This window comes from Pelobates fuscus, chromosome 8 (genome assembly GCF_036172605.1).
Source record: "Pelobates fuscus isolate aPelFus1 chromosome 8, aPelFus1.pri, whole genome shotgun sequence".
Lineage (NCBI taxonomy): Eukaryota > Metazoa > Chordata > Amphibia > Anura > Pelobatidae > Pelobates > Pelobates fuscus.
Genome location: NC_086324.1, coordinates 42,770,068 through 42,901,621, shown reverse-complemented (window position 1 = coordinate 42,901,621; position 131,554 = coordinate 42,770,068). Strand labels below are relative to the sequence as shown.

Genomic DNA, 131,554 nt, shown 5'->3' with positions numbered 1-131,554 from the left:
TATGGGGTTATTATGGGGTACAGCATGATATTATATGGGGGTTATTATGGGGTACTGTATGATATTATATGGGGGTTATTATGGGGTACAGCATGATATTATATGGGGGTTATTATGGGGTACTGCATGATATTATATGGGGGTTATTATGGGATACTGTATGATATTATATGGGGGTTATTATGGGGTACAGCATGATATTATATGGGGGTTATTATGGGGTACTGTATGATATTATATGGGGGTTATTATGGGATACTGCATGATATTATATGGGGGTTATTATGGGGTACAGCATGATATTATATGGGGGTTATTATGGGGTACTGTATGATATTATATGGGGTTATTATGGGGTACTGTATGATATTATATGGGGTTATTATGGGGTACAGCATGATATTATATGGGGGTTATTATGGGGTACTGTATGATATTGTATGGGGGTTAATATATGGTGATAATGCAGGATATTATATGAGGATTATTATATTATATGAGGATTATTGTATTTATTTATTTTGTGCTCCCCCCTCCATTAGCTGCTATCACCCACTGAGTGACACTAAACCGAATTCCTTCCCCGGCTTCCCATTGGATGCCAACTCCAAAGCGTGTGCAGTTAGCCCCTCCCACTTCTCCTGGTCTTCGCCGTCACACGTGACTTCGCCGTGTTTTCCCATTGGCTGCACGGCTGAGCGCCCCGCAGACCCTCTACATTGGTTAACAGTTGCCCTTGTAGGCTCTGCATTCTGATTGGACGGCGGCCAAGTTACTGCGTCACCTCACTCTCCAGCTCTGAAGGGGGGTAGTGTTGTTATTATTCTCCGCTCCGAGCTGTCAATGGAGCACCCTGTCCGTCCGGGGCCACGCAGCTGCCATGGAGACCGGGAGCTGGCCGCCTCTGCCAGCTGAGCAGGTGAGAGAAGAACCTGGTCCGGTGTAAATGGGGTTCACGTGACCTTGCTGTCAGTGACGTCATGAGAGAGGGGCTGCTGGCTGTCCTTGGCAGGCTGAGGATCATGGGAGATGGAGTCCACAGCCGCTGGAGTGCACTGGGCATATAAAGTGCTGATTTGGCTAAAATCCTCTAACTCAGTCATAGTCACACAGGCAGGAAGGGTTATTTACTAAACTGCGAATTAAGGTGTGAATGGTAAAACTCGCTGCCCTGGGGGTTAGGCACAGCCTGGCCAGTTTATTCTCCATTTATTCTATTTGGATTTCAGTCTGCTACAATTTACTATTTTGGAGAATAACCCTAGCAATGATATTCACTAAACTGCACATGGTGACCATTTTTTTTTATCTCAGAATTGCAATATTAGGCAAAAATAATAATAATAATAATAATAATAATAATAATTGGCTAGTGACAACTTGGGTATGTGTGCCTAAATTTTACAATTCACATTCCAGCCCGTCCTAGGTAAGAGCTTAGCCAATATACCCGACTTTTTGTTTGTTTTTTAGCCAGTATATAGCAATTTTCATTTTACATTTATTTGCGGTTTAGTGAATTAACCCTATAGAATAATCAACGTTCTGCCTCAGATCACCGCACGTAACATACAAATTGCACTGAAAACCAACTTAATCACCTCTAATAAAGACCTATCAGGCAAATAATGTAAGGCAGAAAGGGAAAAAAAAACCTGAGGGTTATTCACCAAACAGTGAGTGTAAAGACAAATTGCAGTATGTGTGCAAACAAAAAATGCTGATTTGAAAATTTGCTTTAAATGTGCTGTAATCAGCTTGGCTGTGTTGACCTAACATTTTGCAGTTCACTAAAATTCACTGTTTAGTGAATGAACCCTAAAGTGTTTGAGGAAACTGGAAATAACTTGGTTTAGCGTACTCGTTTACTTTGAGTGGATCCAGCCTGTAGTTTGCAGACACTAACCACATGTATTGTTAATAAAATTAACCATTTTAATAGGAGAGTGGGTTGAAGAAAATAAACCCGGTATGTTTAGCAATACAGGATCAAATTTAATCTGCAAGAGATCTGCATATTGAATAGAGTTCAAATATGTAAATATATAGTGTGTGTGTGTGTGTATATATATATATATATATATATATATATATATATATATATATATATATATATATATATATATATATATATATATATAAACAAGTCCACTTGCCTCTGTTTTACAAGCTATACATTTCCAAGCTACTCACTAACTGATGGATAATGGTGGCAGAGGTAATATTCCTTGCAGCGTTTTGGATGTGTCTGACAACTAATTGTAGGGTACACATATAACCGGTATTGTCACTATACCTACAACTTACGCATTTGTTTTAAACAATTTCATCTGTAGATTGTGCTAGCAAATGTATAGATTGGGAGAAAACCTATTTAAAAATAGGTGTTTTTCAATTTAATTATTGGACACAAACGCAGAAGAATTGACTGACAGGTGGGAGACAGACCTATTTTGAAATTGCAGAGTAGAAGAGACCTCCCACGGGTGATCTTTCTGCCCAACACACATAGCAGCCACCGCACATGCGCTGTTGTTGATATAGTAGCATCCTAGACAATGCCACTTGCGCTTGCTAGGGAGTATTGGAACGGAGTGACTGTTAAGATATCCGTATGCTGGTAATTTAACCCCTTAAGGACCAAACTTATGGAATAAAAGGGAATCATGACATGTCACACATGTCATGTGTCCTTAAAGGACCACTCTAGGCACCCAGACCACTTCAGCTTAATGAAGTGGTCTGGGTGCCAGGTCCTTCTAGGGTTAACCCATTTTTTCATAAACATAGCAGTTTCAGAGAAACTGCTATGTTTATGAATGGGTTAAGCCTTCCCCCTATGTCCTCTAGTGGCTGTCTCATTGACAGCCGCTAGAGGCGCTTGCGTGCTTCTCACTGTGATTTTCACAGTGAGAGCACGCCAGCGTCCATAGGAAAGCATTATGAATGCTTTCCTATGTGACCGGCTGAATGCGCGCGCAGCTCTTGCCGCGCGTGCGCATTCAGCCGACGGGGAGGAGAAGAGGCGGATCGGAGGAGGAGAGCAGGAGGAGAGCTCTCCGCCCAGCGCTGGAAAAAGGTAAGATTTAACCCCTTTCCCCTTTCCAGAGCCGGGCGGGAGGGGGTCCCTGAGGGTGGGGGCACCCTCAGGGCACTCTAGTGCCAGGAAAACGAGTATGTTTTCCTGGCACTAGAGTGGTCCTTTAAGGGGTTAAAGGACCACTATAGGCACCCAGACCACTTCAGCTTAATGAAGTGGTCTGGGTGCCTGGTCCAGCTAGGGTTAACCCTTTTTTTTTTTTTTTAATAAACATAGCAGTTTCAGAGAGGGTTTACAATGAGGGTTAATCCAGCCTCTAGTGGCTGTCTCATTGACAGCCGCTAGAGGCGCTTGCGTGCTTCTCACTGTGAAAATCACAGTGAGAAGACGCCAGCGTCCATAGGAAAGCATTGTAAATGCTTTCCTAGGAGACTGGCTGAATGCGCGCGTGGCTCCTGACGCGCATGCGCATTCAGCCGATGACGTCGCTAGGAAGAAGGAGAGGAGGAGGAAGGTAAGATTTTAACCCCTTGCTCTCTCCAGAGCCTGGTGGGAGAGGGGCCCTGAGAGTGGGGGCACACTCAGGGCACTATAGTGCCAGGCAAACAAGTGTTTTCCTGGCACTATAGTGGTCCTTTAAGCCAGAGTGCCAATGTTACAGATGAGTTTTGCCCAGCCTGGAGATGCATTCCCAAGCACGGCAAATGAAAGAACATTGCGGGAGAGTTGAGTGGGAACAGAGGTTGGTGCTAATGAAGAGAAACAGGAAGCGGAGCAAATTGTGGCGCTGGATCGGAGGTAAGACTGAAAATCTCAATATTCTTCCAGTCCTGCAGGTTCACTTGAACAAGAATTTGAAATAACTCCAACCAATTAGACTCATTGCCAGCTGAACCATGTGTGATAGGAAAGAATATAGCAAGGTAGCCACCTAGTCGGGAGAGAATAGAAGCCTGAGAATGTAACATTACGTCAATGTGAGGGACCACCTGGCACCCCAACTGGGTGCCTCTGCCAATCGCTGCTTCCTAGCTGTCGCCAAGTACCATAAGCACCGTAGCCCCTGAGCCACCGCAGCTTGGCTAGGGTCTCGCCGTCCATTCTCACCCTGGACCAAACTCCTGGATCCAGCTCCCAGTGAGAAGACCTCTCCTCCAAGAGAGTATAGCTCTTACAAGAGCTAGTGATTATAGCAATCCAAAGAACAATCCCAGTAGCAGGGATTATAGCTTGGATAGCTGTTCCCTACAATCACGAGATGAGGCTCTGTGCTGAGGATCAAGATGAACTGTTTAATGGCAGCCACAACTGGCCTTATATGCAGTTCCCCATGCAAGGGGCACTCCCCCCTGGACCTCAGAGTAGACTACAGCAAAAACATACACACAATTACATTGGCTCTCAGGTCCAGGACACTCCCACATAAAACAAGATAATCCATCATCTGTGCCTGGGAGATAATTGAGTCAAGCACTGTATTAAACTCAATCATCTACAGGTACAGAAAACGTACATTTTTATAAAACCCCCAAAATACATTTAAACACACAGAACCCCACAAAAGCTACATCCCCTGATAGCCCCGATCTGGGTGACCAACATATCCAAAAATCACCCAGATCGGTTCAGGGTTTCAGGAATTTACTGGAAGTCATAATTTGACCGACCGTACGCATAGTCACATGCCCAAAACAGTTCCAGAGAATCAGGGCTTGCGGTCGGTCTAATTCGGTAGTTTAAAACCAAACACTTCCTGTAAGTGAGATCTATGTTTAAACTCCTGCTCTGTTAATAGCTTTAAAGACTTTGCAGGTGTGATTAAAGTTCAATTTACAGAGCATGAGATAAAAACGTCTAAAGCAAGTTAACATCTGATTTTAAAATTTACCTTTTTTTTTTAAATGCAGGCTTAGTGAGTCATGTTAATTCTACCTTTCATGCAACGCACATGATATGCAAAAATGTTTTTAAAAAAAACATAAATCCACTGTGCTTGACCTCATCCTTTCTTTCCATGCAGTCCTAGCCACAGATCTCCAGTGGATTTATGTTTTTTTTTTTTTTTTTTTCCATATCGTGTGCGTTGCATGAAAGGTAGAATTAGCATAAAATATAAGCATTAACATGAGTTACACAAAGCTTTAAACAACCCATTTTTAATCATTATTTATTTGAGATACCATCTCTCTGCTAAGCAAAAGTGAAGTAATCTGTGTCTGGGGAGTGCGAGTATGGGGCTTTAGGTGCCTAGATGCTTATCGTGGTGCAATTAGTCACGAGCATAGTAAAGCACGTAGGGGAATTTTAAAAAGCTGTGAAGCCTTCAGGAGCTTGGGGTTATATCGGTAGTATTCCAATGCCTAATCAGAAGGCTATGTCATGTGTCTAACGTGCAATTTGAAGCTTGCATGGAAAAACTGAAAATAACAATTGTGCATGTTCAAAAATAGGGGGAGTTGGAGAACTGAACAAGGGGATATATCATTGGCTTACGGAGCTTGGATACATGTTTTATCTTGGTTTTTCTTTCATGTACATTTTGCAGTAGAAATTGTCTAACAGTTTATTTCAGATTTCCTGCAATAAGCGTTCTCCAATACCACATATTTCTTTTGCATGGACATGGCCAAAGATAGGACATGTATTAACTAATGATATCACATGAGGTTAGGTGTTGCATCAGCTCCAATAATACTGCAGAGATTGTTGGTTAAACATGTTCGTGGTCACTTCCGTATGTTTGAAACATTGTGGTTTTTTGTGTTTCCTTCATTCTCAAGTTCTGTTATTTGCTTGTGTTTGAGACTTTGCCCTGATTTATTTTATTTTATTGAAAAGATGTAAGAATGTAATTATGCACTTGATTTTTAAAAAAATCACAAGAAAAGAAGACCGGTGAGTGCTCCCTTTTGTGAAGGAACTAGAGTTACCTTTAAAAAATATATGTATGTAACTCTCTCGTTAAGTAGTGCTGTTATGCCAGATTGTTAAATAATGCTAACTTTGTGTGGTTTTTTTTGGTGGGGGGAGAGGTGGTTGGTTTTGTTTTAGGAACTGGCTTGTCTGAAATTGCTTGCACAGTAACTTTTCAATTCTAGACATTCATTTTTACTGCTTTTGTAAGTGATTTTCTTTTTTCTTTTTTTACTTTTTGTGCATGACAACTGTTACCAAATCCATAAACTGAACGGATAACGTTTTTGTTTTTTCATTTCTGTCTTTGCTTCTAGAATAATGCTAGAGTCATAATGGACATTGCCAGATAAACCTTGCAGGATTGAGACTTGCCTGGGAATTTCGTGTCTGGTTGGCATTGCAAATTAATTTATTAAAACCCATCATAACATATCTTGCATTACAAAAATGTATTACGTTTCAGTACTGTGGCAGACCGCCTGGTACCCCGAACACACTTCCGAGCTATCACTGCGACACTATCCGCACTTCAGCCCCTAGCTGTTGCAGCTTGGCCAGGGTCTCGCTGTTGCTTCGCACCCTGGACCTGAGTCCAGCTTCCAGACATCATCCCCTCTTCCTATTCCGCTGCAAACCTTCTTCCAGGCAGGTATTGTCCCCTCTGCCTATTCCACTTTTAGCTCTGCTTACAGTGATTATAGTTATTGCCTTTACAAAGGCAACTGCAGCTCTTAGGCCTAGCTCCTTTGATTTATCCCAGGGCTAGAGGGATCCTGCAACCAGAAAACGGGTCCAAAGACACTGGTATCCCTACAAATCCACACAGGACACAAGTTCCGAAAGGCACTGACATACAAAACTTTACTTTTCTTGGGACTAAGTAATATTATTATTACATCAAGATTGCTGTGACAACTCAATAAAAATACAAACAGTCAAATCATAGCAGACAACATACAGGAACTTATAATAAAATAATGACATAGGGGTGGGAAATACAATAACATAAAACATCTCTCCTGTCGGCAGAAATAGCAATATGCAAATCTACCTAAATATGCAAATTAACCAGCCTTGCTATTCAGGGAGTGCATATTGCTTTTGCTGCCAACAGAGGGCACTACACAGGCTCCATAGCCAAATCCACCTAGTTGGTAGCAATCCTCAGCAATACACGAGAGCAGGCAAAACATTTAACAGTATACACACACACACATTATAAACAATTTACATTACACATACCCTGCACCTATAATGAGTACAAGGTGACTTAAACATAAGAAAAGTCCAACAACCTACGTAAATAGTCTATCTGAAGGTCCTGGTGATGGTGACTACCGTCACAAGTACGATGCCGATTTTTTACAAACTTTGAGATATAAGAAAAAGGGCAAGATAAAGAAATGATTTGGTTGGAATTGATAAGACTGTTACTAGTAGGTTTCTTAAGGGGAAGGTATTGTGTTGGAATTTTAAGTTTTCTATTCACAACTGCAAACCATGAAGATTTTTTTTTTTTTTTTTTTTTTTTTTGCGACTCAATATGATTTTGCCATGCTCATTGTGCAAACTCTGCAATCACGCCAGGTGAAAACATACATGCGTAAACCCTGACGTACAAAACATAAATGCACTAAGGTTTATTCACTAAATAGGGACAAATCAGAGAATTACAGAACTTAGTCTAAATAGCTGGTTTGGGGAACAAATCTCTTAATTCTGCTATAATCACAGTTTGGCAATCTTAGGCTGACTTTAGTAATTTGTTTTTCATTTCACACTACTTCAAGATTTATCGTAGCCATACAAAAGAGTTTACAGACTAATTAGTGAATAAACAGTATAAACCACGTGTTGGAAAAATGTACAATATTGTTTCTTCCAATAGAGAACATGAAGAGCCACGTTGTGGGCACTAAACAGGAACTCAGGCTAAATAATAGAGCACGTATTGTGAGTGGGGAGAAATATTACTATGCAAATATAAAAAATTGATTGTGCACCAGCACATATTTCATATAATATTACCGGGGCCTGATTAAGAGTCCAGTGGGCCGGGTGCTGACCATTATGAGGGGCATAAGTACAGAATCTTACCGACCATAAACACTAAACCAGTCATACCTCTCAACTGTTATGTATCTGGTGGAGATGTTGCCGGAGGGAGAATCATAGGATGCAGCTATAAGAAAACTCAGATTCTCTAATTCATGCTTTCATCTTTCAAGTAAATCCATACTCCCTAACAGCAGTGTCTAGTGTAGCAGGAAGTCAATGGCCGGTGTAAAAGGGTGGGCCACTGATGCGGATCATGTAACCAGAACTTTAGAAAGGGACCAACATGCCCAAAAAGGAGGCATGTCTGGCCAAAGAATTGGAAGGCTAGCCTGGCATGAATGCATGTCAGGCTGCCTGCCAATCATGCATTCTGGCCAACAGCATCCGGAGCTTGGCATAAATGCGTCTAAAGATGCGCTTTCTAAAGACGGTCCCCTAGCACATGTCCACTTGCCTCCTTACCTTCTTACTAGCAGGCAGAAGCTCCTGGTATACAGTCTGAGACAGAGGAAAGGTGGATGTAGTGAGTGTAGAAGAAAGGGAACATGCCACAGTGTTCGTTAAGGTAATGCTGACTTTGGTCTCTCTAATTTCATTTCAGCTAGTCCACACAAGTTTTGTTTCCATATATCCCTCTTAATTTTTCCCTTGGGGACATTGTATCCCTTAGTGTCTGTGTCCCTGTGTCTCAGCGTCCCGAGAGATCTGTGCCCCCATGTCTCACAGTGTCCCCTAGTGTCTCAATGTCCCCATGTCTCCCTGCAGCCTTTACCCCATCCCTCACTTCCCTGAGCTGTAGTCTGTCTCTGCAGGCTGGGAGCTGCCGTCTGGACTCTCTGTGCTGTGTAGCTGCTCTCCCGCGGATCAGTGAGTAGAGAGATGCAGGTATATGCTGTAACTTTTTATCCTTGCCTCTCTCCACACCCCTACTGGCCGGTGCTGGTATTACAGTGTAATCTCTGTTTATACTGAGAAAAATACCAGCATTTGTACAAATTACAGTAATAGTGCAATATCAGCACCGGCCAGGGGGCAACCCTAAGAGTAGTGTGTTAAAAAAATAAATAAATAAAATTTCAATGGGCCTGCAGCTGCAGCTCCATCAGCCCTTATTTTAATCCGGACCAGAATATTACTCATTTGCGTACGTTTATATCGAGTTCCTTCCTTATAGTGTTGTGACAAATTCTAAATCGCTGTTACAACAAAACAACCATAAACAATCTTTAAGTGGAGTGCTTATATAGATATAGTGCATGTGTGAATCACACTGACAACGTGTGTGTGTGTATATGTATGTGTATATGTTTACAAATACATCATAGTGTAGTATGTACTATATACAGGTGTAAATAGAGCCACTCACATTAAGTAGAGCTAATAAGCTAATTCTAACAGCAGCAGCCTTTGGTCCATGTTCTGTGGCCACACCCCTCAATATGAGATGTTATATCCAAGAATGTTCTTCAATATGCAGAATATCTAACCAAATAAAAGAAAATATTCTCAGTGTTATACTGTAAATCAATAAACCATATGAGGTAACTGTATCCACTCACATGATTCAGAGCCTATTGTGAATTGCTGATTTTGCTTGCAGTGTGTGGGTAATTCCACACTGACTATAGCAGCATTTAGATTACCAATTGTCGATGGAGCTCCTTCTTTCGAACACCTGTGTACCGAACTTCGCTTACCTGATCCTGACTATGCTGACTTCTACACTCCCAGACTCAGAACAGACTTGACTACGAATTCCTCTAATCCTCAGTATAGTGTAAGTGATCCTCATTAACATACTGGAAAGGACTTCCATTCTCATCATCCACAGGTATAAAGCGAAGTTCTTCAGTTAATAGGATTAATAACCTTAAGACTATTTTGGAAGGAAAAGGGGATACTAATGTCTGCCCTCAGGGATTCAATTACTTTTTGTTTGCACTATTGAAACTTCATTACAGCTGATTGCTCTTTCCTAATTTGTTTAATTTATAATAAAATCCAAATCAGGATCTACAGTATATATTTTCAACATTTACTGTTGCAACTTAAAGGACTGTGTTACATTCCTGAAACAGGAATTTTAACAGTAGTAAAGGGTCAGGGCTGATAGAATAAACTGGGAAAAGGGAAATTAAAGGCAGCTTTCCTCCAAAATGAAGGGAATCCCTCTATTTCTATAGTAGTGAGGCAAATCAAAATAGAATAGCTGTTTTTTTTTTTAATATTTATTTGTATTTAAGGTCTCTTATTCTATCCTATTTTTTTTTTTTAAAGTGTCTTTCAATTGTAGACCTATTTAAGGCATCTTATGTTGGTTATAATATTCTCACCAGTGTCTTTAGAGTGGGGCTAATCCTCTACACTTTATTATATTTTGTACTGAAACAGGAATTACCTGTTCCTCCTATTCTCGATTTGAAGTCTAATGGACTGTATTATTTATTCCTAATCAAGGAGTTACCTTATTTCATTTATTGCTATTGAATACAATTTTTCGGTGAAGCAATTCTAAGCAAGATTACCATTGCTAAATGGGATATTCTTTTCAATTTATATTGCTGCAGAAGATTGTTAAAGCAAATATAACTTTCAATAAATCAAACTTTGTTAAAGTGACAAATTCATATGACAGTATCAATTTTTTTTTTTTTTTTTTACCTGCGGTTAAGTTCCAAATGAAGTTTTTCTAAAAGTATTACAATCGCACAGATTTGTTTCACCCAGCGAACCAGGTTCCTACAGTCTGCCATAAAAATAAAAAATATCCTCGAGTTCTGAACCGATCTTATTTGCATTTTAAATGCTCTGTTCCTACGTTCAATCTTCAGTATCACGTGAGCAAATACCGTCCATGTCAAAGTGGTCGCATCAGCAGACATTGCGACTAATCCTCTGGAGAACATGTGTGAGAGTAGAACACTGGGTCTATGGAGAATACTGTAAGAGTCTCCATAGAGATTATCAAGCAATCAGCGAGTCAATGCTTTATTCCCGAAACAGTCTATAGTGACAAAACTTGACAGCGGTAGCACCGCCTTTTGTAAAGTATCAGGTAGTCTCTCTATTTTGTCTTCTCTTTTGAATGCATTGGACTTTCAATATCATTCCAATGCAGTCTTTATAAGCATTTCGTAAACATTATGTCTTTATGGAATGCTCAAATATATTTTTGTGGGTAACAGCCGCTTTAAGTACTTGTACCCTTTAACATAACAATTTTATAAAAAGGAACACTATAGGGTCATGAACACAAACATGTATTCCTGACCCTATAGTGCTAAACCCACCATTTAGATGGCTTGCCTCCCACGAAGCCCCCTTAAAAGCAATTAAAACTCACCTTTTTTCCAGCGCCGCGCGGGTCTGCCAGCACTGTCCCCGCCCCCCTTGGTGACATCATCAGAATTGCAGATTTTTTTGCCAATCCAATGCTTTCCCATGGGAAATCGTTTTGGCCAATCAGCACCTCCTCATAGAGATGCAATGAATAAAAGCATCTCTATGAGAAAAATTCAGCGTCTCCATGCAGTGCGTGGAGATGTTGAACGGCAGCGCTGCCTACAGTGCAGCACTGCTCCAGGAAGCACCTCCAGTGGCCATCTGAAGAGTGGCCACTTGGAGGTATCCCTAGGGCCAATGTAAACACTGCCTTTTCTCTGAAAAGTTAGTGTTTGCATTAAAATGCCTGAAGGCGGGGGGTGTGGCTGACATAGCACCGCACCAGACGTGCTTTTGAGAAGCTCCATTCAGGCCCAGAGACTTAATCCATAAAAGGGGCGAGACAAAGACAGGGGAAAAAAGGCTGCAAATCACTGAAACCAATATGACAGAGCTTGCACAGCAGGTCCAGAGGCTAAACCGAACAGTGACATTATTGGAGTCCCGACACAGGCACCGTAACATACACCTGCTAGGCATACCTGAGGAGATACAGAGAAACTCGCTCCTACCCTATACTCCACAGCTAATCACAACCATCGGCCTGAAGGGGGGAGTGGACCCTGGGGTGATCCTTTCCGAGTTAGAAAGGCGAGCACAGCCCCATCATCACAAGAGACATAGCCGCAAGATCAGCCATCATACTGTGACAGTAGTACAGGCCCAGTCCCTGGGGCACCACAGCCCTCTGGACCACTAACCCAAGCCGCCACTCTAGACACTACACCCACACCTCTGACCATTACGCTTACCCACAACCATACACAGAGAGGGTAGCACCCCCTTAACCATAGTTGAGGAGACACACAAACCAGACATACGCTGACTACAGACTCCCCCACAGATGTGACAATGTACACAGTCATTCCCCACAGATGGCAATGTGATGTTATATTTTCTGTTTTACCTTTTTCTTTTTTCAATTTGACAATTTTTATTTTCAGTAAGTATTTGAGGGGGGTACAGAAAGGAAGAAGGGTGGGGGAAGCGAAATCAGTTTTTGTTTTATTCCATTACAATTTCCAAGTAAGTCTTCCATATATTACACTTTTTATAGACCTTAATTGCGGCACAGGTTTTGGGGTTGGAAGGTAGGCTCGTTCTTTGAGTTGTTAAATTGGGTGGCTCTTATGTCTGGGGTTGTGTGAGCTTACCCTCCTTCGTGGTCTGTTAGTGTGTTTCCTTAGTCTGCTTGGGGTAACTTGCTTAATTTCTGTTACTAGATGTTTGTTTCTGCTTGAGTATGCGACTTTTAGTGCCGCTCATTTTACTCCTGCCTTGCATGTTATTGGTGTGCTCTTACTTTCTTGTCTCTCGTGTCTGATGTTCCCTTAGCCTCTGTGTGGTTGTGAGTGTAGTTGTTCTGTATGGTGTCTGTTTGACGAATGTATAATTGATTTTACTGTTTCCTATTCTGTGTCTGTGGTGTGGTGGTGATTGTAATTGTTGGTTTGGGGTGTTAATTGATTCAGTATTTTACTTTGATTTGGTCTTCTGTACTTTGGTCCAGTATTCCTTCCACATCAGGTTTGCTTTGGTGATGAATTTCCTTTCTCCGTATTGGTTCATGTACATAGTTTCGTATTGCCAGTTGGTGTTAATTTGGCTCATGAGGCTATTGACTTGTGGTTGGGTTGTCGTCTTCCAGAGCCTAGCTATCACCATTGCTGCTGATATGAGTATGTGGTATGTATTTGCCCATTGTACTTTATTCATGTGTTCCGGAGGTATGAACAGTATGCACATGTCCATGTTGAGCTTTGTTTCAGTTCTTAAAACTTGTTCTATGATGTCCTGGACTTTCCTCCAGATGGGCTGTAAGATGGGACATGTCCACCAGGTGTGAAGCATTGTTCCCACCTGTTTATTGCATCTCCAACATGTGTTTGTGGAGGTGTTTGCCCATATTCGGTGTATTTTGTCTGGTGTTTTACCTTTTTCAATTACCATACTCTGACATGAATGTATGCTTTTAGGCATGAAATTCAATAAAATACAAATTTAAAAAAAAATGCCTGAAGGCGATGATTATACTCACCAGAACAACTACATAAAGCTATAGCGGTTCTGGTGACTATAGTGTCTCTTTAACACTTTTTTGAACTGGTGTCACATCAATCCTGATCCAGACTGCTACAAACAGAGAATCTTCGTAGTTATAACTCTAATTCTTCTGTCCAATATGTAATGTTAAATGAGGCGTCCACTTCTCCATGTCCCATTTTAATTATTGTAAATTGTGTGTGTAAATATTTATAATTTTTTTTTCAGGTGGTAAAGTTGTTTCTTGGATTAAACTAGACGTGAACTGACGTCAATACAAGCAAGAACATGAGTGCCATCTCAGGGGTAGTGTTGAAGAACCTCTCTTCTGCTGTGAACATGAGTCTTACTGTAGCAAGTCAGACTAACACTACGACTGGTTTACCGTCAATGTCTATAAACAGACTATTTCCCGCTCTCCTGGAGTGCTTTGGGATCATATTGTGTGGCTACATTGCAGGGAGAGCCAATGTTATCACTCCAATTCAAGCAAAAGGCCTGGGCAACTATGTGTCCCGATTTGCACTTCCAGCTCTACTCTTCAAAAATATGGTGGTCTTGAATTTTTCCAATGTCAACTGGTCTTTTCTTTATGGTATAATGATTGCCAAAGCTACAGTATTTTTTCTTGTCTGTGTGTTAACATTATTAGTCGCAAGTCCACAAAGTCGATTCAGCAAAGCAGGTCTCTTTCCCATATTTGCAACACAAAGCAACGATTTTGCACTTGGATATCCCATAGGTAAGATCTAGTAGGTATCTTTTCATTGTTCAAAGGTAGAAAGTAAACGTTCTCTAGTTAATCTGTAAGCTGTATTTTGAGGTGTGACCGCTTATTGTGTGTGCAATGCATTTTTTGCGATAGCTGTCATAGGTGAGAGTAAGTGAAAACTAGGAGTATGCTATTCTACTAGGAGTAGGCTATTTTCCATCCTTGTATTGAAAACACATTTGCTAGATTGTGTTCATATTTTCAAATCCCTTTTAGAACTAAAACTTACTTGTTCCTGCAGAACTCTTTCTACTACATGATCTCTGGGAGGGCAGAGTAGCCGCATGCAGAATGTGCCTCCTGTCACGCAATTTCTGATTTAAAAGTGTTACTCCAACCCATATAAATTTATATTTCTTTATTTTTAAATTAGTCATTCCCTATGGGCATTATACTTTAGGTTCCCCTCCCTCCCATCAGCGGAGCTCCTGCACCCTCCGGATGTCATGGCAGCCGATGCGCTCCAATCAAAGGCTTCTCATAGAGGTTCTTTTGATTGGACCATTTAGCAGGCTCAGAGCACACATGCACTCTGTGAACCAGGAAGACAAGAGGGAGTTGGAGGGAGTTTAAAATAACGGAACAGATAGGATCGGAAGGCGAGAGGGCTGCAGGGAGGGAAGAGACACAAAAGACCCCTTTTGCAAGCTCTGCCTGCAAGGGGAGAATCAGAATATGTCTGTCACCAGCGTGCAGTGCACACGGACGACAGACTTTGGAGTAACCCTTTAATTATTGTCAAGATCGAGGACCCCAATACATTATAAACTTAACTAGCATGTCCATCCATATGCTTCCTATAGGGAAGCATTGAATCCAATGCTACACTATGAGCTGCATTTGATGAATTTCAGTATTTTCACAGATAAGTCAAACTTGGTCATTGAAGAGTAAGGGTATTCATATCCATTTAAATACTTCCACATAGTGCTTATTAGTAGATGTGAAGATGATGCAGTGGCTGTTCTTCTTCTTTTTTTTTTTTTTTTTTTTTTTTTTATTAAACCGCAAATTCAAATAAAATGAAAGTTAAAAAACAGATTGCAACATGTAGGCAGAACTAGCTAGTCTGTGACTAAAGCCGAGTTGGAGACTATATTTCCAGTTGAACTAAGTTTACCTAAATTTTGCAGTTTGGATTTTAGTTCACTGCAGATTGATGTTGAGTAAGTAAACACAATAATCTGTTGGATCTCCTCATAATAAGAGGCAAGTTAGAGTGGCTGGCCCTTCAGGTGAAGAGTGAATGAGTGGGTCCCTCCAGAGATTGATTTTAGTAATTTTATTATAAGGGTTTCGAATAATCACAATCTGTTGGAAAAACTTTTCAAATGATTTAGCTACAAAAATTCCATGGATATGAATGGTAACTTCTGTTTTAATAAATAGTTTGAAAAGTTTATCTAAAAATATTAAAATGAGGCTGTAGTGTGTTGGGAGAGGGGTGATTTTTGTTTATAGTAATGGCTATGGTGCTACCATCCCCAGAACTTTGAACTTTATGCAGCTTTTTTTGCTTTTGAAGTAAAAGCACATATTTACTGTATTTTTTTTTTTTAAAGTGGGACAATAACTTCCCAGGATTTGTAATGTTATGTTCTCTTGCTCTATATTTAAACTAATATGTATTTGTGAAGTGTGAAAAATAAAATGTAAATGTATATATTACACATCTTTTTATCTTGCAAATAGACTCCTTCAACTTAGCTCTCTTTTGGTAATTGTTAAGCTCTACGGTTTAGACCTGGCACTCCTCATAAAGAAAGCATACAAAGAAGACAAGAAATTAAACACTATGTCAATTTTCCTCTTTATTAGCAATGTTCTCCTTACTTTGCCTTTTTAAACTGGATATTGATGTAATTTGCTTAATCTTTAATATAGATCTAAAAGAAAAGCGCACACCTTGCTAAAACAAGTTACATGTGTTTTTTTCCAAGGCTACTCTCTTTAAAGGGACTCTATAATCACCCAAATAAGTTTAGTTTAAAGGGACACTATAGTCATCTGAACAACTTTAGCTTAATGAAGCAGTTTTGGTGTATAGAACATGCCCCTGCAGCCTCACTGCTCAATCCTCTGCCATTTAGGAGTTAAATCCCTTTGTTTATGAACCCTAGTCACACCTCCCTGCATGTGACTTGCACAGCCTTCCATAAACACTTCCTGTAAAGAGAGCCCTATTTAGGCTTTCTTTATTGCAAGTTTTGTTTAATTAAGATTTTCTTATCCCCTGCTATGTTAATAGCTTGCTAGACCCTGCAAGAGCCTCCTGTATGTGATTAAAGTTCAATTTAGAGATTGAGGTACAATTATTTAAGGTAAATTACATCTGTTTGAAAGTGAAACCAGTTTTGTGGTTTTTTTTTTTTTTCATGCAGGCTCTGTCAATCATAGCCAGGGGAGGTGTGGCTAGGGCTGCATAAACAAAAACTAAAGTGTTTTAACGCCTAAATGTCAGAGAATTAAGCAGGGAAACTTCAGAGGCATGAGCTATACACCAAAACCACTTCATTAAGCTAAAGTTGTTTTGGTGACTATAGTGTCTCTTTAAAGCTGAACTGTTACAGTTTTTGTTGTGGTTTACAGTGCTTGAAAACTATCATTCTAATTTCATATTTATTTTTTATTTAGTGGATGCCTTGTACCAAACCACATATCCTGAATATCTTCAGTACATCTACTTGGCAGCCCCAGTTTCTCTCATGATGCTGAATCCCCTGGGATTTGTTCTTTGTGAGATACAAAGATGGAGGGATAATCCAACTACTAACCAAAGCAAAATCAAGATTTTAGGACTGGCTTTCCTTCGCGCCTTCCAGAACCCCATTGTTTTTATGGTATTTATAGGCATTGCCTTCAATTTTGCACTTGGCCAGAAGATTCCCATCTTTATGGAGAACTTCTTGGATGGCCTGGCCAGCTCTTTCTCTGGCTCAGCTCTGTTTTATCTTGGTCTCTCTATGGTTGGCCAGACCAGTAAACTTAAAAAATCTTCTTTTGTTGCATTGCTGCTACTTATTACTGCAAAGCTGTAAGTATAAAGACATTTAAAACATTGTTTGATGAGCATGATATGTTTTATGTTTTCTCTTTGTATACAGCTTCCCAACTACTGCATACACTGCACTTTCCTTTTAGAAAACACACAAAAGGACATTTAGAGCAACTATACAACCACTTTATTTAGTTGTACTGGCATCTAGAGCATGTCCCTGCAGACATTTTAATGCAGACACTGCCTTGTTAGGATAACCTCCAATTGCAGTCACTCAGACTGCCATTAGAGGTGCTTCTTGGGTCAGTGCTGCACAACATTTTCCCCATAGAGATGCATCTGATTTGCCAGGGCTGCATTTGGCTCTGCCGCTGCCCCGCCTTCTTGACTGAGATCATCAGAATTGACAATCTCAGCCAATCCAATGATTTCCTATAGGAAAGCATTGGATTGTCTGAGACCATCAATTCTGATGATCTCTGCCAAGGGGGTGGGGACATTGCTGGTGGTGTGTTTTTACTATATTTAAAGGAGGCAGGGAGTCCAGGGGGCTAAATAGTGTTAACACAATAGGTTTAGGAATAGACGTCTTTTTATCTCTGACTCTCTAATAGGGATCGACCGATTATCGGTCTGGCTGATATTTGGTATTTTCGGCAATATCGGTATTGGCAAATTACACATTTTATACAAATTACATACCTGCACACACACACACACACACTCTGCATTATATAAACACTACACAAACACATACACACACTCTGCATTATATAAACACTACACAAACACACACACACACACTCTGCATTATATAAACACTACACAAACACACACACACTCTGCATTCATTATATATACATTGCATTCACTATACACACACTACACAGACACACTGCATTCACTATACACACACTACACCGACACACTGCATTCACTATACACACACTACACCGACACACTGCATTCACTATACACACACTACACAGACACACTGCATTCACTATACACACACTACACACTCACACTGCATTCACTATACACACACTACACACTCACACTGCATTCACTATACACACACTACACACTCACTCTGCATTCACTATACACACACTACACACTCACTCTGCATTCACTATACACACACTACACACACACTCTGCATTCACTATACACACACTCCACACACACTCTGCATTCACTATACACACACTCTACACAAACACTCACTGCTTTCACTATACACACTTCACAAATACACACTGCATCCACTACACAGCTCCCCTGTCTAAACACACTGCATCCACTACATGTGGCATGTAAATTTTGTGCATTTACCTTTAGAAATGGTTTAATTTTTTCAAAATGGTAAATGTACAGAATATCGGTAAGTTATAGGCTATTGGGCTGAAAATTCACAGATTATCGGTATCTGCTCTAAAAAAATCACTATCGGTCGATCCCTACTCTCTAATGTTCCTTTAAAGAATTATATACTATGTATTCATATCTGAAGGTGGCAAACATTAAAATGAAACGGTCATGCAAATAGGAGTGATGACTAACTTTGGCACTGTAGTTGTTTTTTTGCAGACCATGTTTATCAGATTGTATGAGCATCACTAAAATGTAGTCCACGGGCCTGTGCAGTTTGTAAAATGAAGGGATATTATTATATTATAATATCCTCATATTGTTATAAGGGCCTGGAGATCCCCCCAACACTTTTAAGGTTGTTTTTTTGCAGTAGGAAAGATGCTAGCAGTAAATTACCAAGTGGGTTCTTTATCATTACTTAGTGAGGTGATGAAAGCTGCTAATAGTGTACACTTTTTATGCTAAAATTGCTGTGACATGTCGGGAGTAAAACTGTTTTATTTTATGGACAGTTTTTAAGAAAAGCCCGTTCATATAATGTAACGTAAATGAATCCTTTTTTTTTTTTTAATTTATTTTTTTCGGATAACAACTATAGGGCCTATCTATATTTCAACATTGTGAGTTTTATTTGGAACTAGACCCAGTCTCTGTTGTTGTGTTTTGCTTTTGTTTCTTTCTTTTCGTTCTGTCTCACACCATGTCCTGTTTTTTTTTTGTTTTTTTTGTTTGTTTTTCTTCTTATTTTGTAATTTTTTCTTTTTATTCCCCCCCCCAGGCTGGCAGTGCCGCTTATCTGCAGGGAAATGGTGGAGCTGTTGGACAAAAGCAACAGTCCAGTTAACCACACAAGCTTATCTAATTATGCATTTCTGTATGGAGTCTTTCCAGTGGCCCCTGGAGTCGCTATCTTTGCAAACCAGTTCAACATGGAAGTGGAGATTGTAGGTTCAATGTGCATACAGTTCCTTATATAATATAGTTATAACATTTTAAAGGGACCGGTATTTCCATTTTTTTTTAATATGCTTTGATTATAGTTGTTCAGTTATGGAATAGCATATCTTAATGTAGCTTGGGTGAACCTTGCCACTACTGAAACAGTCGGCAATAGTACTTACCTGCTATTCTTTTTGTTTTGGCTTGTGGTGACCATAACCAATTCTCTGTTCTGATTCAAATGATGAACCTGCTCTAGTAACAGAATTTTAAGCCTCCTCAATAAACGCTGTCATGCATAATGGGTTTGCTTAGCATACCTTTAGCCTGGTAATATTCTCAGGTGACAGTGCATGTAAATAGTGAATGTACAAAGCAGCACGCTTCATAGAACAACAGAATTTTGCTTCTATCAAAGACACAAAAATGAATAGTATTTTTCTAGTTACCGTATATACTCAAGTATAAGCCGACCCGAATATAAGCCGAGGCCCCTAATTTTACCCCAAAAAACTGGGAAAACTTATTGACTCGAGTATAAGACTAGGGTGGGTAATGCAGCAGCTACTGGTAAATTTCTAAATAAAATTAGCTCCTAAAAAATTCTATTAATTGAATTTTTATTTACAGTGTGTTTATATAATGAATGCAGTGTGTGTATATTAGTGCTGTGTGTGTGTGTGTGTGGGAAAAAGTGTGTTTTTTTTCGTCCCCCCTCCCTGCTTGATACATGGCAGGGAGGGGGGCTCTCACTCCCTGGTGGTCCAGTGGCATTGTCAGTTCAGTTGGGGGGAGGGGGGCTGTCAGAGAGCACTTACCTCTCCTGCAGCTCCTGTCAGCTCCCTTCTCCTCCGCGCCGGTCCGTGCAGCTCCTCTGTCAGCTCCCAGTGTAAATCTCGCGAGAGCTGCACTATGACCCCGCGGCTCTCGCGAGATTTACACTGGGACCTGACAGAGGTGCTGAACGGACCGGCGCGGAGGAGAAGGGAGCTGACAGGAGCTGCAGGAGAGGTAAGCGCTTGCTGCCAGCCCCCAGTCTGTAATATGGCAATGTAAATTGCCATAATACAGACATTGACTCAAGTATAAGCCGAGTTGGGGTTTTTCAGCACAGAAAATGGTCTGAAAAACTCGGCTTATACTCGAGTATATATACGGTACATTGTATTATGGGCTGAAAAGAGTCCAAGTGTATCTATATTTATAAAAAAAAAAAAAAAAAATCTAAAATAGTTTAAAATATACTGCCATGTAACATTTATAATTCACATATGTGAAAAATACTAATTAGCATAACATATCTTATATCTTATGAATATTTGCTGATTCTTGTTAACAGGTCACTTCTGGAATGGTGATAAGCACTTTTGTATCTGCACCAATCATGTATGTGTCAGCCTGGCTCCTGGCAATCCCCACAATGGATCCCAAGCCATTGATGTCTGCGCTGCAGAATGTGAGCTTTGATATCAGCATTGTAGGCTCATTGTCCCTGGTAAGTTAACTGGAGAATGTAACATGCAGAGTATAGATATGAGAAAGGGTGGCGCACTCCCTATGTGTCATCAGGTGTACATTTTGTTGGGATGCTGTCAAAATAACATTATACAAAATTCTCAAAAAAAAAAGCTATACAATCCCTGTGCTGTGTTGCTCCACCCGCAACTAAAAAACACACACACATTTGCCTCTACTGGTATACAAAGAAGGCTCTAAGAAGTATGTATGCGAGCGCTGTATTTAGGGATGGAGCTCTGATACCTGTGATATTCTTGCTCTGCTCCCTCGTGTGCCTTGTGGTTAAGCCGGGATATACATCACTCCAGTCCAGGTATCCCTAAACTGCGCACCAGGAGCAAAGCAAGAAGATCACAGCAACTTGGACCCCAGGGAAGAATGCATAGGTAGGGAGGCTGGAAATTTAAGGATTATAATTGTGTGTTTGTCTGTCAGTGAGTAGGTGTTTCAGTATCAGAGTGTGTGTGTAAGTATCAGTGAGGGCATGTGTCTGTCAGTCAAAGTGTTTGTTGATCCTCAACAGGGAGGGGTGGGGCAAATTTAGATTAGTCATGCCTAGGGCAGTACGGAACCAAAATAAACCACTGATGTATGATATGTAGTGAAATTAAAACAGAATTACAAAATTCAAGTTAAAATAGCCATGTGAGATGAGTTACAGAATGGCTGAGTGATCTTACCATTCCGTTTTCAATTTACTAAATTACAAGAGTCTCATTCCTGGTCTGTTAATGACCATGATGTCATATTCCGTCTCTTGGCATCATTAAACAGCGCAGGGGAGCAGAGAGGAGCCGCTATAAGATCACTGCTCGCTCACACGCTGCCCCGGGCGACTGGCTGGCTCCATTGTTTCTCCGTCCTGCCTTTAGCTAAAGGGCTTTAAAACCCAGTCGCAATTGCGACCTGGCGCCTGGGATTTGTCGAGCTCTGCTGTACAGACCCCAATTGTATCTGGGCGATTGCTGCAGAATCGCTCAGCTTGACTGAATTCTGACTACATTTGGGTTTAGTAAGCATGAGAATTCATATACGCTAATTGATTCATGTTCAGGAACATACTAGTAGGGATGAGATGTTGCTGTTGTCTAGCCTATTTAAGAGTAGTTTATTCCGACATAGAAAATTATATAATATGGATATCAAAAGAGCTGGAATCTAGGGATAATTGTGGGACAGAATATTTTATATTTTGTGAAAATTATAATAATAAAAAAATTGTATTAAAGGACCACTATAGTGTCAGGAAAACCAACTCGTTTTCCTGACACTATATATAATCCTTAGGTCCCCCCCACCCTCAGGGCCTGCCTCTCGATGGGCTGAAGGGGTTAAAACCCATTCAGCCACTTACCTTTATCCAGCGCCGGGCTCCCTCTGCGCTGGTGACCTCTCCTCCCCCTCCGACGTCTGCTTCCGAGGAGCCAAATGCGCATGCACGGCCAGAGCCACGTGCGCATTAAAATCGCCCATAGGAAAGCATTTCTCAATTGCATTGAGCGTCGCAGAAGTGCCTCTAGCGGCTGCCAGGAAGACAGCCACTAGAGGCTGGATTAACCTTGCAATGTAAACATAGCAGTTTCTCTAAAACTGCTTTGTTTACAGCTGCACGGTTAAAACCTGGGGGGCCTGGCACCCAGACCACTTCATTGAGCTGAAGTGATCTGGGTGACTATAGTGGTCCTTTAATAAGGTGATCTTGATTATAGAACCTCACAAGGTGATCTTGATTATAGAACCACACGAATCTTCTCTGAAACCTAACCTAATTTATAATTCAATTCAATATAACGTACAATAACTATATTACTTAAAAATTGAATTTATTGTGATAACAATCTATACAATAAAAACCTTATCAGTGATCATACAACATGTAACAAAGAAATATAATTTTCAGATTATATAATTAAATCAGGATAATAATATGTAGTTACTGGTTCAAAGAATTGACCACCAATGAATGCAATAACATAACCTATTGCATTAACATTTTATATTATTCACCCTAATATGACAAGTATTACATTACAATATCTCCTGCAATAAACAAGATTAAAACACATTTGCTGCTTCTACAAAGTTGCAATTACTTGTTTAGAAAATCTCTACTATCTTTATAAAACCTGTTAATGATTGGTTATATGTATTAAAAATTCAAGTTAATTCATCATCGTCTATGAAAATAGGTTATAGAAACTCTCTGGTTTTAAAAGTCCAATTTTTAAGTTAGGTGGTCTTTTTTTTTTTTTGCATAACCTGTTTAGTAGGGATGTGAACCAGTGTATGTTTGCTATTACAGCAGCACATCAATTAATGTGTTTGTTTTAGAGCAGAGGTGCCCACAAGGTAGATGCCCAAATGTTGTAGAGCTACAACTCCCATGATGCCTTGCGTGCCTTTAAAACGACAAAGCATCGTGATATGGAGATCTACCTTTTAGGCATCCCTGTTGTAGAGAATGCACATACATTTGTGTTTATTAAATGTATAATGTATATTATTCTTTTCAGGTTTGGTCTCTTGCTGTTTTACTTCTGAGTAAGAAATACAAGCTCCTCCCTCATTCACTCACTGGGAACCTACTACTTGCACAGGTCAGTAAAACTTTTTTCCCTTTCTTTTGTCATATATAAATTATTAAATGGAGAGATACTTAAAGTGCCTTGTGTTAAAGTTAGCCTGTCATGTGTGTGTGTTTATTTATTTTTTGAGTGTAAATGTATAGGAGTGTAAATATAAAGATTTTAATCTCATGGGGAACTTAAACATCCTCTGCCGTGAGCTCGTCTTAAAACATCTGATAAATTGCTAAAACTAATTAGATTTTTGACTGTTCTGTTTCTCACAGCTTATTGTCTGCATTGGGATGGTGTTGTGGAACTTCATTATACAAGAGAGAAATGTGGTTGGCCAGATTCTTGTGTATGTGATTCTCTATAGCGCTCTCTACAGCACTTACCTGTGGACAGGTAATTCCATATTTCTCTGATTTTACATGTGACTTTTCAATAATTTATAACAATATTAAACAAAGTTTGTAAAGTAGTTACAAACATTTCCTGTTCAGCAATGTTCTGAAATGGCTGAGACTCTCCAAGAAAACCTTATGTACAAAAGTAGTTTTAAAAAGCTTGCACAGCAAACATTTTGATGGAGCAATCAGTTTGTAAATGTGAAATTCTGTTTGATTTTGGAGGTGCTGTTCCTAAAATACCGTCTTATGTACATGGAAGAGCCACATCCTGTTTCAACAAGGTTCTGGGCACGCAATAATGGTGGTATCTCAAGTTACCTTGAAGTGAAGACTTGAGTTCCTTGACTACTTTAGATTTCAATACTTTAACCTGTTCTTGCATAAGAAAGCCATCTCATCGTTGGGATTCCTTTACACCAGTTTCTCCTCCGTTAGTGGAGCATTTCAAATCTCCTTTGCCTTATCTAACAATTTAGGTCAGTAGGGACTGTTGTAGATATGGCAAGATCTGTTCACTGTGTTCTTCATGAGAATCTGCCTCTTTGCAGACAATTGAAAGGGTGTGATGGTACACATTAGCTATAATCCCCAGGGATATTGCTCTTTCTCTATCTTAAAAGCAGCGTCACAGGTGTAAAGCTTAAATATTTTATCTAAAAGTCTGCCACTTTTATTACCTTGTTCATGGAGCATATGACCATTAAAATAAACTGATACCTTCATTAAGGACTTCTGCCAACTTGCTCCTTTGCTCAGCTAATGTCGGGTAAACATAGGGAACCTGTGATGCTTAGGGCTCCAGTGTCCTCACCACATCTCTTCTTTCTCTGGTAGCCTAGGGGAAATAAAATGGTCCATAGGCTCTTTTGTGCCTCCTAAAATTTTACTGCAGATACTTCTTCTTAACCATCTTCAGAAAAGTAAGAAAAAGAAGGACCATATGCCCACCTGAACTATGTTTTGATCACCAGGCCTGTGGGGCACAGAATAAATGTATATTGTAATCAGTCAGTAATATGAGCAGATCGTGGGTTTGAGACCAGCCCCCATGTTTGGGGATAAGAAATCAGCAAATGTGTAAATGGTCCCTCCAAAAGTGATTTTTGTGAACAAATATCTGCACACTAAATAGCAACTCCTTTTGACTTGGCTAGCAGGTTATGGCTGTAGAGACCCTGTAGGTAATGCCCACTCTTCAAAGTTAGTAGCAGAAAGTTTGGTACCAGTGAATTACTGTTGGCCTAGTCTCTGTATAACTATATAATCCTCCATCAGTTATGATCCAAGAGCCTTTTCATTCCCCAAACTGAACAATAATTTCACTAAATGCTTATGATTTGAAAATCTTTATTTTTTTCTTTTTCTTCATCATCTACCCTTTCAGGCCTTATTTCTCTCTCTCTATTTTTGCTGAAGAAAAGAGAAGTTGGAAATCTCCCAGTAGTTTTCATTGCCTTAGCTGGCTGGGGGTAAGTAATTTTCCTGCATGTTTATCGAATTGAAAACCTATTTAAAAAAAAAAAAAAAAAAACACACCACTTCCTTACCAATATAGTTTGTATTGCATGTACCATATTTACTCTGTACATAGTTTTAATTATATTTAAATTTTTTCTTCTGGTTGCGATATTAATTATGGAAATGCAACTTTTAGGCCTGGAGCTGGTGATCTTGCTGTCTCTTGTAATGAACACTACTACTACATCTTTGTGTTTGTGTTTTTTTTTTATTCTGTCTGCTCTCTGTGAAGAAAGAAGTTGCATAAAAAAAATTATCTTTTTTTTTTTTTTTCTTGCAATGGTTCTTGCTATCAGGAGAATGCATAATAATAAAAAAAAAATTACTTTTAACAACTTAAGACATCCAGGCACCATAACAGCTTAGGGATAGGTGGAGAGAAAGAAACTGACCTAATCGGGTGGAAAAAGTGGTAATACAGAATGGAGACTAAATGTTGGGGTGACTCCCCATTCAGTATGTTCAAAAGATAAAAAATAATAAATAGAACACCAAAATGGGAAAAGTGCAAATCCACAAAATCTCTCAACTGGTATAGTTAAGCTCCCATATTAGCTTTAAATGTTGTGACCGAAAGCAAGGAATTGTGCTGAAGGGAATCTATATACCTCCCCAGATTTTGCAAGTTTCCTACTTTGTGTAATTAGCCCCAGGGAAATGTTATTTTAAAATGAATATTGCTCTTTAAATATGTGTATATTTGGGCCCTGGGGTGGAGCACTTGGAGAGTAGGGTGGGCCAGTGCTCCACTCCACATTTTGGAAGTTTCTTGGAACCTACAGGTGAGAAGTCCAGTTCCACAGTTTCACTCCTAATTTACCTCACCTGAAAAGGATTGTTAATTACAGGTACTATTAAGTACTCCCCTGCCAAAGGAGGAGAGAGATTGCGTTTTGATTTCTGTGAGTGGAAATAGAGAGCTGAAAAACCCTAAAACAGTAAGGTTGATGTTTATGTTGGGAAATGGACAAGCCATCCAACCCATTTAGCTAATTATTTTGTTTAGTTAGTGCTCAGAAGAGCAAGTATTTTGTTTAATATATTTTGTTACAACCTTTTATACCTTACTGCGCATTTATTTTGGAACCACAATAAAAAGAGCAAGTCCTTTTACCTCATCCAGCGTGTGAAGTGTCTCTAAAGCCTGAATAGACTGTGTGTAACACCCCAATCCCAGGACAAGGTACCAAGGGAAAGGAGTACTTTTGTCACAATGTAAACAAGTGACAAGCAGAATTAAAAATTCTAAACGTACCTGAGATGGTTTATGAGAAATGCAGATAAATAGAGGATATTACCTGTACACTAAATACCAACTCCTTTTGCCTTGGCTAGCAGGTTATGGCTGTAGAGACCCTGTAGGTAATGCCCACTCTTCAAAGTTAGTTATTTAGTTTAGAAAAACTAGATATGATCACATTGTACAAATATATTCGGGGCCAATACAAACCATTGTGTGGAAATCTATTCACAAACCGGACTTTACATAGGACACAAGGCCATGCGTTTAGACTGGAAGAAAGAAGATTTTGTCTAAGGCAAAGGAAAGGTTTTTTTTACTGTAAGAACAATAAGGATGTGGAATTCTCTGCCCGAAGAAGTGGTTTTATCAGAGTCCACACAGATGTTCAAACAGCTACTAGATGCATACTTGCAAAAACAGAATATTCAAGGATATAATCTTCCAATGTAGGGTAATAACTGCTTGATTAAAGGATAAATCTGACTGCCATTCTGGGGTCAAGAAGGAATTTTTTCCGAGCTAGTTGCAAAATTGGAAGTGCTTCAAACTGAGTTTTTTTGCCTTCTTTTGGATCAACAGCAAAAAACAAATGTGAGAGAGGCTGAACTTGATGGACACAAGTCTCTTTTCAGCCTATGTAACTATGCAACTATATTGATTACTATATTGGATAGTACACAGAATATATCTTAAAGGGAGTAATAAGTCGTGAATAATAAGACTTATTACTCCCTTTTTCAGTGCCGATTAAGTTGTTATGATGCCCAAAGTGTTCCATAAAGTCCCAATTGTTGCACTTTAGTCATCCTAATCAGACTAATTTATACCAGCATAGGGTGATCTTTTTGGGCTTTGGAGTTCAACTGAGCCTTGCACTTCAGCAGCAGTCAGAGATGGAGTTGCACCATTTAAAAAAAAACAAAACAAAAAAACACAGAATCTCAATATCTGATACTTGCAAAGTTTCTAGCAAATATGCTACCTGCCCCCTCTGTCAGTTCCTACATTGGCTTCACGTACGATATAGGGCTCAATTGAAGATCCTTGTACTTGTTTACAAATCTCTAGAGAATGCTGCTCCAACCTACCTATCCTCACTAATACACAAATATGTATCAAGGCCCCTACGCTCAGCCGGAGACCTATGTCCAACCGCTGTTCGTACTCCTGCCTTAAAGACTTCTCTAGGGCTGCACTGTTCCTATGGAACGCCCATCCCACTCTCTGTTAGACTTTCGCCCAGTCTCCACTCCTTCAAAAAATCTTTGAAAACTTCTTCAGAATGCATATCATTTAAACTGTGAACAGCTTTCTCTCCCTGCACCCTGATTCCTCTCTTGCAACTGTCATCAAAACAAAACACCAAGTATATATACTATCCTAGCAATCTTCTTTTTCTACCCTACTCTTACCTTTTGTGTCACTCTACCCCACTTCCTCTAGCATGTAAGCTAATTGAACAGGAACCTCAATCCCTCTGTTCCTGTGTGTCCAACTTATCTGGTTCCTTGTTAGTCCACCCATTGTACAACCCTGCAGATTTGTTGACTCTTTATAAATAATAATAATAATAACAACAACAACATACCTGGTCTTTGTACCATATCGCTATAGCACTTAAAGATCTTTGTATTATAATATAGTGTTGAGGTGACAATTCTTCTTTAAAGTCATAGTACTGCAGGAAGTAGGAACACAAATCTTTAGTAAAATATATGTGTGCTAGCTGCAGCCAGTTTTGAAAGAGTTGTCAATGCAAACTATTGAAAAAGTAATTGACAGTTCAGAAGACCACAAGATAATCATTGTGATCCAATACTTCTAAAGTGGTCTAGCAACTTAAAGGAACACTATAGTCACCTAAATTACTTTAGCTAAATAAAGCAGTTTTAGTGTATAGATCATTCCCCTGCAATTTCACTGCTCAATTCACTGTCATTTAGGAGTTAAATCACTTTGTTTCTGTTTATGCAGCCCTAGCCACACCTCCCCTGGCTATGACTGACAGAGCCTGCATGAAAGAAAAACTGGTTTCACTTTCAAACAGATGTAATTTACCTTAAATAATTGTATCTCAATCTCTAAATTGAACTTTAATCACATACAGGAGGCTCTTGCAGGGTCCAGCAAGGTATTTACATAGCAGGGGATAAGAAAATCTTAATTAAACAGAACTTGCAATAAGGAAAGCCTAAATAGGGCTCTCTTTACAGGAAGTGTTTATGGAAGGCTGTGCAAGTCACATGCAGGGAGGTGTGACTAGGGTTCATAAACAAAGGGATTTAACTCCTAAATGGCAGAGGATTGAGCAGTGAGGCTGCAGGGGCATGTTCTATACACCAAAACTGCTTCATTAAGCTAAAGTTGTTCAGGTGACTATAGTGTCCCTTTAAAACAGTGGTTCAATGTAATCCCGTCCTATAAATCACCGTCATGGGACATTTTCACATTTACATTTGATATATATTTTTTTTTTATTTCAGCATTCCTGTCTTAATTGTTTGCATTATTGTAAGCGTTGGAGAACGAGATGTCGACTGCACTGACTCTGCTTTCTTTTATGGAAAGTTTCAGGTAAGTCTGCAAGACCCTGTGGAAGTAAGGGTGGGATTAATGACAAAATTCCACGCCACACTTACAAAATCTTGATTTATTTGCATGGCATTTTTTTTTTCAATATTTTTTTTTCAATATTTGATAATCTTAGTACTATTGTAGAGCCTTCTTTTTGGATAATCTGGACAAAAATAATGTCACAATAGATCAGTTGCATTTTCTACATAATGAAAAGTTGAAAAACTAATCATACTGGTGCTCTGCTAATTAATAAATAATAAATGAGCAGCCTTGTTTTTAGTGAATTGGTGCAGCTCTGGGGTAAAATTATTGCTTTATACTCATCAGTCACACTTTCCTGTAGGAAAAACAGCTGATTTTCATTTTCACAATTTTTAATTGTGGCTCCATTCTTATGTCCCATCATGTGATATCATGTGAAATGAACTCTATTTCTATTTATTTATTTTTTAATTAAATAATTTAATTTAAAAAAACATACTCCAATTATAAATGATTTTTGACCTTTATGGACCCATTATCATTGCAATGAACACTCCAGTCTTGGAGGTCTAAAGCAGCTGTACAATCAACAAATCAAGAATTGAGGGATGCCAGGTGTGTATTTAGGGAACAGGGTAGTGTCGTGCTCCCCACTTCAGGGTCATGTTTGTTTGTTTGTTTGTTTTCTTGCTGGAGGATAAGCGAGATATGTATAAATTAAAGCTATGTTCTAGCTGATTGTGAACTTGTCATTCTTGCTTTGTGGATGACTGGTAACAATTTAAGACACTGCATTTATATTGATGATATGTACGAAGCTGATGTGGACTCATCAGTGGTGGCCTTGCAGTCTTACTGAGAATAATAGTGCACAATGCCTGGAGGTGCCCTTTCTCTGTAGGGAGATATTGAAGTTCTCTGAACTGTATTATTTTGCCATACTTGTTCCTGGCACTGAACGGATATTGTTTTTTTTTTTTTCTTTGAATATACTGCAGTGTTTTTTTAAATTATCTAAACATGACCTATTAACTGTACTGCTCATGTTTAATGTAACCCAGGTGTTCTGACTCTATGGCCCCAAATGATCTTCTCTGTGTTGTTTCTATTGGTTCCTCATTGGCCTAAAAAATCTCAAATCTTACTCCTCAATCTCCTGGTAGCGTTTTGAAAATCCTTAACTGAGGAATAGTCACTCAGCCAATTTTATGATTGAATGTCTAACAAAGTAAATATTATATACATTGTTTATTTATTCAGTGATGCGTATAAACACATAGATATATTTTCTTTTGATCTTTCACTAGATTATCTGCACTGCGGTGGTCCTTTCCTGCAGTATACTACTATCTAGTATATCACTTCTGTTCATGAGTCGAATTGGGCAGGATAGCAATTACCAGGCACTTAACCAGTCATCTCAAAGCAGTATCAACCGGACTCCTGACACTAGTGAAATCAAGCCAGACAGTCCTGTGCTGGCAAGCACTCCCACAGTTTCTGCTGAAAGAGGTAATTGGTTTAACCGTGCACACAGACCTGATTATGAGAGATCCTGTATGCGAAGTCAGTCATTTAGCTCTATATTACAAATGTTCCTAAACACTGAGCAGTGGGCTAAGGTAGATACGATTTTGCAGAGGCAGCAGAACATTTTTTGCAGAGGCAGCTGACAGTGATCACATGTATTACTGTGTGCATGTGTACTTTGCATTGGTTGCCAAACTGTGTTCACAGAATTCCTGGAAAGAGCACTCAAAGAACAAAGATCACTACAGCTTACTGTAATAGTTACGGTGCTATGAAACTAGAGGTGCAAAAAAAATGTATCTGTTTTTGGGTGTGAAGAGAACCCTTATTCTAAGTGTCTGTTGTTTACATAGCTTCGGTTGAGTGGCCTAGCGCTATATCTGCATTTAATTTCTGCTAGAGAACATGCACAGCCTTCATACTCATGTCATGCAGTTAGGAGCTCCGAGAACTAGGGCGTAGGAGATTCTGACAATCAGAATGGCTGTAGGCACTTTTGGCTCACAAAATCGCCGCAGGCCCTTTCAGCAGTGCATACATACTAATTAATTTGGCAGCACTGCAAGAGATTTCTTCATTCTGTGTTGTTGAAAGTGTGTATGGCAAGTAAGAGCAGTTCTGTATCCCAGTTCACTAAATTTGTCATTACATTGCATGTGACTTAATTTATTTAATATTCTGGTTGACAAAGAAACTTTTTTAAAAATAAAAGGCTGAAACAAAATATCAGGAGAGGCAGATGTAATCGTTTTTGTGGCAATCTGAATAAAACTCAGTCCTCGGAAGGTTACTGAGTTTTCCTTTGTGCAGGAATCAGACAAATGACAATTTAAAACAAGCCTATTTCAAAGCTTTCTGTTATCTATTTATTTATTTATTTATTTTCCCCACCAAATAATTGTGTACTGCAGGTCTGTTGCCACATAGTCCAAAATAGCAGATTCTGAAAATAAAAAATGTCTGTGCCTGAAGTTTTCACCAGTATATTAAATTCCCCAGTTATGGGGAATGACCATCATGTTGGTGAATGTGTTGTAAAAATGCCCGAATACTCTCTGTATGCAGGATTCTGTGCATGTGGTCAGCAAAATGGAGATTTATGTCATCCCATGGAGACTGCAAATGTGCTGAATATCAATGAGCCTCCAAGCATTGAAGAAGGTATGCTTTGTTAAATGTCATGATGCATGTTGTGCAGATTGCCAGGTTTCTTTTTATTTCAATGAGAATAATTTTACTTATTAGTCTGTCCATTTGAATTCTAGTTATTTGTACTTTAGATCAGGAGAATATTCGCCACTAGTTTAATCACCATAAATTGGGGGAAGGGGGAAAACTGTTAATAAATAAAACAGTTTGCTTTAAAATGTGCAGCCTAATCTTTCCTTTATTAGTGGGATTCTCTACTTGCCTTTTGTTTGTTTTTTGTGTACACACATACAATTAAGCCTCCAAAATAATAATAATAATAATAATAATAATGCAGAGGAATGCTAAGGAGAACTAGAAAAGTTACATAATACATTTTAAGTTTCATTGTGCTACTGGAAAGGCCTAATTTCATTTTCCCATACCACTAGGTTAGAGGAATCTAGATTCTGTTTGCTCCATTGACCTGTTTTGCATCAAACAGTTGTTGGGTGTTTTTTTTTTTTGTTTGTTTGTTTTCTAAGCATATTTAATTTAACAGAAAATCAGGACTTGTGTACTTCATCTAACAACTCTTATTGAGTATTTTTAACTTCATATAATGATGCTGGTTTCCATCTAAATCTGGGTGCTCTCCACCGGCATTTGTTAAATACGTACTCTGGCACTGATTCAAAGCTGATTAGATAATAATTTACCTAACTTCGATGCGGAATACTACCCATAGAGAGGAGAGAGCTTCCTGCAGGTCAGAGCTTACCATTCACACAAGATGCTTATGTCCTCTTCATATCACATCATGAGAATATAGGGGAACTATTTAATAACGGCGTACCCAGATCATACCAGACACAAGCACAAAATACCATTACACCAATCTCCAAATCTTCATTAAACCGAAAAGCGCGTACAATCAGAATGCAGTCAGGTCAAATATGTTAATGTAAAACAGTTTGTCACATAGGTAATACTCTATATATGTGGTCCCACTTGTGGTATCATCTGACCACCTTTTAAAATGATGCTTCTGGCCTTCTCTACCCATGGATGTAATCTGTAATTCTTTAACTCCTCTCTCTGTCTTCCCTGTTATTTCTTCATGTGACTTCATCTGTTGTCCCATTTATCTTTCTTGGGTCTTTCCCCATTTTACCGTGATAGTCCCTGTTTACATTATCCTACTCGTCTCTCTTGTGACATGCTTGGTCCTCCTCTGGCCGCACCTGCCCCCATTAACAATAGACTTCAGGTGTCGCGAGCATACAGCGTTCAAACACAGTTTGAGCAATGTGCATACTTTAAATGTGGGATGTAAGAGCTGTAATAGCAGCAGGTGGGAAGCGAACAGAGCAAATAATTCATTTCCTTCATTTTACGTCTGGTATTTATTATCCATTTAAATTACTTTAGAATCAGAAAGCAATAATTTGTTTTCCTTTTTAGCTCATGAATGTCTAAGTCACTGCAATTCTCAGGGATGTATTCTATCCCAAGAAGAGCAGCAGTTGCACAGTGTGGATCCACAGACGAGCAGACATGTTTTGCTTTGCTTACTTCTTGTTGTGGGCCTATTTGCGGTAAATATATTCTGGAAATAATATATTCATTATTTGCATGTTGTTCTTGTTTTGTTCTTTTACCTAGCTATGCCATATTATAATTTTAGATTGTAAATATAAATGACTATTTATATATGTATTTCATAATTTCTGTTTTTAGAATGTGTCCAGCTGCTTCTGGTGGCTTTTTAACTTGGAACCAGGAAGACTGTATGTTGAACTTCAGTTCTTCTGTGCGGTGTTTAACTTTGGCCAGGTGAGTAGACGTTGCATTAAACATTGACCTGGTGATACAGTGTTCATCTCCTTTACTCACACTGAAGGAACTCTGCACTTTTAGAACAGCATAAATAAATAACATATCCAATATACTCACATAGACTCCAATCGACAGATTTTCTAGTAGTTGGTGGCTGATTTTGCATGCAGTACAGTCACAAATAGTATTTTATTTATTCCCGTACCTAAAATGCAGTTCGAGGTTGAACTGATGCTCCCGTCATATTTCTAATTTAAGTGCGTAGTAATCCAGAAATTGGATGGCGATTGTAAAACTCTTCCTGTTTTCTGTCATTCCTATCTACTCCTCTGTTACTAGTCTTGTGTAAGTCACATATAGGGAGGTGTGACTAGAGTACATAAAGTAATTTAACTCCCACATGGCAGTGAAATGAGCAGTGACACTGCAGGGGCATGATCTATACACTAAAACTGCTTCATTAAGCTAAAGTTGTTTTGATGAATATAGTGTCCCTTTAATAGTATTGAAAGGAAATAAAATAATGTGATCTAGAATTCACTAGCTCCACAACCGAATGCCAAGAAAAACACAACCTTAATTATGAAAATGAAAAGGGATTTGTCATGTCAACAATATTTGCAGTATATATGTAGACCATAGAAAACCATCTACATATTGTTCTACAATAAAATGTATACTTTAAGAAAACAAAAATGCTTAAAGGAACTGTATAGGTAAACAAATGCATATCCTCCGCATTCAGACACTAGAACTAACAAATATCTTTCTATCATGTATAATCTTTAAAATAATCTCTTCCCATTGTGTGCTTTTTCTATACAGGGTTTCCTTTCTTTTGCCATTTTTGGATTGGACAAACATTTGATTATTCTCCCATGCAAGAAGAGGTATTTGCATTGTTTTTATTTTATTGGTTTTAGTGGGTTAGCATGACATGGTCTGTAGAATTATTTAACATAAAGCATCATCACCCACCAACATAGAAACATAGTGTGACGGCAGATAAGAACCATTCAGCCCATCTAGTCTGACCAATTTTCTAAATACTTTTAATTAGTCCCTGGCCTTATCTTAAGTCTAGGATAGCCTTATGCCTATCCCACGCATGCTTAAACTCCCTCACTGTGTTAACCTCTACCACTTCAGCTGGAAGGCTATTCCATGCGTCCACTTCCTTCTCTGTAAAGTAGTACTTCCTGATATTATTTTTAAACCTTTGCTCTCGAATACTAATTAAATGCAGCTTGTTAGATTTTATTCGGCATTTCAGTATGCAGAGCTAGAAAATGTAATCTCTGTTTTAAATGAAGCCTTATGCATCATTACCTATGCAGTTTACATAAAATTGAGGTGTTTGAGGAGTTTGTTAGTCCTGGTCTCAGAATAGCTTATAAGGTCAATGATTTGCAAATATTGCAAATTGAAGACTGCCCTCTCTGACACGGATGGCAGAGAAGGAAGTTTTGTCCACCTTGTGAGTGCCACACAATTCCTACTTCTTCTCGGCTGCACTTGTATTCAGTAGGCTGCTTGAGAGACTCACAACTGTGAACAGGGCTAAGAATAGGCTGATGGCATTTACAGTATGCTGCTTTCAACTTATTGAGCAGTTCCATTTATCTGTTGCTGTGGTTCATGGATTATTTAATCTAAAGCATTTACATGCATTTTAATATTTACATAGTAAATACAGTTGGGAGTAAAAAGTTATACAATCATCACAATGAAATTTTATATGATGTTATGATTTTGTATTTATTTTACAGACCAGCCCAGACCAGCATCTTGCTACCTTTTCCCAAAAAATCATTAAACTAAACTAAGAATGCCAAGTTCAGACAGCCCTGCTATAGATTATTTTGCCCAAAGGGCAATGTACTTTATAACTTCTAGGTCCCAGTTTCTCAACCCATGGTAAGCGTACCCAAGGGGTTATGCGCACCAAACGTTGGGGATATGCCAGCTCTGCATGTAATTGTGTGAGCCAGTTTCCTCTGTTTAAGTGTGTGTGTCTGTTTTAATGTCCTCTTATTTTGTGACTTTTATACTTTAGAGTAATAGTTCTTGTACTCCTCCTTACATACACTATATTCACTTGATGTCATATTTATTTGAAACCTTTTCTTAACTACTTTTCAGCAGGTTTGTTCACCAGTATGGGATTAACTTTTAAGATACACTAGTCACCAAAACGATTTTAACATGATGAAGAAGTTTTGGTGTATAGAACATGCCACTGCAGTCTCACTGCTCAATTATCTGCCATTTAGGAGTTAAATTACTTTTGTCTATGCAGCTCTAGTCACACCTCCCTGCATGTGACTTACACAGCCTTCCTAAATACTTCCTGTAAGCGTTATGTAATGTTTAAACTTCCTTTTTAAAATTATTTTTAATTTAGAATTTATCTCTTCCTCTGTTAATAGTTTGTTAGACCTTGCAGGAGCCTCCTGTATGTAATCAAAGTATAATTTACAGAGCAGGGGGGGAATAAAAACTTTTAAAGTAACATCTGATAGAAAATAAAAAACGTTTTTTTCATGCAGGCTGTGTCAGTCACCACCAGGGGAGGTGTGGCTAGGGCTGAATAAGTAGAAGCAATAGTGATTTAACTCCTAAATGGAGCAATGCGTCTTCAGAGGCATGCTCTATACACAAAAAACGCTTCATGAAGCTAAAGTTGTTTTGGTGACTGCAGTGTTCCTTTAAATATCATCAGTGTCAATACTTTTAATTTGGAATTAAAATCAATCAAAATTACGTTCTTGACGCAGGGGTACTTTACCATAAAAGGTTGAGAAACCCTGTTCTAAGTAACTCTGGTTAAAAATGTTTCTTGGATTTTACATATTCCTTTTCTTGGTTCTCCTTTTTTTTTTTTTTTTACATTTTTTGTAGATTAGAGTTCCTGTGGAGTAGTCGGGAATCGAACGTGAATACTGTAGAAACCACTTTACCTGAAGAAATCCGTATGACGTGCCATCAGTTTGTACATTATCACAAAGATTTGTGTGTCAGGAACATTGTGAAAGAGAGAAGGTAATGTATACTGAAAGAAGCTAAGCTCCTATCCGGCTATTCTGTTCCTATGTGACTTTTCATTTTCCAATAAAGTACCTGCACACATTGATACAAGTAGCTTCAGTTACAGAAACAAAAAAAAAAGATAAAAAATAAACAAAAACATAAAGAAATTCAGTGAGTTAAAAAATAGACATATGAATTGATTTAATGCTACTAAAATATGGTGTACTTCAAACCACCTTTAAGCAGAAACTATGAGATAAAATGTGCTCCCTATTGTTTTCAATGCGTTATATAGATAGTGCATCAAAGAAAACTTTAAAAGGTATATTTATTACTTAATTTTAATGCACTATCATTGCTTTTACTGTAAACCTGTGCCTAGCTGGTGTTTAAGAAATAAGTAGTTTGTCTCCACGACCAGTTCTACGCATCACATAGCTCTGTATAGTGATAGCAGTCGTACCCTGGCTTCTATCTGATTGCACAAAGCACAATCCACTCTTTACCAAACTGACTACTGCACCAATCAGCAAAGCCATGGACTGCAACTCCTTTTCCCTCAGTTGTAGTTGATTTTCTGCCCCTCTCAGAGATGAAAGTGCATCACCTTTGCAATTATGCATAGTTGTGAAAGTGTCTAGAGTGTTTTTTTAAAACCAGGGTCATTAGGATTAATTCCTACTTCATGTTAAAAGAACACTCCTTTGGAGAAAAAGGTAACACTTTAGCAAGTAATAGTGCTTGTGTGTGTTTGGAGTGTACCTTTAATCATTGTACTCATATCACTGCTTACCAATAATTTTAATGAAGAAATGTATTTATATATTCTTCCCATTTTTCAGTTTTACCCCAACAACTCAAAGACACCTGATGGACAGTCTTGATTCCCCCATGGATAACAGTGTGTCTAATTCCAGAATACTGTCATTTCATAAAATTTTCAGATGCAATTTATAGTTTAAATAGCGTTAATGGAGATTTAAAAAAAAAAAAAAATTAATAGTTTTTCCCATTTTTTTTTTTTTATCGCTCCTCCAAGTCTATAAAACGTATTCTGCTTTAGCTTTCTGATCTCCAACTGTCTTTCCTGTTTATCTTTCTATTCTTCTTTTACCTGCTGACCAATACGCAGCGCTGGTGCAAGAGATACACAACATGTGGGTGAATCATTCCTTTGATACGCAGGTGTGGCGCACGGATGTCCCCAGGAGTCTTCTGGGGCTCTGATCTGGTGACCTGGCTTGTGCAGGTGGGACTTGCTCCTGATCGAGGAGAGGCTGTGAAGTATGGAGAGAGACTACTAAAAGGAGGGGTCATCCAGCACATCACAGATGAATATGAATTTAGGGATGAAAACCTTTACTACCGCATGGTGAAGAAGAGACGGGTTCCAGCACGGTCTAACTGATAGAGACCAGGATTTGTCTATGACTGCTTCAGTACTTAAGCTATGGATTTACTTGAGCGCATGTTGAACAAATCTAGGTGTACATTGCAGCTCATATATATTTTGGTATCTGTCTATGCAAAACCATACACGTTGTGTTCTAAAATAAGCTTAATTGCAACAGAGATAGTTTACATTGACTTTTTTTTTTGTCTTCTAAACCTACATGGTACAAGTGTCAAAATTGCATTTAATTTTACTTAGTTCTCTAAAGTGTTAATGACTTGGTCAACCTCTCGACATAAGCCATATAAGCATGTCCTGAATTTAAAAGGATACATTTGTGTGAAGTGGTGGTCATTGTAGTTGTGTACTTTAAACTGCACCCAACATCTTTGGTTCTTCATTAGAGAGGATTATATTGGGCTGCTTGGCCTTGTTACTGGTGACGGTTACATTTCAAAGATCACTACACGGACTTTTGCTGTACAATGAGGGGTTTTAAAGAAGAGTTTTGGAGAGGGGTGTTATGTGCTACTTCATACTGACTGCCAATGTGATTTTTTTTTTTTTTTTTTTTTTGTGTATTGCCTGTTTTAGTTGTTTTGTAATGTACTACTGGCACTTTAACATTGTCTTTTACTAATGATAATTTACAGTTTGTGGTACCTCTGCACTGGGGAATGAGTAAGGTTCATAGAAACCCCAAAACAGCAAAACTCCTTGTTTTAACAATATATTTAATAGCATATTGAAAAATGTTCCCCCATTAGTCAATTTCGTTCATACATTACAGGCATACAAGACTGTTCATTAAAATCTCTTCTTCCTAACTGCATTTTGTAATTATATTTGTATTCCCCAAGTTTGTGAGGCAGTATTAATACATTTTAATAATTATGCTATATTAAACAGGCCTTTCAGGGTTTAATTGTAGCAGCATTTAACGTATTTTATAGATAATGCATAAAAAATACTCCCCTATGCCTGATCTCCCAATCACTGCCAGGGGAGGTGAATTCCTAATGCAGAGTTTTGGGATGTCGTGTGCTTCCATAAAAAAAGTTGTCACTAAACAATGTCTCCAATTAATTTATTAGTAATGAGCATATGACTGTGTTCCCTGTAACAAATCAAAACTAATGGAGGCGAATACCCTTATATTTTTACAAGCATGGGAAACATTATTGGAATATTTATCCATAGACTGGTCCAATAATTTGAGGTTGGTTTTACAAACAATCTGCAATTTATTATCCCTAGAGAATTATTTCGAAACAATTTGATAGTGTGGTGGGGGGGGGGGGGCGCTAACCCCTTTTTTAATATGGCGATTGAGGAAATTGGTGTAATTGCACCATTATGTAAAATATAAAGCTTAACTTTTAATACTATACTTTAAAATGAAATAAAAGCATAGATGTCTGTATTGGCATTTGAAAACTATCTACAAAGAGATTAAATAAATGTTGTAGTTTCAACTAGATTATGAGGAAACCTTTTAGTGTGCAGATTCTATTTGACTCACTTCTACTACATATAAAGGAAGAAGAAAACTATTTATGTTGCAATCTCAGGGGAAAGACATGGGGATGGACTCATTTATAGTTACTGAATAACTAACTTGGAAAGTATTGAGTGAGAAATCTCTCACTTTCCCACTACATGGCAATGTTGTACAGTGAGCTGAATAAACATTTAGTCATGCTATTAACTCAAATCTTTCTGAAAGCTATTTCCCCATTAAAATAAAGTATATTGCTTTGAATATTTAATTGTTTTGTAACAATCGTTAATCTCTCCCTCTATACCACTCATTATTATCTGAAATATAAGCGTATGCTTCTTATAACCTTAACTACACTGATCAGCCACAACAATAAAACCACTGACCGGGGAAGCGAATAACCTTCATTATATTGTTACAATGGCAACTGTCAAGGGGGGGGATATGTTGGGCAGTAAGTGAACAGTCAGTTCTTGAATTTCATTTTTTGGAAGCAGAAAAAAAAATGGGCAAATGAAAAGATCTGAGTGACTTTGACAAGGCCAAAGTTTAGCCAGTGATGGCTAGATGATTGGGTCTCCAAAACTGCAAGTCTTGTGGGGTGTTCACGGTATGTAGTGGTTAGTACCTACCAAAAGTGGTGCAAGGTTGGACAACCGGTGAACCGGCATCAGGGTCACAGGTGCCCAAAGCTCATTGATGCACTTTAAGATCGATGGCTAGCCTATCTAGTCCAATCACACAGAAGAGCCACTGCAGCTCAAATTGCTGGAAATCTTAATGCTGGGCATGATAGAAGGGTGTCCGAACACACAGTGTATCACAGTTTTTTCTGTTTATGGGGGCTGCGTAGCCGCAGACCAGTCAGAATGTCCTTGATGACCTGTTAACCACTGAAAGCTCATTCATTATGGACGTGAATGTCAAAACTGGACCATGGAACAATGGGAGAAGGTTGTCTTGTCTGATTAATTATAATCATCATACTTTAGATTATGTGGATAGCCAGGTGTGTATTGGGAAAAGATGGCAGCAGAATGCACTATGGGAAGAAACCAGGCTGGCGGAGGCAATGTTCTACTGGGAAACCTTGCGTCCTGGCACTTATATGGATGTTACTTTGACACATACCACCTACCTAGATTGTTGCAGACCACATATACCCTTTTCATGGTAATGGTGTCCATTGATGGCAGTGGCCTCTTTCAACAGGATAATGCCCAATGCCACACTGCAGATTGTTCAGGAATGGTTTGAGGAACATGACAAAGGGTTTAAGGTGTTGCCTTGGCCTCCATAATCCCCATATTTTAATCTGATTGAGCATCTGTGGGATATGCTGAAACAACAAATCCGATCAATGGAGGCCCCACTTCGCAACTTGCAAGACTTTCTGTAAATGTCTTCGTGCCATTACATGTTCAGTGATTTTGTGGTGTCCATGCCTTGACGCATCAGAGTTGTTTTGGCAGCACGAGGGGTGCCTGCACGATATTAGGCAGGTGGTTTTCAAGTTGTGGCTGATCAGTATATAAATGGCTTCCCTGGTCTGACCTGAATACGTTTCTAAAGTAGTCCTATTTAATTTTACACTGCTGACTAACACTGATAAAGACTTATTAATACAGTGTGTTGAAATGTTGTCCCTGAATAGCGCCATTTTTATACAGACAAGTCACTGGCCCCATCATAGTTGTATATATGTGTCCTGATCTAATTAAATTCTTCTCACCAATTGTTCTTGAGTTTAGCTTGTACCAATCTTTCATACACAGCAATGACAATAAATGGGTCATGTGCCCAAACACCAATAATGCTGTTTGCAGTACATTTTGGGATGGTGCAGAATACATTATTCTCATACATGGCAGCTGACAAAACCGCAGATAGCGTTGATTAAAACAGAATTCAGCCTATGCATTTATTAGAAAAATTCTTTTTCACACCTTAATTGAAGAGGTTATCTGGGTGTGAATGTGTTAGGTCAGTTTAGTTGCGCTGTAATAATTAGTTGTTTTTGACTTGCATATTCAGTGATACTAGTATCAGAACTCCTGCTTATTTAGACGTTATGCAGGGTACAGCACTTTAGCCACTCTTTTATACACCGTAAAATTGCAACTATAGGTAATTTTTAGCTTTGGTTTCTCAAACACACAAAAATGTTGGTGGCCAATTTATGCATTGCCTAAAGCTGCTGCATCATAAGTGTTTTACGTGCATAAATATGTGGTTTGAATGGAGCATGCACATATGATCTGCTAGCCTGAATGTAAAAAGTATACTTTCTATAGTTCCGTATTTGTTCTGTGGTCCGTGTTTTACTTGTCAATTATTGTCAAGCTACGGGAAATGATACCAATAGAGTGTTTGTTAGCGTTTTCTATGGATGCAATTCTTTTTAACAAGAAGCACACTTTTAGCTGAGCCTCTCTTTTGCTTCTCAGAGTTAAATGATTTTGATGTACTACCTATTCACTCATTCATTTCAAGCAGATTTTTACATACATAACTTTTACATACACAAGCACTCCGAAGAACTTATATAATTGTATGCATATAATGATGAATATGGGACATATATAACTGTTTCAGTTGCTGTAGATCAATAATTTGTTTCCTTTTTGGAAAGCCTTATGAGATTTAAAGTGAATGGGACAAACTGCATGCGGCATATGAGACAGGAAATCTTCTGTTTGGATTTTATTGGCTGCACTGTTATTTATGACCGTGCTGTGTAGGTGCCCTCACTGTTTGTGTCTAGTGTATGTTTTGTGTTTTATTTTTGTTCTGTATATATCTGATCCTCAAAGCCTGTATACAGTGCATCTTCTTACTTGACCATCAGGAGATCTCTGGTTTTCCGGTAGATCCACCTCCGCTGGTGAAAGGGATGACTAAGATCATGGAAGAAGTTTGTAAAACCTGCACTCTTGTAGGGCTATTTACTAAACACTGAATCTTGGCAGATTCAAATGTCTAATTTAGACTACACATATGCCACTCTTTCGCTGGATTATAGCCAACATAATTATTATTTTTTTTTAATTTGACAATTTTTATTGTTTTCATTTGCCAAAATAAACGTAAATATAGACACATTAAAATATGGGGATACAGAAGAATAAAAAAGGGGGATGGGGAATCCTCATGTACATATCGCAACAACATAGGCCAACATAAATTTTAATAGACAAAGTGCTTGGCAAAAAATCACCTTTTGCCGCTCATGAGTGATTAGGTTTTGTGATAAACGTGTCAAAGTTTTCCTTCTTTTGAAATGTGTAATGTCAAAATTGTAAAAGGAAATTAGATGTATATGGTGTTATCTGGATATTCTGATCAGTCTGTATATTGCTCAGCTTTATACTGGTCATAACAGCCAGTCAGTTGTCTGCTGGCAGGAATATCTAATAACCACAAACTGACAGTACACTCTCATCCCCTTATAATAAAATGACTGCTAATCTTGATACAGAAACTGACTTTAAAGGGAAACTCCAGTGCCAGGAAAACAATCCATTTTCCTGGCACTGCAGGTCCCCTCTCCCTCCCACCCCCCAATCCCCGGTTGCTGAAGGGGTGAAAACCCCTTCAGTAACTTACCAGCGGTAGCGACGATGTCCCACGTCGCTGCTGCTTCCAACGATGACGCTCCTCCCAGTTATTGCGTCAGCCGGTGGGCGAGACTGATCCCGCCCATTGGCCGGGGAGACCTAATGCGCATGTCTGGCAATGCCGCGCATGCGCATTAGAGCTCCCCATGGGAAAGCATTGAAAAAGCTTTTCAATGCTTTCCTATGGAGAAATGAGCAATGCTGTAGGTCCTCACACAGCGTGAGGACGTCCAGCGACACTCTAGCACAGGTTTTCCTGTGCTAGGGACACGGAAGTTCCCTCTAGCAGACAGCCCCTAGAGGTGGAGTTAACCCTGCAAGGTAATTATTGCAGTTAATAAAAAACTGCAATAATTACACTTGCAGGGTTAAGAGTAGTGGGAGTTGGCACCCAGACCACTTCAATGGGCAGTCCCTTTAAATTGTTTGAAATTAAGCAATTTGCTTATTTTAATTATACAATTCTTAAGCTCTTCTGTGACTCTTTAAAATGAATACAAATAAATAATAAGCCAAACATAATAGAGCCAGGTGGGTGTTGGGGGAACAAAATGATACCTGACCAGAAGGAAGGGGTATATTTCCTGAAACACCTGGCCAGCTTTCCCCTAGAAAGTGACTGGCTGGCTGCAGTGAGTTAACTCAAGCATGGATATTCAGTGAGGCCTTATATTGATTTTTAGACACATTTGGCTTTCAACCAGTCATCCTTCTGGATGGTCTAACTTATTTTTGATTTAAGACCTATTGTCCTTAGATAGGGCAACCTTATATATTATAATAAAAAAATATATATATTTATTAGGAGCTAACATCTGTGGCCTCACCACTTAAGATTCCTGTAGTCTGTTACATGCAAGTGGGATAGTAATTGAGACAGAGCGGCTGAAAACACCCTTGTATAATATTACCCTCTCAAGCTACAGGCAACACAGAGTTGCATTGCAGCATGTTCCCCCTTAACCCCTTAAGGACACATGACGTGTGTGACACGTCATGATTCCCTTTTATTCCAGAAGTTTGGTCCTTAAGGGGTTAAACCCACTGTAAGTGTAGGAGTGAATATTCACTTTGCCACCTGCTCACTTTTAGGAGGATAGATACTTGTGCCCTTCATGCGGTACTGGGAGACTGACGTGATTTTACATATTGAATGGGGAAAAAGAGAACCTCTTAGTTCTCTCATCGATAATAGGGAGGTCCAGGATCCCCTAGTAAGCCTTTTATGTCTTTTAATTCCCTTTTAGGGCCAGAGAGGTAAGAGTGATGTGCTGTGACACTGAAAGGCAGAGTCATGCTATGCTAGCTAGAGTGGTCGAGTGTATTTTAGTGGCATTTACAATGAAAAGGCAGCCAGCATTGAGTTTTAGAGACTTCACTGCTAATGTTTTCAGTGAAGCCAAATACTAAACTTGTGCAAATAATTAGTTTAAGCTGGTTTATTCAAATCAAATTATTTTCAATCCACACTTGAATGAATGGATCTATCCAAGATATTCTTGTGGAGTCTTATTCAACGAATAAATCCCAAGCAAATCTATATGTTCGAGCTTTAGTTAAAATAAATTGGATTTGGGCGAACTGGCTGAAACCAATTATTGCACAAGTCTACTAAATTCCACTACACTGTGCCAACTGTAAAATGGTGTTTGTGCCTCAAAATACAGCCCTGCTCCCTATAGCGAACCAATTGTTGAAAGTTTTCAAGTGAGAAATATTAATTTGCACATTTGCAACAAGTGGCCATAATTGATTAAATGTGATGTATGGTATCTCTTGATGTTATGTTTGCACAATAAAGGTATACATTTTAATATTATTTAACCTTGCATTTTATTTTGAAATATAGAACTTTCTTATAGGAATCAATGGCAAATGGCAAATGACAAGCACATGGTTCTTATTAAACAGATTACAAACTAATTTAATAAAGACTCCAAGATTGTTACAAAATAAAATGCACTCTCGGCTTTATTTTAACATGATCATGCACTAGGAGTCACAATAAGCACTATAACCACTACATCATAGAATGGTGGTTATGGTTATGTTGCAAAGACCCTGTCCCTGTTTTTTTTTTTTTTTAACCCCTTAAGGACCAAACTTCTGGAATAAAAGGGAATCATGACATGTCACACATGTCATGTGTCCTTAAGGGGTTAAAGCACACTCTTTTCTACATATACTCCAAAATATTTGGTGGTGTTGTTCCAACCTCCTAGCTTCTTAAATCATTTGATGACATTTGCTCACAGGAGGCTACACGAAATTTGCTTAATTTAAAATGGGAGTGCTTTGACGGCTTCTATAATGAAAAATAGTGAGCTGTAATGGCGTTTAGTGTCCCTTTCACTAAATGCTTCTACATAGAAACTGTTATGTGTCCTTTTTGTCAATGTGCTATAAAAAAAACAACAAAAAAAACAACGAATAAGTTATGCTTATCCACAGTTCAACAAGCTAAATAAACCTGTCCAGTGAGATTTTTGGAAGTCAAAGCTAGTATTAAAGGACCACTATAGTGCCCTGAGTGTGCCCCCACCCTCAGGGACCCCCTCCCGCCGGGCTCTGGGGAGAGGAAAGGGGTTAAAACGTACCTTTCTCCAGCGCCGGGCGGGGAGCTCTCCTCCCATTCGGCTGAATGCGCACACGCGGCAAGAGCTGCGCGCGCATTCAGCCGGTCTCATAGGAAAGCATTATCAATGCTTTCCTATGGACGCTTGCGTGCTCTCACTGTGATTTTCACAGTGAGAAACACGCAAGCGCCTCTAGCGGCTGTCAGTGAGACAGCCACTAGAGGCTTTGAGGGCTGGATTAACCCATTTATAAACATAGCAGTTTCTCTAAAACTGCTATGTTTATAAAAAAAATGGGTTAACCCTAGCTGGACCTGGCACCCAGACCACTTCATTAAGCTGAAGTGGTATGGGTGCCTAGAGTGGTCCTTTAAAAAAAAAAGGGCTTTCTAATTGCCATGTGGGAAAATAATGCTGCTGTGATGATCATAATCTAATGCTAATAATAAGCCATGAGACTATTATTTTCCCTTAATACATGTTTTACTGTTCAGTATCGTTTATATTAAATTATATTTTTAGGTTATGGTTAGTGTGTTAGAGAACTTTAGTATAATTATAGTTTTGGAAAACACACCCCAGGGCTGCCTACAAATTAGTAAGAGTTAGTCCCAGGTGGCCGCTTTTTCAGCTGAAGCTGTACATCCTGGACTTAACCTCATGTGATTATATCATTAGTTAGTGCATTATTAGCTATCTTGGGCCATGTCCATACTAAAGAAATGTGTCAGTGGAGAAAGCTTACTGTAGTAAATGTCAAACTGTAAGCAGATTATTTCTACTGTAAAGCTTACTTGAAAGAAAAACCAAGATAAAACATGAATCCACTGTGTCTAACCACTCTGTCCATGCAGCCATAGACACACCTCCCTGCATAAAGGGGACAAAATGGTTTAATTTTCAATCAGATGTCAACTGATTACTTCAAATGTTTTTATCTCCTGCTCTGTAAATTACCTTTAGTCACACAAAGGAGACTCCTGCAAGGTCTAAAAAGGCTCTTAACAGAACATTTGACAAGAAATGCTTAGAGTGGTGTGCAATAAAGTATAAACATTAGATCTCACTTTACAGGAAGTGCTTAGGAATATTGTGCAAGTCACATGCAAGGAGGTGGGATTAGGGCTGCATAAACAAAGTGATTTAACTCTTGAGAGAACTGAGCAGTTAGACTGCAGGGGCATGATCTATATACCAAAACATCTTCATCAAGGTAGAGTTGCGCAGGAATAACCATGTAGTTCAAATCATAGAGAGAAAGGCCCTCCTCCTGTGTGATGCGTTTTGCCCAATCACGTGGGCTACAGCTGACCAAAATGTGTTTTACTGACTGGTTAATATGGACACGTGATGCAGCAGCAGCCGGTTTATATCCTTCATATTTGCCCTCCTAGAGCCTTTTTCTACGATTCATGTTCGTAAGTAACTTCCTTCCGACTGATGCATGTCAGGGTGAAACCTTTAAACAACTTTAGTATGATGGTGCTCCTTGCAGATAACCAGAGAAATGTACTTTATGTATAATATTTTGTGATAGCTGAATTTAAATCCTAAAAACAACACACACACACACACACACACACACACACACACACACAAAAAAACCTCAACTGGAGTCATGGCGAATTTATTTAAGCTGTAATCATTCCATTCAGGGAAACCACAACCAAAACTGTTCTGCACAATTGGAGCGTACACTAGCATAAGGGAGAATCCCTCACAATTTAAACTGCAAAAAACTCTCCAAGACCAAATGTATTATTCTCAACAGCTTAGGGATTGATCTTGTATATCTTCCACAATCGGCTATCTCTAATGTCCTCGCATCTACATGTGATACCTGGCATTGATATTTCATTTGTGTTGGAGCGTTTAATCCACACAATTAGTGCTTGTTGGTGGTAACAAAAGCCTTACACTGTTTATGATGCAAATTTTTAAATATTTAGGCAAATCGGTCTGTACAAATTCATTCATGTTGTTCTTTGAGCGTGTGTATTGTGCAAAAGATACAATTAAATGCAACCAATTACACAAAATAAAGTATTTCTTCTATGGGAAGCAAGAGGGAGCCTCTGTCCTTTAAAAGGTACATTTAAGCTAAATGCAAGATCAATCCATTGCTAACTATTCTGACATTTTCGAGATGCCTTAACATGGATTAAATTGGTCTATTGTCTTGTGAATATCACAGTTTATAATAAGGTAGGATACTATGGGTTAAAATACCTACAAATTAGTACAATGTCATTCATAAATTGACAGTTCTTCATCCACACACTTGGGAAACAGTAAAACCAGAGAAGATTTGTCATAACTTGGATCGTTTAAAATTAGTTCGATCTCGTTAAGCTTCTGTTTTTCCAAAATCTTTGTTTTCTCCAGTATCTCTTTTCTCTGTGAATGCAGGGATAAGAAATAATTCAATTAGTAAGTCTTACTTTAGCAACATTGTTGATGTTGGCCATGAGCAATTCAAGCTAGCAGTGACAGTAAACTTGATGTATTTCATATGTAAAATGTTTTTTTGTAATTCTGGAGGGCTTATCCAGATTTCCTACTGGTATGCACTGTTCAGTCAATTGGCAAACATTAAAAAGACAGCTCGTGGTAGTGGCTATTCTGCCCAGAATCTCTTAACACAGTCACCCAGTTTAATATCAAACTTTATAAGAACAGTTTGGACAAGAGGCAGCAGCACCAGGACTGGGCCTGGCTAGCCTTGTTGCCAGTGAAGCCACCTTCCTGCAATTGGTAAGCATAAAGGACGGTGGACAAAATACCCTTATTGTGTGTGTGTGTGTGTGTGTGTGTGTGTATATATATATATATATATATATATATATATATATATATATATATATCTCAAAAAAAATAAAGGGAACACTTAAACAACACAATGTAACTCCAAGTCAAGCACACTTGTGTGAAATCAAACTGTCCACTTAGGAAGCAACACTGAGTGACAATCAGTTTCACATGCTGTTGTGCAAATGGGATAGACAACATGTGGAAATTATAGGCAATTAGAAAGACACACCCCAATAAAGGAGTGGTTCTGCAGGTGGTGACCACAGACCACTTCTCAGTTCCTATGCTTCCTGGCTGATGTTTTGGTCACTTGAATGCTGGCGGTGCTTTCACTCTAGTGGTAGCATGAGACTACAACCCACACAAGTGGCTCAGGTAGTGCAGCTCATCCAGGATGGCACATCATTGCGAGCTGTGGCAAGAAGGTTTGCTGTGTCTGTCAGCGTAGAGTCCAGAGCATGGAGGCGCTACCAGAAGACAGGCCAGTACATCAGGAGACGTGGAGGAGGCCATAGGAGGGCAACAACCCAGCAGCAGGACCGCTACCTCCGCCTTTGTGCAAGGAGGAGCACTGACAGAGCCCTGCAAAATGACCTCCAGCAGGCCACAAATGTGCATGTGTCTGCTCAAACGGTCAGAAACAGACTCCATGAGGGTGGTATGAGGGCCCGATGTCCACAGGTGGTGGTTGTGCTTACAGCCCAACACCATGCAGGACATTTGGCATTTGCCAGGGAACACCAAGATTGGCAAATTCGCTACTGGTGCCCTGTGCTCTTCACAGATGAAAGCAGGTTCACACTGAGCATATGTGACAGACGTGACAGAGTCTGGAGACGCCGTGGAGAACATTCTGCTGCCTGCAACATCTTCCAGCATGACCAGTTTGGCAGTGGGTCAGTAATGGTGTGGGGTGGAATTTCTTTGGGGGACCGCACAGCCCTCCATGTGCTCGCCAGAGGTAGCCTAACTGCCATTAGGTACCAAGATGAGATCCTCAGACCCCTTGTGAGACCATATGCTGGTGCAGTTGGCCCTGGGTTTCTCCTAATGCAAGACAATGCTAGACCTCATGTGGCTGGAGTGTGTCAGCAGTTCCTGCAAGACGAAGGCATTGATGCTATGGACTGGCCCATCCGTTCCCCAGACCTGAATCCAATTGAGCACATCTGGGACATCATGTCTCGCTCTGATGTGGAATTATTAAAAATCTTTATTGTACTTGTATTGAATTATTGTACTAACTCCATTTTAACTTTATACTGTGACTTCGTCCTCCATTTTGTCCTCCTAACCTGACTTCTTCAAATCCTCCATTTTGTCCTCATGACTTAACTTGTTCATTTTAAAACTACATTACGTGACTGAACTTCTCAACCCAATTAATATAGTAGACAAAGACTGTGTTTTCCTACAAGGACAAATGCCAGGAGGTGCTGGGTACTCCTTAAGACTTGCTGGCTACTCCTTAGAACTTGTAAGATAGTATAGTTTGAAGGCCACAGAACACAGTAGTAATGAAATGTTCTATTCATAAGAGACCTTGCACCTGGACATGAAGTCTGATATTATTGACCGTGTAAAATGACGCTTAGGACCCCCTTATCCCCCCCGTGTCCAGAATAATCCCACCTCTGATGGGTGGGCACGGGACTAACCTCTTAATTTTACGAACCAATAGGTAAGACACTAACCCCGTCACTTAACAATTAATCCAATTGATGATGTTTATTTGCTGATATTCTAATAATCAATGATGACGCAAAATGCCTCTTAAAAGGGCCTGCGCGCCCGCTTTTACTTCACTTGCCAATAAACTTTCTCGAAGTTATTTTAACCTGAACCTCGTGTGTCAGACTTAATTACTTCAGCGTATATACGCAATTTAATTTTATTGATTTGGACAGGAACAGATAGACTTTGAACATTTTGGTTTACTCTCAAAAAGTACCATAACAACTTGGCGCCCAACGTGGGGCATCGGGCTATGTCCGGCCGGTGAGCCGTCCTAAGGAAGACAAGGGTGGACGGAGGAATCCAGGGGGAAGGAAGGGAGATTGATCACCTCCAGATACACGGTAGAGACTTCTGCAGAGCCACCGGTACGTTCCGGCCCCTTTGATTGACCCGTCCACGTGTCTGTGACTGCTTCCCGGGAGGACATCAAAGACAGGTAATATCTTGCCCGGTGTCTCGTTACTCACTTGTTTACCTGCATTTTAGTCTATCTGTTGCCTGGGTGTGTTTGAATTGTGTTTGAATTGTTTGCCTGTTTCCCCATTTTGAGATAAAGGGGGGGTGGACCTGCAGGGGATTTGCCTGGGGTTCTGTCTTGCTTGTTTTCCCCTTTTTGGGATAAAGGGGGGTGGACCTGAGGGGATTTGCCTGGGTCTTCAGTGTGTCTGTCTATCTGTTTGTATTTTACCCCTTTTGGGATAAAGGGGGGTGGACCTGTGGATTCGTTCCTGGGGGTCTTCTGCTGCCTGTTTTACCTCTTTTAGGAACCACGGTGCTGTGGTTGTAAGGAAAAAGGGGGGTTGACCTGTGGATGTGTTCCTGGGGGGTCTTCTTTGCCTGTTTACTTCTTTTAGGAGCCTCGTGGCTGTGGCTGTAAGGAAAAAGAAGTTTGTGGAACTGTGGGATCTGTGTAGAATCATAGTTTCCTGTGATCCAATTTTGTGTCACTTTGATAGCCTAGCTAGCTTCACTGTGCGCGTTCGGACTATCCAGCTCTAGTTGAGTTGGGGACGTCCTGACCCGGACCATCCTCCTCTAGTTGAGTTGGGGACGTCCTGACCCGGACCCTTCGGCTCTAGTTGAGCTGAAGGTCCACTGATTATTTAATTGTGGTAGGAGACTTAGCCTTGTGGCAGGGGACTTTGTTTCCTGGGGGAATTCAGGCAGATATTGCTTGTTTTTCGCATCACGTGGTAGTGAGACTTATAAAGTGGGTTTTATAGGGGCACTACGGGAGTGAGGATAGATGTGGCCACATTCTTGTGGACTGCAGAGTAGAGAGAGGCTGACGGAACTCGGACCGGTGTCAGTTGTTTTCCGTTGGTAGTGAGACTTATGAAAGTCGTTCTCCGAGCGGGGACACTACGAGGTTGAGAAAGGTGACTTTGGAGTAAGCACATGTAGAAGGAAAGGGATTATTGTTGATTTTATTTGAACTGTAATGCATGCACTGTATTTCAATTGTATTGTTGTCTTGTCTGTTTTATTAGGAGTCTCATGAACTCCTGTGTCTGTCTCTAAGGATTTTTCCTTGCCTTTCATCTTTTCTAAACTTCCTATATTATTATACTATCCACTCCCATTTCTCTTGAAAGAGAAGTGATTGGTCACACACTTCTCACCTCGCTCCAATCCGTGTCTACCACCCCGGGTAGGCGGATTTAGTGACTGGTCTACGTTTTGGGAAGACGCACCTGAGAAAGTCCCACGATTCTCGGGTGGCAGTCGAGCATTGTAGACGTTCTTGTTCAGTTTTCCTTCTCTCTCTCCCTATATCTAGGACGCTGGTATAGGGGTAAAGGGATTATGGGACAGGATTTAAGCAAGCCCAGTAAGGGCTGGTTAGCATGTGATTTAGTTGAAGACAGAGAGGGTGAGGAAATGGTTAAAGGTGTTGAAAAGATTGCAAAAGTATGTAGAATTGCTGTACCGACATGTGGAAGATTGCAACCAGAAAGTTGGCGTAGGTTACTGACAGAAAAGAAAGGCAAGCTTACAGATAATGGTTTATTAAAGACTGCTGAAGCATGGTATAGAGTAGCGAAGGCTATTCAGCTAGAAGGTTGGGTTGAGGAAGAGATAAATCACAAAGGTGTGAAATTGTTTGTGTATCATAATAATTGTGTTGCTGGGGTCTACCCTCAGCCAGCGCCCAAAACCGGCGCCCAGGGAATGTCTATCCCCAAGGTTCAGTCAGCAATAAGTGATAGCCAGCTGACTATGTTCCCCACTCCCAATACCCATCCCATTACCTCCCCTGTCTGCCCGGTCCTGAATTCTGATGGATCTTTCTTTTCCCCTGCCCCATCTTTAACATTCCCATCATCCTCATCCATCCCTACGCTGCCTGCTATACCTCCCCCTAACATTTCATCTGCCATTCCTTCCCTACACTCCCTCTCCATTAATGATCCCCTCCCCTCTTCATCCGCCCAACTAACCACCTCTTCCACACTCACCCCGGCTCCTCCCTCTACACCCACCCCTACCAATCCCTCTCCGTCCCCTCCCATCTCCGCCCCAGTCCAATACCCCACCTCCTTTCCTTCCCCAGCCTGGCCCTACCCCTTCCCATATCCCATGGCCCTGCCCTATCCCGGATATCCACTACCCCTTCCCCAAGCCACTCCCCAGGTTCCGGTCATGCCCAGTCCGGCACAGGTTACTCCGGGTGTGCCCACATCTAACATGGCCGCCACTCCTTCCCTTAACCCTAATGTAGTACCTTTTCCGGCCACCAATATGGCGGCCCCCAGTTCGGCCCTGATGCCGGTAATTCCCGGCGACTACCTATCCCCAGGTTATGACTCGCTAGCCACCCCTGCATCTGGGGCCCGTTCCCAACCACCGATCCTTTCACCTCATGCGGGCCCTGCACCGCGCAAAAGAGCCAACATCATAGAATTCGATGATGATGAGATGGACAGGGTGTCCCATGTCTCATCGGAGCTTGCCGCGGGAGCCCCAACTCATCGTTCTATCGATGACCCCTTTGGCCACAAGGGTCGGGGAGAACAGGCCCCTCCTAAATATGTTGCTTTCAATCCCACTCAAGCTAGTGCTCTAATGAAATCACTCCCTGACCCAGAAAAACAGCCTATGCCCTTCTACCGAGGGATAGTTCAAATTCAAAAGACTTATTCCGCAGCATGGCGTGATCTACTGAGCATTTGTGCTATAAAAGCAGGGGATGCATATTGGCCAAGCATGGCCCGACACCTCAGTACGGATCTGCTCGGCAGTGACGTTGATTACCCCTCCGGAGTAACTTTTTGCACCCAATTAAGAGAATGGGCTAAGGACAAACTTGCGGATCAGGCTGCTGGCCTTACTGATGTTATTCAAGATAAAGGAGAATCAGTGGAAAGGTTTCATGCAAGACTGTATCAAATGTTCACAGATTTGGGGTTTGATCTTACTGACAAGATTCATTCACAAATGCTGTCAGGTGCGTTTGTCCAAGGTGTTAAAGACTCTATACGCAAGGGAATTATTGCTGCACGTCCTGAATACAAGGTTGTTCCCCTGGATACCCTGCTTTTAGTTGCTAGAGGGTTGGAATCTGTTCAGACCCCAAGAAGATCCAATCCAGCTCCCCTCATGGTAGCTCGCGCTACCCCAGTCACCTCTGGCACCAAGAGAGTCAGGTTAGAAGATGTAACTTGTTTCAATTGTGGGGCTCAGGGACACTACAGAGGCGACTGTCCGGAACCTAAAAAGGAACCAGGGGCACCCAAGAAGTTCTCTAAGCCTGCCCCAGGCCCCAGGACCGAGACAAAGGTTCCAATTGTTGAAGAACCGGACGATTAGGAGACTGGCAAGCCTGTGTCTGTAACCCCTGTAATGGCAGTGTCTACAGGGGATAAAGGGGGGCCACTCGCCACAGTGACTTTGCCTATTGAAGGCCACCCTACCACATTCCTTGTTGACACAGGTGCAGCCCGTAGTGTTCTGCGAGAACAAGACCTGCCAGACCCATCTTTTCTGTCAAATATCGATGTCTCTTGTGTTGGAGTGGATGGCCAGCCGAGACATAGCCCCCTAACAACTCCGCTGCGAGTTGGTTCTAGCCTGCTCGCTCGCTTTGTAGTATCCTCCACATGCCCCATTAACCTGTTAGGTGCTGATGTCCTCTCACGCCTGCAAGCATCCATCACTTTTACCCCGGATGGGCAGGTAGAAATGTTTACACCTCTGTCTGTATCAGACACTTCAGCCCTATGCTCTTTGCCTCTGATGCTGCATTTAGAAAAGCCCCGTGAGGAGGCAGCAGAATTAAGGTCCAATTTCCCAGAGGAATTAAAAACACAGGTGCCCGCTAAGTTATGGTCCTCAGGCCCAGAGGACATAGGTCACCTAAATGTTCCCCCTGTGGTGGTAAAGCTTATTTCAGGAGCTAAGTTACCAAGAAAACCACAATATCCATTAAAACCAGCACAGTCTGCTGCAATTTCTGTCCACATCAAGGCACTCTTGGGGAAGGGTGCCCTTGTCAAATGTAAATCTGAATGCAACACCCCGTTATTTCCTGTGAAAAAGAAAACTCCAAAGGGTGAGCCAGAGAAGTACAGGATGGTTCAGGATCTCCGTGCTGTTAATGAAGCTACCGTCCTGGACACCCCTCTTGTACCAAATCCTCATACTCTGCTCTCTGGAGTCCCACCATCTGCAAAATTCTTCACAGTTATTGACCTGGCCAATGCCTTTTTTAGTGTCCCACTGGACCCATCCTGTCAATACCTGTTTGCTTTCACTCATGAAATGCAACAGTATACCTGGACTGTCATGCCCCAAGGGGCACAAAATTCTCCAAGTCAATTTGCTACGGCCATGGGCACCATCCTTGACCCATGGCAAGCTGAGCACCCAGAAGTTGTCCTGCTTCAGTATGTGGATGATCTATTGCTATGTGGAGATGATATGCCCACTACTGAAAGGTGTTCACTTAGTCTTCTTTCCTATTTGGCAGAACAGGGATGTAAAGCTTCCCTCATCAAGCTACAATTCTGTCAATCTTCAGTGATCTTCCTTGGACATTGTCTATCTCAAGGTACCAGACATCTTACTCGAGACCGGGTAAGAGCTGTGCTGGACATTCCGCCTCCAAGGACTTCTAAGTCTCTTCATGCCTTCCTAGGCCTCATTTCCTACTGCAGAGCATGGATCCCAGAAGCCTCTCTGCTTATGCAACCTCTCTATGATGTTCTTAAGTCTGACCCATTCTGTCTGGCTGCTGAAGCTCTGGACAATTTCAATGCCCTCAAACGGGCCATCGCCTCTGCTCCTGCCTTGGGCCTGCCTGACTACTCCAAACCTTTCAAATTATTTGTCTCTGAAAGACAAGGCCATGCAACAGGAGTCCTCACCCAAACTAATGACTTAAGAGGCCGCCAGAGGCCTATTGGATATTTCTCATGTCAACTGGACATTGTGGCCAGAGGGACTCCTTCCGGTCTCAGGGCTGTTTTTGCTGCGAGAGAACTCATAGAAAGAACCTCAGACCTGGTCCTTGGCCACCCTCTGGTTGTTTTGGCCCCTCATGATATTTCTGCCATCATCAACCAAGTCCAGCTCAAGCACGTGTCTCCAGCCAGACATCTGCGCTTACAGTGTCATCTTCTTTTGCCTGACAACATTTCCATCCAAAGATGTCAAGTGCTTAATCCGTCCACTCTTCTTCCACTCCCTGAGGGGGGTATCTATTATGGATTTATCACGGATGAAACCTACATTCACCTGCTCTGTGGATGTATCAAGAAAGTCATGCATCCACATTTGACATTTTATGAAGGCGAAAAACCTCTCTGTGAAGGCCCAGATCACGCCTTCTGCACCACGTGGTACAAACCGAACATTACTCCTGAACCTTGCTATGAAGATGAGCTTTACCACCGGACCGATGTAAAGCTTACTGCACAAGACTTCTATTGTGACTCTGAAGGCAATAGCATGGTCTTGATCCAGCTACCTCAACAACTTAACTACCTTTACCGTCATTGGGATACTGCTATCCCACATATTCCTGTTACCAAGTTGAAGACAAGGTCATGGAATGATCTTGGGCCCATGGCAAAACTATGGGCCACCATGAATGAAGAACAGCTACAGGAAAATGGTATTGTCAAATACCCAACAACTGACCTTCTAGAAGCATGGCCACGCCATTTCCTGGAAAAGGAATTTCAAGATCTGGTCATAAAGAATGATTATGACCCAGAAACACCTCATGACTGTTTTGAACAGATGAAAATGGAAACAGTGCACTTACCAACTGTGCATGAGAACCCATTACCAGATCCGGATTTTACCCTGTTTGTGGACGGATCGAGATATGCCGATGAAGGAGGAACATATCACACAGGATATGCCGTAACCACAACAGATGAAGTTATTAAATCATCATCCTTACCGCCAGCAATGTCTGCGCAAGAAGCTGAATTACAGGCTCTGACTTCAGCATGCAAAATTTCCGAAGGAAAACGTGCCAATATCTATACAGATTCAAGATATGCTCTGGGTGTGGCACATGACTTCGGCCTAATTTGGAAGACTAGAGGATTTCTTACCACCGCCGGTACACCAGTCAAACACAGCACTGCAATCAAGGAGCTAATGGATGCCCTCCTACTCCCTAAAGAAGTGGCCGTTTTGAAAGTTAAGGCCCACGGGAAATTGGATACAGATAAAGCAAAGGGCAACCATTTGGCTGATCAAGCTGCTAAGTTAGCGGCCAGGGATCTGCAGGAAGTGGATGAAGAAGTGTCCGGACAACAAGAAGAAGAAGTCCCTATTTTTGCTCTGCAAACTCTTCCTACTGATTTGCGAATCTTACAAGAACAACAAGCTGCAGTCACTCCTGAAGAAATCCAGAAATGGAAAAAGAAAGGAGCTGTCCAAAAGGACGGAATATATTATAACAACTTCAAATTTTGTCTCCCCAGAAATTTGTATCCAGCAGTTGTCCAATGGGCACATGGGCCTGCACACCTGTCAAAAGAATTGATGGCCGCTCTCATACAGAAGTATTATGAAGCACCTGGAATCACAACATTGATCAGTAGCTTCTGCAAGGCCTGTGTCATTTGTGCAAAATGCAATCCGGGAAGACCAGTCAAGGTGCCTGCAAAGAACCTGGCAAAGCCCATGTACCCCTTCCAACGAATTCAAATTGACCACATCCAAATGCCCAAGAGTGGGCCCCATGAATATGCACTAGTCATAGTGGACATGTTCTCAGGATGGCCAGAGGCATACCCAGTGGCCAATATCACTGCAAAAACAACCGCAAAGCGCCTACTTACAGATATTGTATGTAGATTCGGACTCCCAGAAGTCATTGAGAGTGATCAAGGCCCAGCCTTTACAGCAACTGTGACTAAAGAAATTTGGACTGCTCTAGGGGTGACTCTAGCCTTCCATACCCCTTACCACCCACAAAGTAGTGGTAAAGTGGAGCGCATGAATGGCACTCTAAAAACCAGAATGTTAAAAATGTCACAAGAAACAAAGATGCCCTGGCCAGAAAGCCTACCAATAGCTCTATTTAGTGTTAGGCACACACCTAGAGGGAAGCATTCACTGTCCCCATATGAGGTTCTATTTGGGACAGCACCCAGACTAGGTTGTTATTATCCGCAGCAGTTGCAACTCCAATCAGATGTTTTAGTAGATTATGTAACTGAACTTGCAAGTGTTTTAAACAAAATACATGCCCAAGTTTTCTCTTCAATTCCAGATCCCGAATTGGATACAGGTTCCCATAACCTGCTTCCCGGAGATTGGGTCCTGGTCAAGAAGTTTGTGCGGAAAAATACCCTAGAACCGAGATTTGACGGTCCATTCCAAGTTCTCCTGATTACCGCAACCTCCGTCAAATTGGCCGGTAGACCAAATTGGATCCACGCTTCCCACTGCAAGAAATCTTCTGCCCCAGAGGAAGCGAATATCGCACAAACATGTATCTCTGGTACATCTTCTCCTTAATTAGCCTTATGAAGGCCCAGCAAGTAGCCATTACCAAAGACATTAGTGGGTACACCTTCTGGTATAATTCATCATGCACCCAGGTGGCTACTTATACCTTTGACTACTGTGATATTGTAGAATGCCCATTTCCCACACCACAAATCCAGAGCATCTATAGAGATATCCCTCATTCGAAAGACCCATATGTTTGTGTAGTTGACAAGCAATGGGGGCACAATTGTGACCATTGGGGGGCGGCGGGGTGGAATGCCGGGCCTGCCTGGGGTTACAAACCAAAAAGTGCCGTAGCTAAAGTAGATGATCATGGTAGATCGCTTCTCCAGAGAATGACTTTAAGAAAGCCTGGGGGGAGCACACCAATGAAATTAATCCTTAACATTGAGCACCCAAGCCCAACAGATGCAGACCAGTATGTGATGGGAATGTATTGGAAAAGGGGTTCCTACCAGAAATTAGGGCATTTCTACCTCAAAGATATGTGCAACTCTTCTGAGTGGCAAGGGGCCACCCATATGGTCCCCAATCCATTAAAACCTCATATCCAGACCTTTCAGGACATGATGGCCATTGCTAACCCCACCTTTGAAGATACCATGGCCGCTGAAACAGGTTTTAATGATGTAAATTTATGGTTAAAATGGATGAAATATAATGCTAATAAGCATAATAGAACTGCATGTTACGTGTGTGGCGGTGCCCGGCCTTACCTGGGTACCGTACCTTTAATCCTACCCGTAGATATAGAAGAATGTATTTTAAGCCTTTTTGCCTATCACTATAATTTTAACAGGTCCATATGTATTGCATGGACAAAGGAGTATCCTCTCCTAGCCAACGATGTCAAACCCCCTGATGGTATTACCGTATATAAAGGTAATTACACTTGCTATGCCATGTACGATGGTATTGGTAAATTTGTGGGTAACTTTTCCAAAGGTTATTGTGCTACATACAGAACTGTTCCTGTACGCTTGCTGCAACACCATACTAGGTCACTAGGAGACATTTACTGGTTGTGTGGGGATTTACAGCTGAGATCCAGAATGGACACGGAATGGTGGGGAGAGTGTACTTTGACTAAGGCCATTATGCCTATACATATTATTTCTGACACACACCTCAACACCCATGAGTTCAGCCACACTAAGGTTAAACGTGACGCCCCAGTGAAAGGAAGTTTTGATCCTCATGTATATATTGATGCCATTGGAGTGCCCAGGGGGGTACCCAATGAGTTTAAAGCAAGGGATGAAGTTGCCGCAGGATTTGAATCAATTTTTACCATAGTTACCGCAAACAAGAATCTAAATTGGATAAATTACATTTATTATAATCAACAGCGTTTTGTCAATTACACCAGAGACGCCCTCCAGGGGTTGGCCGAACAGTTACAGGCCACATCCCAAATGACTTTCCAGAATAGGATGGCCCTAGATATGATCTTAGCCGAAAAAGGAGGGGTTTGTAAGATTTTGCCCGACACTATGACATGTTGTACCTACATCCCAGAAAACACAGGCCCTAATGGTAAAGTCACACTAGCTATAGAAAAATTAAATGACCTGTCTGAAGAGTTAAAAAGGAATTCTGGGATAAAAGATCCCTGGGAAAGATGGTTTGGTTGGATGACAGGATGGCAAAAGGCTTTAATGCAGATTGGTATGGCTATACTAATTTTTCTTTTTATCTTTGCTCTTCTCTTTTGTTGTGTCCTCCCATGTCTGAGAAAATCCCTCATGAAGACTGTTGACCAAGCGGCACCCACTTTTACCCATCTCGAAGTTGATGACCAAGAATTTCAAGACATCAACTCACCCTGTCTGCCGCTGCAAATTATCCCCTTTGTTGATAAAGTGCAGGAATTCTAGGAAGGGACTAGATTAGGGACAGCATCTGTCAGTGAATGGTAAAGGCCCCATGTGGAGAAGTGGTGGGTTAGCTGCCATGGGATACCCTTGGGTGTGAAGCGTTCGAGAGCCATACTGACGGATGGTTAGCCTATTAGGGTCAGATCTAGGGACAGCCTTGCACTTTGCATTAACATCTAGCTAGCGGCCACGGGGTTTCTGTGCCTTTGGGTTAACACGTCTTCTGATACTAACATAATAAAGTTTTATCTCTTAGAATCTAACATTTCATAGGGGGGACTGATGTGGAATTATTAAAAATCTTTATTGTACTTGTATTGAATTATTGTACTAACTCCATTTTAACTTTATACTGTGACTTCATCCTCCATTTTGTCCTCCTAACCTGACTTCTTCAAATCCTCCATTTTGTCCTCATGACTTAACTTGTTCATTTTAAAACTACATTACGTGACTGAACTTCTCAACCCAATTAATATAGTAGACAAAGACTGTGTTTTCCTACAAGGACAAATGCCAGGAGGTGCTGGGTACTCCTTAAGACTTGCTGGCTACTCCTTAGAACTTGTAAGATAGTATAGTTTGAAGGCCACAGAACACAGTAGTAATGAAATGTTCTATTCATAAGAGACCTTGCACCTGGACATGAAGTCTGATATTATTGACCGTGTAAAATGACGCTTAGGACCCCCTTATCCCCCCCGTGTCCAGAATAATCCCACCTCTGATGGGTGGGCACGGGACTAACCTCTTAATTTTACGAACCAATAGGTAAGACACTAACCCCGTCACTTAACAATTAATCCAATTGATGATGTTTATTTGCTGATATTCTAATAATCAATGATGACGCAAAATGCCTCTTAAAAGGGCCTGCGCGCCCGCTTTTACTTCACTTGCCAATAAACTTTCTCGAAGTTATTTTAACCTGAACCTCGTGTGTCAGACTTAATTACTTCAGCGTATATACGCAATTTAATTTTATTGATTTGGACAGGAACAGATAGACTTTGAACATTTTGGTTTACTCTCAAAAAGTACCATAACAGCTCCATCCACCAACGTCACATTGCACCACAGACTGTCCAGGAGTTGGCAGATGCTTTAGTCCAGGTCTGGGAGGAGATCCCTCAGGAGACCATCCGCCACCTCATCAGGAGCATGCACAGGCGTTGTAGGGAGGTCATACAGGCACGTGGAGTCCACACACACTACTGAGCCTCATTTTGACTTGTTTTAAGGACATTACATCAAAGTTGGATCAGCCTGTAGTGTGGTTTTCCACTTTAATTTTTAGTGTGACTCCAAATCCAGACCTCCATGGGTTGAAAAATTTGATTTCCATTTTTTAATTTTTGTGTGATTTTGTTGTCAGTACATTCAACTATGTAAAGAACAAAGTATTTCAGAAGAATATTTCATTCATTCAGATCTAGGATGTGTTATTTTTGTGTTCTTTATTTTTTTGAGCAGACTATATATATATATATATATATATATATATATATATTAGTGTGTAACTGTTTGTTTGCCTGTCTGTGTATTGGGTTGTGTGTGGATGGCAGATTCCTATTCTGTCGAAATAGTGTCCAGAGGGGGACACTCAGGGCAGCTACATGTCACTCCAGCTCCAGCATCCTTAAACTACGCCCGAGGGAGCCGTGCTGAAAGTGAAAGAACATCAGAGCAGCTACACACTTAAAGGGACACTCCAGGCACCCAGACCACTTCAGCTCATTGGAGTGGTCTGGGTGCCAACTCCCACTACCCTTAACCCTGCAAGTGTAATTATTGCAGTTTTTTTAAAACTGCAATATTTACCTTGCAGGGTTAAGTCCTCCCCTAGTGGCTGTCTATTAGACAGCCACTAGAGGACACTTCCTGCTTCATAGCACAGGTTTTCTGTGCTAGAGCGTCGCTGGACGTCCTCACGCTGTGTGAGGACCTCCAGCGTCGCTCTATTCCCCATAGGGAAGCATTGAAATTCATTTTCAATGCTTTCCTATGGGGTGCGCTAATGCGCATGCGCGGCATTGCCGCGCATGCGCATTAGGTCTCCTCAGCCGGCGGGCGAGATCAGTCTCGCCCACCGGCCGACGTAACCAGAAGGAGGAGCGGCGGGGGAGGAGGAAGCAGCGACGTGGGACCTGTCGCTGCCCCTGGTAAGTGACTGAAGGGGTTTTCACCCCTTCAGTAACCGGGGATTGGTGGGTGGGAGGGAGAGGGACCCTCCAGTGCCAGAAAAACGGATCGTTTTTCTGGCACTGGAGTTTCCCTTTAACCCCAGAGAGAAGATCTACTCCAACTCTTCCAAAAGTAGGTAAGGCTGGGTGGGTTAAAATGAACAAATAACTAAATGAAACACTATAAATAAAACTACATACCAGTGTGTGTCAGTAAGAGTGTGTGTTGGTTAAACAGTGTGTGCCAGTAAGCGCTTGTATGGGTCAGTGAGAGTGTGTGCTTAAAAGGATGAAGATATTTAATTAAAACAATTGTTTTACTCAATTCATATGATTTGTAGTAATATGCTTATATGTATGTGCATACACACAGTATATACACACGTGCATTACTAATAAATGTGTATTATAGCTAAGTGTATATTAAAGAACATTAAATTCCATCTGTTTTTTGTGCCAGCAGAAATCCTAGCAAATGTAAAGATTTTAATTTAAAGCTCTTGAACAATAAGGTTCCTACCCTGCCTGTAAATTAAATTCTCTACACTCTACACTAGACCAATGAGTTAGTGGCACAAAGGGTCTAATGCCATATATTGAGTGACAGGCAGTCCTCTCGCTCCCTGTCACTGTTACTCTCCCAGCAGGTGGGAGAGGATAAGATGCACTGACGCTGGTGTTCTGTCAGTGAAACCAGCAAGTCAGCGCAAGTTACTGCTATGTTTAGGGAAGTGACCCCAAGCAGGGCCAATCACACCACATTCACACACAGCCAAACCCCATATACAAATCGCATTCAGCCAATCACACACACCCAAGCCCCACACAGAATCACTCTCAGAAAACACTCACACAATAACTCTCACCCACCACACACATCCCACTCGGGCATATTGCTTATAGGGAGTAAGGAGGAACAAAAAGAGGGCCTTTTCTTTGATACTTGCACAGGGTCTCTGTGATTTCTAGTAACACCTCTACTGCTATGTCTTGGCACAGTGTGATTAAAAGGTTGCGTGCCGCAGGTGATGATAAAATGAAATACTATTTAAAAGAGTTACTATAACCCTTTTATAGAGGAGGGACCTTTCCATTATACTGTGCCTTATTAGGCACTGTGGAGAAGATGCCTTTCAATTCTTAGTAAAACTCTTACTTACCTAAAATCCAGAACCATACGAAGCTTCTGGCACTGCTCTTCCACGCACCATCCTGATGTCACTGGGGCACCGCAGTCCAACAGATGCTTTTATGCTCAGAATTTACATTAGGGAACCTGGGCCAAAGTTCTGGCCTGCCAATGTCACATTTGCTGAGGGTGCAACTTGCCCTTAGCACACAATTACAAATATCTTAGTACAAACCGAAACACTGCACATACTGACTCCTACCACCATGACCACTTCAAATCACGGAAGTGGACATGGTGATTGGAGTAACCCTTTAAATTTTAGCCCTAGGTATTGCCGCAGGTATTGATGCATCAGTGGCTGCATCATTATTGCTATAAAGGGCAAATATCCATTTCTGACTCTACAAAAACATAAAAGCCAGTTACAATTACAGAAGTAATGAAATAAATGTCTTACTTGCGATGGTTCTAAGGTCGTCCAGGCAGTTTCATGTTTTTTGTACAGCTCGTGTCTTCTGTCTGGTTTCGTTTGAAATCGTGGCTTTTCCTTGACAGGGTCATTTGAACCGAAGCAAGGTGACACGGTCTTTATAAAAGGCTGGATCTGTGGCACAAAGATGAAGGGCTTGAAAACAGATCTAGGAACAAAAATGTACAATAATCAAACAACTTTAAATAAACAGCTTAAAGGAAAAGTAAATAACAGAATTGTACGAATGAGGAGCAGGATTCTGGGAGAAACTTTGAATTTTGCCCCTCGCAGCACAAGGCAGGGTGAAATGTATACCATAACTTTTATTTTTTTTTAATGTATTTATTTTTTTACTTTTGTCAATCTTTGTTTTATTGAGACAAACATTAAAAGTATAAAAGACAAATATAAGAATGGTTCACATGAGTTCCACATGCAATCATGTAAAGGTCATGAATACCTCATTTTAAAGCAAAGAAAATGAAATAAAATAAATGCAGTACTAGAGATAGACACAGGCTAGAATAAGGCTTAAACTGTCTGATAAGGAAATTGCAGCGCGATTGAGTGCTGACTATTTATAAAGCTTGAAGGAAGAGTGTAACACTATTTCAATGGACTCAAGATGAAGAGTTTGAGGGATTTGTTTGACATTGTATGATGATAACTAGCAGGCAGGGGTTATTATCTACGTGCAGGGCCACATTTGTAAAATCCAGGCCAAAAATAGGCAATTCAGGAAAATAATTCTAATTATCTTGGCCTAAATTTTGCAAGTTGACCATCATCTCATTTAGTGAATGAACCTCGGAAAACGTTGATGTTTTAAAATGGGTTTCAAAGTCACAATGAAGACAGATTTGTGAAGCTAATTTACATTGCAGGATCTGGTGTGCCAGTAAAGAAGTGGACACATGGCTGGTTTAGATCTTGGGGTAGAATAGAGACCATGCTTCCTGTTGTCATAAACCCTCCCTCCATATTAATTCCACTTTTCTTATCAGAAAGGATTTCCATCATGGTTGCTGCGGTCATATTTCCTTAAAAAAAAAAAAAAATTACCTTTACGGTGTGTTAAGACAATGGTGGATAAGGAACAGCATAATGTAACAATATTCAAATGGCCAGTCAAATAACACATCAAATACTATTGCAAAAATGCATTCACACTCAAATTACAAGGGGATAGGCAAGCAATGACCGCCACAGCGGATTCAAATAACAGGAGATGCATTGGGATATCTGTGGATAGCGTACTGAAGATGTGAGGCAGCAGGTAGGAATTGGTGATAGGAATGGCCTGCAACCTATATATTCTCCAGACCTAGACTAATATCTGAGCATGACCAGACTATGATGAGACTGAATGATGTCCCTATAGGACATCAAGTGACTGCACGGTGATATAGACAGAGTTCTTGACCAGAACAACACAAGCCATTTGGCATTGGTGGTAATGAAGTTGCAGAAATAATGTCTGTAACTGTGAGGCATGCACAGACCTCTATGAATGCTCACTAACACTGCACAGACCATACTGATAGAGGCTACAGGATATATGATGTCACACTTCCCAACTCCAGCAGCCCCCATCTGTCAAATGTACACAGGCATGTGTTAGCTCTGTGTGCAAAAACAGCCATTCGCTTGCACTTGACCCCCACGTAAAAGTTGGCAGCTTTCCCGTAGGTATAAAAAAGTACCATATAGAGCAGCAAACGAACAAAATAGAAAAATCAAATGATGTATTCATCTTCAGGAGAATGCTGAAACGCTTATTTAATATAAATATATTTTAGATTAACTCATAAGAAGTTTGATCACTTCTGAAAAGGAACAGACATGACCCTAACGGAACGGAAGGTCTTCTAAATGTATTTTTCCTGTGATACCAGTAAAATTGTGAAGGTCTTGTAATTTGAGTTGTGCTCACAATCCAAGTCTACTTTCAAGTCAATTGGATCACAACCACATTCAAGGCAATTTCACATTTCTAGATTTGCAGGTGAATGTGCAAACTGAGCTCCCCTTAGGCTTTAAAAGTAAAGGAAAACAAATGTGTTTAACTCACCTTTATGTTTCCTAAGCAACTTGTGTCCTTCACAGAATCTGTCTCCAGAGGAAGAGGATCTAGATGGGCTGAAGTAGGAGTAAGTGGCTGCAAAGTTAAACTCCTTTTTCCCATCCCACCAGCCTTTCAATTTTGCATAATCCCTTGTTTCTGGGTGTTCACGATCAATCTTTGTGGTTATAGATAGATTGTTAGAAATATTCTTTAATCCTTCTGTTAGGGGAAAAAAAAAAAACAAAAAAAAAAAAAAATTTATGAAAAAGTTATGAAAATTATAATGGAATATATTGTATATATCAAGATTCATCTTTTGCAAGATATATATACTCAAGTAACAAGCATTTCCTTTTATTGTTAAACCATCCATTGTAGTGCATTTTAAAGTAAATGTTTTTAAAGGAACACTCCAGGATGGACTATATAGATCAGAGATTTGCAACCTTTCTTGGCACAAGGTACACTTTAACACATGTCATGATTCCCTTTTATTACAGGAGTTTGGTCCTTAAGGGGTTAATGGTGTAAAATTATCCAAAGCACACCTATTTTTTTTTTTTACTTTATCAGGTATTCAAACTTTTAGTTAAATGGACTTACTATTTCTTAATGTTTGCCAAATGGAAATCAGAATTTTAATGCTGACACTTATTAAAGAAACACAAACTTAAAGTGACACTGTAGGCACTTTAACAACTTTATGTTATCGAAGTTATTATAATTCCTACAGTCTTACCCCCAAAACCAAATATTAAGCGATTTAGAAGGCTTGAAAGTGCAGCTTCAAGCCGCGCCTCCGCCATTCGCTACTTCCTAGTAACTCTGAGTACTTCCAAGCACTCCAGACACCATAACCACTGTAGTCCCCGTAGCCAGCGTTACAGTTTGGTTAGGGTCTCGCTGTCCTCCACCCACCCTGGAACTAAGACCAGGATCCAGCTTCCAGTGGGTAGACCTCTCCTAATCCAGAGAGTAAAAGCCGTATGCTCTTAAAAGAACAAGTGATTATAATCCAAGAGAGTATAAGGAGTATTGCAATCACCAGAATGAATATAGCCGTTCCCTCCAAGCATGAGACGAGGCTCTATATTGAGAGCGTTCCCCACTGGACCTGAGAGGAGACTAGTTAAAGCAAACATACCCAGGACACTCCCACACAAAACAGGATAATCCCTCCCTTGTGCCTGAGAGATAATTTAGTCAGGAACTGTACTAAACAATGATCTCCAGGTACAGAAAACATAAATTTTAACAACATCCCGAAAGTACCCCCAAAACACATGCAAACCCCACAAAGGCACATCCCCTGGTAGCCCTGATCTGGGGGACCAACATATCCAAATATCACCTAGATCGGTTCAGGGGTTTGGGATTTCAATAGAAGTCATAATTTGACCGACCGCACACGAGGCTCCTGCCCAAAACAGTTCCAGAGAATCAGGGCTTGCAGTCGATCTAGTTTGATAGTTTTAAAACCGAACAAACTACCGAACATAGTCAATAGTCTTACCCTGGAGCTTGTTCCCCTCATCCAGACAAACGATTCCACCAAACAGTACCCTTCCACGATGTACAGAACCAAACGCAGGTGATGATGGAAGTCTAGCTGTGTTTAGGAGTTTCAGTGTCCAAAAACAGTTCCATGAACGCGACGACCAAACACCGCTGCCTGCGTTCGCAGGAACAAGATGGTTGCCGCCACGTGTTCAACCATATGATTGGCGGCCACCCAGACGAACAATTAGAGTACTGTTGTTAGAATCGTTACCAAGTGTTAAGGGTTTAACAAGCTCCCGGATGGTCTATGGTTTGTGCACCTGTTCAGTTCCCGAACCAAATATAAAATCCCACGAACCAAGTCTGTTCACATAAGTTTTAAAGGGCCCATAGTTTTTCAGTAGGAGGCTGGCGATCAGGCTCTTCCAGAAGCCATGGCGAGGTTCTGTTTGCCACAAGGGGCAACAGGGCTGTAGCGTTAGAAATACAGATATGTATTACGAACGTCAGACTATCACACAGCCCAGAAGTCAGTCAGCTTGAATGCACACTAAATTGGTTGAAAGCCAAATAAAGCATAAAACAACACTTACAAATAAAAGGCAAGATACTCGTCTTTGAAATTCATGCATTTCCTGCAAATCCCAAGGCTCTGAACATTCTGCAATGAGCTCTAATTAGACCAATAGGCTCAGCCTATATTTTTTTAATGGGGTCTGAGCATATCCTCTAAACCCCCTAGGCAGCATTTAACAGCAGTTCAATTCATCATGAAAGTCAAATAAAAGTGGCAATTTGATTTCACAGTTTTGCAAAAAGTATCTATCAGAGGCTAGTGCGCATGCATGCCACTGCAATTCAATAAGCTGTGAAGGAACCTGTCAAAGGACTTGCAGTATGCAGTGTGTGTACGCCATACAAACATATGGACATGCAAAAAGAGGAAGTAAAGCTTTCTCCTATGACATTAAGCAGCTATGATATTCCCTGGTTCGCCCCAAGATCACTACCCTAGTATTCAGCATCTCAAATCCAAGAAAAAGAAAAAAGTTCTGCAGCCTAGTAAGGCTTTTTGTGTGTTTACACTGAACTCACCAGGTTTTCGTTTCCTAAAGGACATGTGTTTACTGTAACTAGCTGGTTATAGGACTTGAGTCACATTCTAAGGTAAAACGAGAATCCTTACAAATATTCATATTTGCTCTGTTCTCAAAATAACCTGTCCAGAAATGTTGGTATTTTAATTTCTAGCATGTTTATGAGCCATCAGAGCACAAATGATGAAGGATGTACTTCAGCTGATAAAATACTGCATTTTTTGCTTTCTCTGCTAAATATACTGAAAGACTCAATTTTTAAGCACATGGGTTTTGTGATGTTAATCCATTTATTGAAATAAAAAAAAATGCATAGATTTAAAACTAATACTAAATACGTATTATTTTAAGTCGGTTTTAACTTCTAAAGTACAATCTTGTGAAAAATTACCTTCAACTTTCTCAGCAGCCCAATGCTGTCCAACAGTCTCCAGGATCCAGGCTTCTTTTCGATCAGCTATTAGAAAGCTGTTGTGATAAGTGAAGGACATGCTTCCTTCCATGCAGTTCCCTCCTTGACCATATGTTTCCAACAAGCTAATAATAACCTCTAGGGAAGCCTCGGCAGAATTTGCCCTTTCAAGACCAAGCCTAGTTATAGTGTAAAAGAAAATTGTTTAGACTTTACAATATTTAGATTATTTATTATGATTTGGTGATTTATTATATTTTATTAATTTCACAAGTAGCTATTATTTACTATGTTCACAACCTCACGAGATCCATGCCCAAAAGTGCTTCAGTGTCATCAATGTCTTCTTTCCCCCAAACAGCTTCATTTCCGATACATACACCAAATTCATTAGCTCCCATCTCCGCTCCCCATAACCAAGATGGACGACTTAATATCACAGCATAGGTCTTCTCTGCTTGCTCAATTTCAATGTAGGTACACTGGTAATAAAAAGAAAATTAAAACAAGCTTTGGTGGGTGATATTATACTAATAATAAAACATATACTCCGTTTCTATCTACACAATTACAAACAGTGTTTTGTTAATGCACTATTTAAATGTATTAAAATATTCCATGCTGTGCTGCCAGTGTATATGTATTTATGGAATGTCTGCACGATAGATGAGGCTCTGGTAATAAGCACCCCAGCTTGTTCTCTGCACCATCACTTCTGCAAAGCTGTGATATTGCCTGGTGCGATCCTTTAACAGACCAAGTTACTTAAAAAGTGTTGCATCTACTTTGAGGCTGTGTTAAAGGTAACGTGCTTTATTCACTAAACAAAAATATTGTAGTACATGAAAACCAAATTGCAACATTTAGGCAACAACTCAACCGGAGTCATAGCTTGGCTTTTTATCTTGACGTTTGCAAATCGGTTTTTCAAATCACTACTATTGAGGGTTTGGTGGGTTTGTTACTAAACCAGGAATTGTGAGAAAACTGACCAGACCAGGGATACTATAGTTTGGAAAAAAAACTAGCAAAATTGAATACATTTTGCATCTATTGTTTTTTCAGCTCAGATATCCTGGTCTACAATTCTATATTTCCTAAATAACCCTTCTTAATTCACAGTTTAGTGATTAAAACTCAGTTTTAAAAAAAAAAAATGTGACTGCCAAATCATTGTTAACCAAAAAAGGTTTCCTGGATGAGCAAGTCTTAAGCTCACATTAACTTAACATTTCACCTTTTGCTAACATCCAGGGTATTTCAAATCTGCATTTGAATGAATTCCTTGCAAGACAGAATTCAAAAATGTACACATCTAATCATACTTGTGATATTTACCGTGATCTCAAATTGATATTCACTGTCCAAACATAGATAAAGTGCAAAATTAATATTAACATGATTATTCCCTAAAGTGAGAATTCAAGGTCAATGTCAAATTAAAGGTCAAAATAGCCAAACTAGAAAAAAATTCTCTATGTCTGCTGCTCTGGCCTCAAATTTGAAATTTACTTTGAATTCTCGATTTAGTTAATCTCACCTCCAGTTTTTCTCCTTTCTCATAGGTTCTCTCAGGGAAGTAAACAATCTCTTGTACTTCATCACTGGGTCTGTCTGAATTCTTCCCAAAAATAATCCTGTTGCCCACTGTTGCAGGTGGTAAGGCAACAAAGGTATCACAAGAGCAAGGTTCCATGACTGGAGGAATCTGCAAGTACAATGAAGCGTTATAATACTTTGTATAATGCACAGTAAACCAAGTGACCATTCCTCTCATACACTACAGTGTGTATGAAAGGGTTTTTATTAATTTGCTTACCAATGTACTAGCCCTGCACTCCTAAGATCTAAAGAAAGTAGGAACTTCATGGCTGAAACAGTGGAGGGGGGATTGGCTCCTGGCTGACCATAGGTAAGAAGTTAAACAGTCTTAAAATGGTTTCACTCCTTACAATGGGGATGGCAGGAGCACCAGGGAACTCCTGGCAACGTAATGACTACAGCGTACTGTAGTGGATATAGTGCTTGGCTTGTTCCTTTAACAAGTGGGGCCCACTAATCTAAACAACAACAAAAAAAAGAAAACACTGCAAGGTTAAAATAAATTATATTTTTGTTAGAGTATTCCTTTAAATAAGATGCACCACCCTAACAGTACACCTCATTAAACGGCTTTGTACACTGCACTATAGTAAACAGAGAAAAATTAATTTCTACTTAATATTTTCCTTTCCTGGAAATATGCCATTGCAGCACTACACACCTCCTTACTACTCCTACTGGGCAGAAACAATCCTCCAAAAATAAATAAAAGGAGTCCAGTACCTCCGTTACACCAGTGTCTGATCCAAGCCATAAATATAAGTCTGGGTGGGGGAGGATACATAGTGAAATATTTGTACGTATATTCATGGCGGTTACCCAAGCAAGAGGGAGGGAAACCTACACATCCACAAAATGTATGCTGCAGATATATACATTTTTGCAGTATAGAATGAATGTAGAATAGAAGTTCAGTACACTGTATACTATATCTAGACTGGAGGGATTTGTGCTTCAGCTACCCAAGACAAGAACATGGTCTTGGTTGAGTGGGCCACAGTCTTGAAAGAGCTCTGGTATTCCCTTATTTGGGAGCATTACTATTGTGATTGTTTTCATTGAATATTGGTCTCTGAGGAAGTCCCATTAGAGGACAAAACGCGTAAGACCAAAATTGCTTTTTAATCACTTCTTTTAAATTGTGATTAATAAATCTCTTTTCTACTTATCCACCTGTCGGAGTCCTGCATGGTTCCTGATATTGGGTGACACCTGATCCTGAGAGGGAGATGCTAGCCCCCCAAACATCAGGGGAGGCACCATTAGAGCGCATTTAACTTCAAATCCGCAGAGTGCAATCTTTAGCAGGGATTATTATATATGTATCAACTGTATTATGCTATGTTCTGTTTTATTACATTTTAGGTTCAACCGCTGTATCCCACGTGTATTATATTAAATGGTATTCCCTTAGCCTGACAGGATGTGATGATTGCTGATATGATCCATCTACCTATCTTAGTACATAAGGCAGTTTCCTCTTTTTTTTTTTTTATCTATACAAGTGACAAACAATGGAGATATGTCTCCCTAAGCAGCCATTCTTCTCAATCAGAAGACATCTGACCATATCAAACTCTGTAAGGTGTTCTTCCTTCTTACAGCCTGTGGATCTGAAGGCTAGGAGTTCAATATATTGGGTAATACTGTAGGAAGACACCACCCTAGATCTTAAAGAGGGCAAGGTCTGCAAGACAACCCTGTAGAGACCTCCCAACGAAGAAAAGGCTTGCTGGGGAAATCTGCCTCCTTTTTTGACCCTGCTGCCCTTGGATTTGGGATCACTTTAGTAATCCAAAAGAGAAGCATTTCTGAGGATAATAAACTGCAATGGTCACCTTCTTCATAAATTCCTTACAGTTATACATCAATGTGTGAACTGCCATAAATTCAATGTGAATTTCAGATTTAAGGGCAAAATATCTGAACTGATTTGAGTTTGACTTTTACAGCCTGACATTTGAAATTCACTTTGAATTGCAGACAATGGGATTTCAAATTGTAAGGCAAAGTAGCTACTCTGAAAACGAAACTGTTTCCAATTCAGCTATTTTGACATCAGATTTGCACTTTACAGGTTAAATACTTGTTTTGTGACCCAATGCTAGTGTAATTGGGACCTGTTATTGGCGTCAGGATACATTAATTCTACAACACCCATGCACTGTTTCTTAAACATCTTCTTGTGGAAACCTGCAACGAGTTATTCACTAATTAATTTAATCAGGAAATGAAAGTGAATTGAGCAGATATGCAAATTTTAGACCTTACTAAACTATTTTTTTAAGCTTAGTTGCAATTCACTTAGACTTCCCCACTTTAATTAACAATTCATTAGCTATTCATTAAGCCAATAATAAGCCATGCAATTTAGGATGCAATGTCAAACAACAAAGCTGCTGGCCAAAATAGAAAATAGTTGTTATTGTATGGCAGCTACTGTTAGTAATGATTGTTTATATCAATTTTATGTCTACAAACAGCAACATGTCTCCACATTCTGACTTATGGCAACATGACTGCTGAAAACAATGGCTAATGAAACACAAAGGTGGCTAAGGCGTGATGCACTTATTGTCATATTCCAGTCTCTGCAGACTATACTTACAGTCAACACACAGCAGCTGTCACCTCCTACACACCATGTGTGATTGACAAACTGGGCACCGTGACGTCATCGCGCGTTGCAAGCCTCGCTCTGGACACCAGTCTCTTTACTGTAAACATTGCGGGTAGAGTTCTAAACACTAGAGTGGACTCACCGCTTCGCCATATTGTCGCTGGTGTCTGAGCCTGTATGGTTGAAGGTACCTGTGTAGCTGTAAAAGCATTGTTGCCCGGTAACACAGAGCACCAGGTCTCCTGTACTCTATTACTTAATATTTCAGAATAAGGTGGCCCCATACTCCCTCCATGGCCATGAAACCTTGGAATACTGCTCCATAGTCACTTTGTGTGGACACTGGCCGCCCTCTGGCAGCCTCTTGTTGTATTACACCTACAGGAATATAAACACCCTGTTTTAAAGTTATTGTAATATCATATTATGTATCATGAAAACCCTACACTAATGGAAGTAATAATTAGACCCCAAAAAATCCTACATACTAAATATAAAGGTAATATTCACCCCAGGACTATTATTCGGCTATCACTTGTCTCCAGCCCTGTGCTGACAGTACATTTATTTATTTATATATTAGACGTTTATCATGCTCCAGTGTCTATAATGCAGACAGTCAAGAAGTCAAGGCTCACATGGTTTGTGACACCTCTTTGGTCAGAGGAGCATAAAAGGGTTAATCCTTGGCCCCAATGTTATTATTGTTATTCTCAATGCGCTAATGGTCATGGGAAATTGAGTTCACAGCACTGGGAGTGCCCAAGGCTAGCCATTGGAACGTTACACGCACGTGTTCGGTGACTCAATTCCGGGAAGACATCAACCCGGAAGTGATTTTATAGCTGTACATTGAGTTTGTGTTTTGTTTTGTAACACAGAGCAGTGAAGCTGCCAGGGACCAGCCATGGGGAAATCGTTTGCCAATTTCATGTGTAAGAAGGATTTCCATCCTGCCTCTAAATCCAACATCAAAAAGGTGAGAGATATCCAGAGCACTCATAGTCCAGCCAGTGTGGACATTATTTTTTAAACCAATAGTTGAGCAAGAAAATAGTTTATGTGGACTTTTCCCACCCATGATCTAAAATGGACAATTTCCTGGTCAATTCTAGGAGATTCCTTGCTTATAATTCTTATACCAAACACGTCCTGGTTATTTACTGAAGGGAATTTGATATTTAAAGCCACATTAGTTGAACTGAAAGCATAGCTGACTTAGAGAATTTTTCCACTTCAGCTATTTTGACCATAAATGTATCGTTCACAGTGAATTCCCATGTTAGTAAATAATCCTGTGAAGGAATGTCCAAGTGCCAACAAGACATCATAGGGTGGCAGTTGTGCAGCAGGGGTGTGCTGTTTTTTTAACTTCTCCCTTGCTGTAATATTCACCGCAGTAAATGTTCCAATAGCTTTACTGCAGTGAGGGAACAAGAAGTGGTATTTCCAGAGAGGTTAAGCTTATATCTTCTAATAGAATCTAGCACTATGTAGAAGAACCATTTCTATACCACGTGTTCTATACAGCTAATGTATTTGAGGGTTCTTTAGATGCAAACTCTTGTACAGCGCTACGGAATGTGATGGCGCTGTATAAATAAAATAATAATGTAGTCAGAAGCTCATGTAGTGCATCAAGTCATTAGGATAGAGGCAGGACTCTAGGCTTTATTCACTAAACTCTGTATAGAAATCAGAATGGCACGTTAAAGGCTAAAATAGCTGAGGTTATAACAGAGTTTGAAGGGGGGGGGGAATTCCACATCAGTTTTTTTTTTTTTTTTGTATTTGAGTACATTTCCATTCTATTTAAATTTGCTACTATTCAAAGTTTAGTGTATAAACGCTTAATAATATACAGCAATAATTTCCCCCCTCTTTCTTTAGGTATGGATGGCAGAGCAGAAAATAACATATGATAAGAAAAAACAGGAAGACTTAATGTCACAGTATTTAAAGGAACAAGATTCATATAACAACAGGTGAGTCTTTTTAATACATTGTTTTGCTTTGGGAAAATTTCTATTTCGGTTCAGTAGTGACTAATCCAAAATAAACTAACATGTTTCTGTTCTTCTATGATCCAAATTATCTGAAGTTCATTTAACATGACCACATTTTTTGTATTTATTATTAATTTAACATGTTTAGCTATGCAATTCTGTATCTATTTTAAAGGATCTGAATTTCCACTAGAAAGGAATTCCCAACTTGGGTCCACTCTACCTACTTATTTTAAAATGTGTCTCTTTTAACACAGTAGTAAGAGATTCTCAAACCACAGATGATAGTCTCACACACTCCCAAGTCTGATTTGCTACCTGGTATTGGGGAGGGTAAAATAGCATATACCTGCTGAGAAATCCTTCCATTTTGGTCACCTATTTAAAACAATTTTACAATTTTTTTGGGGGGGCTTCTTAATTAGTTGAGCAAAAAAGAAGGAAATCCCTACACTAAAGGCCCCTTTTGTTTCAATGTAATAATGGGATATTCACTTGATCATTTTTTGTCAAAGTGTTTGTACAGAGTGTGTGTGCTGCAGTGATTTTGAAGTGTCTGAATCATGCTATATTCCAACGGTAACCTTGCATGATGTGAGCGTACACATATTTTGGTTAGATGATGTGGAACTAAGCTTCCGTATTGGGATGTCTCAATTATATGGGGTGGGCCATGGTTCCGTGGGAGTCTTTCCTGCATACAAACACAGTGTGTAGCAAGTACAAAACAATGGTGTGATATGCTAGTTACACCAACACGAGTGTGTTTGTATATATGTATAAATACAAAGTTCAAAATATTTACTGAGGTTGGTGGAAGTGATATGGGAATGGAGTTTGACGCATGGATATAATGGGGTTAAAGGAAGGTGGCCGATGAAAGTGAGGGGTGGGTTGGTGTGATGTGGGTAATGGATGGAAGTGATGCAGGAAAAAAAAAAAGACTGTGGATGGAGATGATGCGCGGAATACAAGTGGTGCGGATAGAGGTGATGCAAGAATAAGAAGGTGGCAGGTGGAGGTGATTTGGGGAAAGGAGGGCGACCGGTGGATGTGATGTTGGAAGGTGCACGTGACATGGCGGGGAGAAGGAATTGGTAGCGATGAAAGGAAGGGTCTGGCCTGAATGACCAGGAGTGGAGAAAAAATAAGTAAGTGTGAATCACATGCGGTGGGTACAAGTGACTTGGATTGAAGTATGAAAGTTATATGGGGAGGATAAAGTGGTTAAAATACTTGCCTGCATTGACTTTCCCTTCAATAACCCCTCTGTAGTAACGCACACCTTGACGCTGCATATAGTCATAGATCAATAATAGACAAGTCAATGTTAGACAAGGCTAGTAGATTGTCTTAGTACTGCACACTTATTTTATATTTGTTTTGAATTCTGTTTTTAGAGTACTTCTGGGTGATGAGCGAGTAAAGAATGGATTGAACTTCATGTATGAAGCACCTCCTGGAGCTGAAAAAGGTACAATGATTTATAATTTTATGACCACCTATAAATCTATACGGAAAGATGACCTATGAATTCTGAATTTTTGGCACAACCAAATAAATAACTGAAAGTCAGCTATGGATTGTGCTAAAAACTTTTGACATTCCTCTCAGATTATTTTTTATATAATTATTCCCGTGCCTTGCCAGGCTCACTGGGCAGAGTATGCAGATTAGTTATTTCCTGCAGTGCTGTGCGTACTTACAGAACTGATAATAAAAACACCAAGCGTAAATGCGCTATTGCATAATTTCTGTGTATATGCCTGAGTGCATCCAAGGCTTTGTGGGATAACTCTGCCTGAAATGTTAGTGATGTCTGATGTGGCATGGACAAGCTTTATTTTCTATAAACTTGCACATGTGTATATGCTCACATTAAATTAAAATGTCAATATGATTTCAAGTAGAAATTAACCAGTGGATGTGGAAAGACAGGCCACACAAAGCCTCACAGAAATTTAATATAAAATATATTTTTCAGGACTGCTTGGAAATCCACAGTCTGTATTTTTCCTTTCCTGTCTCTTAAAACTAAGCCTTTCAACATGTTCAATTGTTTTAGTTTATGTTCATTGACTAACATTTAGCTAAAATTAGCAAAGTTAGGTTTGGTGCCTCTGTATCATGGAATGATGATCAATTTTGTTACAAATATTTTAACTGTTCCTCTCTGTTTTTTTTTCTTATGGTTCATCTATGAAGAAATAAAAGAGGTAATATAACCAATGTAGAAAATTCATCAGCAAATCATTAACGGAATTCACTGGATCTCATGTCCCAAATTCCAAATATAAAACCTAAAATATTGTGGAAACAATTGAAGCACTTTGGCAAGTAAAAATAATATTTAGCAAGGAGAGATGTACAGAGGAATCTCTAGGGGAGATCTGACAGGAACTGGAGCCCGATTGGGGTCTTGAAAGTCTCCAGATCTAATTTGGCACACTTTGATAAGTTGCCAAACCCTGTAATATTGAAAAATACCCCTCCATATATGTAATTTGTAACAGTGCCTCTTTAATGTACTATATAGTTAATTATACATTACTTTATGGGTGTATTACAGTGGGTGCAGGTTTATGCAGCAAGGTATGGGGTTAACGCAGCAAATGTGGAATTTATATTATACTCTGGGTTCATTCTACGATTTGGTGTCAATGCAAATCATCCTTGGACGTTTTTGGGTTTAGGGTTGTACATATGGTGGAGTTTTGGGAGAGGATTAAGTCGATATATGGGGAGAAGTTATCTTTAAGTTGAAGCCCCTGGTCTTTTTTCCACCTCCAAAATTAGAAAATATATTTTCTATTAGTGCATGCATGTTGTGTGTGTGTATTTACACATGTTTATGCAAAAATAACAAAGCAATTGCTGAATTTTCTGTGTTGTTTTTTTTTTTTTCCTACTTCTTTAGCAAGAAGGTGAAACAACCGAATACAAATTTGAATGGCAGAAGATGGCTCCACGTGAAAAGTGAGAAATAATAGAATTAAAAGTTTAAGAAATATTGTTGTGCCTCTTATGAATGTCACTGGGTAATTGTTCTGCCTGTTTAGGGGATGAAATTAAACATATGTTTATTCTTCGACAAATAAGTAATAAGTTTGCATGTACAAAAAAAAAAAAAAACTTTTTATTTAACAGAATCCTATTGGCTTTCTAAAGTTGCAACCTCTCTGCATGGCATTATTTAAAGGGATACTATAGTGCTGGGAATACAGAGCTGTATTTCTAGCACTATAGGTCTTGTGACCCCCCCCTTCCTGTACTGTAAGGGTTAATAAACTCTTACTGTACTTGCCCGATCCCAGCACTGATGTCCCTTGGCGCTCCGCCGCCGCTAATGTCACATAACAGAGGGGGTGCTAACTGCCATGCGCATGGCGACCGCCGCAAATGTATGTGGCCCTCCCCATAGGAAAGCATTACTGCAATACTTTCCTATGCAGTTTTGCTTGATGCTGGACGTCCTCATCCAGAGTGTGAGAACATACAGCATCCTTTCTCATGAAACTGCAATAATTACAATTGCAGAGTTAAGGGGCCTTGGACACTGCACCCAGACCACTTTAATGAGCTGAATTGGTCTGGGTGCCTATAGTGTCCGTTTCATATCTTATCATTCACAGTCTAGATATACCCTTTTATTGTTCTTTGTAGCTGCATGTGCACCTCTATAAAACCCATATTTGCCATCCCAAGACTTCTGGAATATTTGTTGTATGTTTTTGATTGGTCGCTGTGATTGCAGAGATTTGTTGATTTAAAAGAACACTCCATTTTAAATATATATATATATATATATATATATATTTAATTTTTTTTTTTTTTTTTTTTTACACAATTTCGTAGATATAACCCCAAAGAACATGTGAATGTATTTTGTTATGCATGTTTTCTTTGGGGGCATATGGATGTCTGCAGGTTTTGTCTGCCCTCCGTTTTTTCCACAGAACTGCCGGGGCATACTCCAATCAGATGCTTCTAATTTCTTAGTCTTCTCAATGAACTTTAGAAGCCAAATGTGCCATCGCTTCTGTTAGCTCTGATCAAAATGACAGACTTCAGACACATAGAGCACTTCAGCAAGCTGGATTTATTCTTAAATTGTTGTTGTTGTTGGGGTCTCAGGCGTTTGTAGAATACACATGCTTTCAAAATCCGATTTTAGTTCCATTCTAGCATGTCCCATTAATAACATTTTGTATTGCGCTAGTAATTTTGTTTGCAATGTATAGATGTGACTGTACTTTCATTCTTACTTGATATTTGCTTCCTGCTTATGCGTTTTGCTGCGGTAATGATTTAGCGCAAGCCACATTTCACACAAAATAACTTCTGCTTGAATAATATTCATAACATTTAATACTATAATGGTAATAATACTGACGCACATAAAAATATACACTTTGATTTGTCTGTTTTGCAGGACTTCATTATTGGCCTTGATCATAATTTGACCAGCTATTCCATTTAACCCCTTAAGGACCAAACTTCTGGAATAAAAGGGAATCATGACGTGTCACACACGTCATGTGTCCTTAAGGGGTTAAGGAAGGCAGCAGCCTACTTCACACTAAATACATGCTGAAAAGGAAAGTTGAACATTAATATTGTGGTTCTTGTTGTTGCTTTCAGGTATGCAAAGGATGACATGAACATAAGAGATCAGCCGTTTGGTATACAAGTAAGTGTTGTTATAATTATTTAAATGAGCAGTCAACGCAACATAACCACTTCAGCTTTGCATAGTGGTTATGTTAACAAGAATATGGGAGTTGTCCCCTGTTGGTCGCACGCTCCTCTTGGCAAGTCATTTGTCCATTCTGCTAGCCTGGATGACTCCGTACGATCCAACAGGGAGTCACTTATTGATCGAATTAGTTGTGCAACATCCGCAGCTTTCTGCCTGTTCATAGAAACACATGGGATAGGGCTATAAATGTGACATGCGAGCCCACGTCTTTAGGCCCAAACATGAAGGGTTTTTTTTTTTCTTTCCTCTTGCATGCGTGTTTTGCTACCTTGCTGAATTCCTGTTGTAATGCTATTTTATTCTGACTGTTCTGGGTTTTGTGTTTCTGGAACAGCTTATTATTATTATTATTATCTATGATTCTTTCTTCAGGCATTCTGGTCTAGACTTTTATGCTTTATCTGCCTTTTTAGGAGGTGTCTGAGTTTTAATTAGCCCAACTTTCTATCACTTTATTAAACCTTGCGTTTGGGGATTCGACCTGTCTATGTTGGTGCACCTAACACCCAGAGCCCAACCACTCTTCGGACAATTTCATAATATGGAATGTACAGTCCCACCTTATCGGTATCGATGTCATGCAGTCTGGTTGGCTGGGGTCAAATGATCCAGAATTCTTCAACTTTAAAGGGAAACTCCAGTGCCAGAAAAACGATCCGTTTTTCTGGCACTGGAGGGTCCCTCTCCCTCCCACCCACCAATCCCTGGTTACTGAAGGGGTGAAAACCCCTTCAGTCACTTACCTGGGACAGCGGCGATGTCCCTCGCCGCTGCCTCCGCGACGCTCCTCCTAATGATTACGTCGGCCGGTGGGCGAGACTAATCTCGCTCACCGGCCAAGGAGACCTAATGCGCATGCGCGGAAATGCCGCGCATGCGCATTACGTCTCCCCATAGGAAAGCATTGAAAAATAATTTCAATGCTTTCCTATGGGGTTTTGAGCGACGCTGGAGGTCCTCACACAGCGTGAGGACGTCCAGCGACGCTCTAGCACAGGAAACCTGTGCTAGAACCCAGGAAGTGACCTCTAGTGGCTGTCTAATAGACAGCCACTAGAGGTGGAGTTAACCCTGCAATGTAAATATTGCAGTTTATGAAAAACTGCAATAATTACACTTGCAGGGTTAAGGGTAGTGGGAGTTGGCACCCAGACCACTTCAATGAGCAGAAGTGGTCTGGGTGCCTGGAGTGTCCCTTTAACTGTACACATTGAACAGAATTAATATGGAAGTCTGACTTCTGCATTTTCAAGTTGATTGGAGATGGGTAGGGGGACATAGGTGCCAGGGCTGTCCCTGGCTCTCAAATCGTTTTACAAACAAAGTGGGACTGTGGCCAGAGACTCTTAACACTGTAACCACTACACTGAATTGTTTGTAACTATTATGTAACTCACTGTTCATCCTTTGCATTTTTGTACATATGAAATGCAAATGCTTTGTATGAGCTTGTGTGGAAATATATTTTTTTGTATATTTTTGCACGGCATATTCCAAAATTACTTGGACTCTATGCCTGGTAGTTCTTCTTCAGTAAAAAAAAAAAAAATTAAATCTCTTAAGTAAGTTTAAGTTGTATGCTATTTAATCGGAAACATTGTAAATTGCTTGTCTCCCTTAAAAACAAATCAAACTTATAGTTCATATTAACCTTTGTATCATTCCTCGTGATTTTATCCAATCATATTTTTCTCAGGTCCGCAATGTGAGGTGTATCAAATGCCATAAGTGGGGTCATGTGAACACAGATCGGGAATGCCCATTATTTGGACTTTCTGGAATAAATGCAAGTTCTGTAACCACAGATGGATCAGGTAATCTTATCATCACAGACTCTCAGCATGCAAATGTTTACTGCAAAACTGGGATTTTCATAAAACATATATGTTGGTTTGGTTCTAGTAGATATGACCATTTCAGTTCTTAACTTATCTATGGCAAGACTGAATCCATTTCATGTTTCATACTGGATTGTTTTCGAAAATTAATTTTTTGCTGATTTTGGGGGTTTAATATCCTCACCTATTTTTTGACTCTCGTTAAAAAAATATAAAAAAAAGTCCTGGCTCCCTAATTGTACATTAATTTGCCTTGGGTATCCAATTAAATGATATTTAGTTCCTTGTCATTTGTTGTACTATCACAGGGCTACCTAGTTAATCAAAGCATATCTACGTTAATAAAATCTGTCCCCACCACTCATAGGGTGTTTAGAGCAAATAATACCTTTCAGATTTGGTTTTAATGCTTTCTTAAACAAACAAACTTGCATACACAGATGCATATATGCATATCTAGCCTCACACCTTGACACCATTTTTTGACCCCATTTTTTTTTTATTTATTTATTTAATTTCAATAATGGCATTCTACTGCTACAAGTCCTTCGTAAAGAATTACTCCAAGCTCTACGTAGGTTAGTCAACTGGTTCTTACTGTGCCTATTTTAAATTTAGTGCTGGGGTGTTTTTTGTTTTTGTTTTTTTTTTTCTAAATCGCGTCATCCACTTTCAGTCTGGAAACAAAGACGGAGGACTGGACTGTAGGAATGAAGGATTTCCACAAGCAGTGTACTGGATTTAAGTGCACAAATCTGTATTTTCTCTGTATAGTCTGTGTTTAAAACCTTGCCACATTATTGTGCATGTGTAATAAGATAAGTTTATTTATTCTAAAATACATGGATTATACTGCTGTAAAAAACAGAGGTGGTCTCTCTTTTGTAGGGAGAGCATAAAAACGGGATGAAGCATTTGATGTCTGATGTGGTTTTAATGTTTAATTATGTTAAATATGGAAAGAAAACCTTCTAATAATTTATATTATATGGCAGTATAAAATCCACAGTCCAAAATAAAGAAAAGCAAGAGTTTTGATAGTTAGAGTGAGTATGGGTGTGCATTGCAAGATATTGTATAGTAAATTTCATAAAACCAATAGAAAATTTAGTAGAGCTGACCAGTTGGTTGTGTGGCTTTACTTGTTGCATTACCTTGGCTCCTGAAAGACTGGCCATTTGCATCCACGCAGAATTGCTCTGTCAATGCTGGTAATACAAATCCTTGGATAGTCTCTGTATTACCAGATGGCTGTTAATTTGTTTTCCATTAGTCTATCATGAATCTATAAGATAACTCTAGAAATAAAATGATTTAGTGACTCTTGCGTTGCACTGTTGGCTCGTCCCTCATCAGCCATTTCTGCAGCCAGTCCCCCCCAGTTAAGGGCCCCACTGGGCACCTGTATGTAAGCAGTCATTGAAAGTTATTTTTGTAAGAAGATGTCAGCCAATGCGTCCATGTGTCTGTGTCTGTGTCTGTTTGTAGTCGGCCCTGGGCTGATAGTGTCATTTCCTCTAACTGTCTCAGTTCTTCCATTTTAGTTTACCAGAAACTGAGGGGTCCAATAAAAGGTTACAACCTGTTTTGCCACGTTTAGAATTCACATGTTGAAGGATTTATTATATCGGGATGTTGGGACGCTAGTGTCATGTAGAAGGAATGGTGTGGGAGTTTTTGTTCTTTTATATGTGCAATAAACTGTATCAGTAAGGCAGATAGTGCAAGGACTTTTTTGATAGAATAAGCTCTGGTTGTGGGGTAACTTTTTTTTTTTTTTTATCTAAAACATTATTATTTTGAGTTAAAACTTTAAAAATTACAGTTTTTGTGGACCTCATTGTGCTGTCCTGCTGGGCATATTTTTAGGAGTCGGGAGGGTTGGGGGATTAAAAGGTTGAGGCGGGTGTTCCACTTCAGGTCTGATAAAGCAGTTCTTTTTGACAACCAATTATTACTAAAACAGAGGAGGTGAAAAAAAACTTTAACAATAACACTGGTTGCAACTAAAAATAAACGTCAATGGCTAATGCTATGACCTAACCACATGAAGAGTTAAAGGAGACCCCACTGGGTGAAAACCATCCTGGATTCTAGAAGAAGCTAAAATCAGAGACTTAACATGATGAAAAAGATTTGCTGAGAAGCGCCACATGGTGGCTTGGACTTAGAAAAGTTCAGAAACATAAGAGAAAATCAGCTACCAACCTTACTAAAGAGGAAGGTCAAACAACCCGTGTGTGTTCCTGCCAATATTCGCGATATCAGCCACTTGAACAGACAAGAATCCCAGAAAAGAATGAACCGCCAAACAGCAATAAATAAGAATGTGAAAAAATGCATTGCACTAGGTCTTTTAGTCAGTGATAGCCTTCTGCTCTCTATATTCCCTATGTGGAAGATCATTATGATAAATGTATTTAATTTTGTTTCTCTTTATTTTTTTTATATTTTTTTTATTGTTCTGGGGTGGGACAAATTGGGCTTTTTGTTCAATATCCACTTTAAAAAAAAAGTTGTGTGACTGTTAAGGGCAGGTGATTGCTATTTTTCCAGTTAGTTTGTCACAATGCATATTTTTTTTTTCTTTTATTATTATTGTTATTGTTGTTATTATTATTATTATTATTATTATTATTATTATTATTATTATTATTATTTTGTGAGTGGATAGATGTTAGTCTTTCTATTGATTTGCATTTTTTCTACATTAACCAGCATGTTATATGTAATCCGTAACCCTTGCTCAAGACATGATCAAACACTATTTGAAATACACTAGAAATGAGTCTATAAGCACGGTATGAAATATAAACATACATTTATACGTTTGAAATGTATAAATAAACTAAAAATAGAGTTCTTGTTTACTTAAAGGGACACTATTGGCACCCAACACAAGAAATTCTTCAGGCAATCAAGGTGATTAAGCAGTTTTAATAGAACAAAAAAAGAAGCTGACAAACACCTCTTAGCAGGTCAAAATGCTGCTGCTTTTTTTTTTTTTTGTTCTGTTAAAACTGCCTGTGGCTTAAACACCTTGATTGCCTGGAGAATTTCTCTGGAGCCCGGGTGGCTGCTGAGATTGAGTGCGGCTCCTATTGTCATTTTTGCACTATTGGCACCCAGACCACTTAGCAGTGTAACAGGTCCCTTAACCCTGCAAAGATATTTATTGCAGTTTTTAATAAACTGCAATAATAAGCTTTGAGGGTTAATTCCACCTCTAGTGGTTGTCTACCAGCCACTAGAGGACTTCCGGGTAGTTAGGCAACTTTTGGTCGCATGATGCTGGACATCCTCACTCTATGCATGAGGACATCCAGTGTCATGTAAAATCCCCTAGAAAAGCATTATACATGCTTTCCTGTGGGGGGGAAGTACTAATGCATGCGCGCCATCGACATTGGACTGGGGCAGGTGTGGAGGCACAGAGAGCCTGAACCAGCAGCTAGGGTCCCCTCGGCTTTATAACCCTTCTGCACCACTGAGGAGAAAGGGGGTGAAACGAGTGAGGGGGCCAACTATAGTTTCCCTTTAATAGGAAACCCACTACCCATTTAATCAATAAATTTACATTTTATATACAATAAGCTGCACTTGCAAATTAACAGTATGTAGTGTAAAAAAACACATATGAAATGTAAGCAAAAAAGAAAAATGCTCTAAATCCTGTCAGTGGTATAAAATTAAAATATAAACAATTATAAACAAAAATCTTTATTATACAATTCAACATTTTCTTTTACAAGATAGTCAACCAAATTGAGCCCAGTGCCACTGCTGTGGTCCATGACAACCGGAGATCCTGGCTCTGCATCCACTCCAAGCTTCATATGCACTGTAAATGCCGATTCCTGTAATTGCTAGGCGACTAGAAGTGTTTTGTCCCTATAGTGAGACTCAATGGCTTGCCAACAAATTAAAGTTCTTGTATAGCCAATTTCAACCTATGTCTGTACATGTGCAGAAGAAGTTTAGAATAACCTTCTTCTTTCTAAGATAAAGTAACAAGTTTCTAAAGAATAGTCTGAACTCTGTTGGTTCTGCTCTTCAGTTGTACTTCATGGATTTCAAGCAGGAAATATGTATGTGAAGGAAAAGGGGAAATTAGATATTTTGATACATTGTGTTAAAAATTCTGTTTAATTTGAAAAGCTTTTAGACCTGATGCATACCAAGCAAAATACATTAAACCAATACATGGGTAGTTGATACTTTGTTGGAAATATAACATAGTAGCAGGTCTGAGACTTATTTAAAGGAACACTATATATGGTCAGGCATACAAACATGTATTCCTGACACTATCATTCTAAAAGTGCCATTTAGGCTTCCGGCACCCCTTTCCCTGGTTAAAAAGGTGTTCAACTCGCCTTATTTCCAGTGCCGAACGGGTTTTGTCGTAGCAAGCTCCACCCCGTCAGCTTCCTTGACTGAGCTTCTCAGACTTGATGATCTCAGCCAATCCAATGCTTTCCTGTAGGAAAGTATTGGGAGGCTATTGCACCAGTCCACATCACCTCATAGAGATGCATTGGAGTGTGGAGATGCTGAAAGTCAGTGCTGCACCCAGGAAGCACCTCTAGTGGCTGTCTGAGTGACTGCCACTAGAGCTGTTGCATTGAAAACCTATTTTAAAACAAAACAAAACCAGATGTAAGAGGTAATACATGCTATGAAAACTGCAAATCCAATACAAGTCCCGGAGTATTACTAAATGTTGTATTTAGACATGCCTCATAGTAACATAAAACTCCCATTACAGTTCATCTAATTGTTGTAGTACTGTATGGACGTCTGGACTAAAATACCTATATTCCCTGCCAGGAGCTACTATTTATGAATGATAGTGTGCTTGAAAAGATGTGTGTATGTGGTAAGGAACGTGGTTGCATTCAAGTGATGCTACTTTGGTGTTAAGCCTAATATGGATAACGAGATACTATCAATCTATGCTGATTAATCAACTCCTGTTTATTTAAAAAATTCTGACTCAAAAATCTGCATGGAAATGCTATAAAGCATTTTTTTGTGGGGGTTTTTTCCCCCTTAATCTTTCGTTCTCCCATTTGTTAATCATGTTCCCATTGTGGCCTCACTATTATTTTCTTGGCTAATAGGAGTCGAGCCCTGGTTGGTACATCCATTGTTCTAGTTCACATTCTTCAAGGTTCAAAACGTGTGTTCAAAGATTATCGCTACTGTCACAGAGACAGATACTAGCACCCTCAGGTCTGATGCAGACCTCGCCCGCACTTCCATCAACAGCTGTGAAGCCAGCTTGGCCCACCTAACCACCTGGGTGGATGATCTTGATAATAGGGGCCGCAGACTCAATCTAAGAGTGCGGGGGGTGAAGGAGGGGGTCCCGACAGAGAACCTACCCGAGATCCTACGCACAGTGTTTAGCCATGCCCTGGGGGGACAACAAATCCATAGACTGGGCGTGGTCAGAGACCACCGCGCTCTGCACGCACCTCCTGCACCCGGCGAACAGCCACGGGACATTGTCTATTGCCTAGACAACTTTGCCATGAAGGAAGATATCCTGGGCGGCGCACGCCGCATGAACACAATCCGCATCAATAACCAGCATATTTCCATATACCAAGACCTCTCCCGCTACACCCTGCAGGCAAGAAAGGCTCTCAGACCAATAACCATGGCACTCCAAGCGGCAGGTATTCCCTACAGGTGGGGATACCTCTTCTCGCTATCCGCACGCAGAGGACCGGACCTCCACGTCAAAAGGTCCCCGACGGACGTCCCTGGATTCCAGCGCTCCCTAGGGCTCCCGCAGATACAGGTTCCGAACTGACTGACCCACCAATTCATACGCCAAGCAACAGGCCCTCCACCACCACCACCGGGCAAAGATCAGGGCAGGAACAGGCCCCAACGCGACCGCCCATGGCGCCCGGACCCAACAGGGCCAGAAGAGTAAACTCCGTAGCAGCCCTACCACAATAAGCGGAGACGAAGCACCAACGCGACCATCCATCACTCCATGAACTTGTGAGTACTTTCCATTAACTGGGGACATTGTCCATACACACGCTACATCACAGGGAGGGAAATGGCATACACCTTGGGGAGGGGGGCAGGTGGGGGACCGGGACACAGTCGCACATAGGAGCTGAACTTAAGCCTTTTGCACGGGGACACAAACGCCACTACAGGCGGAAAGACTTCAGGCTTTCTTAACAGCGGACACTGCAAGAGGCCTGGATAATCTGAACTCAAAGGCACCAAAGGACCTCCAGGACGCTTCACAATTATATTAGACATAACTGCTACAATTTGGCGGGAGGATGGGAGGAGGAGGGAGAGGGGACTGTTCTTCACCGCACAGACGCACGACACCCAGTAGAGCGGGCGGCCTCAGGGGGGGAGAGGAGGATAGGGAGGGGAGCACAACCTAAAGGGGGGAGAGGAGGGAAAGAAAAAAGAAACAAAAAAGAGGAAAAATGGAAAAATAAAACCGCAATAAAGATAACAAAACGGAAAGAGAAAGGGAAAGGGTAGGGAGAGGGGTGAAAAGGGGAAAAAAAAGAAAAAAAAAACAAGACAAAAAGAGAAAAAACAGGAGGGGGGAAGTGGGAAGGGAAAAAGGTTTTAAAAGGGAACGGGAAAGAAGGAAAAAAGAAAAGAAGAAAGGGGGAAAAAAAATTAAAGAAAGGGAGAGCGGGGAGGAGAACACACGAGGCATGCCACATGCACAGAGGGGGAAGGAGAAGGGAGGGAAGGGGGGAGAGAGGGAGGGAGGCACACGGGTCATAATGGCGAGAGGGTGGGAAAGGATAGACAGCTCTGTCACATCAGGCTGAAATATTGGACAAATGTAAAGGCAGGAGATAGGATCAAAGGGAATGCACACAAACGCAGACACCACAACGCGACTAGGCACCCCAGATCAAAAGTGAGACAAGGGGAAAAACGTATAGCAGATACCTCCATCTCTTAGGGTTTAATGCTCAGACATCTGTTCCGAATGTAATTGGCAGCACTACACTGTGAAGCTCACCACTGCGACACACGCACCAATTCACCTACACGACAAACCGGCTCACGTCCACTGCCCCCCCCCCCCTCAAAGAGACATGTACCCAATACTCACACTCGCACCTACATCCCGCAACCCACACAATGGAATACGACCAAGAGAAGACCGGAGACATGGAACTCACAAAACTGTCTACACACAGACGGCACTGTGCATAACATGCCCCACGACCCACACACATAGGGGTAGCTTACCCGGACGGGTAAAAGGGCCTACACGAGCCACACCCCCACACTATCAGTCAAACACTGGTCATTGTCTCGGACGACTGGACAGACGGATATACCCTATACCCGACACTATTCAAGGCCGACGGAGGCCCCCCCCCGTTGACCAGGGACTCGGGCGGGATACCCGAACCCCCCACAGGGTAAGGACTAGAAGCACTCCCACTTAGGCAGAGTGCCCCTGTCCAGGAGTGGTCCCGGGCGCCAGATCCTCTAAGCCTGTGGACCCCACTACCAGGACATTAGTCCACTAACCCGATCTAATACTAGGTCCCATCAGGACCAACTCCGACACACCACCACCACCCCCCCCTTTTTTTTTTCTCTCTTTCTTCTTCTCTCTCCTCTTCTCCCCCTTGCCTGCCCCTTCTCGCCCTGATCCCCCCCCCCCCCCCCACCCACCGCCGCAGGTGCCCCAGATGGCCGCCCAGGGGGACTGCCCGCTACATCAAAGAAAATCTGAACGTCATTTCATACAATGTCCGGGGCCTCAATATACGGGAAAAACGCTCCCGACTCCTACGAGATCTGAAACGACACCACGCATTCGTAGCGTTCATCCAAGAGACGCACTTTCAGGAGAACCGTACACCATCCCTAAGAGACCGCAACAACCCACTGCGCCGCACACTGGGCGTAGGTATCCTGTTCTCCAGGGGGATCCCATTCGTCGAATCAGACACACTTCGCTGCCCTCATGGCAGATACATCTTTGTGAAGGGGACCATGCACGACCAGACATACACCTTCGCGAATATCTATGCACCAAATGCTAACCAATACAGATTCCTCCGGGCGACACTAACCACCTTGATGGGCTTCACGGAAGGCACAATGATTATAGGCGGAGATTTCAACTTACCGCTCCATCACCAAGACACTTCAACAAACCCCGCTCAACAGACACGCGCGGACGGTACAGCTCCTACACCACCACCAACTCACGGATTGCTGGAGAGCGCTGAACCCCACCGCAAGGGACTACACATTCTATTCCACGACTCACGCCACTTACACCAGGCTAGATTACTTCATCCTGCCATACCACCATCTACCCCTCCTCATGGAATCAGAAATTCTGCCCATGACATGGTCAGACCACAATCCCATTCGTATAAGACTCAAGTCACCCCTGTTTCGACCCCGCCAGGTATCTTGGTGCCTCAATGAATCGATCCTTGCAGACCCAACCCTGGTCACAACAACAAAACAAACTATCCAGGACTACTTTATCACCAACGAAAGACACGACACCCCTGATGTGCTGGGAAGCACACAAAGCAGTGCTCCGTGGACATTTTATTGCACACTGCTCAACGCGGAAAAAGGCATACAACCAACAAGTACAAGACCTCAACAAGGAAATAGCGGAACTGGAATACCGTCACACACGGACGATGGACCCTTCCACGTACCGCAACCTACTTCTCAAGCGCACCCAGCTCACCGAACACCTGAACCAAGCAATCCAACAATTCCAACATCTGGTATACGAACACGGAAACAAATGCAGCAGACTCCTAGCAAACCTACTGAAACAGCGCAGGAATCATCTATATATTCCCAAGATTAAAAACACTGACCAGCAAATGTGCCATCTCCCGGACCAGATCGCAGCGGCGTTCACCCAATACTAAGATGACCTGTACAATTTACAAGGTGACGCACAGGCCAACGGGGCACCCCGCAGGACCGAGGCCATCCGTGCATATCTCGATGCAGCCGGACTGAAACGATTAACCACCCCAAACCGGGACGAATTGGAGGCCCCCATAACAGTAGAAGAACTGGCATACGCAATCAGAAAAGCAAAGACGGGGGAAAGCACCGGGGCCAGACGGACTACCGCTACAATACTATAAAACCTTCCTACCAGACCTCCTGCCGAAACTACACTCCGCTCTGAACTCACGGCAGCAAACATTACCCTCCTCCCGAAAGAGGGTAAAGACCCGACATCCTGCGCAAGCTACCGCCCGATATCGGTCCTGGATGTGGACGTCAAACTCTTGGCAAGCGTGCTAGCCAACCGTTTGGCACCACTACTCCCAGACCTGGTCCACCCAGATCAGACTGGGTTCATCCCTGGAAGAGAGGTCCGAGACAACACCATACGGGCACTGAACCTGATCTCCGTAGCGGCGCAATTCAACCAACAGACCCTGATCCTCTCCACGGACGCCGAAAAGGCTTTTGGACAGGGTGGACTGGGAATTCCTCTTCGAAACCCTCCGGGGCCTGGGCATCGGCCCCAAATACATACAATGGGTAGAGGCGCTCTACAGTGCACTGACGGCTAGACTCCGCATCAATGGGGCCCTCACAGACCCATTCCACATCCGCAACGGAACACGCCAAGGGACGGAACACGCCTGCTCTTTGCACTAACCCTGGAGCCATTCCTTAACAACATCAGAGGCCACGACGCTACACACGATCATGACTGAATTCGAAACATACGGCAACGTCTCCAACTTACGCATCAACTACAGCAAATCGGAAATCTTAAACCTTAATGTTAGACACACCCAAACGCAGACGCTCAGACACCGCTTTCCCTTCCACTGGTGCGCCACCAAGATGAGATACCTAGGGGTATGGCTCACACCGAACCCAGCGGATCTTTACCACCACAACTACCTACCACTTCTCAAAACTGCGCAGGCCGAACTTCAGGCCTGGAACACCTACTACATATCGTGGCTAGGCCGCGTCAAGATGACCCTACTCCCTAAATTCCTCTTCGCCTTCCAGACGATACCAGTCGCAGTGCCAAAGAGCTTTTTCACATCCATCCAAGCGGCAGTCCGTCACTTCATCTGGAAGGGCAAGTCCCCCCGAATAGCCCACTCCCAGTTGACACTCCCTAAACTCAAAGGAGGACTGGCTCTTCCCGACTTCAGGAAGTATTACATTGCGACCCACCTCACCCGAATCATCGGCTGGTCGACAGCACCAAGAGACAAGCTATGGGTTCAACTTGAAGCGGATAGCTCCGGTTGCGACCTTCGAGCCTTACCGTGGATCACCCCAGAAGTGAGCCGACGCACCCCGCACGCGAACCCATTTGTGAAAGCCACCCTCCGCATCTGGCACCAAAACGGCCCCAAATACTACCGCACTACAAACCCGAGCCCTCTACTTCCACTCAGGAGAAACCCGGATTTCCCGGCGGGAGACATGGGACCCACCCTGAGATTGAGGACCGACACCACAATACCCCGAATGATAGACGTACTCACAATTGCAGACCTGTTTCCGGACCAAAGGCACACCTTCCTCCACACCATAGCAAGGGAACAACTACAGAGATATGCACGCTCGATCCCGCAATGACCGAGCCTTAGGCGGGATTGTACAGAGTTTGAGTCCCTGTGCCTGTCGGAGGCACACCTCCCCCCCCCCCCCGAGAGTGATCTCCCAGATCTACACCACACTGACGACTGGACGATACCTTCTGGCACCACCATGCGTTGGGCGCTGGGAAGACGACTTAGACGTAACACTCACGGACGCAGACTGGGATAAGATCATTACACTCACCCAGAAGACCCCAGGGTCGGCGAGGCTCCAAGAAAATTCGTATAAAGTATTTACGAGATGGTACATCACCCCAGCAAACCTACATGCTAGAGACAGCACGAAACCAAACACTTGCTGGCGATGCGGAAAGGAGCCAGGATCATTCCTCCACTTATGGTGGGACTGCTCCCTCATCCGCCCGTTCTGGGAAGCGGTGGGCCGAGTGCTTAATGAAACCACAGACGAAAACATCCCAGTGGCGCCGGCACCTTTTCTACTACACCATACAACAACACCCACACTGGCATACAAACGATCAGTGATACCGAGGCTCCTCAATGCAGCGAAAGCAACAGTCCCAATCTTCTGGAGGCAACCATGCACCCCCTCACTCAAGCTCTGGGTGGAGGAGGTGGAAGACACCCGGAGATTTGAGGACCTGAAGGCAACAACTGCAAACGCCAAAGAGAAACATCTTAAGAGATGGTTCTACTGGCTAAGACACATCCCCGGAACAGGGATGGGAGACAAAGAGTGACCGGATGCTTAAGATTACCCACCTGCAGCCAAGCCGCCTCTCCACTCTTCCTCCCCCCCCCCTCCTTTTTTTTCTTTTCCTCTTCTTCTTCTACCCCTCTTCCTCACCCTCTCTTCCGCCCCACACAAGTACCAGACTCACACCTTACATGACCACAACCCCTAGAGGGAGACACACATGCACGCAGACATACGAACATAAACCATACCCCAACTAACGACATAACCTACAATTTCGACCAAAGCACAACTCCATACACTACCTACTAGCACACCAAGACTCAGAACAGATGCCACAGACTGAGCCAAAAAAATGCTCATACTATCCCAAGCAATGGTGAACAAGTGACACCGCCAACACCAGAACAAATATCAGCATTAACCACCTAGACACAAGAAACAATATACTAATGCAATGGCCGCACCCGTTGACTAACCGGGTACAATTTCATGACAGATGTACAATATGCAGTGCCTCTGCGCAGGCACCAAAAGGACTAAAAGTGATGTATATGCTGTGACTACGTAGGTGAAAAGAAAACACAAACACAACAAACTAGCCAACACAAGACTACTACAAGTACCAACTAGCACAAAGCTACTCCGCAAGCTAGCTACCACAAAGCACCTACACAAACCAGCTAACGTGAGGCGACCATACAAACCAGATAACAAAAAAATATCTACACAAACCAGTTAACACAAGGCAACTACACAAACCAACTAACACAAAACAACTACGCAAACCAATTACAACAGGACAACCACACAGACCCATATCACACCAGGTTATACCCGCCCAGTCAATGTATCTTGAAGTACGCACTTGCTTAACCCCTTAAGGACACATGACGTGTGTGACACGTCATGATTCCCTTTTATTCCAGAAGTTTGGTCCTTAAGGGGTTAATTAAACTAACTACACATGTTCAATTTACCTGTTTCAATGTTAACGCCTCTGCGTAGGCGACCATATGCTTTTACAATACCATGTTTGAATGCCACAAATACAATGTGATGACAATAAAAAACGATTTAAAACAAAGATTATCGCTCACTACAAAGTGTTTGAGCAATGGTGTCCTTTCAGTTTCAATAAATTCAGCCATTCTTCTTTCCTTTCTTTCATCAGACAGAAGAACATCTAAATGTTTTTGGTGATCAAGTACATCTCTATAAATTCTACAGACTGTAGAGCAAGAAAATATCAGGATGTCCGCTGTTTCTGAAATGGTGTCACTGCCTTTTGCACTTATAATCTATTGAGATCTCAGAATATGTCTCCCCATATTTAATTTTTTTTTTTTTTTTGCCTTACTGGTAAACTACATTGTTATTCTGTATGTGCATGTAAACAAAAGACCGTTATTCACTGTTCAGTCTTATTGGCTTTCAGTCCTTTTCTTACAAAATATGCACATTCTCATTTATATTTCTACATTTTGACCTGACAATATCCATGCTCTTTCTACATTACTCGCTTGGTTAAAGACTGAAACACGAAAATGTCCACTTGAGATGTCAAGCATCTCCACTGTGTACTGATTGTTCACATTTTCTGTATCCCGATAGTGAACACAGTCTGATAGAAGTCCATTTAGATCTCTGTGGAATTATTTTATAAGTAGAATGTGCTTCTTGTGTCTTGATGGCTGTCCCTGCAGGTATAACAAGTGTGAAATGAGCTTTTGAAGCCGTTTAGGTAAAAAACACAAATTTACATCTTTGCAAAAGCTAAGCAAGCCATAGGTGCCAGTCTCTAAGTGGAGAAATAATCATTTCAAGTAGATAGATTCTGATATTTCCGTTATATTGTTCTGTGAACATGAACATTTATGACTTGTACCTTATCACATTTTTCTTCTATAGATTGTCTTCTAGCTGGTGGCCCTAAGAGGTCCTTGATAATATCCATATTTTTCTCTTCTTTTGCTATAATGAGAAACACTGAGCCCAATATTCCACTACATTGTTTGTATTATTACAAAGTTAGATAATGGGAGAATCCCCTTCGAACTTAAACACAAATGCAATTATTTTGTATTCCGAATCTCCTAGCTGCTGTTTTAGAAAATCATTTCTGATGCTTTTCACAGCAGAAGATTATTGAGTTGATTTAGCTGCGATTTTACCTAACAAAGCTTCAAACGCATTCCAACAGCGGAGCGAGAGAAAAAAAAAGGTAGTATGATATCAATGATACATTGAAACTGAATTTCTCCTTCACAGGACCATCAATGCACCCTTCCGAGTTAATGGCGGAGATGAGAAACAGTGGCTTTGCACTGAAAAAAAACGTGCTCGGGAGAAACTTGACCGTAAACGATCCATCACAGGTAATGATTTTATTTATTTATTCATTTTATCTGTAAACTGAAAATATCTATAAATCTGCATGTGATTGCTGGAAAATTGCTACTTAGCATTTGACAATATGCATATCCATAGGATAGTGTAGACCAAGGGCAACATTTAAATTGCTTGTGAAGTAAAGCCTTCAATATCACTAACATATCAAATAAGAAATTATTTGCTTTTTTTTTTCTTTTGTTCCATTTTGTAACGGGGCTTTTGCATAAATTGAACAGCTTCCACAGGCTACAAAGAGCACGCCAGGGTAATAGCCATCATCTCTCCTCGCATTGTTCTTTCTGTGTTACCTGCTGTCTGATCCCAGAGAGGCTTTGAAAAGGGAGAATAGAAAAGAATGTTTGTAGATGGACACAGCCCAGGATGGTTATACTCCATAGTGACTTGATAGCACAGCATAAAAACTGGGTGCATTAGGCTCGTATCATCCTGGCACGCCGAGATTGCTGTAATTGAATATTCATAATAATTGGCAGACATCTCCACAGCAACAACACACCTAAGAGTAATGCAGCAGTTTCCTGATGGCCACTCGATAAAGCTTTTTCGCCGAGCAATCTGTTCACAATCACTTTTAGTGATGGATTTGTCAAGAGCTTTTGAATCCAGACAAAGCACTGTATGGGAACAAACTGAAACACATTAGAACCGTTTGTAAAGGACAGGGATATTAAACTTGGTACGATTTATTACTTTTTATATTCATGTTTTTCTGCATTGTCTCTGAATTGCATGTGCTCTCTTGCAAGATATTACATTGTTTGATTGTACTGTGCAGACATGTCTTTTAGGTCTGATGTAAATGCACACGCTAAATCAAGACGGTATGATCAGTCGCTCTAGTGGTGCTTACAAACAAAGCTGTTTTCTCTGTTTGTTTTTACTTTTATTACCTTGGAAAAATATCAAAATTGCGGTGACACTCATTAATGCTGACAATCATTGTCGGTCTTTTGTTTGTTTTTTTTGTTTTGGTGTGGGATTTCTGTTTGTGTTTTTGTGTTTTGTTTGTTTTTTGTATTGGAGACTTACGGTACTTTCTGACTATTGCTCTCACAACTCTGTGGAAGAGTTCCACTATTTTTGTTCCATTGTAGTAAAAAAGCAATTCTTTGACATTTATTCAAAGCCCACAGCTGACTGGACAAGGTGTCATATAATTATGTGGTCACAGAGGTGACCTGTTGGAATTGGGTATATCAAATATGGAACTTGTCTAAAAGCTACATAAAGAAATCCTAATGAATGGATTTTAGGAGCCATGTAGTTCTTGATCTTCTCACTCAAATAGTTTTAAACGTATGCTTGTCGGAGTTTAAAGGAGCATTAAGTAGGGAGCACTGCTATTCACATATAGGTACTAATAATTGCTTGAGGTTGTTATTTTACATTTGTTTTTTTGATAAGACCAGATGCTGTTACCATACAGTATACAGGTTTAATTTTTTGCAGAAAGTGCCACGTAACTCCATAGTAGAGAGGTTATAAGGTTCTGTGCTTTGTCAGTGAACGATGTAATCTGTGAATTGGGATTGTGGACTGCTTTAGTGAGATTAAGTGAGTGTAATTTTAATCATGGATTTGTAGGATGCTTAAACCATGATGTGGTGTTTTCCTTAAAGGGACATTGTAGGCCCCTAGACCACTTCATCTCATGTGGTCTGGGTGCGATGTCCCTGTTCCCTTAGCCCTTGTCCATGTTCCCTTAGAGAAACTGCAATATGTATTGCAATGTGTACTCCTCCCGTAAGAAAGCATTGGGAGGCTATCGCGCATGTGCAGCAAAACACTGCACTGGGCCAATCAGCATCTCTATGGGGAAAGTTCAGCGTCGCCATGCAGAGCGTGGAGATGTTGAACATCAGTGCTGCATGTTGTGCAGCACTGACCCAGGGAGCACATATAGTGTTTACGTTAAAATGCCTGCAGGGACAGAATATATACACATTAAACTGTAGTTGTTCTGGTGACTGTAGTGTCCCTTTAAAAGTCTTCCTCTAGTGGCTTTCCATTAGACAGCCACTAGAGCCTCTTCCTGCTGTTTCATGGACCCGTGAAACAACAATGAACTTCCTCATGGTTTGCATGACAATGTCCAGCATATTGAAAAACCTCCACAGTAAAGAATTGAGTAAATTCTTTCCTATGGGAAGGCCTAATGCACGCGCTCGCTATGCATGCACATAAGGTTTCCAGATCGCATTAATGTCTTCAAAGGAGGAACCCAATCCAGCACTGAGGGACATCTGCGCTGGAATCAGGTAAGTGATTAATAGGTTATATTAAACACTTTACATGGCCGGGTGGGGGTATGGGGGCAGAGGGACACTATAGTGTTAGGAATACAGTTTTGTCTGAGGGCCCGACAGGGGCAGACCCGGGTGCAGGAGAAAGCCAGAGCTCAAGCGGTGACAGCACCTCCCCGAGATGTGGCTCGCAGTGTCGAGAGAGACCGGATCAGTGGGACTAGCACATGGGCTCGTTTGGTATCCAGGGGCCGGTGGAGTGGCCTGCAATGGACTGCCAGGACGCTATCTTTACACATGATAACAGGGGGAGGGGGAGACAGATGTGAGCCGACCATAAATAAGCTACAAATGTCACTTTGACTAGCATGCTCCTTTAAACACTCCACCTTGGTTCCCCACAATCATAGCAATTTACTTCTATCTGATGTTATTTAGTACGTGCCTGACTTCTGTTTAATGTTAGATTAGCATGTTCTAACCCCGCACACAGCCATACCGACAACTAGCATTATGTCAGCCTAGGTACTCTGAACCACTAACACTCAAGTAGGCTACATGGCTGACAAGCTTACTCTCCTATACTTAATCGATACTGCTTGAACATACCTAGAACATGTTATTTCACCTGACTTTATAATACCTAAAAATGTCGGTATGCTCATTCTGAAAATAACTTGCCTGCTTTATTTCATAGCTGACATGCGGGTTTCACTCTTGATCTGTTAATTTTTAGGTTTAATGTTGATAATCCTCTGACATAGCTAACTACGCTTGTTTATATTACCTACACCAGGCATAGGCAACCGTCGGCACTCCAGATGTTCTGGACTACACCTCCCATGCTGCTTTGCCAGCATTATGGGGTATGTAGTCCACAACATCTGGAGTGCCGAAGGTTGCCTATCCCTGACCTACACCTTAAAAATGTGCTGCTACGTCAATGCCATATCTGTGAATTACTGTGATAGTACTGTGCTTACTTATGCTGTTGCGGCATCGTAAGAGGTTTTATTAAGACTTTAAGGAGTACAGTTTTGTCAAGGCCTTGGTAATATTGCTAAACTATGACATTGCACTAGGATTCATTTACACGTAGTCGTGAAAGTATGGATTTTCTAAAAGGACTTGAGGTTTCTCATTATTGAGTTACCTCTAGTGTATTCTAGTTTGATGCTAGATTCTCTGAAGGCTAGCTTACGATTACTGGCTAAAAAAAAAAAAGGCAGCTTTTGCGGTCAGTGTTATTGAGTGTATACAACCTGAGAGAAGGCCCATTCATCCACAAGATAATGTTCTAAAATAAAGATAGTTTAAGTTAATATATTCAAGAATCAATTGATCAGTTTATTCTCAATGTCCCAGGTATTTGCAGTATGACTAGGTTAAATCGCTATACTGCTAACTGTATCTATTTTCTACCTCAAACATGTTATTGTACTAAAATAATATAAATTATAGTAATCTAATTCTTTTTTTTTGTCAATCTTTCTTTTATTGAGGCATGTGATTATGGTGGTACAGAATAAAGAGAGGGAGACTTGCAGGGGTTATACAGGTTGTAGACATCATAACAAATTGCAATATCTCCTAAGATTAACAGCCTCGTTTTATATTATATAGACAAGCTTAACTTAGAGGGTACAAAATAAAGTAAAGAGGTCAAGATGATGGACATTACGTATGATATACATGGCTTAATAGCGTAGGTTCTTAGCAGTTAAAGGCGAATAATTGTTATATTAAAACACAAGTCAAAACACGCTGAGAATTTGCGCCAGGCTTACTAACAGGAATATCTCGAGGATCATCATGAGGATAGCTGCCCGAACCCAAGAGTGTTACAGAATAAGAGACAGCAGAGTGGCATGCATAGTGATAACGTTAATGGTAATACAATAAGCACTTATTATAGAGTAGCAGGCTTAGTTAGTCTAGTTAGTATAGTATAAAGATCGGGTAATACATCATGCTGTGTGAGTTACTAAAATTAAAGAGGTTACCAATAGGCTAAACCAGCTTGTCTACATCAGCATCGGGTTAGGGTTAGCTGATAGGGTTAGGTAGAGGTACGTTTGCTAGGCAAGGGGAGACCTGTTGGAAGCAAAGAGAGGAGCAAATACCACCAAAGGTCTGCTACTCGGGTTAGTCCTTGAGCTGTCAAGTAACAGGGAGCCAAAATTGGGCCCAAAGTCCCGCGTGCATCTGGCGCCTCGAACTCGCTGACCAGGATCTCTGCTGTGGCTACGCTGCTTCCGAGGGCCGCTTGTCTTCGGCCTGAGGCCTTGATAGGCACTCGTGCCCTTGTGCCATTGGACCCATCTTCAGGACCATGGGCCCAGGGTTCCGCCGGGCCCCTAGCTTCTCCCTGGGTGTATGGCAGGCTGTGGGGGAGGGGGGTTCCTCCTGGTGAGCGCCCAGCTCAGATGAAGAGTGTGCGGGCCTCTCGGCAATGATATATACGTGTGCGGTGGTTGTTGAGCTCCATGCGCCAGGGGCATCTCCGGGTGTCTGGGCCTGTACTTGGTAGTGCCCTGTGTGCCAGAGTGGGTGATGGCTGCAGGTCGTCCTGCGTCCGAGAGTGCAGGTCTTGCACACGTGGTCTCCGCCATCTTGTGTGCGGGTCTCGGGCTGCATGTCGATGCTTGTATAGCGAGCTGGTAAGCGTGGCTTGGCTTGGTTTGGACCGGGATCACCCCCCGGTCCATAGGGGGGGGGAACAGGACCGGGTCTGCAGGCCTTCCGTGCATGTCGGGCTCCGTCAGGCAGGATAGCGTTGCGGCGGCCGTCCGCTTCACTCACCGCCAGCATTGGGTCGCAGTTTTTGCCGGTAAATCTTTCCGAGAATCACGATTAGTAGGCTATTTGTGCCTCTATTAGCAGGAGCCGAGCTGTCCTGCGACCGCTCAGCACGGCGGCCCGGCCCCGCCCCCTAATTCTTTTTTTAACAAGCTATGTAAATGTATTAAAATTATGGTGAATTATTATTTTTTTCCTACATCGCCATGCCTTCAAGGTTTCTTATTTTAAAATCCTGTCCGGTTTCTAGAAGTGAACTGTAAATACAAATTTTATTCCAAAATGATCACCGTTCACCATGGGAGTGTTTGCACTGTATTCTTTATCTGTGTTTCTAATGTCTGAACATCCAATCTCCTTTCTACAATTCCTGGTTTATTTGTTTTTCTATTCTCCCAGGGTTTTGTTGTAAGTGAAGCTGAAGAAGAAGATGATGATCCAGAAGTAGAGTTTTTAAAATCTCTGACCACAAAACAGAAACAAAAGCTCTTAAGGTACAATTGTGTTTTGTGTTTTTGTTTGTCTTTGGGGAGCAACCCTACAGTTGAATGTTTAATGAGAATCCTTGTCCAATTGTGACTGTCCAGACATTTGTCACATTTGGAACCCTTTGATTTCGGACAATCCATTTATTGGAACTAGGGTCAGTCTTGATGTGTTTGTATGTCAAAATGGGTCCACCATTATCAAGACAGTCGTATACTGTTATAGTGTTCGGTTTGTAAATCTATATTTTTCTATACTTAATAGAATGCACCAGTAAAAGCTAATTATGTGGCCTTTCCTGAGTAGTTCCATAATCCACATTAAATTAAATTACCCACTTGTCCATATGTACAATTTATTATAAAATGCTGTTGAAATAACCACCTACAAAACCTGTGGAACTTGCATATGTTCTACTTCTCACTATTTTGGACAATGTTAAGCTGCTTGCATTCCTGTAATTTAGAATGCACCGAGAAAAACGCATAGTATGTATCCTTTACCCCCTTCATTTATATAGCTGCATGGTGTTTATATAAACATTGTGAATACAGATTACTTCATTAAATATTTTATTTTAATAACAGAAAATTAGATCGTCTTGAGAAGAAAAAGAAAAAAGACAAGAAAAAGAAAAAGATGCAGAAGAAAAAAAACAAGAATAAACACAAGAAGCACAAGAGCAGCAGCCACAGTTCCAGTAGCAGCAGCTCGTCCAGTAACTCTTCCAGTAGTGACAGTGAGTCTGAGAGCGAGGAAGAGAAAAGACACCGAAAAAAGAAGACAGACCGTGAAAAGCTTGCTAAGAAGCATGATGATGGTAGTGGTTCAGAAGAAAGACCCACGTCAAGGAAGAATAATATATCGGAAGATGCTACAAGTAGTAAAAGGAAAGACCATAAAGACAATGCTAGGAGTAGCACCAGCTATGACATAAACGAGAGGTCCGGGAGTCATCAGGAAAGGAGAGACCAACACAGAACTGAAGACTACAGCCGGACGTCCCGCAAAGAAGACCGATCAGAGAAAAGCCATCACAGATCAAGATCTAGCAGAAGCCCAAGTAATGGTGCAAACAAGGATCATCGGCGAAGAATCCGAAGTAGAAGCCGAGATCACTACAGAGAGAAACTGGTGCAGGAGAGTGGAAAATGTAGAGACAAGGAGAAAGGAAGAGAGAGAAAAAGCAGGAGTCCAGATAGAGACCATAAAAGGAGATAACCTTTTTTTTTTTTTATCATTAAAATGCTATGGAACTGTTCTTTATGTATCTGTATAAGATTTATAATTTCATTGCCAACATTTTTAATTCCCCATTCATTTTGTCGGCAGGAATATTTTCATCAGAAAAATTTATTTCACTACCTGTCCTAAGAAATAAAAAAAAATCAAAAAAAAAATCAGCTAAATCATAATAAATGAACTGGTTTGTTCCTTAAAGAAGGACATCTGAGCAGTTAAGTCTAATCCATAACCAGGTTCAGCATGTGCATATATTATTCATTCATTGCATGTACGTCATATGGTGACAATCATAGGCATTGGTCACTGGATGCTTTCAGTGAAAGGAATGGTTTTCTTTATTAATACCCTAATTTTATCCATGGTCAAAGCGGAACAAGCTAGTGCTTAGATCCCTGCCTCTAAAGTGAATAAACCTGATTTAGACATTGTTGCCACCACTGCAGGATCTTGTTTCAGTCTCGTTCTCTTTCAATAGTTACTTCCTTGGAACAGGTACATTTGATTGCAGAATTCAATGTTCCATCTGATTGTTTGTGTTCCAAAAAATCATCACAGCTATGAATTTTATATGTCCCTTTATGGATTTTTATGGTTAGCCGGTTTCATTTCACCCCTGGAATGTGTGTCACATTTTATTTAAAAGTAATCCTGTTAAATGCAACATACCAAATCCAGAGTTCTGTAAAACTGAGACTGACCGATGTTAAACTCAGGGGCCAACGTTCCTTCTTGTAAAATAAACAACTAATTCTGAGTGGAATAGTAACAACAGCAAATATGTGAGGGATCAGTAAAGCAAATCAACATCCACTATTCTATATATACATTTTAAACATGGCAAATCTGACCAACGTTTAAAAAAAGAGCTGCAATCCTACAAAACATGGAAGAAAAATGTAATTGTGCATTCCCATTTAGGATAACTTTGTTTAGTGAATACATTAATGTAGTTCACTCACATGTTGAAGAGTATCTTTGTTCTAATGTGTGAGCTTCCAAATCAGAGTTCATTAAAAAACAAAGGGAGTAATACAAGTATAACTGACTCATAACAAAACATTCTACACCCCATTTTACACTTTCCTTATGTCACTATACCCCACTCCCCCTTTGAGCAGGGCCTTCAGCATGTTCTGTTGTACGTACGACTTGTCACAACAGAAACCAGGTACATTTATAAGGTTTTGTTTGAAGTACTCAAATGTTGGTCTCCCATGTTTTTCCAAGTAAAAATGCTGAAAAAAGCAAACTGTCCAATCAGACATTTTAAACTTCTAAACAGTAATGGATTTATTTCCTTTAGGAACTGTAATGTTTTTTTTTTTGTTTTTTTTTACTCGACTCCTCTCCAGTGTGCCAATGCTAAGAGAGTTCTCATTTTCTCGCTGTCAATTGACCACATAGACCTTTTATATCAAGAATTGATAGGCAAGTGAAGTTGGGGAGTGTTAACTAGGATGATCTATACTTTTGCTAGCAAAGTTAAAATGTACCCATTCATAGTGAAACTAAATTGTTCAAAATCAGGGACAGTATCATAGCACCATAACAAAAGCTTAAAATAGATGTTACATAGTGTCCCTTTAAAGTATAATGTTGCATAAAGAAAATGTTAAGAAACTAAAGGGTGTCAATTAAATAAGAAGCTTATGTACAATTGCAATATAAGCCTGTAGCAGTGATGATCTGTGAGGAATGATGATGAAAATGTAGTATGGAGAAAGAGGCTGGCACCGCAATCAATACCATAATTTACCAGATGATAGTAAGGTAAGTGAGCCAGAGTAACACAGTGGGTTCCCCAGTGGCCATCGGAGCGAGATTAAAACCGGCCCTGGACAGCAGGTGTACGTTGTTATCCACATGGGTCTCATTATACATGTTAGCAGTTGTATTTTTTTTATTTTTTTTTATTACAGACCAAAGAGAATAAACCTACATGTGAGGGAGATACAAAGACATTCCATACAGCATTCTATGCAAATACAACAATAAAATGATGTGCATTAATGTAAATACTGTCAATTTCTGTGCATAAATATTGGTATACATAACAATTAAACATAAACTGTGTTTCTCTCAGTTACTCCCAGAGGCCTAGGCAATAGATTCCAGGAATTTACATATTCCCGCCTACCAATTTTATGCTCCCTCCATACACTCCATTTTCAGTCCTGTGTCCTATATCTAATGTCCTATCTTCACCCTTTCACTCATCCTGAGAACTGCTTGTATATATTGTAATATAATAATGTATCCACTATCTACAAATAAAATATTTCTAACCTGTCTTATCTGCCACTTAAAGGACCACTATAGTGCCCTGAGGGTGCCCCTCCCGCCGGGCTCTGGGATGAGGAAAGGGTTAAAACTTACCTTTATTCCAGCGCCGGGCGGGGAGCTCTCCGCCTCCGATCCTCCCTTTCGGCTGAATGCGCATGTGCGGCAAGAGCTGCGCGCGCTTTCAGCCAGTCGCATAGGAAAGCATTTACAATGCTTTCCTATGGACGCTTGCGTGCTCTCACTGTGATTTTCACAGTGAGAATCACGCAAGCGCCTCTAGCGGCTGCCAGTGAGAGGATTTGGAGGCTGGATTAACCCTATTATAAACATAGCAGTTTCTCTGAAAAGAGCAACGTCAGCGGAGCCGAATGCGCATTGAGCTGAAGTGGTCTGGGTGACTATAGTGTCCCTTTAATTGCCTTCGTCCTTAAGGCGTTAAAATCTAAGAAGATCATGTACAGTTGGGGAGGTCGAGGTACATATCCATATGTTGTGGCCATGCCCCATCGTGGTCCTGTTTTGGGAGCAGATACATGAACTCTTACGTAGCATTTTCACAGATTTATTGTGATAGATCTTTGCTTGTGAGAAAGATAAAGGGCTTTGGCTCAAAGCTGGTTGCAAGACTCAGTTCTTATATTGGATAGAGGTTTAAGAGACTCAAATTAGGAGACTGCTCTCTAATGGATAAGTTAACAACCAAAATCAGAAAGTCTATATCTATATTGCAAAATATCTGGCATCCCTGGGAAGAATATTTGGGTCGATAGCCTGGTATGTTTTGATTGTGGCTCCTACTGTTCTCCCAACTCCGCAACGTATTATCCAATCTCCTTTTTATCCTTTTCTCTCATATCTTTTTTCCTCTTTGCTTACTCTCACTTGGGCCTTTAGCCCAGTTAATTATCTGTGATTAAACATTGATATTGTTAATTATACACATTTTGGAAAGGTTTGCTTTTGTGCCTTTTTGGTGCTCTTAAAGGAACACTATAGTGTTATACAAACACGTATTCCTGACATACAATGCTGAAATGCAGGATTAGGTCTCCAGTCCCCCTCTCTCTGGAGGTCAAAGGCCATTTTACTCTCCTTTTCTCTTATGCCGCACCTGTCTCACCGTGACTGGTTTTAAGGTGGGAGAGATGGGGTGACTGCAGGGTCCTGTAGTGCCAGGAAAACAAATAAGTTTTCCTGGCACTTGAGAGTCCCTTTAATGTTAATATTAAATACGGTGATAACACTCAGTGTATGATAAATTCTATTGGAAGAAAATACAAGTCTATTGACATTGATAACAACAGGCAATGATATATTGCTAATGAACAACTTTTAAAAAAATAATTCAACATAAAATGAGAAGTCAGTTCAGAAGTTCATGTTCCAATGAGTTACATGCAAAAACAACTTCGAGCAACAAACAGTGTTTCTTTAATTGATTATGCCTATTGAAGCTACTTACAATCCCTGTTAAAAGTTCATTCAAATAGCAGTTCGGAGGTGAACATTTCACTCTGCGAGTATTTTCTGACTTTACACCAGAAACCCAATGCAGTAAATTACACTAAAAACTAAATATTTAACACATATTAAAATTCATGTCTGTGATGGGCTAAAGTCAGTGTGTTAGAAGATACTCAGCCTATCACTAAAATCTTGACATTGTTTAACAAATTGAGTGCCATTAAGTTGGGTAATCGTAACAACCCCTTGATGTTGGGCTTAGGTAACATCCCCAGGACGTACTTGAAAACCAGAGTAATCTGAATGTACCTTTCCTGGTTAAATACTTTGTTATTATTATTTATTATTCAAAATATCCCCTTCTACTCCACAAATATACATAGAATCATCTTATTTAATTAATAAACCTGTATCGGCAGCCATAAAATACTTATTCGTTTGTTGCCTTTTTTGCAGAGGCATACAGTAGATAAATTAGTTTAATGTGTAATTTTTTTAATTCTATAAAATTTCTAGAATTTCTAAAAAAAAAATACAGATAATTTTTTTTTTAAAACCCTTTCTTTCAGAGACATTCAAATATCGCATGACAACTTTATCTGTTTATTTTCGATATTCATTTTTTGAAATATTCTTTCCTCTTTAGATTATTGAAAATGTGGAATGTATGTTTACAGCTTAAATACTGCTATACTCTTTTTTTTCTCCTTTCTTTTTTCTTCTAAATATTTTGTATAATGAAAACAGCTTATCAACTCCACATCTAACAAGTCACTTTTTTTTTTCTTTTTTTTTTTTTAAAGCTGTATTGATGAAGTTAATTTTAGGCCCACTATGATGAGTATAGGCAAACATTTTTGGGCATTATGGTGGCCCATAGTGGCGCAACGATTTGTGATAATGTAGGCAGCCGTAATGTGCTCTCTTGTAATATTCACTGGTAGCAATGCAGAACTGAAAATGCTTCAAACCTGTTCATTATGTTGTCATAGAGCCAATTAGTACAAAGCAGAAATAGCTACAGGCTTTAAACCTCAACCTTCCTTTTCTCAGTCTAGAAAACATATATAATTTTACAAATTGCCTTTTACTTTTTATCCTGATCACACGCTTTGTTCAAAGCTGCTGGATGTCACTTCTTTTCTGAAAAAAAAAATAAAATAAAAAAAACAATATAACATATTTTCAGGGCTCATTAACAATGTAACTATTTGATTTCCAACGTTCGCACAAAGAGAAACATAAAGTGAAATGCTTAGAGATCTATTCATTAAAAATTCCAAAACAGGACATCATTAACCATTGTTAACAATACCGTAACAATTTCAACAAATGGACCTCCTTATATGCTAATGTTTATGTCTATTTTCTTAGTCTTAATATGTATAATGGCAGGAGTCATGCTTAGTCCTCAGTCCGGTGTAATTTGTTTTGTACAAATTGCATTCTGCGGTTTAATTACACGCCTTATCTCAAAAACGTAAAAATCACAGAAAATATTGATGTAAAAATATTTCAAGCATTTATGTCATTCGGGAAAAAAAAGCAAAGAACGTTAGCTCTTGTAGTCTACTAGAATCTCAGCTCATATTGTCTCTAAAGCGAGTAAGGAAACAGTATTTATTGACTTACCTCTTCTCTGCCAAGTCCCTTTTCTGATAACAAAACACTATCACTTATATAACTAGCACATAAACAATGCATAAAAGAGAAGTTGCAATTATAGACTGCTGTTAAGTGAAAACTTAAACAATCATCTAAACATACACCTTTTTAATTCTTTCAATTTGATTTGTGCAGTGGCTCACAGGATTATTATCACACAATATACATTGTTATTCCACATCAGGAATATCACGACCAGTGTGTTTTCCCACCTACGTTTCTAGAGCAGAGAGCCTTCAAATCCCCACTTTAAAATTCGTTGCATAGCATATAGAAATTACGTTTTTATTTTTCAAAACATCTATGCAAGTTTTTCAGTTTTTTTATTCTTAGAAAGCCTCATATTATTATATATTTTTTTAAAAAACATCATAGTTAATGCAGGAATGAATATATTTTTTTTCTTTACCAACCATATTGTACCTATTTTTCACATCTCACACTGGCCCACAAAGATGTAGGTTTCTGAAGCTAAAACCAAAATGCTTTATTTTTAATAACTAAAGTGAACAAACTTTAATGTGGTTAGTACACTATAACACCCAGTGATGATTTTATTGTACTATAATAAAATGCCAGTTCAATGGGTTTAAATATTGTTTATTTATCCCAATATCTAACAAATATGCATTTGTGAAATGTGAAGAATAAAATTAGATATAAAAATTCATACCTCTTTATTCTGATATGGGGCTTCTCCTTTTTAGCTCCCTGTTAAACAATGTTAAATGTTCTATACCAGGTTGTCAGCATACCACAAATATACAGAGAAGAGGATAAATTAAAGGGACACTATAGTCACCAGAACAACTACAGCTTATTGTATTGGATCTGGTGAATAGAATCATTCCCTTCTGGCTTTTTGCAGTAAACACTGTCTTTTCAGAATAAATGCAGTGTTTACATTACAGCCTAGTGATAACTCAACTGGCCACTGCTACTACAGATGCTTCATGGGGCAGTGCTGCACAGTGAGCAGCACTGTCATTCAGTGCCTCCACCCTCTGCATTAGGATACTGAACTTTCTTCATAGAGATGCATTGATTTAATGCATCTCTATGAGGAGATGATGATTGGCCAGGGCTGTGTTTGACTTGTGCTGGCTCTGCCCCGTACTGCCTCCTTGACTGTCTTCTTATGAGGAAGCATTGTGATTGGCTCAGACCATCACTTCTGTTGATGTCAGACAATCAGGCAGATCAGGGGCAGAGGCAGCAGCAGCTGCAAACTTGAAGACAAGTAAGATTGTACTATATCTAGGGAGAGCTAGATGGTGGTTTTAACAGTAAAGGGTCAGGAATACATGTTTGTATTCCTGACCCTATAGTGTTCCTTCAAACAATGTTTCTAGTTCACCTTTTCATTTGCAATGTTTGCCCTGACTTTGCCTTGTTTGAATTGGATTATGGCATAATTTGCTAATTCTTTAATACGATATGAAAGAAAATGGAACATCTCAGGAAAAAAGGTAATTTATCCTGGACAGCAAATCACTTCAGCTTGCTAAAGTGCTTTGTGCGTGAAGAGTGTCATCTTTTTCATATTACAAAAAGTATAGATATTAATAGAAATTGACACTTTTATAAATGAAGCTTGTTACACCCCGACCTCCTGGCTGTCAATCAGACAATGGTCCTGTTACTTCCTGGTTGTTTAACTCACTGGATCTTACCCACAAAACTTGCCTTGCAAAGACTTCTCATTGAGCTGCATTGGAAAGTTTCGAGTTAAATCACTTTGTTTTTCGTTATGAAGACCCAGCCACACCTCCCGTTGCTGCAACTGACACAGCCTGCATTAAATCAAAATGGTTTAATTTTCAATCAGATGTAACTTACGTTTAACTTTTTTATCTCCTGCTCTGTAAATTTAACTTTAATCACACACAGGAGGCTCCAGCGGGGTCTAGCAAGCTATTAACAGAACAGGAGATAAGAAAATCTAAATTAAACAGAATTTGCAATAAAGGAAGGATAAACATTAGATGACTCTTTACAGGAAGTGTTTAGGAAGGCTATGCAAGTCATATGCAGGGAGGTGTGACTAGAGCTGCATAAACAAAGTGATTTGATTCCTAAATGGCAGATAATTGAGCAGTGAGACTGCAGGAGCATGATCTATACACCAAAACTGATTCATTAAGCTTAAGTTGTTTTGGTAACTCTAGTATCCTTTTAATAAATTTAAATTATTCTTTATTATTTGTGTTCGTAATCAGCATGCAGTGCATGATGATGCGGAAAATGAAGACCATCGAAAATCAAATGTCTCAGGAAGGAAATAATTCTTGGGGTTGACAATGACTAGAAGCACTGTATGTTTGCAGACAATCTTCTGTTGTTGATAAGTGACAATGTTTTATTTACATTTTAAAAGAAATGGGACAGCGTCTATGCTCCAAATCCACTACATCACGATATGCTGGTTTTGATTCTTAGAGTTTTCTTTTAAAGATAGATTGGAAAGAACAGTTATTCATGGAAAATGTTCACATCACACAAGTAGAATCCTTCTCCTTCAAGGGTCTTGTCTGGATACATTTCTATGTAATCTTTGTAATGATGGTCTTGCAGTGAGCATCGAAAGTCAATGTCAGTGCTTGCAAATGACATGAAGCTAGTCAAGGTAATACAGTGTGAGCAGGATATTACTTTGTTGCAGAAGGATTCAAATACATTATGGGAAGCTATCCCTTATTATGGGATGGATGAGGCATACACATGCAACTTATAGCCTAAATAGTGCTGTGTTAGAGACAACAATACATGAGAAGAACTTGTTAATAGTTATGGAAAACAGACTGGGCAATAATATGCAACATCAAGAAGCAGTTGCTAATGCTCGTTTTATATCAATGATAAGATCCACTATAAATATGTGGTGCAATGTATGACTCTCATGTTAAAGATATTATGAGACTAGAAGAAGTGCAAAGGCAAGCTGCAAAATTAAAAAGGGGAATGGACAATCTCCACTATCCCCCTCCCTCCCTCCATTGCAAACACAGCAAGCTCATTAGGCCCTCCCCATAGAAAAGCATTATTGTAATGCTTTCCTTTGGGGATGTAACTGATGCTGGATGCAGAGTGTGAGGACATCCAGCATTAGTTAGGTGACCAATAGTCGCCTAGCAAGCAGGAAGAGCCTCTAGTGGCTGTCTGATTAACAGCCAAGAGAGACAGTCCTAGTCCTACGAGGTAATTGTTGCAGTTTCTCAAAAGTGCAATGATTTACATTGCAGGACTAAGTAGAAAAGTAGCTGAAGTGGTCTGGGTGCCTAATGTGTCTCTTTAAGTATACACTGATCAACCACAACATTAAAACCACCTGCCTAATATTGTAAAGGCCCCCTTGGCTGCCAAAACAGCTCTGATGCATTGAGGCATGGACTCCACAAGACCTCTGAACATGTCCTGTGGTATCTGGCACCAAGACGTGAGCAACAGATCCTTTAATTCCTACAGTTGCTGGGAGGGGCGTCCATGGATCGGTTTTGTTTTTCCAGCACTTCCCACAGATGCTCAGTCGGACTGATATCTTGTGAATTTGGAGTCGAAGGCAACACTTTGAACTCTTTGTGATGTTCCTCAAACCATTCCTGAACAATTTTTGCAGTGCGGCAAGGTACATTATCCTGCTTAAAAAAACACTGCCATCAGAGAATACTATACCAGTATGTGGTCTGCAACAATCTCTAGGTAGGTGGTACGTGTCAAAGTAGCATCCACATTATCTGGGCAATGTTCTGCTGGGAAACCTTGGGTCCTGGCATTTATGTGGAAGTTACTTTGACATGCAACGCCTACCTAGAGATTATTACAAACCTCATGCAACCCTTCATGGCAGTCATGTTTCATGATGGCAGTGAAACAATAAATATGTAAACCGATATGTTTTTATATGGAATATGTTGGGGTTTTTTTTGTATTTTTAAGCAATTTCTGGCTTATTATTTTTTTGGGGAGGAGGGGGAATGGAATATGCTGTTGATAACAGCTTGTTAACCAATGAGAAATCTAACTGCAACATTGGAGTCAAGAATTAATTTTCCCCATCCGTGGCACAAATTAAATTAGCATCAAACTGGAGTTTACCCTGTCTTTTGGATCAATGTGTTCAAATAGATGCAATGATTTTTTTTTTTAATGGATGCAATGCAGTCTTTTTTCAGCCTATATAACTGCGGAAGTAAATACAATGTTCTTTTATTATTGTATGAATTTAGCTGATTTTGCACTTAACCAGGCAGATGTCATTGATCCATTTTCTTCCTTTAGAATATTATGGTTACAAACAGGGTCTTCCCAGTGGGATATAACATTTTTTGTCGACATACCGTTACATCTTGTAGACATAAAGTATCTATGTGTAATCTCCTGATGTATTTGTATTTTACCATACATGTGTCTGTGTGTACAACATATCTGTTGCCTTCCTATGTATTCTTCATTAATACAAGATATGTTCAAGAACCATTAAGTGTCCCCTCTGTTTGGGGCTATATGGCTAAAACAATAAAATCTGCAACTATTTACTTCTTCATGAGTTTTTAGTCTTGTCAGGAGCAGTCCTACAGTGGGTCCCACAACCAGTGGCATAACAAGAGTTACGGTCGCCCGGAGCAGAACATTGCGTGCCCCTTCTCCCATGTACAACACCCCCCTCCCAGCCCCCATCCACCCTTACCCTCTAGTTGTAATGCAGTTGTTTGTTTGTATGTACTGTTGCTATTTGAAGGCAGTGGTGTACTTGTGTTTAGTGTTTGTGTTTGAATATGCTTGTATGTACAGTTGGTGTACACTGCCTACCGCACATAAACACTGAAACACATATTGACACATACACACACAGATACACACACACTCGTAGATAAATATATATACACTGACTCATACACACAGAGAAACACACTGACAGGCACACACTCGCTGACAGGCACACTTTCAATGGCAGACACGCACTCTCACTGATGTGAAACACTCTGTGACAGACATACACACTGACACACTCTCAATGACAGACACAATCTCACAGATTTGAAACACACTCACTGACAGACACACTCAGACAGACACACACTGAGAGATACACATACACTGACAGACACTAACACATTTGTGCACACACACGCATAAATTAAGTTTAGTTCATGTGTTTATTTTTTTAGACCCATCCAGCCTCCCTACCTTTAGGAGAGCTGGTGCCGGTCCTCTCTATGGGGTCCAGTGGGGATTTTCTCCCTGGTGTCAATGGGAGCTCCTGCTTTCTACCAGTTCCTCACACTACTCCCTTGTGCACTGTTTAGTGATGCCGAGACAGGAGTGACGTCATAATCATGGGTCCCAGCATCACCAGAGGTGTCGCTCAAGGAGGAAGTGTGATGAACTGAAAGATCACCGCTCCTTCGCCACCACTTCTGCATCCTGCCTCCTCCCCCCAGTATATTTTAGCGGAGTAGGCACCTGCTGTCCAGGTAAACAAGTAATAAGCGCCTGCTCTTGGGGCACCCTAAGGTCAGCGGGCCACCGAATGGACTGCCTGGGCCAGGCCGTCTTCAGCCCACTCCTCTCAGTGCCCCCCACTCCAATATTTGAGCAACTACAGAACTTCTGCTGTCACCAACCTCTAGAACCCCATTGTTTCTTCTTCAAAACGACAACTATCTATCTGACTTCATTCATCATGTGCAGTGGAGGTAATACTCCCTTCCCTTACTGGCTGTCTGATTTTGTGCCAATCTGCAACTCGTTTTCTTTTTTTCTTTTGAATCTTATAATTGTATTTTTCTTTGTCAGTGATATTCTCTCCTTGTGCATTGTCAGTGTTAATGCTATGCACTAAAGTGAGAATTCAAAGTGAATTTCTGACTTAAGGTAAAAAATAGCTGAATGGGAAACCTTCTCGCAGTCGGCTATGCTATGGCCTTCAGTTCAGAAGGGTACTGTCGCCTAAAATTCATTTTCAATTCTCACTTCAGTGAACAACCTTTTCTGGTGGGCATATGGCATTTTAGGTCTACACCACTACACAGTTCCATTATCTGGAGCAAACTGCATGGGTTAACGAAGGTATGGTCATGGAAATATGAAAAGGATGGACTGAGAAGTGGAAAGAAATATATGGAGTTGTGGAGGTTACGTAAATGTCAAGAAAATGTTATGGTGATACGATGGTGATGTTATGGAGATATAAAGTGGTTATGGACTATTAAAAAGGAAGGAGTGATAAAGAGAGATGTGGAAGGGAAACAAAAGGTTTTAGAACTGGGATACGTAGATGACATTGTTGAGGAGGGAGTGATAGATGGGATTTTGGAGGGGAGAGATAGACATAGTTTTGGAGGTCAGGTAGATAGTCGTAGTTTTGGAGAAGAAACAGATGGGTTCTAGAGGTGGGTGGCAGCAGACATTCTGTAGTGGTTATACATCAGCTGGTGTTGGAGGAAAAGACAATATATATTTTTAATGTATGCCTTTATAGTACTCTTTATAACCTGATGCCTTATTATAATTGATTGATTCATGGACCAACACCAAATTCTGCAGCTTTTTTCTTTTTCTTTTACTAGGGACTTAATATAAGCTTCATTTCACATGAACTTGTATCAAGAATCTAAATTTTTTTGAGCTACTAATAAAACAAATTTGAGATAAAGAGAAGCTATGGTAACTCCTGAACTTACCTTGAACTTACCACCGTCAAGTTTAATTGAGGCCACCAGGCCTACTGTTAAAATGAAAGAAGTATTCATGCATAATATTTGTATGAAAAAAATACAATCTGGATGCTTAAGTTAGATTAATGGTGTTAAAATTTTCTTCACACTCTGGTGCAATTCTCCAAAAATACCACCAAATAGTAATATAACAAAAGTAGTGAGAGGAACAAAGAGAAACACCAATAGAAAGATAATGAGCGAATAAAAATAAAATATATGGGGGCGGGGCCGGACCGCCGAGCCGGCTGGTCGCATGCTAGACCAGCTCCTACAGCCTAGCCTTTAAACAGGCGATTTTAAGCATAATTCTTCGCAAAAACTTGCCGGCAACGGTGGCCCTTGGCGGGCAGAGAGCCCTGGGGCCCAGGGCGAGGCTGGCCCTACGGGCTACAGTCCCCTGGACGAGGAAACCTATCCGACCCTTTTTGAGGCCTACTCCAGAGGCGAGCGGGACGGACGGCCGCTGCCCTGCCGCATACTGCTCGGGGCTTGGAGTCGGACCCGCGGGGATGCCGGCCCCGTTCCCCCCCCTATGGACCGGGGGGGTGATCCCGGTCCACACCTCTGAGACCCAACCTACCAAGCCAGCATCCTGAGTCTCCCACCCGCACTGCAGTCCACATGTCGGGCCCAAGATGGCCGCCAAGCTCCGACCTGCAAACAAGGGAAAGCACTTCCCGCTCAACCAGCCCACGTACGCCGAGACTAATGGTGGAGCACGGAACGCAGCAACACCTACCCTGTACTATCCACCTCACCTGGGAGAAACGGCTATTAAATCCACCAGGCGTATGGCAAAGCGACTTGTTCACCGGTGAGCCAGCCGTCGGACTCCATGAGAGGGGACCTGCAATGCGATACGACGCCATATACCACGCACCGTGCAGAGTGAATCCCGACCGGGCCTACACAAACCCTAGAAAGTCGACCGGGCTCCCTCAAACCGGAAGGGAGAACCCTCAATCAAGCGGCAAAACAAGTCGTAAGAACGTACTCTCACCAGCTCCCGCGAAGGTACGAGCCTACAGAGACTTATCCTACTCCAGCACCCGTTAAGAACTGCTTAACCCTCTCTGGACACTCCACAGCTGAACCCAACGCCTGGAGACAAGCATCTGCGCCCCTGAAATGCTTCACCACACGCCGGATTAACCCATCCTGCAATTAAGTTGTTTGTCTTAAATTGTATACTTAATTGGGCCACTGGGCAATATTGTTTTGTCAGGGCAGGGGGGGGGGGGGGGGGCTAGGACACTCATGTCAATCCTAGCTTGTAGCTAATCGCTTAGTGTATTCGTAAACCTGCATGCTCTTACTATTCGTGATAAAACACTGAATCTACTACGCTTAGAATGCATAGAGCCAAATAGACTGGCTAGAGAATATTATACAACCCCCATACATATAGTAGCAACACTGAGTAATATTCGTCTGTCAACTAGATTGCTAACATATACATAAATCGTATAACTAAGCATGTTTAACAAAAACTAAAATTTTGTGCAAGTTCCTTATGCCACTGTTTAACGCATCTGTAACCTTATGAAAATGAACGCTGTTGTGGCGTATGACAATACTCTGTAATCACCTGCACTACAAAAATAAAAAATTTAAAAAAATAAAAAATAAAAAAAAAAAAATAGAAAGAAAAAAGGGGTGGCGCTTATTAATAAACGTGCTAATAGTACAGCATGCAGCAAAAACACCATAGTGTACAGTCACTAGATACACTTACATATACAAATGAACGAAATGAAGAAAAGGTGATTGTGCAAGTTGAATATAGCTCCACAGATTTTTTTGTAGAACGTCCCTAGGTTCTGTAAATATAGAACACCAGTTTTTTGCCCCTCTAAAAATAAACTAATAATAATGAGGTTGATGAGTTTAATCCCTTATTTTTGAGTTACAATTATCTTTTAAATGTATATTTTATATTTATTTAATGCATACTTTTTATTAAATATGCTCCATATGGTTTAAAAAAAAAATAAAAAAATATATGGAATACAACCTTACAGAAAAGTATATGGTGATTCCTCCAAGGAGTATTGTATCAGGTAAGGGAAAAGAGAAAGTATATGCAGTGATAGTGCAGATGGTAAGTAACTGCAGATTATTAACATATAATCAATATGTTCAATATAGCTTATATAGCCTTGATTATTTGCTTCATATAAAAATGACATAGATTTAATATCTGCTACATGCAGAGAAAAAACATAAATACATAGATCAATAAAAACAATAAGAAGCAATATAAGGAGAGTGATTTGCCCCTTACTAGAAAAGATGGTGAGTAAAACAGCATACGCTGTAACTCACTATACAGGCTTGTAGCAATGGGATGGCAAGCAGACTGTGACTTGCATGCAGGGCTCGGTTGGATCCACAAATTCGCGGTTATGTTAAAGTCTCTGCTCCAAGTTCCGTCTGCAACACGAAAGGGGGAGGAGCCTGTTGCAGACGAAACTTATCTTTATGAGGAGATGCTGATTGGCCAGGGCTATGTTGGACTTGTGATGGCTCTGCCCCTGATCTGCCTAGTTGACAGTCTCAGCCAATCCTATGGGCAAGTATTGTAATTTGCTCAGACCACCACTTCTGATGATGTCAGCAGACAGTCAGTTCAGAGGCAGACCCAGCAGCTGCAGACTTGAATACAAGTTATATTTTACTATACTTAGGGAGGCAAGAAGGGGCCAGGGTGGTGGTTTTAACATAATAGGGTCAGAAATACATGATTGTGTTCCTGACCCTATAGTGCTCCTTTAAGCAAGAGTATGTGAAGAGTAGTTAGGGTTGCCACCTTTCTTGGGGAAAAATACCAGCCTTAATCATTTGGATAATCACAAGGAGTGACATCAGAGAAAAATCTGTAAAATCACCAACAAATTACTCACAGTTTGATTCTGCTGTATAGATGGATTGCTCCCAATGTCTCCCAGTGTCTCAGTCTTGCAAGTCACCCAGTGTCTCAGTGTCCCTATGTATCACAGTGTCAGTGTCCCCATGTCGCCCAGTCCCCTAGTCTCCCAGTGTCTCAGTGTCCCCATGTCACCCAGTGTGCCAATGTCTCAGTGTGTCCCCATGTCACTAGGATACTGGGGACACAGTATGACCCGGGGACACTGAGAGACATGGGGACACTGAGAGACCCGGGAACACACAGACATGGGGACACTGGGAGACATGGGAACACTGAGACATTTAGGGAAACTGGGAGAAATGGGGACACTGAGACACTAGGGACACAGACACTGAGAGACTTGGGGACACTGAAACATTTGGGGACACTAAGACACTAGGGACACAGAGACATGGGAACACATACACTGGGAGACTAGGGGACACTGGCTAGGAGACAGACACTTGGGGACACTGTGAGACATGGGGACAGTTGTGGACATAGACATGGGGACACTGGGTCATATAGGGACACTGGGAGACATGGGGACACAGACACTGGGAGACTTGGGGACACTGAGACACTAGGGACACTGGCTGGGGGACATGGGAACACTGGGAGAAATGGGGACATAGTGTATCCGTGTCCCAATGTCTCAGTGTCTCCCAATGTCCCTATGTCTCACAGTGTCCCCATGTGTCTCAGCGTCCCCATGTGTCTCAGCGTCCCCATGTTTTCCAGTGTCCCCAAGTGTCTCAGTGTTCCCAGGTCTCCCAGTGTCTGTGTCCCAATGTGTCCTAGTGTATCAGTGTCCCCTAGTGTCTGTGTCCCCATGTGTCTGTGTCCCCTAGTGTCTCAGTGTCCCCATATGTCCCTTAGTGTCCCCTAGTGTCTCAGTGTCCCCATGTGTCCCCATGTGTCCCTGCTGCCTTTCCCCCCATCCCTCACTTACTGTAGAGCTGCTGTCTGGACTCTGTGCCGTGTTGCTACTCCCCCATGGATCCGTGAGTAGTAGAGAGAGGCAGGGATATGCTGTAACTTCCTATCCCTGCCTCTCTCCACACACAGTGACCCCTGCTGGCCGGTGCTGGTATTGCAGAGTAATCTCCATTTATTCTGAGAAAAATACCTGCATTTGTATTTCCGGTATTACTGCAATACCGGCACGGCCAGGCACACTCAAATACCGGCTGTGCCAGTAAAATACCAGTTAGGTGGTAAACCTAAGAGTAGTGTGTAAAAAAAAAAAATAATAATAATTATTATTTATTTTTTTTTTTTTTAAATGGGCCTATTCCATGGGCCTTGGCCTGGAGCTGCAGCTCCATCAGCCCCTATGTTAATCCGGCCCTGCTTATATTGCTTCTTATTGTTTTTATTGATCTATGTATTTATGTTTTTTCTCTGCATGTGGCAGATATTAAATCTATGTCATTTTTATATGAAGCAAATAATCAAGGCTATATAAGCTATATTGAACATATTGATTATATGTGAATAATCTGCAGTTACTTACCATCTGCACTATCACTGCATATACTTTCTCTTTTCCCTTACATGATACAATACTCCTTGGAGGAATCACCATATACGTTTCTGTAAGGTTGTATTCCATATATTTTATTTTTATTCGCTCATTATCTTTCTATTGGTGTTTCTCTTTGCTCCACTCACTACTTTTGTTACATAATATTTGTATGTCCGTGTCGGTTCTGACTGGTACCCCGTCTATTGTAAAATGGCTGGATGCATTCAGGAACTGATGATAAAAGTCCAAATTATTATGCACTGCATTATGCCAAAGGGAACCATAAATTCAGAGTTTTCTTTCTTGTAGCCTTTGCTGAAAATATTAGATATTATTTCTCATCAGTAAATAATAGTGAAACATTCTGTGCCTAGCAAATAACCACCTAAGCGTATTTATAACACTGGATCTAAATTACCTAAATCTTTCAAAGTCTTAGAAATAATTCCTAAACATTCCACCAGGAGGTGGTGTTGCTTTAAAATATGTACATTTATTTGAAATTGTTTGGATTTAAATTAAATCACTAGTGAATATCTCTTTACATATGAGCTTTAAATTGTACTTGATTTTTTAGTAGAGCAGGATTCTGGTAATATATTTAATGTCTACTTCTAAATGTCTACTTCTAAACACTAATTAAATCATGTAATAATGTTACTGATATAATGAACATCTAATTAGTCTTTACAATTCATTACAAAAGAACAGGAACAGACAATAACAAGTGTATAATAATATAATTCGACTGAGGGTTATGGCATTACATTATTGCACCATTTGCTGGTTCATTTCTTTATTTTATTTTTTTACAAGAGATAGTAAGGTCCAAGAACATTGAAATGTTTATTGTCATGATTTCCCTTTAAATATTAGAATTTTTTTTAATTCTTTATTTTTGCACTGATAGAAATGCTGCGGTATGACAGAATAGGCTTACACAAAAGCTGAGTCAAAATATAAGTATTGTTTGTTTACAGACAGAAAGGTAATTTTGTTAGTGCATATAACATTTCAGACAATAACATTTGACTTGTATGCATTCCATCAGAATTTTACATTTTAGTGGTGTAAAAAAAAAGAGAACATAAAGAAAAACCTAAAAAACATGAAGTGTAATAAAATACAATGAAGTGCAATGATGCAGCGGGGCTGTGGGGCGGGAACTATCCTTCCGCCCAGCCTCCTTTCCCCCCACTGAGGACCCCCTGCATCCGCCGCCCGCATGCCCCCCCCAAGGGTCCTCCCACCTTCACCCGAGGGACCCCAGGCAAAAGAGCGCCAGGCACCCACCTAGCCTACACCAAAGAATGCTGCAGTCGTAGTTTAGTTGCCCTTGGTCCCCTCCAGAGCTCTCAGAGCGCCAACCGCACTTTGCCTACACGTGGCCACCCACCCCGCCTGTGAAGTTTCTCCCACGTCTCCAGTGCCACCCCTCCCTCCCGTCATATACCACATATTGCTCCCACAGGTCCCACACCTTTTGAAAGGTCTTGACTGAGTGTCAAACTTGTGCCGTCAGTTTGTCCATTAGATGGTTGTCTTTTATTTTGGCTGTAACTAGGGACAGTTACTAGGGATAGACCTTGTTAAAGGGCCACTCTAGGCACTCAGACCACTTCAGCTTAATGAGGTGGTCTGGGTGCCAGGTCCCTCAAGGATTAACCCTTTTTTTTATAAACAAAGCAGTTTCAGAGAAACTGCTGTTTATATTAGGGTTAATCCAGCCTCCAAAACCTCTAGTGGCTGTCTTATTGACAGCCGCTAGAGGCGCTTGCGTGCTTCTCGCTGTGAAAATTACAGGGAGAAGACGCCAGCGTCCATAGAAAAGCATTGTAAATGCTTTCCTATGCAACCGGCTAAATGCACGTGCGGCTCCTGCCGCGCATGGGCATTCAGCCAATGATGTCGCGAGGAAGGAGGAGAGGAGGAGGAAAGCTCCCCGCCCGGTGCTGGAGAAAGGTAAGTGTTTAACCCCTTCCTCTCTCCAGAGCCCGGTGGGAGGGGGACCTTGAGGGTGGGGGCACCCTCAGGGAACTATAGTGACAGGAAAACGAGTATGTTTTCCTGGCACTATAGTGGTCCTTTAAGTTATTTCTGTTCATGTCTGGTTAACCCCTAGGTAGGTCTGAAAAGGAGTCAGGCCCAGGGGTCGTGCATGAGCTTCATCTGTGAGAGCTTAGTCCCACCACCTTTTTCCAGTATTCACTCACTTTGGGGCATTGCCACCACATGTGTATGTAACTCTCACTCTCCCCGCACAGCCTCCAGCATGTGTCTGTGGTGCTTGTCTTCATATGATATTGTTTGACCGGGGTGGTGTACCACTAGAAAAGGGTCTTATACGCTTGCTCTTGGAATGTTACACAGATGGAGGATTGTGCGCTTACCTTCCAAATATCTCCCCACTCCACCCCCTCCAATTGTTCCCCCAGGTCAGCCTCCCATTGGTCTGTATATCGCAGTTTCCCCCATTCGTTGGATTCTGTGCTAATGTGATAGTAGAGCAGTGATATCGTTCCCTGTGGTGTCTTTTCCTGGAAGAGGTTGTGGCCACCATGCGTATTTTTTTACGGGCAGCAAAGTCGCGTACCTGTAGGTATCGGAAAAAGTCCCTGGTCCGAAGGGGGGCTAATTCCTTTAATCTATCATAAGGGACTATCTTGTTGTCTATGTACAGGTTTACGTGTCTCTGGAGGCCTATTCAATCCCCCTAAAGTCCCGTGCGCTGTATGAGGCCCAGGGGGTAAATATTATAATTTAAAATTCTGTTTTCACTACTAATAAATCAGTGGTTGATGAGAACTATCTTTTTTAACTTTTCTAAGAAAAATTAATTTCATAAAGCTGTTTATTCCTTAAACACCAAATTGTAGTGAATTGATAGCACGCCTGCAAATTGTAAGCAAAAATGCTAAATCTCCAAATCAGCTATGAGCTATAGTGTGGCTATTCCTTACAATTCCAATTCAGGTTGAAAGTCAATGCAATTCAAAGTTTTATGGATAAGCTTCAAGTGTATATGCGGAGATAGCTCAATGTGTACATCATTCCATACTCAATGATATGAGTACCATTAAGTAGGGGATTAATAACACCAAATAACGTGTTATAACATACAGATACAAGCACCCTTCCATGTAATTGTTTAAGCTCTGAGGAAGTAAAGCCAAATGTGATATCAGGATGTAACGTGATAAGTAAGCAGGAAAATTAGGAAAACTAATACAAAATAATTAATATGAAATCAATAAAATAATGTAAATACATGATGAAATATTCTGAAAAATATACATTTTTTAAAATAATTACAAAAAAAACCATTTTGGGTACTGGTTACACTAAAAATAAATGTTGATTAAAAACTTGATGACTGTACTACTGCCAGCTATCTTTGTGGTTTATCGAATGTTTTAAAAAGTCATCTTGACTTCTTGTAGATGACCATAGGCATTGCTGTGGGGCAGCTTTGGGGGATGAAGACCCAGATCTCTGCAGTTGGTTGGAGGGGGCTGGAGTATATATGGCTTGTTCTTGTTTGTTTGTTTTTTTAATTTTACATCAGGCAGCTGCTCTTTGTTACCTATGTAAAAAGAAACATAAGTAGTACAGTGATTTGACAAGGTACTTAGGGGGAATGGGTGGTGTCTCCCAAGTGACTGCCAATAAGGACTGCTAGTTAAATGGACACTATGGGCACCCAGACCATTATATCTCATTGAAGTGTTCTGGGTGCGGTGTCCCTATTACCCTTAGTCTTGTAATGTAAAACATTACGGTTTTAGAGAAACTGCAATGCTTACATTGCAAGGTTAAGACTGCCTCCAGTGGCTGTCTGCCTTCTTGCAGTTTCATGGAGTTTAAAGGGACTCTCCACTGCCGCACGCGCGCATTAGACCTCCCCATTGGAAAGCATTATTCAATGTTTTCCTATGGGGATTCCGACGCCGCTGGAGGTCCTCATGCATAGCGTGAGGACGTCCATTGTCGTTTAAAATACTTTTCGGGTTCTAAGAAAACAGAAGTCCGAGGAGGACTTAAAGGACCACTCTAGTGCCAGGAAAACATACTCGTTTTCCTGGCACTAGAGTGCCCTGAGGGTGCCCCCACCCTCAGGGACCCCCTCCCGCCGGGCTCTGGGGGGAGGAAGGGGTTAAACTTACCTCTTTCTCCAGCGCCGGGCGGGGAGCTCTACTCCTCCTCCTCTTCTTCCTCGCGACGTCATCGGCTGAATGCGCATGCGCGGCAGGAGCCGCGCTCGCATTCAGCCGGTCGCATAGGAAAGCATTCATAATGCTTTCCTATGGACGCTTGCGTGCTCTCACTGTGATTTTCACAGTGAGAAGCACGCAAGCGCCTCTAGCGGCTGTCAGTGAGACAGCCACTAGAGGCTCTGGAGGCTGGCTTAACCCTCAGAATAAACATAGCAGTTTCTCTGAAACTGCTATGTTTATAAAAAAAAGGGTAAAAGCTAGCTGGACCTGGCACCCAGACCACTTCATTAAGCTGAAGTGGTCTGGGTGCCTAGAGTGGTCCTTTAACTCTGCAAGGTAATTATTGCAGTTTATAAAAACTTCAATAATTACACTTGCAGAGTTAAGGGTGAGGGAGTTGGTACCCAGACCACTCCAATGGGCAGAAGTGGTCTGGGTGCCTGGAGTGTCCCGTTAACTACTTGAAACAACGCTGACGTCCTGCCGCTGTGCATGAGGATGTCCAGCATCTTGCAAATCCCCATAGAAAGTATGGAGTCAATTCAATTCTCTTGGAGGAGTCGAAGACGGAGCCAGAGCTGAAGGACATAGGTGCTGAAATACAGTAAGTGGTTAAAGGGTTTTTTATCCTTCCATTGTGGGCACAGGGGCCGCAGGGGCCGGGTCACTGTAGTGTTAGGAATGCAGTTTGGTATTGCTAACAATATAGCATTCCTTTAACAGAACTTTGCAGCACACCCCTCTTTTAGGTAGGTTGTAAAGCTGCATTACATTGAATTCCTGTTTTTTTATATTGTGCTTGTGTAGCAGTACTTACCCTTTCCAGGGGCCGGCCGGGGTCCTCTGTTCGAGCCGCGCACGGTCCTGCTGCTGCACGAGCCGCACGCGGCTCATCCGACGGCTGGAACAGGAAGGCGGGCAGTGACCGCGAGAAGCAGTCACGTGTCCCGCCTGACTCTAAGAGCGCGCCGCGGGTCTCGGGCACGCTCTTAAAGGGACAGTGGGACCCTAAATTGGAAAAGGCCTCCCATTGGTCCCTGTCATAACACACTCCCCATACACTTACCTTTTGGGGGCGTGGATATGACAGGGGCCAATCAAAATAGGTGTTTAGTTATATATACTCACCTTTTTCCCTTAGTTCCTTGCCCTATCGTGGTTTCTGTTGCAGTTCCCTTTAGCGCTTGTTGTATTCAGTTGTGTTCCTTCGTACTTGACCTTGGCTTTGTTTTCTGACTACGTTATCTCTTTATCCTTATCTGTTCTGTTTGCCGGCTTGCTGTTTACTGTGTACCAGACCCCGGCTAGTCCTAGTTTACGCTGTCTCTTTGTGCCCTTGACCTCGGATCGTTCCTGACTCTGTACTTCTCCTATATACGTCGAGTCCGGCCACTCCAAGGTCCGGTAGACGTATCTCCCCTCTGTGTTGTCTTCTGTTTAGCTGAATCCTGCATTGGGGTATATTTTCATTACAGCTTGTTTCTGGCTGTGCTGTCATTGAGAAGCTGTTAATGAGAGAGAAGGGGACTGTTTGTGAAGGGGTCATCAATGTTTCTTTAGATCCAAGCCCCGGATGTTTCTAGAACCTAACAACACCGCTGTATGACACCCTTGCACATTAAATCCAACAGAAAAACATTTTCGCAGCATGATTACGTTGAATCTGTCATGGCAGGATCTCCTTAAATGAATTCACTATTTAGCATAGTGATGTCATATTTATTTTATTGCATTAAGAGGTGACATTGTTGGAATCATGGTTGGTTCGGGTGTAACACCCACTACCTCCTCCATACTATCTCCCATCACGTTCTGCAAGATTCTGGTTCTGTGTAATAAAAAGTCAACAACTACAGGACACCAACTCATGATACTGAAATGCTGACTTAATTGCTGCATTGCCACAAGTATTGTGTCTATATGGAGTGACATGCTCACTGGAAGAATCACAGCAACTACAGGGCTGTATGTTATTTCCTTATTTCACAGTTTCAGTACTTGCCATGATTCCATGACCACTGGGTTCTAAAGCAATTTCTTTTTTTAGAACTAGTGTTAGCTATAAGGTAAGCTTCCTGTGTGTTGCCCATAAATGAGCATGTGCTTAGGATACCATACGAGAACGATGACCAGTGTGCAGGGTACGGCAGGAATAGGGCAGAAATGTGCAACAGATCCTCTTTAACCCCTTAGGGACACACGACGGAAATATTCCGTCATGATTCCCTTTTATCCCAGAAGTTGTGTCCTTAAGCGGTTAAGTTTAGTAGATATGAATTATGCTTTGTGAAATAGTACCAGTGTTACAAAAAAAACTGTGCGGGTGTTAAGGAAGACTCCATACATCAACGTATTTATACATTTTCTAGCTTGGGTCCAAATAATTAGTTTCAGAGAAACTTTGCATGAGAACATCCAGTGTCTTCAAGAAAAGAAAGCATCGAGTCAGTGCTTTAATATGGGGAATGTCATGTACGCCGGCATAGAATTAAGGTGAAGGAAAAAATGGTTTTGAACCCTTTTTTTTCGTGGTCGAGGGCAGAGGGGCTTCAAACTAGGGATAGGGGTTTACTAGAGTGTTAGGAATAAAGTTTTCTGTTCCTTTAAGCATATCCAGTTGTTAAACCCTTCGTTTGCTTCACTTGTCAGTCATTGACTGCCGGTATCACATGGATACATCACAGTTATTGTGCAATAGATGCTTCTGTTAATTTTATTTACACGAGAACATAGGATCCTGTTATTCTCCATGAGTGAGGGAACATGTGAGTTTTCTTGCAGGATTTTCAATAGTCTGATTTTATTCTTTTTCATGATTGAGAATTCAGTGCTAACACTGTGTAATACAACTCCTAGCAAGTACTGCGGTCAGCAGAGGACAAGACTAGACTTGTGCTTTCATTTTTTGCTGAATCATGATTGGTCCAAATTATGGGCATTTGGCGGTTCTTCATATACTGTAACTCCGAAATTGGCATATGACAGAATAACGAAGCATACAACATGTGGCACCCCAAATAAAGATGATAGTTAGGAGACAGCTACTAATTTGATCAATAAATAGATAGGCAAAGGATCAGCCCGGTGTTGCAACGGAATGTTCAAAAGCTTAATTTTAACCGAATATGAACCTGAATTTGAATGGTATAGTTCATGTACAACTATAAATATTAAAATATAAGTACACTTTGCTGTACACTGATAGGCACACTTTTGCACCCATTTGGTTCATCCAAATCATTTGCATGGAAGAAATTCAATCTGAACTGACCAGCTGGGTTCCTCCGCCAAATGTGCTTCCTAGTTATCACCGAGCTACCATAAGCACTTTGCCGGGACATCATAAGCACTTTCAGCCCCTTTGCCACCACAGCTTGGCTGAGGTCTCACAGTCTGCCTAGGGCAGCACAAAACCAGGATACACCACTGGTTAGATGGTAGTGCCAAGCATGAACACAGGAAGCAAGGGAATTAGGTGACAAATCACCTTTTGGGTGGCTGGATGTGAAGAAATAAATCCCAGTGTAGAGTTGCCAAGACATGTCCTGTTTACTGTGTATCAGTCCTAGAGATGGCTTACCCTGTATAATCTGTACCAGTTCTAGAGATGGCTTACCCTGTATAATCTGTACCAGTCCTAGAGATGGCATGCTCTGTATAATCTGTACCAGTCCTAGAGATGGCATGCTCTGTATAATCTGTACCAGTCCTAGAGATGGCATGCTCTGTATAATCTGTACCAGTCCTAGAGATGGAATGCTCTGTATAATCTGTGCCAGTCCTAGAGATGGCATGCTCTGTATAATCTGTACCAGTCCTAGAGATGGCATGCTCTGTATAATCTGTACCAGTCCTAGAGATGGAATGCTCTGTATAATCTGTGCCAGTCCTAGAGATGGCATGCTCTGTATAATCTGTACCAGTCCTAGAGATGGCATGCTCTGTATAATCTGTACCAGTCCTAGAGATGGCATGCTCTGTATAATCTGTACCAGTCCTAGAGATGGCATGCTCTGTATAATCTGTACCAGTCCTAGAGATGGCATGCTCTGTATAATCTGTACCAGTCCTAGAGATGGCATGCCCTGTATAATCTGTACCAGTCCTAGAGATGGCATACCCTGTATAATCTGTACCAGTCCTAGAGATGGCATGCCCTGTATAATCTGTACCAGTCCTCGAGATGGCATGCTCTGTATAATCTGTACCAGTCCTAGAGATGGCATGCCCTGTATAATCTGTACCAGTCCTAGAGATGGCATACCCTGTATAATCTGTACCAGTCCTAGAGATGGCATGCCCTGTATAATCTGTACCAGTCCTCGAGATGGCATGCTCTGTATAATCTGTACCAGTCCTAGAGATGGCATGCTCTGTATAATCTGTAGCAGTCCTCGAGATGGCATGCTCTGTATAATCTGTACCAGTCCTAGAGATACCCTGTATATACCCTGTAAAATCTGCAGCAGTCTTTCGGATAGCATGCCCATATGATTGGCTCCAATACTGCAGATAACACACCTTATATTTTCTAAAGACATGTTTTGGATTTTCCTCACAGTTTGCCACTTTTGATTCTTGCACTGCAAGCCATCATTGGCAGTTATTGGGTCTTTAATGCAGGAGCCCAAAAGTTTGGGTACATTCCTGTCTTACGTAAGCATCCACTACTTGGTTGTTGAACCATTACTGGCCCAAACATGTAATTAATCTCTCAGATGTGATACATGTATTACATCTGATGTGAAATGATTGACGTGTAATGACAAAAGACAGATAGAATCCTTCTATAAGGGAGGATGTCAATCAGCTACATCGTTCAGACCTCATCGTCTGTCCCCAAAGATCCGAATGAAAAGTGTTAATGAGTTAGTGGATGTGATTTAAAGCTCGCTGCTTCAAGACGGCCCATACTCAGGCTCATATGGGGCCTGTATAAACATCTGCCTGCTGTATCCAGCTTAAACTGACCTGATTGAGATTCGATGCTAATTAAATGTTAAGAAACAAACTGTCATTTGTATTACAATTTAAAATAAAAGATTACATGTCTAAAACTCTTGTATTATTTTGTAATACAAACATTTATATACTAAGTCTGTGTATCCAATCTGAGGGTAGTGTGCTAATCTACATTTTCTACATTTTTAACAGTCTTTTTCTAGTCGGTTGCTAAGGAGTAATGCTTTAAGGATACATTCCTAATAAAAATAGTTATTTGAATAAATATATATTAGTCTGCTTGGAGCAACAAACTGCCAGTCGATAAACAGCTAAAAACAAACACATTAATAGAGATGGGTTGGGTGAGATTCCAACTAAACTGGGTGACAACCCTGAACCTGTCATCCTAACATCCCCTGTACCAAATTCTGCCTTCATACCATGTCCCATACAATGGCGGTAGCGGGATGCTGGACGAACATTACTGAAGTCCTCAATCCCCTACAATCTAGGGGAGATCTGGTGAGAAGTCCCCACTATCACCGTACTCCATGTATATTGGGATTAGGATTGATATTACAACAAGAGAGGGTTCCACTATTCCTCCCATGTGGATGGCCAGTGGAATAGGGAGATAATACAAATGGTTGCCCAGGTCCACCTCGCTCTCTGAGTTGAAGTTGCCCTTGGGCTACTGCCAGATTTCCTGGGTAGTTATATGGGTATATGCTGGGTAGTTCATTGTTGGAAGGGTAAGAAGACTTGCTCATATATCTGCCAATTTACTGTCATATCATGACATGGGAAGCCCAGGGAGTATGAGAAACACCCTTACTGTACCTTTACCAACATTTAGTGCCAATGGGCTGCCCAATAACCTTGGCATAAACATGAAAATTCAAAGTGATCCCTCATTTCCCCCAAAATATACGTCAGGATGGTTTTGGTGTATTCCATTAGATTTTCTTGCAAGATAAAATAATTGCATACTTACATCAATCCACCTCTGTTCCACTTAATACAAACATATCAACTTCCCACAGAAATAAGCATCCAGTACAATAAAGAATGATATTAATAACAGCAGCAGCATTAATTGGGAAGAAAAATAGATCAACACAGGACAATATTTCTCCAAAAATAAAATCTGCTTTGACGACTTAGAGGTTATGTACCTTTACCTTATGCGCCATTACTGAAGGAACCAATCTAATTGGCTGGAATTTTTAAATCTCTTTTTTTTTTTTAAATTCCAACTCTGGAACTTTACAATACTTGTGCAACAAGACAAAAATGTTTCAAACCCTTCAGAACTCAAGCCAAACTGGGCGGTCGGTGTATGTTAGTCAAGAGAGGCGGCTTTTAAATCCTCTTTTTTTTTTCTTAGAAGAGATTTTTCCCTATAGATGTCCATGGATTAAAATGATTAACATGTTACCCTAATTGGGTAGTCCAATTTTATTTGCACCCACTTGGTGCTGGCAAATCAAACATAGGCAAATATTGTCTGAATCTCCAACACATGTGTTCATTGTTAAAATAAAATATAACTATAAATATAAGCGTCATTGAACCATTATCCCAAGTGTAGCAAATTCCAAATATTTAATAGAAGGTAATTTGTACTTTGGGGTTTATTTACAAATCTCTGAATTGTGGCAGATTAGAAAAAGAAATTGCTAAATTTAGGTAAAAGCAGACAAATTTGAAATACAGCTGAACTGGATATGTTTTCCCCCTACTGCTGCAATCCTGGCCTTAAATTTCATAATCTGTTTTATTAATTCAACACAATTAATTGTTTAGTAAATATATTTTACATTTTTATATCTTAACTTGACAGTGAATTGTTAAATTATTTTAAAAAATTCAAACCATAAAAGCATTACATTTGAAACACTGCCCAACGTTGCTGTTTAATGTCTCTGAATTATGTGTTGTGTAATATGTTCATACTTTGCAGATATATAAAAAAAAAAAATAATAGTAATAATAACGATAATAATTATAAAAATTAAAACTGAAATTCTATGAGGGAAACTGATTTACAGGAAGGTGTCAGGTCATTTAACAGTAAATCTCTACATAATTAAATTATATTTTTTAGCAACGCCAATAAGAAATATACTGCAAAGTTCAATGTTTTGTTAGTATGATTTTAGCTTGATTTTAATTAAAAAAACAAAAAAACATGAAATTACTCATTTGTTTGTGTTTTGTATTTTTCAAATTGTTCTTAATATTTTTTCAAGTGTCTACAGACATCTTGTTATTATATCCTCCTTTTTTTTTATATATATATATATATAAATAAATATATAGTACAGAAACATATACTGTATTTTCACCTATACACCCTCTCTCTCTCTCTCTCCTCTGTCTGTTCCTGAATATTGCAAGTGACCTCACTTGTTCTGATGTCTAAATAAATGTACAGGTGACATTTGTATTTTGAAGGGTTTTTTTTTCCAATCTGTATAAAATGCTTATTACTGCCAGGGTGCATTTGGCTGACTTGCATTAGCAGACACAGGAAGAGAACAGCTCAATTATTTTGCGTTGACACTTATTTTTGTTCTGCATCAGCCATTTTTACCTGATCTAAATCACTTGTCAGGAGCACACTGGAGCAAGAATTAGCAAGGATTGACTGTGTCCTGCCTGTAGAAAATATGTCACTTAAACCAGATTAGTAAAATAAAACAATACAAAATAGATATTTAAAATGCCTTCAAGTGATTTGTGACAAACCATGAATTTATTGCAATTCATTTTTTTTTTTGTAGATAGAGAGAAACATATAATCTTATTTAAATGCATATCCCAAACTACATAGTACATGCCCATTTTCTTGTGTAATTTGCAAGATTTGATCAAGTCTCATGCTGTGTTCAACCAAATGTCTGCTGTTTCACTGAGCTTAAAGGTGCAGCTTGCTGGAAAAGATATGAGCATCTAATATTTGTTCATGTGAAATTAAAATAAGTGCCTACATTTATTTTTTTTTTAAATTGAAAAAAAAAAACAAAAAAAAAAAACACTTACAAATCTACCTTGAGATCCCTGGAAATAAATATCTATTGAAAATCTCTCTATTTATGTTGTCATTGATTAATTCCTCACTACCTCATTTGGTTTCGATTTAGAGCGATTTGATTCTAATTTAATTAGCATATAATTTGAATGTGCCTAATTACTGTAATTATGACATTCAGGTAAGGCAGCTTAAG

The 131,554-nt window shown here is 40.7% G+C and overlaps 3 protein-coding genes across 5 annotated transcripts; 2 read left to right on the top strand and 1 right to left on the bottom strand.

Moving 5' to 3' along the window:
• Positions 1 to 694: 694 nt before the first annotated feature.
• On the top strand, positions 695 to 38,647 carry GPR155 (G protein-coupled receptor 155). 3 transcript variants are annotated; one of them, XM_063429744.1, is made up of 16 exons: positions 695 to 919; positions 13,727 to 14,240; positions 16,905 to 17,304; positions 19,424 to 19,589; positions 20,924 to 21,079; positions 23,616 to 23,699; positions 23,954 to 24,074; positions 25,464 to 25,548; positions 29,324 to 29,414; positions 30,707 to 30,911; positions 31,995 to 32,090; positions 33,522 to 33,655; positions 33,798 to 33,893; positions 34,722 to 34,786; positions 36,798 to 36,938; positions 38,112 to 38,647. In XM_063429744.1, exons 2-16 carry the CDS (start codon positions 13,787 to 13,789, stop codon positions 38,332 to 38,334), a joined length of 2,517 nt encoding a protein of 838 aa, XP_063285814.1. In that variant the 5' UTR covers positions 695 to 919; positions 13,727 to 13,786; the 3' UTR covers positions 38,335 to 38,647. The 3 variants fall into 3 exon arrangements, with proteins under 3 accessions (XP_063285814.1, XP_063285816.1, XP_063285815.1); XM_063429746.1 differs by having other exon boundaries at positions 38,059 to 38,205; XM_063429745.1 differs by lacking the exon at positions 695 to 919 and adding an exon at positions 5,918 to 5,935.
• Positions 38,648 to 47,920: 9,273 nt separating this feature from the next.
• On the bottom strand, positions 47,921 to 73,566 carry SCRN3 (secernin 3). Its single transcript, XM_063428649.1, has 8 exons — positions 73,487 to 73,566; positions 70,817 to 70,984; positions 69,577 to 69,758; positions 69,256 to 69,455; positions 66,274 to 66,486; positions 65,080 to 65,242; positions 64,188 to 64,368; positions 47,921 to 48,410 (listed from the first exon to the last, which is right to left on the bottom strand). The coding sequence occupies exons 2-8, from the start codon at positions 70,970 to 70,972 to the stop codon at positions 48,261 to 48,263; spliced, it is 1,245 nt and encodes a 414-aa protein (XP_063284719.1). The 5' UTR covers positions 70,973 to 70,984; positions 73,487 to 73,566; the 3' UTR covers positions 47,921 to 48,260.
• Positions 73,567 to 74,306: 740 nt separating this feature from the next.
• On the top strand, positions 74,307 to 102,778 carry CIR1 (corepressor interacting with RBPJ, CIR1). Its single transcript, XM_063429748.1, has 10 exons — positions 74,307 to 74,477; positions 75,389 to 75,483; positions 76,905 to 76,978; positions 77,710 to 77,720; positions 78,422 to 78,480; positions 80,146 to 80,194; positions 81,960 to 82,077; positions 95,683 to 95,789; positions 101,268 to 101,362; positions 101,942 to 102,778. The coding sequence occupies exons 1-10, from the start codon at positions 74,406 to 74,408 to the stop codon at positions 102,573 to 102,575; spliced, it is 1,314 nt and encodes a 437-aa protein (XP_063285818.1). The 5' UTR covers positions 74,307 to 74,405; the 3' UTR covers positions 102,576 to 102,778.
• The last annotated feature ends 28,776 nt before the right edge of the window (positions 102,779 to 131,554 follow it).

Excerpts from the sequence above, each read along its gene's own strand:
- GPR155 (XM_063429744.1), top strand. The coding sequence starts at position 13,787 with ATGAGTGCCATCTCAGGGGTAGTGTTGAAGAACCTCTCTTCTGCTGTG. Across the intron at positions 24,075-25,463 it reads CAGCACTTACCTGTGGACAG|GCCTTATTTCTCTCTCTCTA; the intron begins GTAATTCCATAT and ends CTACCCTTTCAG. Across the intron at positions 33,894-34,721 it reads CGGTGTTTAACTTTGGCCAG|GGTTTCCTTTCTTTTGCCAT; the intron begins GTGAGTAGACGT and ends TTTTCTATACAG.
- SCRN3 (XM_063428649.1), bottom strand. The coding sequence starts at position 70,972 with ATGGAACCTTGCTCTTGTGATACCTTTGTTGCCTTACCACCTGCAACA. Across the intron at positions 64,369-65,079 it reads GGCACACCAGATCCTGCAAT|ATCTGTTTTCAAGCCCTTCA; the intron begins GTAAATTAGCTT and ends TTTTGTTCCTAG. Across the intron at positions 48,411-64,187 it reads CGACCTTAGAACCATCGCAA|AGAAAAGAGATACTGGAGAA; the intron begins GTAAGACATTTA and ends CTGCATTCACAG.
- CIR1 (XM_063429748.1), top strand. The coding sequence starts at position 74,406 with ATGGGGAAATCGTTTGCCAATTTCATGTGTAAGAAGGATTTCCATCCT. Across the intron at positions 78,481-80,145 it reads AAGATGGCTCCACGTGAAAA|GTATGCAAAGGATGACATGA; the intron begins GTGAGAAATAAT and ends TGTTGCTTTCAG. Across the intron at positions 101,363-101,941 it reads CAGAAACAAAAGCTCTTAAG|AAAATTAGATCGTCTTGAGA; the intron begins GTACAATTGTGT and ends TTTTAATAACAG.